Below are 144,179 nucleotides of genomic sequence, written 5' to 3' on the forward strand. Positions count from 1 at the left end.
TAGATGGACCATTGGTCTGACCCAACATGTCTGTTCTTACATTTAAGTCTTAAATTTGTTCATTAAGAAGGGGAACAAACTACCAGAACAGACCCTATATTATACACTTGGGCTAAATTCCAACCGATTAAGAAATCTTAATACCAAGTCCTTTGAACCATCCCGTTTATATCACCCTTCAGGAAATCTAGTTTTTGGAATCAGCTACTTTCAAATCACTAGAAGGCTGGATGTCTTCTATTTAATTTCTATGGCACTCCCTCTTTTCCAAAGATTTTCGCTTCATAATGCAAATGTAATATGGTCAAAGAGTTTTGTTAAGTTTTTTAAATTATTCATCAGAAATGCTAAGGGTCTCATGCTTCTTCGAAGTGGCTACACTCACTTCTTGGTGGGAACACAAATCTTATGGCTTGCACCTAATTCCTTTATGGTGGTAGGAAGAGAGACATCTGATGTTAACCATATAAAAAGAGCAGAAAACGACCATCTTTTCTATACTGTAAATTGCTTTTACTAAATAAATCAAATAGCTCATGTATTTTTCATAACTTTTATACACAAAATACATAGAAGAATAAAGCTTTTAAATAGCAGTTTTACAGATTATGTCACCATAATCATTGTTTTGAATGTTCCTGGATATTCAATGTCAAGCTCACAAGTCTATATATTCTGAAGAACTGTTGAAATTATGCTAATATCCCCTTATGACACATTTTCACCTGTTTTACTCTGCAGTAGCTTTTCCCTTCAATTTAAAATATGTAATATAAATAGAACAAAATATATATAGTTTCTTACATCCTGTTGTCCTGCTTTCGGGACACGATCATGTATTTCTGCAGAAGTCTACACCAGAGGTTGCCAACCTTTTCACTAGTGCAGACCCCCAATCACCCTCCCAAAACGTTTGTGGATCCCCAATAACCTCCTCCCCCACAAAACTGTTTGCGAACCCCCAACAAAGCCAATTCTAGTAGTCAGTGCAGTATTTTCTCACTTTTTGTTTACTTATGTCTGTTGGATTAGACGTTCCACTTGTGGATGCTTCACTCTGCTCATCAGTCTCCTTTCTATTCAGCGAGCCAGATTTCAGCCACAGACCCATCTTGAATGTATGGCTAATGTTTGTATGCTTCTATCATGACCGTTTGGGCACACAAAGGTGTCACAACATAGATTTTCGAATGTCAATTAACATCATTGGAAGATATTTAATTTAAAAATAATAATTGATTGTAACTTTGCAATCTATTTAAAAATTATTTTCTATGATCATTTTTATTTTTATTTTATTTTGTTTCACAGACCCCCTACAATACTCTTGCGGACCCCCAGGGGTCCACGGACCCCAGGTTGGGAACTACTGATCTATACTATAAGTGCTACTGCAATGCAGCTGCACCAGTCAGCTGGTGAAAATGCTCTATGTTGAGGGGAGAGAACTCTCTCATCAACGTAATAAAATCACTTCTTTGAGGGAGGTGGTAGCATGTTAATGGGAGGGTTACATACTGCTGTACACAGCAGTGCGTAGGTTGGTGTAACTTAAGATGGCAGTCATGGAGGTAGCTTATACATATCCTTGAGCAGCGAAAATTATACCAACATAAATGGTACTGTGTACAAGCCCTTAGTAACTAACAATAAAGATGAATAACAAAGATCTACTTACATGCTATCCTTGGTGAGTACTTGACATATTTAATTAGAGAAAGGATAATTTATTTAAATTTGTGCAGCTCCAAAACTGATGTGATGCAAACAAACACTCAGAACAACATATTTTCAGGATCTGTCATAAAACAGTTGTAGTATTTAACTACAGGCAGTCCCCGGGTTACGTACAAGATAGGGACCATAGGTTTGTTCTTAAGTTGAATTTGTATGTAAGTCGGAACTGGCTCCAGATTCAGCTGCTGCCACTAAACTGACTGGGGCTGACTACAGGAAGCCGGAGGCAGAGTTGCTCTGCCCCCAGCTTCCTGCAATCAGCCTGATCAGTTTCAACAGCTGCTGAATCTGGAGCCTGGGACAGAACAGCTGGGGCACTGCCCGGTAGGTTCCCACAGGACCAACCCGGCAGCACCCCAGCTGCTCTACCTGAGGCGTCCCGCAACAAAAGCCTGGTCTGCTGGGGGGGGGGGGGCACTAGCTGCACCCCCTCCCCCCCAGCAGACCAGGGAGACCCGAGCAAAGCCGCACAGGCGGAGGGACCCCGCCGCCCGTGTGGCTTTGCTCCTTTGCCCCCGAGCAAAGCCGCACAGGCGGCAGGATGCCGCCTGTGCGGCTTTGCTCCTGTCTCCCTGGTCTGCTGGGGGGGGGTCCAGCAAAGCCGCTGGACCCCCCTTGCAGACCACGGGGACAGGAGCAAAGCCGCCCAGGCGGCGGGGCTCCCGCTGCCTGGGCGGCTTTGCTCGTTTGCCTGGGAGCAAAGCCGCCCAGGCAGTGGGATCCCCGCCGCCTGGGTGGCTTTGCTCCTGTCCCCCTGGTCTGCTGGGGGGGTCCAGCGGCTTTGCTGGACCGGGAGAAGCTTTTCTCGCCCCAGAGGACACGGGCGGCAACTTGCCGCCCGTGAGCTCCGGGGCGAGAAAAGCCCCGTTCGTAAGTGCGGATCCGACGTAAGTATTACATTTTTCTATTGAATACTGTACAGTAGGTACCAATTCAATTCGAGTCCCTCTTTTCAGGGGGCGGGGTCATTAATATTAAACTTCTTGAATGCTTTAATATTTTTCTGGACTTTAATAGAAAATATCCTATCATCATTACCATTTATTATTTAGCACTTAGTTCAATTACCTGAACACACACACATTTAATTAAATCAAACAAGTGACATAAGTTCAAACTGTGTCATATGACTGATGAAGTCTAAATCAGTAATTGCAGTGGATGGTCAAACAGTTCCTACTACTTTGCTTGACCACCAATATCAGATTTTTAACTGAGTTTAATCTGAGTTCACAAACCCAGGCATTTAGTTATTAGCAAATATGAGGTTGTGAAGAAGGCAGCAGCAACGTGGTTACATTTTGAAATAAGCTTCTTTAACATTTACCAATTTCCAATAAAATATTACTTTAATCTCTTAAGAAATCCTTTTATATCCCTTATTTTTCATCACAGCAGAAACCCAGTCATAGGATCTCATTCAATGATTAATCATGCTTATTTCAAGTACCACAAAACAGAGTTGCAGAAACCTGGGCCAGGATTGCTACACATTACAAAATGTTAGGATGTTATGCTTTTTCACAAGCCAAATATGTGAAAGGACCCAACACTAGCCAATATTTTTATATATATTGGTTACTTCAAGCTATAAAATATTATCTCCACCTCTTCTAGAAATCTGTGAAATGAAGTGGCAAACATTCTCTTCAAAAGTGAATTTTAGAATCAGTATTAGAGTTAAGTTTCTAAATGATTATCAGCTGCATAAATATAAAAACACATGATCAAGCAAAATATTTTTAATTAGTAAGCTGATCATAAATAAATCCATGTAAAAGAATTAACAGGATTACAAAGTTGTTTTTTTCCTATGTGATTCAAGATTTCTTAACATATGTATTATTTATCAAGTCAACCTCATTTTAACTGGGCAAGTGATCTATTATTGAACACACAACACTGCTGCACATTGAGCAATTCATTGTGTAGTTACATTTTTACATTTTCTTTACAAATGTAATACTTATGTACATTATATATTTCATTTCTATAATTTGTGTACTGTACTGAAATTCTATAGTCTTCACAGGGAAAATGTTGAAGTCTTTTAGTGAATATGAATAATTCCTTTTAAAAAGTAATATAAACAAACCCCAGATAGCACTGCCATTGGCACCTCTGCAAGAGTTTGAATCCAGAAAGGTTATCATAATAATGTAAGAAAAAGGTTTTATCTAATTTTACATATCATTAAGAAATATCATCCCACATAGCTACACAAATTCAACAGCTTGCAACAAACAGAGCACCATACTGCTGCACTACTGGAAACATGTATAAACCAGTTTAAAATGCATTAGTGAAAGACCATCATTTCTCCTATCGTATTCTGGCTGAAGCAAATCCATAAAATTTCTCCGGACGTGTGTATTTTTCCTTTAGCTCTAAAGTGTCTGATACGGTGCTGTGCACTGTACTGTGAAGAGCAAATGCATGTTTTTGTAATTTGCTATAATGCTTTTCTCACAGCTAACATTTGTATCCAAAGTTGGAAATCTTCTTTCTTCTACTTTCACTTACAAATCTGCTGTTGAATATGAACTAAGAATTCATAATAAGAGAATGCTGCTTCTGTTCGGTCTTCAATTAAGTGATGGAAAAAATCTGTTTTGGCAGGACTCTCATCTCTGAAACAGAAGAAAATGTATTCGTCAAAGCACTAAGCACAAAGAAAAACAATTGTGAAGACAAGTATAAGCAGGAAGTCCATACACTGAATATTACTCTTGGAGATTTAGGGTTCAGGAACAAATGCCAGTAAGTAAAAGTAATTAGGAATTTTCTATTGAATGATTTTCTGATGCAAAATGCCCTTTTTGGAAAAAAAAATATTTTGAGGAAATTTCAGTTTTGACAAAGTGACAGTTCCTGCTTGTCCTGCTGGAAGACTGCGCACCCAAACTCTCCACCTTCCCTCCAAATCAGGAGAGTTAGACGCAGAGAATCAGAGCATTCTCTCTTCCCATCACCTTGCACCAGAGAGACTGAACAGCCCCATTCCATTCTTCTTCTAGAGAAAGAGGAGTGGTGGGGAAAGAGGATGCTGTGTAGCCAGGTTTTTTCCCTCTCTGGCTGCCAGAGCTTAGGGGTAACTGAGGGCATGTCTATACAGCAACTAGACACCCTTGGCTGGTCTGTGCCAACTGTTTCCGGCTCATGAACTGGGGGGCAGTTTCATTGCTGTGTAGACTTTTGAGGTTGGCCTGGAGGCCAGGTTCTAGGACCCTGCAAGGGGGGAGGGTTAGAAAGCTCCCAAGCTCAGAAGTCTACACAGCAACAAACAGCCCCACAGTATGAGCCTTAGAAGTCAGAGTTAGCTGGCCCTCTGTGTAGATCGGGGTGGGGAATCTTTTTTGGGTCAGGGGCCACTGACCCACAGAAAAAAAAAAATCAGTCGGGGCCACAAAAAAACCTGCCCTCACTGATGTGGCCCCCTGACTGAGAAGGAGAAAGATACTCCCCACATTCCCCTCACATACCAGAGCCTGGGGGGGCCCAGGCTAGTAGATGTTATGTGCTCCAGCCACACAGGGGGACTGTTGAGCCAGCATGTGCTCCCCAATGCTGGGGGGGGGCAGCCCTGAGCCAGTCCCAGGCCTGAGGTTCCCCACCCTTGGTGTAGATATACCCTGAGAAGTCCAGCTCTCTCTCCCATCATCCAGGATGAAAGCTCTTGTCAATTTCACTTCTTGCTGGTACTGAAAGTTTCTGGTTTGCTGACCAAAATACTTTTTCTTTTGAAATCCTTTCCTGAGAAAAAGTGTCTTGTTTTGACTTCATAGTTCTGGACAAAAATGTCAAGGTTTTTTTCCACAGTAAAGGATTTTCATTTTCTGGACAAGTCTTTTAATAAGGATATCAGTTTTCCACAGTAAAAAAACAACCACCATTCTTCCTGTTATAAAAACAGGAGCTCTACAATCTTGGTTAAAAATATGATGTGGTAAACTTGGAAGAGGAACACACACAAAAAAACTTTATAAAAACAAAGAATAGGAAACAGGAAAAAAGAATTGTTACGGAAGCAGGTGACATGATTCTGTTGACAGCAATGAACTCTGAGCTAGCCAACATTTAAACTTTTTATATATTTTCAAGATTAGTCACTGCTGATGTATAATCCTCTGTTTTTTTCCCTTCTACAGGTGGAAGAGAGAAAGGAGAACAAAAGTGGTAATAAGGTACCAATCCAGAAAACTTTTTCAAATGTGCTTAACTTTAAGCATATTAACAACTACAGATGTAAAACCCCGATTAATCCACTTAATCAGTTAAATCTTGGGTTTAGCCGTTTAAGTGGGATCCCGCTCCACCTGTCCCTGCACAGAGGATTGGGCTCCCAGGTACCAGTTAACCGGTAACCGATAAGCAACACCTGGTAAGAGTGATGCTTACCAGGTTACTGGTCACCTGTTCACATCCCTATCAACATCATCCTTAAAACTACTGCAACCTAAAAGCTAAGCAAAATTTTGTGCAGGATCACAGTCTGACTACAAATTCACTGGGACACAAGTTGTCTCCTGTTATTTGTATAGCACCTTCTGTAATTATGCCCCAGTCCTTAATGAGACCTTACGATGCTCCTGTAATCCAAACAGCAGCACTAGGCTAAGAATTCAATATGTAATTTCAGTCCTATTTTTGAATTTCTTGTTTTTTATTTATTTGAGCGATAAAGAATTTCTAGATGAATCAACTAAAATTACTGACAATCATTTTACAGGTTTGGGTGTATTCATTTTTAAAGGTATAAAATATTTACCACAGATACACATATTTCAGCCTCACTGAACCAACAACATCTGAAAAGTAAGAAGTCATAAGGGAAATGTTGATACGGTCTTTACTACAAGACTGTTGAGCCAGTGGTGACAATCTGATTTACCTGAACCTTTTGCCCATATATAAAATAACACCAATATTTCCTTCATGGAAAACAGCTATCAGCCAGCTAACATTCAATTTCTCTTAATCTGTCAAACATGGTGTATTAAAAATTTTGACTGGATACAAGCGTAAGCATTTTATGAGGTCCTGTTTTTTTAAGTAAGCACAGCTTGAAAACGAACAAGGAGTTAAGTACAGTAGTTCAATAGTATATATAATACTCTGACAAATTAGAGTATAGGTCACATTTTATATTAAGGGTCCCTTTATGAATATAAACAACATTAAATAGATTCCCGCAGCTCTCACTGGCCAGGAACGGCAAGCCACAGCCAACAGAAGTGGCAAGTGGCCGAATGCTAAGGTAAACAAAAGCATCTGGTGGCCACTCTTGTTGAGATGGCAATAGACATGTAAAGATGTTACAGATTGTTATAAACCATAGTTACAAGCTATTTACTGACCTAACTAAATCTGTAACAAATGAATAACAAAATTATTAACATATCTATTAGTAATCACTAACTCTATAAACCATTTATAAATGGAGAATTAATACAAAGTGAGATTGGAAGCTGATTCAGTTATTTAATTTATCATGAAGCACATTATTTAGTATACTCATAATAGTAAAATGTATTACTGTCTAAACGTTGACTGGGTACTCTAAATTAAAATGAACTTAAACATTTTCTAAGACAATTGTTGCAACTGAGCCTAATCCTATGAGGTGCTCAGCATCTCCAGTGCTGTGCTGCGCACCTTTGTTTCCTTCTTATTTCAATTATAAGTTAAACACACTCAGTAGCTCTCAGAGTCATGATAATTTTGTTCCCCAGAGAGGTCTAAAAGATGAGATACAGAAAGTTTAACTGTAAAAATACTTACTTTATTACTTGAAGAACTGGGCTTAAAGGTCTACTGTCTCTAAGCCAGGATATAAAAGATCGGGCTCTCTCGGAAGAAAGTGTATCTAACTCTGGCAGTTGAGTCTGGTTGAAGAATGTAATTAGAAAAATAAAGTTTTATAATGAAAAGAACTGGAGCCTAATTAATTAAAATGAATCAATGAAATAAATCAATGGTAGGCTGGAACAATTTCTCTAAATATAGTCCCACGGGAAACTCCCCAACCTAGCATAATTGACAAATTACACAGCCATTTTTATCCATTACATTTCTGGGTAATGAGTGGGGAGTGTACTCCCCCCCCAAGAAAATAATTTACTATGAATTGTATTCCTTCAACTTATCAAAGAGAAAATGCATAAACGCAAGAATGTCATAACTGTTCTCCTTAAAATTAATCACTATATTTAAAATACAAGACATTTTAGGAAACAAGCCTACACAAAATCTCAGTATGTATTCACATTTTACGTCCTTCTCCCCTCCAAATTTATTATTTTAACTTGTTTCCCACTCAAGTTCCTAAGCATTGTCCTCTGCATTCCTTTTACAGTTCTAAAGAGACCCACATACATACAAGCACCATAAACAAGCTCTGAACAGAAACACACAGCATCTAACACAGTTTCTTAAACTGTGTTCTATGGTTCATGGTGTGCCGCGACGCAGTCGGAGGTGTGCCACAGAGAACAGAGTTTAAAATGGCCACCCTTAAAAGGACAGGCGACTTCTTTTCCCGTGCTCAATAACTTCTCCCCCCCAATCTTACCCTCCCCCCCCCCGCAACTTTTCCCCAGCCTTTTTTTTTTTTCCCTTTGCTCAACAAAAAGTTCTTGGTGTTTCCCATTTAAAAAAAAAAAATGGTTGGTGTTCCTCCATCTTAAAAAAGTTTAAGACACACTGATCTAACATATTTGGTTCTACCCAAATCAAAATTCTGCTCAGAATTTTGAACAGTATCTTAATAAGGTTCCTCTATCATTGAAACAAACATCTGTTCTGACTTTTTGGAAGTGAAATCTTAGTGCTGTCTGATTTGAATACATTTGGAGGACATTTTTAAAAGCACCTCAGAGAGCCTAAAGTCCCAGTGACTTTTAACAGTTGATTTTCCTGTTAAAATGTATCAAAGCTAGAATAACTCAGTAAATCAAGTTTAAACTCAATCCTCAATTCATCGCATTAACTACTGTACTGTAGATATTGCAAACTACACAAAGTTCAGAAAATACCAACTCTCCACACACAATCATCTCCGGAGGGTAAATTATGAATGGAAGAGTTCTAATATTAATTCTGGATTCCTTCATTTTTGACAGCCAAGTCAGAATCTGGATTATTTTATAATAATCTTGGTTATTTTAACCTGCTTATGCAAATCCTTTGGTAATTTTGTTTTTAGTGCTCTAGTTAAACAATTTTATAGTGCTTATGTTCAAAAGACTTAAAACGGTCTGATTCTCAATGCTTGCAAAGCTAATACATGGGTATTTGCATTATGAATGTAATAAAATAAATCTAATTCAGTTTCATAATTTGAGACAGCCAATACAAGGGAGAACATATGTATTACATGTCTTAGTTTATTAAAACACTTACCAGCTTCTGTGGTACTGATGCATAGTTAGGGTATCCAAGCACATCTTTTATGAAGCTATTATCACAGTTTTTCCCAATCCAAATGTAAAATATCTGTAAAGGACCAAAATCTATTTCAGTGAAGAAAATGCTTTGCATATCTTTCAGAGTATTAGTTTTCATGTTTCATTTATTTTGCAGGTTTAGAAATTAGATGAAATAATGTTTTAGTGATTTTGACTTGTTTTGAGGTTAAAATATTTAGAATGCTATTTTTTTGGTTTAATGCTAGGTTTCATGTAAAATCTGATAACTTTTTACAGATTTGATAATTCTCCCAATAAGTTAAAGTTACCAGAATAGATTTCTCTTTCAAATGAGCTAAAATGCAGTAATAGGAGCAATTTCAATCAATGTTCTCCTAATGACAATGTTTCACATGGTTGCCTTATTAATCAACTGGCACCATCTACAGTTATATTAGTAAACAGCATGTACAAAACTATGCTAAGTATATGCAGCTATACGAAGCACAACACTATCTACAGCCTTACAAACAACTCTAACATTATAATCAAAGAGGCTGACAAAGGGGCTGCTGTAGTCATTATGAATAGGTCAGATTATGAACAGGAAGTTGCTAGATGACTCACCAAAACCACATTCTACCGGCCTCTTTACTCTGATCCCATTGAGGAATATCAAAAGAAACTTGCACCAAGTGCTCAAGAAACTCCCTGCTATAGCTCAGGACCAAATCTACACAACGTCCTCCCTCACCCCCCCAAACAGGAGTATTCTGCTACCCAAGATCCATAAACCTGGAAATCCCATCATCTCGGGCATTGGCACCCTTACAGCACGATCCTCTAGCTATGTTGATGCTCTCCTCAGACCCTATGCTACCAGCACTCCTACCTATCTTTGAGACACCACGGACTCAAAAGCAAATACATGTCTATACAAGAGACACCAAAGGACCTAACCACATAAGCCACAACACTGGGGATCATACAAGTACACACACATCTTCTAATATGATATATGCCATCAAGTGCCAGCAGAGTCTGTCTGCCTCATGTATATTGGCCAAACTGGACAGTCTCTATGACAAAGAATAAATGGAAACAAATCAGATGTCAGAAATGGTAACACACAAACCTGTAGGGTAACATTTTAACCTGCTTGGTCACTCAATCATGGATTTAAAAAGTAGCCATTCTTCTACAAAGGAATTTCACCAGCGCGCGCGTGTGCATGCGTGTGTGTGTGACCGAGAGACCGAGACCAACTGGTATTCAGCTACAAATTTGACACTATTTACCTAGGGTTGAACAAAGACATTACCTGGATGTCACATTATAAAGCCAGTCTCTCCTGCTTCTAACTGCATTTTTACATCAAAAGCTATGAATGGAATACTTCTAGCCCCATGGTCACCAACCAGTAGATCGCGATCTACCGGTAGATCTCAGGGGCTCCAAGAGTAGCTCTTGAGCCCTCTCTGAACTGCGCACCTGCGCAGTACATTTACATTAGATTTCCTCATGTAATGTAGGCGGGGCTTCAAGGAAGGGGCAGGGCAGTAGATCTTCACCTGTTCTGAGACTTAAAAAGTGATCTTGGGTGTAAAAAGGTTGGAGACCACTGTTCTAGCCCATCTAATTAGTCTCATTAGCACTAGTCCTACAATTGACAGGTACTTCTCCCCCTCCCCCTTTCCCCTCTGTTATAAAAGTCTTGGTTCTATTATTTCCACTCAAGTTGATCTGATGAAGTGGGCTTTACCCATGAAAGCTCAAGATACTATATACTTTTGTTAGTCTCTAAGGTGCAACTCATTCCTTGAGGACAATAGATGTGCCAGGAAAATGCTACTTCACTAGCCATGCTCAACCCCTTATATATATAGGGTTCAAATATCTTTTTCCAGATAACACAACTAAAATATACTATGTGGGAGAAAGTATTCTTATGGTACGTTAGTAGAAATCTGTTTCCTTCAATCGTGTGTGTAGCCCAGCTTTCAATGATGCAAGTATGAGAAAAATGCTTTGCTAGATTTGAACTGAATGCAATAGGGTTCCAAACAACCTAATTAAAGGAACAATTAAAGAAAGCCTTAAGTTTCGGGAAGCAGCATTTAAACCAGGGTTACTTAATTTTGGAAGCCCTGGGGGCCACAATGATACTCACAGCACATGCCAAGGGCTGCAACTTAAGTGTGGTTGCATATACATGTAAATATATGCAAATAGCTTTCACACTGACAGGCATGAATACAAAGATTAAGCCTAAAGCTGGGCCCAAATATGGCCAGCGTGAGCCAGTCAGCACCTTTCAGGCTCTGCCCACAAGGCTAAGCAGCCAGCACAAGGCTAATGCCCCAGCGCTCCTGGCACCTCCTCCCTGGGGTGCAGAAACTCCGACACCCTATACCCATCTGTTCCAGGCAGCTCATCCACTTGTGTCTTTCAGTGCTCACCCCACCTGGGAAACACCTCATTGTTGTGGAGCATGTTCCCAGTGGAGGCCATATTCAAAGGATCCCACCTGCGGGCTATCCCAAACTGCACCACAAGCCTCAAACAAATGGGCCGTGGGTCACGTGCAGCCCGTAGGCCATATATTGAGTAGCCCTGATTTAAACTAACACTGACTGGCATGCATGCAGTTTAATGTGAAAAAATAAGCTTTGAAACATTAATATCCATGTATGTTTTAAGAAATTTATCACAAAACTAGACATTTCAATACTTTATTAATAACAAGGATGTAAAAATCTGCAAAAAAAATGTAACCACTAAAAGTCCTTAAGCTTTATACTTAAGTACTCAAGTACTGCTGGTCCTGCTCCCAGAGGAGGAGGTTTTGCTGCAAGGCTCTGCAGCTAGCTCCTTGGAACTTGCCCACCGGACCCGGACCGTTAAGGTTGTGGTTTATCCATTAACCATTTACATCCCTAGTTAATACAGTGCATTCAAGGTTCTGAATTCTTCCACTTAGGACAGGAATTTAGAATTCTGGAAAAACTAAGGAGTCTATTCTCTACAAAATTTTGATACTATTAGTTAGCCACAATTAAAAACCTGAAGTCAAACACATCTGTCTTATTCATAGCCGATAAAAGCTACTGAAACAGGTAGCTTACTGATCCACAATCCATAAGGAAAGCTCCCTCTCTTGTCAGCTTCTCTGCAGACAACTTCTGAAGAGGAGGCTGTGGAACAACCCTGTCGTTAACATGTATTGCACCCTGTAATAAAGAAGATCAGAAAACAGGATATATAATTCAGCAGTGTTAAGTGTAACTCGTCTCTTTTCTGTTTTGTCAAAAACAGAAGAGAGACAAGTAGGCTTTGTACATAAGTAAATGAGAATTATAAGATACAGCCTTAAAAAAAGAAGAGCTAGTAGGGACTTTGGTATACACAATTATAATAAGCATCAAGAGAGATGATCCTTGAAACCCAAAGAAAATTTAAAATACTGGAAACACTGATCTATTGTATTCACAGTTGTAAAAGATCATAAACAGTATGGTGGCGTTTTAAAAATTACACAGCGCTATTAATATTATAACCATGCAAGGAAAGATAATAGCGGAAACTAAATTTGATGCTTCAGGGCCAAATTTTGTTTTAGATATGCCTTTATCAATGGGCACAAGGACAATACATAATGTTTATATCATAAGATGAACCTCTGCAAAGATTAGGAAAGGTTTTTTCCTCCAATTTACAAGCTGAACTGGATTTCTCAATGAGATATGCTGATATGCTTCCATTAACATTAATAGCTGCACATACAAATATGCTGACTATAGGTGTTTCAATGTCAGTAGCAAAAGAAAAAAATTGGCTTACTTAAAGAAACTGCCTTGCTCTATCGGATGTGTGAAATGTCAGACATCTAGGTAATACACCAGAGTAAACTTAGCTTCCTTATTATCATTAATTTAACTTTGAGATAGCACTAGTCAAAACAGCTTGCAAGAAATTTGTCAGCTGAACTATTCAGATTCAATGACCATTTAAAAGTAATCACTCTATATATTAAAAAAACAAACACTTTTCCTATGGGATGACAGAGTGATGTCAGCAACTCGTTCCTCCCCCCACCCCCAGCAACCAGAGGGAGAAAGCAGTGCCAGCCTCAGCCTGGCCCATCCCCACCCAACGGCTGCAGGGGGAGCCGAGGCTGGCCTCACCTTGGGGGGGGGGGGGGGGGGGGGGGAAGGGAGGCAGAGCCAGCAGGAGAGAGACGGAGCAGGCCAGGGCGCTCTCACCTTCCCTGGCAGCTGAGGGGGGGGGGGGGGAGGGGCAGGAAGGGAGCTGCCTACTCCCCCCCCCCACCCCCCAGAGGGGGGTTGGCGAGCATAGCAAGCAGGGGACACCACTCTCTAGTATTCTTTAAAATACTTAAAGGATACTCCCAAAAATTAACTTTCAAACTAGAATTAGGGCTGTAAATTCATAAATGACAAACTTTTACTGACTCCTAGCTTTTGCTGAAACAGACTAATATGGCTACCTCTCTGAAACTTTTACTGAGGTACTAGTTGTTAAAATAAAGACTTTATGGGTTTGCAAACATGGTTAACTTTGATCCTGACTAATGTCAATTCTACTAATTAAAAGCCCCTTTATTTTTTCCTGACTGTTAAAATATAAATGAACTATGGAGTTCGGAAGCAATCTTGTTATAAAATAGTTGTAAAAGAATCCCTCCCATTTCATACTCACATCACCAAGCCAGACATTCCAATATCCCATCTATTCCTTGCACAATGGAAAAGTATGTATTTACCATTACATTGTGCGCCAAATAACTTCATCCACTATGTATATGCAAATTAACTCCCCAGCATACCTACTTCATCCACACTTCCCACATGGTTTAAACAACTTCACATCTAGTAAGAGAACTAATGCAGTGGTCCCCAATCATTTGAGGCTGCCGGGCGCCAGGGGGCGTGGCCGTTCGCCCGACGGGCACCCGAGAGCGGGGACACTTGCACGCCCAGGGGCGGGGCCCCCTCCATAGCTGCATGCCCGGGGCCAGCTCCTCCCCGCCCCCAAGCGCTGCACGCCCAGAGCGCGGGCGACCAATGCGCGGCGCTCCCAGGGCTGGCGCTCACCGTGCGCCATACGCCAGGGGCTGGCTCCGGCACCATGCATGCGCCACGTGCCCGGGGCCAGGCCAGCCCCGAGCACTTGGCGGGGGCACACAAATGCCCCTGCAGGTGCCATGGCGCCCGAGAGCACCGTGTTGGGGACCACTGACCTAATGGATATTATAAGCTCTTCTTTATATAAATTGGCAAAAATTGAGAGTACCGCAATCACTAAAAAGTACCTTTGGAGGTTATTCTTATCTATTTTATTTTACCATGGCAAAAATATCAGAAGTAAATATTTAAAATTACACCCAAAATTTTTAAAGGAGCTGCTTGTTCAACAGCAATAAGTTCAAACAGATATTTTGTTTTATTCAGAATTAAATTATTTATTTTACAAGAAATGGTTTTGTACTGTACCTCATCAGTCAATCTGTCTATCCTGTACAAGTTGGGATGTATCATTTTCATCAGATGACCAAGAGGCTGACTCTTTATCTGACACATGGCATATACACGATCATCCAAGCGTGTGCTTGTGCCTGTTCTAAATGCTTTCTGTAAGAAAGTATGTTGATTTTAGGCATCTTTTACATGTTTTTATGGCTTTTAAACAAATTAGAAGGTAAAATGTTAGTCTGGCACTGGCAAAAAACCCAAGCCTTTTATGAAGCTCACAGATATATAATTGGCAAACAATTTTTCAAAAGAAAAACACCTGGCATTAAAATACTCTAAAATATCCAACAAATCTAGTTTAACCAAAGCCAAATTTAATGCATCTTAAATCTAATCCATCTTTCCTCTGCTTAGGAGCAGGAGGACCTCCTAAAGGAAGACTGTTTTCCCCATTTAGCATATTATTACATTTTGGAGCCTCCATCATTTTCCTTACCTCTATCCTTGACTGCTATTTATAGTTTGTGGAACTTATTGCACAATGTGTCCATGAGGTTAAGATCTTAGCAGGAGTCAAAAAAGAAACACACACTTGGATAACAATATGATATCCAAATGTACAGTAGTAAAGATTAAAAAATAATCAAGAATTTAGAAAGGAATATGAATCTCATGTTTCTGGACACAAGTTAGGGGATTTGGAAGACTTTCAATAGGTTAATCCACAAACTGCCTTCTACATATTTCTTGTATCTTTCTTTGAAGTAGTAGATGTTGGCCACTGTTAGAGACAGGACATGGGACTACATGGACTGGTCTGATTCAGCAGAGCAATTGCTATGTTCATCAACCAAAAGTCTCTGCAACAAATGTAGTCAGGAACCCTACTGGATCTGTATCTTTCCCACTCCACCATGAATTTAAAGTACTTTAATTCTTGGGGTTTCTTGTTTCTAAAATATCTCCACTGTCCTTTCTGTACCCTACTCTGGGCTTCTAAAATATTTTTGTTAGTCTCCCCAACTGCTGTTACTTTTAAACCAGTGTCATCTGTTGTCTTTTGTATGACTTGACAATGCTAAAAGGTCCATTTTTGCTGCTATTTGCTAAGTCTTCCAGAGTAGCTTTAATCACTGCCCTGCATTGGCTATCTGTGAGACTCCAAGAAGAGAAAAAGCTTCAAATCAGAGCTTGGAAGAAATTCTCCTTTAATATTTAATTTTAAGGAGTGACCTTTGGTTCAAAAAATGTTGTACAGAAAATGCAAGCTTTAGATATGAACATCTCTCATCTTAAGCCAAGATTGTTGTTGAGATCAGAGCCTAAGGAAATTAAACAAAGTTAAAGGAAAATTTTCCTTTTTTTTTTTTTTAAATGAAAAACTTGCAAAGTAAACACTTCAAAGTGTCTGTAAACCTAGTGCCACATTAAGGATTTATTTGCAGTGAAACCTTGATTATCAACTACATATTCTTAACTTTCAGCTTCAGTTTCTCATTTAATCAAACTCCAGACTGACATCTTATGTTACTCATTTCTCTTTAGAGTTCTTAGGTATTGGTAACACATGTTTGAGAAAATTTAGTTCATTTGCTTCACCTACATGATAGAAATTGAGAAAAGAAATAAATGGCTTTAGCCATAATTTCAAGCAACACTGACTCAATTCATTAACTTTCCTAAAATTTTGGTTACAATACAGCTTTTCTAACTTTTGAAATGAAAGTACAAACAAAATTGATACGAAGTACTGATTTTCAGAAAAGGGTGAACTGAAAGTTTTAGTAAGGCACCGATAACATATCATTAGTTAATTTTTTCATGCAAATGAACTCTTCAACAAATAGGTACATGGATACTTTCCCCCCAAAATAAAATGGCTCTCACACAATTTAACGAAAGAGTATACAGAGGGGGAAAGGACAGACTCTGAATCTTAATATTTACAGCCTGCCTTAAAGCCAAAGATTTAAAGAAAAACACTGCTTTGTATTAGGGATGTTACATTTAGTTTAATCAACTAGTCGATGGATTTTTCATCAACTAGTTGATTAGCCAATAAGTGGGAGAGCCACAGCAGGGTTAGACTACTGTGCACCAGCCTTTTAAATGCATTAAGAGCCAGTTGTTAGGACATTTAAAAAGTAGAGTTACAGTGTCTGGGACTGGGAGGGGTGGGGGTTGAAGAACCCGGGTTTTAAGCTGGCTCCCCCAGTACTGGCTCTTGCTCCACCCCCATTACTGCCTCTGACAGGGACTAGTCGACTATCTGCTAAGCTTTGGCTTGTTGGATAGTCGACTAGTTGCTTACATCCCTACTTTGTATCTGATGTCCAACATGAGCAATACTATATTAAAAAGTACCTGTTTGAGAAGAGCCAAAACATATAAAGGAAACAGCTTGAGGGAATTTGGTGCTATCAGTGTGGATTGCTGCAGGTTTGAGGCAGATGAGATATATGCTGACAATGAGTCTACCACAGCATTCACTAAGGCATCTCTTGCATCTGAAAGACTTGATGAAACTGACCGATCTACAGCTGCAAAATTAAAAGTAAACAAAAGCTTTAATTGCTGAATCTTATTAAAAGCTGTTGTGAGGAGCACAGAAAAAAATCACGTATAAGTCAAAGAATCAGAAGTTATTTTATTTTAAGTTATTTTAAAAACTAAAGGTATTTTATTATTTTAAAAAATATGGTGATCATTTTTTAAATGGAGCAAATAAATTGCAGCTTCTGGAAGGGGAAAAAAACCACTTTAAGACAAAAAAGCTGTCCAGTGCAGCTACTGCCTTTGTTTGCTAGGTCCTTGTTCCTTGAGATCTAGGATACTAGGGAAATAGAGAATAATTAAGAACATACTATTTAGGGCTAAGAAAAAACACAGAATCAGAAGCATTCAATAGAAACAAAGACCATAACTATGACAATGACAAGGAATTGAGAAATAGTTTATGGTCATTGCTTTGGGGTGAAAGAAAAAATGAAGTCTATCAAAAACAAATAGACATGGTATGACAATTGTTTTCTAATAAACAGTACATACAATAAGTCTCATGGTTTGGAAAACTGCTATCACAGGTCTAATTCCACTTTAAAAACTGACTAATTCCAACTTCAGTAGAGGCTTCTCCCTTGAACTTCTGCAGTTGGAACCAAATGTCTTTGTATGAGAAATGTTCATCTTTTGAGCTTACTTTTAAAGGCTACCTGCACTTCAAACGCTTCTCAATAATACCATTTACTGCATATTACAGGTCTCAATCCTTAGTGTCCTGTGGCACCTTACAGACTAACAGATGTATTGGAGCATAAGATTTCATGGGCAAAGACCCAGTACATCAAATGCATCTGACGTAGTGGGTCTTTGCCCACGAAAGCTTATGCTCCAATATATCTATTAGTCTATAAGGTACTGCAGGACTCCTTGACGCTTTTGCAGATCTAGACTAACACAGCTATCCCTTTGATACTTCAATCCTTAGTGACATTCTGTACTTAAAAACCTGTAATAATTCTAAAAATAGATTTACACAATCAGAAAGTAATTGGGGTAGAGTGAACCTATAGGAATTTTAGGATCTTTTGGCTCAGAGCCCTTAGCCTCCTAAGGGCCTGTCTTTACCTAAAATGCTATAGCAGCACAGTTGTGCCACAACAGTGCTTCAGTGTAGACCACTACCTACAACTGAAAGGATTTTCCCAGCATAGGTCATCCACCTTCCCAAGAGGCAGTAGCTATGTAGATGCAAGAATTTTCCATTGACTTAGCACTTGACTACACTTGGCTTAACTATGCTAGTTTGGTCTCACATCCCTGATCAATTGACCTAATTTTCTAGACCACGATTAAGGCTCCAAGTTTCACTCGTCCACTTAGTTTTGTAGGTCAAATCAAAACACAAACTGTTGGGGGGGAGGGGGTGTCTGCTTTTGTAGTAAGGGAAATGTTGTTCTGTTTTGTTGTAGCAGCTACAGTTAAACTTTTCCTTCATGTCAGGGTTGTAAATAAGTTTTGATTGTAGAAAGCTATCTACAACCCCCGAGTACCCTGCCCCAGCACCACCAGGACTCTGTCCCGTACCCCCACCAGCACAGTTGGGGCCACATTAGTGAGGCTTGGGCGGTTTTGGAGCGGTTGTGTTTTTGCATCTCACTTGTGTGGCCCTGACTGACTTTTCTGTGGGCCAGTGACCCCTGACTCAAAACAGGTTCCCTGCCCCTCTCAAAGTCAACGCTGAAACATTTTGTGTTTGACATAATATTTTATTTAAAATGAAGCCTGGCCAACAAACCCCCAATTGGGACCAAGCCCCCACCTGGCCGCAGCATAACAACACTCCTGCACCCCACTCAGACTCCAAACCTGAGTCTATCATACACGGGAACCCCCAGTCCTGAGCCTCTCATCCCCAAACTCCTGTACCCCCACATCCCCAGTCTTCTGCCACAACACTCCTGCACCATCCACACACTGCAAATCTGTATCCTGAGCCCATCATATTCCCAGCCTCCCCGCTCTGAGCCCCTCATGCACTCCAGCCCAAACTCCTGCACCCTCTCAACCACAAGCCTGCGGCTTGCTCAGCACCCTAATCCTCCACCTGACCCCAACACTCTCCAGCCTGGAGCTCCCTCCTTGAGCCAGCATCCTCTTCTCTACTTCCTCCTGCACCCAAATTCCCTCCTAGAGCTTGCGCCTCTCACCCCTTCCCAGTGCTTTTTTTGAGAGCCACCATAGCAGTGGAGACAGCGTGAAGAGCTGGGGCAAAGTTGTTGTTGGGTGGGGAGAGGGTGACAGGGCCACGAAGACCCAGGGAAAAGTTATTAAAAAAAGAAGCTAGCACCTATTCTCCCTCAGCGCAGCTTTTTTTTGGGGGGGGGGAGGGGGGAAAGAGAGGAGAAGAGGGGGCAACAACTTTGCCCCAGCTCTTCACGTTGTCTCCATTGCTATTGTGGCTCTTCGTCTGGAACGGGTTGGCCACCCTTGCCCTACACAGAGCTGACTTTTGTGTATCATGAGGAAAAAGAGGGGATCCCGAAAAAAAGGGAGAGCAGAAGCACCAGGGACTGGAAGGATGAATGAAAGTCGGCAGAGCTGGGATATAGAAAGGGGTGGGGAGTGGTGCAGAGCGCTGTCAGCATCCTTACAGTGTTCAGTGACTTTAACAGAATACCCACATTTTTGCTAATGAACAGAAGTGAAAAACTTTTCCCATTTACTTCAGTTGGAGTTGTGGGTATTCAGTACAGTAGACTTCCGCTAATCCGGAACCTATGGGACTTAGGTGGTGCCGGATTATCAGATATGCCGGACTACCAGGAGGTACTATAAGATGGTTTTATATATATATACTGTATACATTATATACTGTATATAAAGTGCTCTTAACCCTTTTTATTATACATACTGTATACAGTATACTGTAATGTTTTAGGTTTTTTAAGCCTTTTTTACCCCTTTTTGCTCAGTTCAGCTGTTGCCACTGTTACCTTGTGACTCATTTTTTGCCAAAGCTCACTGACTAGGCTCTTGCCATTTTGATTCCGGACTATCAGGAGTGCCGGACTATTTGATGCCGGACTATTGGAATTTTAATGTACTTCTGAAAATCAGAGCATATCTTTTAATGTTAAGTATATTATAGCTATCATATGATAGTTCCATTATTTTAGTTACATAACGTGTTCTAGATTTAGCATCTGTTTCTTCATTTTGCAAGGGTGATGTTAGATTAATACTTCCTGGCTTACGTTCAACTTCATGTCATTTCTCCGTTTGTGTGTGATGTGATAGCTGTTAAACAACAGTATTTAGTTACTTCCAAAATGTCAGGGAATGTTCTAGACATCAGTGGGTAGACCCACATTGGTGAAAATTGGGGTTCTGTGGACCTCCTCCTCACATATTAGGGTTTGTATTCTCATTCCAGGAGTGGGGCTCTTGTACTCCCTATTGCACCATGCCAGGGTATTCCACTCTCCTGCCATGGCTGAGGCTCTGTATAATCCTCAATTTCCCGCTCTCTCACCCATTCACAACAAACAAGCCTCCTCCCTTCTCCTGCCAGAGGTTCTATGAGCCCCCACCATTCCCTCTATCCCTACATCAAGGTCTCCTGTTGCCACCATCTCTTGCCCCCCATCCACGCCAAAGGCCCTCTCTGTGCCCTCCCTCACCTGGTAACAAGATCCTCCCCAATTCCACTTCCCCATACCAGGGGATGTGTCTATACCCCTGCCATCCTGGCTTGTTCCTCCCCTCACTTATTATTTGGGATTAAGTCATTTAGGATGTCAACATGTTCAACTTTTGGAAATATGGACACAGACGGTATAAGACTAGTTTTATGCAGGAAGGAAGGTGTTAAGGCTACTAGCAACCAGCCCACACTAGGGGCTTTTGCAGCGCACTTTGATCTACAGACAATTGCAGACATTTATGAAGCTAAAGCTATGCTAAACAGATGTAAGGGCTCCATGTGTTCTCTTCTACTCCCAAAATCAACATGGCTCTGGCTACTGATGCCTAGAGCATTCCCTAAAATATTAGAGCTGATCAGATGTGCCATTCAAAAATTATTACATTATATATGAACATACACAAGTTGAGTATAAGGGGCCTTTGGCCAATTATGTATTTGATCACCTATTCCCATACTCACCCATGTTTGCTAAGAGGCAGACAGCTGCTTGTACATCTGCTCCTGCATACACATCAGCCAGTGAAGTGACTACAGGCAAGCAAAGCGTGTGCACTCGAATTCTCCGTTCACCTACACCAAAATAATGAATAAATAATGCAATATCCACTGATAGGAAGGAAATTGTTTATTGCATTTCTTCTCTCATCCTAGACTCCTTTGCTTCACCAGTGACATCAGTCCTGATACCCACGATTGTGGCCTTCTCCCATCTCCGTTTATGAAACCTCTGAAATACTGTCCACTATACTCATGAAATCTAATCCTACCACACTTTTTACATTTAAATCCTCCCTAAAACTTACTTCCATAATGCAATGTCCAAGTTGAGTTAATAATTTATAAACCACAGTTATTCATAAGATACTAGATCTTCCAGAAGTGCCTAAGTATATTTCCAGTTCTGGAATCCAAGATGTCCGCAACACAAGCTTTTGGAACTTTCCAGAAAGGTATGCTCTTTAGGTCTTCACAAGCAGTTTACATTCACACCAGTCCTTTGAATCTCAGCAGTGGTAATATAGAAAGGCTCCTGAAAAGGAGATTTAGGACACACTCCAGAAGAAATAGTAACTTATTTTCTTTATACTGGTCTTTTCAACCCTAAAGTTGTGGTAGGGACTATATTTGGCCCAGATTATGCCATATATACTAAAAATTAGTACCTATTTTCACAAGAAGCTCAAGTGATTTTAATGGGACTATTCACTGAGTAAAGATGTCTGTATCTAGCCCTGGATGAATTGTACAATGGCAAGCACATTATTGGTGGTTAATATACAGTAATTCCTCATTTAACACAGTAGATACATTTCAGAAAATGATCATGCTAAATGAAAACATGTTACACGGGGTCAATTTTCCCATTGAAAATAATGGAAAAAGTGGGGTTGCGTTTGCGCTCATGGCTCCTGCCTGCACTTGTTAGCAGCTGGGACTGGGACATAAGGTTGGAGGAGAAAGGGGACTGGGTTATAGAAGGGAGGGGAGGTGTTTGGCTCTAGAGAAGGGAAGGGAAGGACAGGGGAGGGGGCTTGCAGTCAGCGGCTGGGTTTCCCCAGCTGGCCGGTCACCAGCAGCTGCGCAGGGCTTCCTCTGCCTCCTTACGAAGTGGCGGAGGTTTGCTGCTCACCGCGCAGTTCCTCAGTGACCTTCTCTGGCTGGACGCAAGCATCTAGCTGGGGGGGGGGGGGAAGGTAGTTGGGGGGGGATCACCGGGGAACGGCACTGTGAGCGGCAAACCTCTGCCGCTTTGCAGGGAGACAGGGGAAGCCTCGCACAGCTGCCGGCCACCGGCCAGCCCTAGGGGAAATTGTGTTATTGCAGGGACGGGGTCGTGTTGTTTGAAAAATGTTCCTTAAAAAAAAAAAAATTGTGCTATCGCGAAAACATGTTATGCGGGCACGTGTTAAGTGAGGAATTACTGTAATTATAAAGTAACTGTCACTTCCTGAGATAACCTTTTATTTTACTTGAATTAGATTTAATTTGAAAAAAAAAATCTAATTTGCGACAGAGTTTATGGCCCCCACCTTAAAAAGACTCACATGTGTGCTTAACTCTACACACAGAAGTAGGGAGTTGAAGACCATGAAGTTCAGCACATGTGTGAGACTTTGCAGGATTTGTTCCTATATATGTACAGATCCATTAAGACATTTGAAACTTAGCATAAAAATGTCAAAAGTATTAATTAGGCTATTTTAGTAGTAAGACAATGCATTGTCTGAGCAAGAAAGAAATGTATACTGAATTTGATGGGTCAATTAAGAACATGACCAATTGGCCTCTATATAAGCCATTAACTGCTAAGAGCATTTATTTCAGTTCAAGATGAACTGCCATAAAACAGAAAATAAACTGCAAAAACATAGAAAAGAGAATTCAAGAAATAGTGGGAAGGAAGAGGTCACAGAATTAAGTATAAAAATAAATACTGCTGGTTTAAAAGATCCCCTGGATTTATTTTGAGGAGAAATAACACAATAAATTACTGGGTTTTTTTTCCAGTTACCTTTGCTGGAAGTATACAAAAGAGCAGTCTGAAAACACACCAGAGACGTGTCTGTTAGACTTTCCTCAATGGACATCTGTACTGCAAATCCAGCATCAGGATTGACGTTGGCAAGTGACAGCAAATCAGTAGATCGCACAAAAAAATTTCCATGGAAAGTATGTATAGAAAGACCTATAAGCAGATGAGATCATTTAAAAAAATGAATAGTGGCAACATTACAAAAATACCTAATTAGAATTTTTTAAAAACCAAAAGCCTCCAAATTTATTTCTAAAAGGATAATGAAAGTTAATTTTTCTAAATGCTAATGCAAATTCATCAATGACTGCATAACTGAAGAGTATAATGGTAAGAAACTTAAGGATAATCTCAAATTCATGTCTATATCCATTTCTGAATACTCTTTATAAACAAACTTCTGCACTAACTGCAACCATTTAAACTCAAAGGGATGAACTTCAAGAAAAAAATTAGACTAATCCTGTGAACTCTTAAATTATTAAGATCAAGAAGTTTCATGAAAGTATTTTCACCCTTGAAGTTAATCATGTAAATATATGCTGGAGCGAGCGCTAAGTCGTATACAGGCAGTCCCCGACTTACGCAGATCCGACTTATGTCGGATCCGCACTTACGAACGGGGCTTTCTCGCCCCGGAGGTCGAGGTAACGGATTGCTACTGCGAGCTCCGGGGTGAGAAAGCCCCGTTCGTAAGCTGCTCCGGTGCCCCTGGTCTGCTGGAGACCGTCTCCAGCAGACCAGGGGCACCGGGCGGGTTCCCGCGCTTCTGAGGCTTTGCCAGAGCAAAGCCTCAGAAGCGCGGGGAACCGCTGCTGCTGCCGCTTGAGTCCCTGGTCTGCTGGGGGGGGGGGGGGGGGGGGGCGCGGATAGTGTGCCCCCCCCAGCAGACCAGGCTTTTGTTTTGGACCCTGGAGCAGAGCAGCTGGGGTGCTGCGGATTGGTCCTGCAGCACCCGCTCTGGGCACTACTGGACCAACCCGGCAGCACCCCAGCTGCTCTGCCCCAGGTCCTGATTCAGCCGCTGCTGGTCAGTTTCAGCAGCGGCTGAATCAGGACCCCTGGGGCAGAGCAGATGGGGTGCTGCTGGGTTGGTCCAGTAGCGCCGAGGAGCGGTGCTACTGGAGCACCCCAGCTGCTCTGCCCCAGGCGTCCCTAAGTCAGCCGCTGCTGAAACTGACCAGCGCTGACTACAGGAAGCCCGAGGCAGAGTTGCTCTGCCCCAGGTTTCCTGGAATCAGCGCTCATCAGTTTCAGCAGCAGCTGACTTGGGGAAGCTTGGGGTTCTTAAGTTGAATCTGTATGTAAGTCAGAACTGGCGGTCAGTTTCAGCAGTGTCTGAATCTGGACGCCAGTTCCGACTTACATACAGATTCAACTTAAGAACAAACCTACAGTCCCTATCTTGTACGTAACCCGGGGACTGCCTGTACTTATTTTTGTATTAACACTTGTTCTAACTTACTACTAAATGCCTCCTCCAATATATAACTTGTAGCAATATTCCCACCTTGCCTTTGTATTTTCTTTTATGCTCTTTCTTCTCCTGTCCCACCTCCCCCCAGCTGCACCACAGCTTCCCAAAAAATTTAGGGTAGATGAATGAGCATCTCCTTAGAATTGCCTTGTGATGGAGCTCCACTCCTAGAAGAGATAGCTCAGAGCTGAAAGAATCACTTTAAATGCTCAGCCTAACGGGGGACAATGTACAAAAAGGTACAAAAGAGGACAGTTAAAACCAAAACTGATGCAAACAGACATTTAAAAAAAATCACAAGTGGTTCCTAGACTACATGAACAACAAGGAAATGCAATATGGTCAGAGAAAATTACACTCAGTTATAAATGCAATTAACACTTCAAGCCAAGACAAATATTACCACTAAAATAACAGATTATTTCTGGCAATAAAGGCTGATTAATTCTTTCAAGTCTGAACAGCTAAAGAATGCCATAAGACCCAATTCTTGAAAAGAACACCTTGTCTCTAATTATTTAATTTTTAAAAGGGACGATTTAGCTGTGTTAGAGACAAGCCCTCAATCCATGAGTTAAATGTGAATTTTCTAAGTACCAGAACCATTACTGTTCAAAATGTTTGGACTGCAGAATTCTACTGTTTATAACACCTAGAAAGAGATTACATTTTAGAGTCTACCTTGAAATTAATGTACCTTCAGTTTTTAAGTTATGAACAAAGGTGACATTAGGCATCATCAGTAGCCAAATTTTGCAAGCATAATTTTTCCTTTCAGAGCATGGATCAAATATATTCAGTTGACAATTTAGGCAAAATGCACAGCCATGTGGAAGGTTCATGTAGGGACATCAGTACTATTTAAGATTTGTGATAAGCAGCAAGGATTGTGAAAGATCAGCTGCACCAGAAGAAGGGGACAGGGCTGCTTATCCCCTAATACAATTCAAGTTGGTCTTATTTATATAACTCAGAGCAGAAGATGGTGATGGGAAAGGAGAAACCATCTGATCTATAATTCATCATTTTATCTTAAGGAAACTTCTGTAGTGTTGATGTTGGACAGGAAAACAATTAGGAACTTTTTAGTGATAACAAATATGGATCACAAGAAAGCTGTACTTTTTTCTCACTACTTGAATATGAAGCCGAGGCCTAAAATTTTGGTTCTTCCAATCGCTATAACCTAATGTGTGAAAAAGTTATTATTTGAATATGGGTGTGCATAAAGTTCTAATAGCGGCTGTAAATTTCTTCCTAGCAAACTGCAAAATAGACACAGAATCATATCAGAGGTAAGGATGTTAAATTTTGATTAATTAACTAATTGAGTAGTCAATGGAATTTCCATCAACTAGTTGATTAGCCGATAAGGGGGGGGAGGGCGCTCGCTATTCCACTGTGCCTCTGCCTTTGAAATGTACAAGAGCCGCCCGGGACTCTTGCACATTGCAAAGGCAGAGGCGCAGCATGACTGCTTAGGTCCCCACTCTTGTGCCTCTCCCTTTGAAATGTACAAGAGCTGTTCATAGAGCGGAGCTTGGGGGAACTGGCTTTTAACCCAGCTCAGAATGTTCTTGTTTTTTCAGGGTATGAAAGATCAGAAATGAGAGCCACTATTTTAGCTGATATGGAATAAGAAAATGCATAGGTTTAAAAAACACACCACACCCGACTAAATATTTTATCCTAAGGTTCTTTAAAAACAGCCAAAGTCCAAATGCTTAATGATGTACATACTGTATTTTTAGAAAGTGAAAAGCTGACAGCTCACATAGTAGTGTTCTCAAATGCACCTTTCAAAAAGTGAAGCACATTTTGCTTTACTTTACCTCAATTATACACTGCAGGCATTCCCGAGTTTAACACACAATCTAAAATTTATAAAAATTCAAAGCCATACCTTTTGTACATCTTATTCTCATGACTGCCTCAAATCCAATCTTCCTTGTGAAGTATCTTTTAAGGTCTTTTTGCAATTTTTCTGCTTGTGTCGGATTGTGGCTATGATGGAAAGATGGATAATAATAGATGCATCCAGCAGAATATTTGGACATACATGCTTTCGAAGAAAAAGGAAAATGTTTAATATTTATATACGAATAAGCGTAATACAATTTAAAAACAACTGATTTACTTATAAAGAAATAATCATTTTGCCATTTTAATACAGATGAAACATGTAAAAAATTAAACTAGAATGCAAGCCTTAAGTAGCTACTCCATAGGATTTTTTTTTTGAAAAGCAAGTAAAGGTGCTGTAATGGACAAGAGGTTTACCACCACTAGCCACCTGGATAGATCAGGTCACCTGAATAGAGTAAGGTCTGTTCCAACTTGCTGGAATCCCATTCTATTTTCCTGATGTGATCCATCTCTATTACTGTCGGTTCCTAACTTCTTACTCAGGCCAAGAACCAGGTGGGAGACAGTCATTATTTATTACATATACAGGCAGTCCCCAGGTTACGTACAAGATAGGGACTGTAGGTTTGTTCTTAAGTTGAATCTGTATACAAGTCGGAACTGGCGTCCAGATTTAGCCGCTGCTGAAACTGACCAGTGGCTGACTACAGGAAGCCTGAGGCAGAGTTGCTCTGCCCCGGGCTTCCTGGAATCAGCCGCTGATCAGTTTCAACAGGCCGAATCTGGACGCAAGTTCCAACTTACATACAGATTCAACTTAAGAACTCCAGGCGTCCCCAAGTCAGCTGCTGCTGAAACTGATCAGCGGCTGATTCCAGGAAGCCCGGGGCAGAGCAACTCTGCCTCGGGCTTTCTGTAGTCAGCGCTGGTCAGTTTCAGCAGCAGCTGACTTGGGGACGCCTGTGGCAGAGCAGCTGGGGTGCTGCTGGGTTGGTCCAATAGCGCCCAGAGCGGCGCTGCGGGACCAACTGGCAGCGCCCCAGCTGCTCTACCACAGGTGTCCGGAGAAAAGCCTGGTCTGCTGGGGGGTGGGGGCGTACTAACTGCGCCCCCCTCCCCCCCCCAGCAGACCAGGGAGACACGGGCGGCGGACCGAGATGCACCACGGCTTTGCTCCGCGTCTCCCTGGTCGGCTAGAGACCAGCAGAACAGGGACACGGGGAGCAAAGCCTCTGAGGACACCGGCAGCGGGACAGCCGCGACGTGTCTGGGCTGTCCCGCTGCCCGCGTGCTCCGCGGCTTTGCTCCACTGTCCCGCTGCTGGCATCCTCAGAGGCTTTGCTCCCTGTCTCCCTGGTCTGCTGGAGTCCAGCAGACCAGGGAGACGTGGAGCAAACCCCGTTCGTAACTGCGGATCCAACGTAAGTCGGATCCGCGTAACTCAGGGACTGCCTGTATATATAAACTAGTAAATAAGCATTTTAACATGGCTTACCACATTAAGTATACAGTATTCATGTGGACATAACTAGTTTCTGGTGTACAGTGACATGTTTTGGTTTAACATTTAGGAAATTAGATGAGAATACTTTTCTTCCATGTTTGCTGGGGAGCCATCTCATGACCAGAACAACGTCTCCATTGGTAGGCCTCATCTGGGACTTCTCTAAAGTATGGTTCTCTAACAAAGCAAACCCTAGGCCTGACTCAAGTCTGGTGCACGTATGCATGCAGGCCAGGCCAAAAAGGGTGGGGGAGAGTCAGAAGAGTCAAAAGTTCTTGCTCAATCATGCATAATTTGTAAAGGACAGCAAGACCAGGCCAAGAAGACCAGAAACAACATGGTACTAGTACATCCTATTTTTGATGAGAGAAATATTCCAGCGACAGACGAAAAACTATTAAGCGCTTTTGCAATATTTTGGCACAGAAAAATGTATCCTAAATATTGGCATAATAGGAATCTTAAACAAAATGTAATATATTGGTAGATATTACTAGAATGAGAATAAATATAGGGATAGAAAACCTAATTAGTGCGAGGGATTGAGTAAGGAGTCCCCACTACCTTACTCACTGCAACAAGTTGAACTCGTTGATGCATTGTGGATGCCTCTGCATGTGGGGAAAGAAAGAGGTCCCGCCCTCCTGTCTGACAATCATAAGGGTAATAGCACTGGAAGAGTGAGGTGTGTGAGTGTGAGTGATTCATAGAAATACGTACATGTATATTCTTATTCTTAAAATTGAGTAGCTTGTGTATTGACCTAGGTGTTATTATCTTAATCAATGATTTAGATATCGGTATAGAAAGTACGCTTATTAAGTTTGCAGATAATACCAAGCTGGGAGGGGTTGCTACTGCTTTGGAGGACAGGGTCATAATTCAAAATGATCTGGACAAACTGGAGAAATGGTATGAGGTAAACAGGATGAAATTTAATACGGATAAATGCAGAGTGCTCCACTTAGGAAGGAACAATCAGTTTCACACATACAGAATGGGAAGCAACTGTCTAGGAAGGAGTACGGCAGAAAGGGATCTAGGGGTTACAGTCGACCACAAGCTAAATATGAGTCAACACTGTGATGCTGTTGCAAAAAAAGCAAACATGATTCTGGGATGCATTAACAGGTGTGTGAGCAAGACATGAGAAGTCATTCTTCCGCTCTACTCTGCACTGATTAGGCCTCAATTGGAGTATTGTGGCGAGTTCTGGGCACCACATTTCAAGAAAGATGTGGAGAAATTGGAGAAGGTCCAGAGAAGGGCAACAAGAATGATTTAAGGTCTAGAGAACATGACCTATGAAGGAAGACTGAAAGAACTGGACTTGTTTACTTTTCAAAAGAGAAGATTGAGAGGGGACATGATGGTGGTTTTCAGGTATCTAGAAGGATGTCACAAGGAGGAGGGAGAAAAATTGTTCTTCCTGGCCTCTGAGGATAGAACAAGAAGCAATGGGCTTAAACTGCAGCAAGGGAGGTTTAGGTTGGACATTAGGAAAAAGTTCCTAACTGTCAGGGTGGTTAAACACTGGAATAAATTGCCTAGAGAAGTTTTGGAATCTCCATCTCTGGAGATATTTAAGAGTAGGTTAAATAAATGTCTATCAGGGATGGTCTAGACAGTACTGGGTCCTGCCATGAAGGCAGGGGACCAGACTTGATGACCTCTTGAGGTCCCTTCCAGTCCTAGTATTCTATGATTCTGTATTGTCTGTGCTAACTATCCTGTGTATTGGAATAGATCTGGGTAACATTGCATTGCTTTCCTTTACTATTCTGTGCACAATAAAGTTAAAAAGAGTTTATCTGAAGTGTTTTACTGGCTCCTCTCATATCTAAATACCAAACCACATGACAATGTTCTACAATGACAATTAATAAACTTATCTTCACACTCTGTCACACTCATTCCTCTAATTATTTCCTTTCCTGAATCTAACAAGACTATATTGTATCTTCTGCAATAGCAGAGCACCAGAAGATTAACATGAAAGAACAGAGAGGGCTGGCTAGAATCAGTTTGTTTCCATGACAGGTCTTACATAGCAGAAGAGCAATTTCTAGGCAAGTGTTAAAATACCAACGTACACAATTTAAGGACTGCAGAAGGAGTTTTAATTTTAATGTGTTTAGAACATGAACTATGGAAGCAGGCAGGTAAAGACAAATTACTATCTTACCTAGAGAAGCAAGGTCAGAATACTGAGAACTTAAGAGAAATAAATCTACAGCTGTTTGCTGTCCTGAGCAGTCCAGTGCCAACTTCTTGTAAAAATCTGTTGCTGGTCCTAGATGCTGTACAACCTTTAGAAAGAAATTATACAACAAAGAGTACAAAGTTGGGAGCATACTACCTCAGGTACAGTAAAAATGTTACTAAACAGAAACATTATAAAAGATAAAAGTACAATCTAGTATTTTCTAATCATCATTTGAAGTTGCTTACTAACTTTAACAGAAACATTTTTTCTACTCCAAGTCTCCCTTTCAAGAAAACATGTTTAAATACAAATAAGCTTTCTAACAATGTGCTGTTTAAACTACAGCACATTCTTTGTATTTCTAAAATAACAAAATGACAAAATATTACAATAAGAACTGATGATTCAGAATCTTTGCTGATTTAGCACACATGTTTATTATGGTTCCTAAGCCCTTATGGATTGATACAGTTAAATAAAAAGCACTAGTGGTATTATTCTTCCAGCACTGTCTATCAGTTTGGCTCTGGATTAAGGAAGATGGAGCGATCAGTTCATTGTCTGGCCATACTGAAGAGAGGATAGGAGACACTGACTTGGGTTTAATCAGGCCACAACTTTATTAGTAAATGTCTAGGACCACCCAGCAGATGATAGTCTCCTATACAAGTAACCCCATGTTTATCCCATAATTACATGGATACCAGCTCCCCCTCCTATCTGTCCTGGTATCTCCAGCAAATCCGTTACCGGGTCCTAGCCATCTAGCCCCCAGTCATGGAGGGGTAAGGTGAGCTATAAGAATGTACATATAGAGTCCCTAACTGCTCCTCCTTCACTCCTTTAATGAACATCTCTCTTTAAGTCCCTTTCCAAGCTATTTATTGTGTCACCAGTGACTAACATTCTGTTTAGAATGGTAAGAACAATTAAAAATGGGATAGAATGTAAGACAGAAAATGTCTTATTGCCTCTGTATAAATCTCTGGTACGCCCAAATCTTGAATACTATGTACAGATGTGGATGCCTCATCTCGCAAGAGATATAGTGGCATTGGCAAACGTTCAGAAAAGGGGAACAAAAATGATTAAGGGGTTTGGAACAGATCCCATATGAAGAGAGATTTAAAAGACTCGGATTTTCAGTTTAGAAAAGAGGAGGCTATGGGGGGGATATGATAGAGGTCTATAAAATTATGACAGGTATGGAGAAAGTGAAATTAATAGGCAGCAGTTTTAAAAGAAACAAAAGCAAGTTTTTTTCTTCATACAGAGCATAGTCAACCTGTGGAACTCCTTCCCAGAGGATATTGTGAAGACAGGACTTTAAAGGGGGTCAAAAAAACCCAAGATACATTCATTGGAGGTTAGGTCCATCAATGGCTATTAGCCAGGAGGGGTAGGAATGGTGTCCCTACCCTCTGTTTGTCAGAGGCTGGAAATAGATGACAGGAGAGAGACTGCTTGATGATTACCTGTTCCGTTCATTCCCTCTGGGGCATCTGGCACTGACCACTGTTGGAAGACAGGATACTGGGCTAGATGGACCTCTGTTATGACCCAGTACAACCGTTCTTACGTATCTTTCCTAGGGAGAACCTGCACTGGACACCCACCCTACATTTAAATAATGAATTGTGACATACGGCCTACTGTACATTATACCATGCAAGAACGAAGTCCTTCCTAAAACCTGTTGTGGGAAGGCAAAAAAACCCACCAAACAAACAAAAAAACCCCAAATGCATCCAAGCCAATATGGTTATAAGGGAAAGATTTCTTCCCAGATCCCCTAAAAAGGGAGAATTAGTATAATACCCACAACAGGTGTTCACCAAACCTGATATTTTACCACAGAAGAAGAAGGTAAGGGAGGGCAAGTCCTGTGTCAGTCTTGGTCTATGTAAAATGGAGGCTCCAAGCCCTGAGCTATATGTTTTTCAAACTCTACATTCCTATGTGATGAGTCTGAAACCCACTGTTCCCTTTCTGTAGCCATTTTCATTTTTTCCAACTTCTCCTGCCTCCAGCCATTAACTTCATTTGGCAAGGCCAGCCAAAAAAAAACCTGGTTTAAAAGGTGCAGGGTGGTCACTTGCCTCAAAGACAGATGAATAGTGCATCCAATGTTTATAATTAAAATCTTAGATTAATATAGACTTGCTGAAGAGATTTAAAAGCTAGTAAGGTAACTTGCAACTTGGTAAAAAAAAAACACACACAAACACCAAACCACCAAAGGTAGCCTGAAAAACTAGATTACAAGAACAATTCAAGTTTTCTAGTGTTAATAATAATAATGAATGGTCCATACAAAAAGTTAATAGTACCTTTGTGCTGGATCTTTGATTGGGATCTTCTCTGGAATGCAATAGCCCTGCACCCAAGGATGGTAACTGTGACTGAAACACAGAGATGCGGCCACCTGTTGGAGACATCAGTTTAAAGGCAGCCTGAAGTGCAGGACCCAGTGCGCTGTGTGTTTCTCTTGTATTGGTGAACATATTTGGTAGCGCATTCAATAAATCTTTGATCAGCTGCAAAATAAATGGAAAGGTATTATTGACAAACTAGGGATGCAATTTCTCAGAAACTCATGGGTGATATAATGAGCACCCAGTACTGAATATTTCAGTTTATCTTCAAAACATGTTGTATGAAAAATGAATTATTTGAATGGAATAATAAAATAGCAAACCAGGATTTCATCTGTACATTACAATAGTATCATGAATTTCAGCAAAATTAAAATGCTGAATTTAAGCATTATATGGAGAATATACTTAAAATAATGGAATTTAAATTGCAGACTTCATAAAATATTTTAAAAATGTTTTTTAAACATTTTATTTGATCCATGAAAAGTAATGATACTTTTTTTGATCAATCATACCTCTTTGCTTTCATGCAGATTTACAAGTAAACTATCAGGTGTAGGTAAGAAAATATCTATAGAAGGAAAAATACATATTTTATTAATGAATAAATGCACACTACAAACCGCACAATATATTACTTCTGTGGCATCATAAAAAAAGGATCAAATAAACCCTGTTTTTTCTGACTGTACAACATGTATTTTATACAAATAAAGACTGCTTTATATCAGTGCCAGTATCATTAACATTAGTTTTTTTTCAGATGCAAATATTTTGCAATTTATTTTTGTAGTAAACTTAACTGATCATTTTACATTATGCTGCTATGCATATTCATTATATTTAAGCAGATTTTGATCTGTCCCTAATGTGAAATAAACTCTTTTTTTCTTGCTACTTACCATCAATATCTGAGACAATAAGCATTTGAGGCTGTGATAAACCTTCCTGCAAGTTGTAGAACTGAACAGTGCTGTCAAATGTTACGAACCCTATTCTTGTTCTAGAATCTCCAGGCAGCCTTAAGACAAGAAAGACATATTAAATGCCAAGCTAAAAATCCAGATCTTAGATGCACATCTGCAGCTTTCAATAATGTCAAAGGAAACCATGTTTGTGTATTTGGGACAAAAGTGGGCCCCAGTTGCTTAGGCCTGGTCTACAGTAGAAAGTTTACTGGCACAGATGTACGAGAAGACCACACCTCTAAGTGACATCATATACCAGGAACTGTACATGCGGTTATGATGGTCAAGATAGCTTATTCCATTTGGGGACGTACGTTAAGCTATACTGGCCTCAGAATTCTTTTCTGGAAGAATCTGCATCTACATTTAGGGGAGTTTGCCAGTATAGCTAGACACAGGGTCAGATTGTCATAGTTCATTTTTCTAAATGTAGTTAAAATACTATTAACATGAATAACCTAAGACAGACTGCATTTACTTGTTTTAGGTAGCTATGAGAGGCAGTTACTTGCCTATCACTAGAGGTTCTTCAAGATGTGTGGTTCTTTTCCTTATTCTGCTGAGGGGTTCTGCATGTGCATCATGCATCCCGAGCTGGAGAATTTGAAAGCAATAGTGTCCTGTGGCCCACACATACATCCTTGCCTTATGTGTTTGTTCAAGTTAAAGTAACTTAAAATTTCTGAAAGGTACTGTCCTATTGCAACCCAGGTCCCTGACAGATCGTTAAATAGCCACCCGCTTATTTTCACCTCTGGAACGTCAAGAGGATAAAAGGCAAGGTGGATCAGCTGTGTATCCAGTTCCTTCTCCACCACAAATCAGACAGAACCACAACAGAGGAAAAGGCAGGCAGGAAGTGGAATACAGAGTCCTCAGCCACCAGTTTCATCAGCCATTCTGCTGGAGCTGGTGGAAACATGTAGGCCAGTGGAGGATGTGGTGAAGGGTGCTTTGACTCCACCATGTCATTATGGGAGATCTGGGTTTCCTAGAGGTGGATTGTAGCAGAAGGTTCTCACAGGACAAAGAGTTCCTCTGGCTCTGGCAACTTTTCCAACCACCCTGGTATTAAGGATACATTTTCCTAATGGGAACTGATGCTGGAGTAGAGTCCCATATCTTAAGCCAGACACGCACATCTCAGTATCCTGTATTGATGTATTTTGTCATCATAATTATGACGACAAAGGAGCAAACTGCTTCCCCATGGCTGGAGCTTATGGAAGCAGCATCTCTTTCTTTGCTTTGGAGGAAGACTTACTGCCATGCTTACGTGCATGCTTCCTTACCTATGGCACAGGTACAGATTCCGTAGTGGTGGTACTGCTGGAAGTACACACCTAGCTGTGTCAGGTGAATGTACAGAGGTTTTCCCGTCCTTGGTCAGAATGAGATCTCATGGTAACTTCCACCAAGTTCTTCTTGAGGGGGAAAGACCAGTCTTCTTGGGTGTGGCTTGGAAAAGACTGGCAGGTACTGCACCTAGATGCAATGTGAACTTCTCCCAGGCTGTAGAGGCAATGTTGATGTTCATCGCTGGCTGAGAAGGAAGGGGGCACATTTTAAAGCTTGGGGTCTTCAGCAGTATCCATGCATGGACGCAGTGGGAGGTGAATTTAAAAGTAAACAAATCCCCCAAAGTGCTATTTCTATTCTAAATAGCTACTAAAATGACAAAAAACTAAGTAAAAACAGTAAAAATGGCAAAAGATTACCAAAAAACCCTAACTACATACAACTATACTCTTTTTAAAAGTGCATCATGCAAGACGACACTAACAATTCCAATCTAGATGATGCGATGGTGAGAAGGAACTGGAAATGCAGTCTGTCTACTTCACTCTTAGTAATGCTGGACGAAATCATGAGGCAAAGCGAAGACACAACCAACAGACACTACTACTTTCAAATTCTCTGGCTCCAGATACATGGTACACGTAAGCAAATCAGCAGTGGAATACAACAAGGACCATCACTCGCAGAAGAACTTTTGTTCCTTTCACAAAAGGAAATAAAGAAAACAGTTCTCTCCATCCATGACATAATGTTACTATAAGATAATAGCCTGTGCATTACAGAATTCACTTGGCATTGCAGTATAAAGTTACTAAATAGAGAGTAACAAGGACAGCTGGGTACTACTAAGGATTATGTACTTAGCTGCCCACTCTACAATTTTTTTTTTAAAGGAGAAATGTTATCTCCTCAATGTTTCCTAAGCATGTGAGACAATCACCATAAAAAGCAGAACTACGCAAACTTTCAGAAGTCATTACAGTTCTCTTAAATAGGTCATACTTCAATGGTTTTAGAAGACTCAACTTGAACTTGTTTGAAAAATTTATCTATGATAGCAAGAATTCAGTTGTATTCTAATGCATCTAAATTCATAGTTTTCTTTTTTTTCCTCCCTTCATTCTTACATCCTATCTTTTTTCATACTTCGCCCTCCGTGTAGCTATACTACATCCGTTTCATCACAATTTTTGAATGTAACATTCCAAAGAATGTTCTCCCCACCACACCCCTGAAAACAGAAAAATCAATCTGTGTTTACATTCTTTGTTAAAGAAAAAATGCCAGTAAGTGAGGCAGTGGCGATTTGTCTATTTAAACGCTAATATGAAAATACAGGGTGTGCCTAATGCAGTGCATATTCTTCAGCGGTAGGACACTTGCTATATGTATTCTGTGTGTTAAACAGCAATAACAATATCAACTGAATAGAAGTTACAAAGTAACATTTGAGATAGAATACTTTATCAAACTACAGCAAGTGCTCAAAATTACCTATTTTGAATCACAGAAAAACCCAACCAAAAAGTAATTTTATATCCTGAGGTAAAATATAAGCTTTAGCAGCTCTCTCTTTTAGGATGAATTCATACAATATCTAAATACTAGGAGTTGCCTAAGAATTGCTCATTTCTATAACAACATTTCTAAGGACAAGGATCAAAATATAAAAATAAGCAAAGTAGTATTGGTGGTCATTTAAATGTGAAGTAAGAAATCCTTACTTCAAATTTCTTACACACACTATTTGAGAGAAAAATCATTATTTCAGGGCCAACCTTTCACAGTGTGTAAGATTATTTTTAAAATAGACATGAGCAGAGAGGACTGTGGGTGTTCCCTCTGGAGGAGCCACGGAAAGGACTTACAGCTACTGAGACAATAATAATACACCAACAATAGATGAACAAATGGTATTACATAGCAAAAAATTAAAAATTTTGAAATTTGTGCCATAAAATGAAAAATACAAAGCAGTTTACATGAGTCTCTGCCAGTTATATTCTCTAGCATGGCATCCTGGAAGGTGTACTATTGTCACAGAATTTTACATGTTGTGCCATTTAGCAGATGGAAGATGGACAATATACAACTTTACGGAACTAAAAATCATTAGAAATGTAGAATTCACATAAGGAATATCTGTCCTTAGCCATAGCTATATTGAGAATTCAGTATACAATTCCTGGTTTATCTAAACAAAACACTTTGCAGATCATTTCTAATCACACTTCTAGAAAGATTCTTCACCATTACACAAATGGTCCTAAGTTATATAGCCATATTCTTTTTCTGAATACTAACAACAGACACTGTAAAATCCAATAGTCAGAAGAACATTTGCCCCATATTGGTAGGTCTTCTAAACACTGTTTTAAAGTTCAAGTAGAAGATACAGGATAAGCTAATATTGAAGCTTGCTCCACAAATATAAAATAAAGTCAATCCACAATGACGGTAATGTATATTCTTACTTGTCTAGATTTTCCAGCAATGACTGACAGACAATTGTCAAGTATCCAGCTTCCACTGCATTATGAGACACATCTAAAACAAACAAGTATACTGCAGGCTGAGGAGGACGAAGCTGTAAAATATAGAAAATAATGCCAAGTTCTTATAGGGAAAATATGTTCATGGATAACATTCCTTTTTTGGGGGAAGGGGAGAAACAAAAAGAAAGGAAATTACTTGCAAAATGTTAAAATATATGCTATAATTAAATTAACCAAAACCAATTAACCAAAACACTGTCATTATGGGCTTTTAACAAAGCAAATAAAAGACATTTTCACTTATGTTAAGATTTTGATTAACGTATAAAGCAAAATCAACACCTTAGGCTATCTTTTATCAGCTTAGTAAAGAAGAGATTTTGATGTCAGCTGTAAATTTTGTTCTTAAAAATGGCTCCAGTAAAATGACACATTTTACTATTCTGGATTACAAAAAACCATCAGCATTGCATTGCATTGCTACCATAATTATAATTAAGTGTATATTTAAGGGATTTCTGTATTCCATTACTGAATCTTCAGAATTTCACGTCTAAAATAAGATTCAAGCCATCAAAGACTGGTTCAATTTAAATTCACCACTAATGAGGTTGAAATCAGCAGCTTTTGTGAAAAGAATTTCAATCCTATTTATTTGCAGATATGAATTCTGTAACTGAGTTAAATACATTAACTAGAAGTTTCTCCTCACCCTTCTGAAATAGAGAGGATTGAGGACCACTCACAACAAATTTGCAGGTCAACGAGACACAATTTAATCTATGATTGGGGCTGTTATCACATAGGTCCTCAATTCTTAAAGTACCCCCCAAAGATGATAAAAAAGGGAGATAGGACTCACTACTAGGAGGGACTATCATTTCAATCCCTACATACCTCAACCTGAACCCATGCAGGCTGATTCACATAACTAGTACTTGTCCACTCATTATTAAACAGCCTTATTGTGATTTTTGATCAGGACCAAAAAATACTGATACTGAGAATGACCTGTGATGCAGCTAAGGAGAAACAGGTAGAAGGAGAAGCACCTTTTTCTTTCTTTGTAAACACTCCTCCTGAGATGAGATTCCCTTATGGAAGTAAGTCAAAGCAGGGGTGGGCAATCATTTTTGCAGGGGGGCCACTTAATGAATTTCGGTGCATGGCCACGAGTCGGGTCCACTCCTGGAAAGGATAGGGCTCGTGGTGGAAGAGGTGGGACTGGGGACTAGTCTCTACACTCAGAGCTGTCTGGGGTCAGAGGCTTTGAATTAAAAACACAGCAAAGGGCTCGCATCTCCGACCCCTGCCAAGGTAGCACCATGACCGTGAGCCATGAGCCATTTAAAAAACGATACTGCTGCCTGAGCCACTGCCTGGAAATTTGGGAGCAGCAGGATATAAATAGAAAGCGGCCAGATGCAGTCCGTGGCCAGATCAAAGCGTTAGACAGGCCGGATCTGGCCCCTGGGCCGCATCTTGCCCAGCCTTGAGCTAACAGTTACGTGAGTAGATGTTTGCTGGTTTAACTCCTGAACATCCACATCCTACAAGGTGGGAGAATCGGCATGAAATATTTTTGAGCGCTTTCTAGAAGAGAGGAAATGAAGGGAATGCACAGGCTACACAGAAATATCAAAGACTGATGTGTCATGACCTAAGAAATTCCTACTCTGGGTACCTGCTGTTGAATTGATTGCATTTAGTATTTTTTAACGTCACAAAGAGGCGCCAAGGTTGACAGGGTCTCATTTGTATGGAAGCACTTCAGAGCTGCTAAACCAGTCCGATAGTAGGTTCAAACATCAAAGATGTGCAGGGATCATGCTGAGAACAAGTTCTCTGCCTATACAAACAAGGAGTGTTTCTTCCCCCTTGTTAATTTAGGTGCACAACCACTGATGAATCTGGTTTTAGGGCAGTGGTTTTAAAACTTTATTTTCTTGTGACCCAGTTGTAAAAACTGCTTATGACAGCAACCCAATTATTATATCTTTTTGAGACGTCCCTCCCCCCCACCGTGGAGCTCTCCAGTGAGCTCCCTAGCTACTGGGAACTCCAACACTCTCCTGCCGAGCTCCAGCTGACAACCCAGTGCTCCACATCCTGCGACCCAGTATTGGGTCGCAACCCTAGGTTTGGGAATCACTGTTTTACAGCAGATGGGCAACTGTTTGACTCCATATCACAGGGGGTCAGCAAAGCTAAGTTACTCAGGATTTGGCTTCCTGCCCTGAGCTCTAGTGAGTCTAATGCTGGCCCCAATCTCTGGTTTATTTGGGCAGACCTCCCCTCACCCCTAAAAAAACCCAAACCTTTGCTCACAGGCCGCAGATCCCTGGTTGAGAATTCTTCTACTGTGCTACATTTCTCTCATAATCACTGTAACACACAACCCTCAAGCCCCAGAGGGATAAGATTAGAGTCTGAGATGGACAATGAAACTGCAGGCTCATATCTAAAGACTTTTCAGTTCTTAAAAAAAAAAAAAATCTCTTCTCCTCTGTAAAGATATTGCTTTATTTGATACTTGTCAAAAGCCCCCAGACAGATTAGAACCTGTCCCTAGGGATGTTAAGAGGCGGGTATTTAACTAATCAAGTAGTTGATAGAATATTTACTATTTGATTAGTCGATAGGCAGCCCAGCTCAGTCTTGGATCACACCAGGTGCAGGGCCAAACCCCGCTGCAGCTCCACAATTTAAAACGCAACAGGAACTGGGGGCAGGCTACAGCTTCTGCATGCGAGGGTCCCAGCAGGAAATGGGACCTCTGCGCACAGGGACTGCGGCCACAGAACAGCCCCTGTATATGGTAGCCCAGCCACAGATGGGGGTTGCTTTGCAGCAGCAACCCTTGTGCTTAGAAGGGTCCCAACTCCCGCTGACTTTGCAGCAGCAGCCTCAACTCCCCCTCCCCTGCTGCCTCAGATAGAGGTAGCAGTGGGGAGAGGGGAGAAGACACAAGCGGCACTGCACAGATGGTGCTGGATGGAACTGGCTTTTAAGCTGGCTCTGCCAAGCGCTGGCTCCTGTTCCTCCCCTCCTCGCTGACTTTGTATCAGAGGCAGCAAGAGGGGCAGGAAATCCGAGTAGTCGACTCGACTACTCCCTTACATCTCTACCTGCTCTAAGTAAAGAGCATTCTTCTCAGGCTTGACTAAGCGGTCTATATCCCTGAACAGGTTCCAAGTTTCAAGCTATTTCCCTCAAAGCTCATTTCTGCAGCTTCACCATGATAAACCAGATGACCACATTTGTAATTGTACAGAATCCCCTCCATGAGAAGGCAGCTGCACTCAGACAGGACGTTTGTAAAAAACCCTCAGTTTTGAGGCCAGCCCAAAGGGTAGTAGTGGCACTAGAAATGCCAGTTTAAGGTGAACCTCCAGAACATTTGATGTTATGGGAATATGAAGACATTCTTTTAAATCTACCAAAGAGATTAAATTTCTCCTAGTCAATCACAGCTAATGCAGACTGGAAAAACCCAATCTTGAATTTGAATCTTGAACATTAACCCACTTCAGAGCCAAAATGAATCTTAACTCGACCTCAATACCTTTTGTAGCTACCAATTGCCTAGTAGGGATGTTAAAATGTGATTACTTCCCTAATCGAATAGTTGATAGACTTTCTGTCGACCATTCAATTAGTCGACAACTGAAAGCAGTTACGGCACTCAGTTTGGCTCACGCGCCAAGCCTTAACATAAGCTCCCAAGCTGTGGCTCTGAATTGTAAAACCCAGGGAAGCCAGTGTACAAAGTCGCCAGCTTGGCCCCTGTTCCACGCGTGTCTTTTCATTCATCACACCACAAACACACACACTGTGAAGACACCCGCAGAACAGGGGCCGAGCTAGCGACTTCGCACACCGGCTTCCCTGGGCATTACAATGCAGAGCCACAGTGGGGGTGGGAAGAGACTAGTTGATAGTGCTAATCGATAAGCTCTTGCTTAGTCGACTAGATGCTAACATCCCTATTATCTAGATTAAATTTCCATCTTCTACTTTCTGAACATTTGCTCTGATATCCAAGAGATGGTTCACTACCTGTAGGTAAGCTTACTCTTGAGGGGGGGAAAAAAAAACAGGATGGTAGAAAATGGCAACCCCGAAGAGGGTCAGAGCTTAAAATCAACCTGTGACAAAAATCACATCTATACTCTGAAATGATCCCTTCCTCTTATAATATAAAGGAAGAGATCCTTCTTTCCTGAGTCACTGTAAATACAGAAAGGGGACAGATTAACACTGACAGCTCAGGAAGGCCACAAAAAGTAGTTTAGAGTTTGATTTCAGATATGAGTAACTCCTTCCCTTTTAAATCCCAGACCTTGGTATGTATTTAATACATCATTTCCTGGAGCAGCTTCTACCTGATGAGTCCTTACACTTCTTAGCCTGTGAAGCTGGCATTACAAGGCCACTTCAATAGATTACTGCCTAATACTTCATATCCCACTCTTAGAAAAACTCTCTTTGCACAAAGCACTATCATACTCACTGAACTGAGTGGGTATTTCCATGTGTTGCACTACTAGAACTTGTCTCGGGCTGCAATGGAACCCTCACTTTCTGGCAACTGCTGGTCAGCAAAAAATGGTTGATGGTGCCCAAAGTGCTATTGTAGGATGCACAAATGCTAGGTTTTCCTCTTATTGGAAAAAGGCTCCATTTCCATGCTCAATTATGATCAACATGATTATCAGAGGCTGGCTGCAGGTTGCTTTCTAGTTGTTAATTTCGCAAGAGGCAAGAATAAGTCTGGGGAACGAAGAGGAGCTCTTTGAAAGATGCCAAAATTCTTCTGATTAGCCCTGAGTCCTGCCCATCTTTCCAGAGGAAATGAGAAAGCCAGAGACTAATGAATGAGTCGAGTGGTCTTTGGCAAATTAGAAGGTATCTTCTTTGGCATTTACATCTTTATAGTTAAGTTTTGGCATAGAATGATTCAAATGGGAACAGATACAATTAGTCTTTCAATCCTAAGGATCCCTCCAAATTGTAATTGAAGGACACAGGTAGGGGGCTGTGGGGAAGTCTGAAATGTCAGATAGGTATACACTTTTTAGTTGTAAATAGGGTTGTCACGCTAGCCCCTTGCACTAGTATTAAATTCACATATTTTAAAATATATATTTTTACCATGTAGTCTGAAGAAGCAATGAACTCCACTGTGGAATTTTGGACTTCTGGCCGCTTATGAGGCTCCCCGTAGGATCGTGTCAAAGGGTTATACATAAATTCCTCAGGAACTAAATGAAAATTAGGAATCCAAAGTAAATTATTCACTGACAGATACACAGACTTAGTGACAATTAACAACATTCAACATAAAGTTAAAGCAGCAATTAGACCATAAACATTTAAAAAGTATGTAGGTAAGAAAACAGTAAAAATGTTGTGAAACCTAAATATCAAAGTTAAGGAACTGAAGACAAGAACATCTATTTTATGGACAAAGTACATCTACTCTGTGCTTCCAGTGCCCTACAATGAGATGTTTCAACATGCACTGTATTTCTGAAACTGGTTTTTGTCTTTGATTGCTGTTAAGTATGACCTTGACTGATTGTGTATTATGCTAGTAGTCAGTGGAGAAAATTGCTTTTAAATTACAGTAAAACTCCATTGGTCCAGCATCCAATGCTCCAGCACTCCTGATGGTCTGGCACCATCAGGAACCCGGAAGTGCTCCGGCTGCTGGACAATTGGAGCTGCTCTGCTCCCGGCTTCCCTGATTCAGCTGCTGCTGAAACTGACCAGCAGCTGAATCGGGAAGCCAGGGGCAGAGCAGCTGGGGTGCTGCTGGGTTGGTCCTGTAGCACCCCTGCTGCTCTGCCCCAGGTGTCCCCGATTCAGCCGCTGCTGAAACTGACCAGCAACGGCTGAATCGGGGATGCCTGGGGCAGAGCCGGACTATTGGGAGAGGGGACTATGAGAAGTCTGGGGTGGCATCCCCCCCACCCCACCCCAGACTCCTCATAGCCCCACCTTCCAATAGTCTGGCATATCTGATAATCCGGCACCCCCTGGGTCCTAAAGGTGCCGGATTATTGGAAGTTTACTATATATTGCTCAGATTGTCCAAACTGATGTGTTGCCCTCAGGCTCCTGACCTATTGCACGGTAACCTTCACTTGGCAAAATATAGGTGCCCCTGACAAATGATTTAGCTATTAAAAATCCCATATACTCTAAGTGAAAGGCATCTCAGCTGTTGATACAAATATAAGACATTAAATAAGTTACATAGCTGCATTAAACCAGCTACTTACCTCTGTAATGAAACTTACCATCATTAACTCGATAACATAAGTTGCATTTCCACCTCCTTTGGTCAATGAAGGAAACAAAAGGGTTGATATATGTCCTGCAGGATCTGCACCTCACAATAGTGCTTGATGTTATGACTGGTAATTGCTAAAAAGTGAAATAATGAAAAGCTGTAGCAAAGAGGATTCGAGCAAAAGTTTTAGAGGACAGGATTGTGCAATATCTTAATCTCTGAAAGCTTTATAAAACCAACATATTTTGACAATCAGATTTTTTTATCTCACATCGGTGAGAAGGGAAGGTTACTCACCCTGTGCAGTAACTGGAGTTCTTCGAGATGGTTGTCCCCGTGGGTGCTCCACCTTAGCTGCACCAGCGCCGCTGCGCCCATGGTCGATAGACTTCTGATAGCAGTGCCCCTCCAGTTGGCTGTGCACATGGAGCGCTTGCGTGCGACGCTTGAAACAATCATCCCATGCACACAGCCAACAGCCTACTCAGTTCCTTCTCTGACCCAGAAGCAGATGAAAAGGAGGGGAGGAGGATGGGTGGTAAAGTACCCACGGGGAACCATCTCAAAGAACTCCAGTTACTGCACAGGGTGAGTAACCTTCCCTCCTTCTTCAAGGAGTATCCCCATTGGTGCTCCACCTTAGATGACTACAAAGCAATGTTTGTGCTTGGTGGTGGGCTCTTTGGCAAAGTTGACTTGGTAACTGTGAAAACAGGTCTGTCAAAGCGTGTATCCATGTCTGCAAATGCCTGTATTGCATAATGCTGTGTGAATGTGTGATCTGATCCCCATGTGGCAGCTTTGCAGATGTCCTCTGTTGGGACTCCTCTCAGGAAGGTTGTTGTCATTGCCATTGATCTCATGGAGTGAGCCCTTATGGTTGTCAGGGGTTCTATGTTGAATATGCTATATGCCAGGCATATACAGTCGAAGATCCATTTAGATAGTCTTTGTTTGGATATGGGTAACCCTTTGTCTCATTTGAGGAGAGATCAAGAGTTGCAGAGATTTTCAAAAGGACTCCGTGCACTGGCGCTATTGCCCTACAGACGTCTAGGGTGCGTAGTGCCCTTTCTCTGTCATCCTTATGAGGCTTAGGAAAGAAGGTGGATAAGTATATTGGTTCGTTGCAGTGAAAGGAGGTAAGTACTTTTGGGAGGAATTTAGGGTGGATACAGAGGACCATCTTGTCTTTATGGAACATTGTGTAAGGGGGTTGTGTCATGAGTGCCCCTATCTCACCCACTCTTCTTGCAGAGGTAATTGCAACCAGAAAGGCGACCTTCAATGATAGGTATAATATTAAGCAGATGGCTAATGGCTCAAAAGGTCTCCCCATAAGAGCCCTTAGGACAAGAATGAGGTCCCATGCTGGAGGTAGGTCTCGTTGTGGTGGGAACGTATTTTGTAGACTCCCATGGATAGGTGAGTGAAGGCAGAGAAGCCCTCTATTGAAGGGTGTAATGCCACTATGGTGGGAAGGTGTACCTTACTTAGTTTAGTGATAAACCTGTTTTGTGGAGTTCTAGCAGATAGGTAAGTATTTTTGACATTCCCGTCTCTATTGGAATGCCATTGTGCTTGAAGCACCATAGCTGGAAGTGGTGCCATTTCTGATTGTATGTTTTTCTAGTTGCAGGCCTGTGGCACTTCATGAGGATCTGTTGCACTTCCTCGGGAAAGTCCACCTCTGAAGGCATCAGCCAACCACCATCCATATGTGGAGATGTAGTTTATGTACATCTGGCCATTCTGCTGTGTCAGGACAGACCAAACTGGCAGGAGACTATATGGTAGGCAAATTCTCATCCACAGTAGTTAAGAGTACCAAGTCTGTCTGGGCCACATGGTAACTATCAGTATGACTTTTGCTTTGTCCTGCTTGATTTTCAGGATCGTGTGCTGGATCAGTGGGAATGGTGGGAATGCATAAAGGAAAGGTGCTTCCCACTTTATACTGATTGCATCCCCCAAGGATCGGGGTTCTATGCCCGCTCTTGAACAATAGTACTGGCTATTATAATAGCCAGTTTTGTAATACAGGCAGTCCCCGGGTTACGTCAGTCCGACTTAAGACGGACCCCTAATTACGAACGGGGGCGAAGGAGGAGGGGGCGCAGCTATTGCGGGGTGCCTCCCTCACTGTCGCTGCCTCTGGCGGCACGGGGAACGCTTCCCCCCAGCAGACCAGAGAGACACGGAGCGGCTTTTCTCGCCGCGGAGGATGCGGACAGTGGGACCGCTGAGACGCGCCGCGGTCCCGCCGCCTGCGTCCTCTGCAGCGAGAAAAGCCGCTCCGCATCTCCCTAGTCTGCTGGGAGGTGGGGAGGGCGCAGCTAGTGCGCCCCCCCCCCCCCCCCACAGCAGACCAGGCTTTTCTCGCCAACGCCTGGGGTAGAGCAGCTGGGGGGCTGCCGGGTTGGTGCCACAGCGCTGAGGTGCGGCGCTACTGGACCAACCCAGCAGCACTCCAGCTGCTCTGCCCCAGGCATCCGCAAGTCAGCCGCTGCTGAAACTGAGCAGCGGCTGACTACAGGAAGCCCGAGGCAGAGCTGCTCTGCCCCTGTCAGGAAGATCTGTAATACAAATTGGCAGTTGATCGAATATGTGGTGTGTGTACTTTGCAAGGAGTGCCATGTAGTTTGTAATACTGAGTTGAAGGCTGGCGGACGAGTAGGATGGTCTGCCCATGATGTCCAGGCACTTCCATTTCTTGTCATGTGGGCACATTGTCTGCAGCTTGCCCTTTTGGTTAGCTGCTTTGACCACTAAGGAATTTGATGTGTGGTGTGAGAATAGGAATTCTGCTTCTTTTGGGGCCACATAGTATTTTTTAATCACATCTTTTATCAGTGGGTGGAACTGTAACTGGCATCTGCCACAGGGTTTTAGTTGGGTCCATCAGTGCTTCATTGATGGGGATTGCTAGCTTAGCCTGTGGTGAGGTATGAAATATGTTTGTGAGCTTGTGCTGGGTCTTGGGCATAGCTAGCATTGATATGTCCAATGTGACTGCCACCCTCTTAAAAAGCTCCTGGAAGGACCTGAAATCATCTCCTGCATTGGATGGTGGAGGCATGATTGTGTCCTTGGGTGACAAGGATATGAGGTGCTCCTTTGGTGGTGAGCTCATTGTTCTTTCTGACTCTGTGACATCCATTCCCCCCTCTTTCTCTGAGAATACGGAGTGGTCAGGGGATTGTCTGGGGACGACCTGAGTCTGGGAAGCTTGAGGCATCTGGGGTGGGGGGTAGGAGTCTATAAGCCACCCCTGGGTCCCAGTATAGCCAGCTGAGTGGCATGGGTAGTAGGAGCCATTGGGATTGTTGCCACTGCTGCCCTTGTAGCGGTTTGGGCAACAAGGCTGTGGGAGCATCATCATCCTCATCGCTCAGTAGCGGGGGCATCAAGACAGATGAGGAAGAGACTGAGCATTGGAGAATTTTAGGGTGCCATCACCACCCAATAGAGGTGTCCAATGCCACCGTCAGCTCTGCTGCTTAAGTCAACTAATGCAGCTGTAGTGGCGAGAGCAGCATGTGCCCCCTGTGATGCATGAGGTATTAGTGCTAGCACTGTTATCGATGCCGGTGCCATGTGCCTCTTTTGCATCATTCTCTAGCAGCATCATTTTAAGCTGAAGCTCTCTGGCTTTTCTAGTCCTGCTGGTCAATTTCAGGCAGTGTTTGCACTGCTGTGTATTGTGTTGTTGAGCAAGGCAGCTGACACAGTGACAATGTCCGTCAGAAATGGAAATGGAGACCCTGCAGGATTCATACTTTCTGAATCCTGAGGAACCAAGTATGTCCTATTAAAAGTCCCTTGAGGCAGACTCTTCTCATAAAGACCACGGTTCTGTGCCAGAGTTAAAGAGCCACAGCTTCTGTGAAGCGGAGGGGAAAGTTCCTCTTTCTCACTCTCTCTTTTTTTCCTCAAAAAAACCAAAAAACGTGGAAACCTAGCTAAGCTAAGGAAAAACCTTTGGATACTAACAGCTAACACTAAACTATAGGCTGAGGTAAAACTAGAGCAACTGTTCTGCTGCTACTAAAGCTGGCGGCATTGCTCCCAGGAAGACCGTTCCAAGCATCACGTGCCAGCGCTACCTGTGCACAGCCAGAGGAGCACTGCTATCAGAAATCTGCCAACCATGGGTGCAGCGGCTCTGGCAGACCTAAATGCGGAGCACTCGCGGGGACATTCCTCGAAGAAGAATTCTGAGTAATGTCACTGAACTCTATTATGTTGTATTTGTTTACAAAATGTTGGAGAGAACAATCTGTTCTGATCATGGCCAGTGTTCCCTCTAAGATTTTACAACCATGAGCTAAGTGAGTTTTGGCTAGTGTACCAATATCGATATCATGTGTGCTGGTTTTGTGGCATCCCCCTCTCCCTCTCTCTCGAGCAGAACCTCCCCCCACCTCCCGCCATGTAATATGTCCCATTTGCAGCCATCAGAGCACACCCTGCCCCCACCATGGCCATGTGGCAGGTCTCATTCCCAGCCCCAGCTGCCGGAATAGGCCCTTTCTCCCCCACCATGTGTCATCCCTGGCCACTGGAGCAGGCCTCCCCATGCCATGCAGCCGCAGCAGGTCCCACCTCCACCCTGCCCCAGCGGTTTCCTCACCACGCTGTCTCAGCTGGCCCTGCCTGCTGGAGCAGCTGCCTGCCATGCAAGTGCTGCTGCGTGGTTATCCAGAGGAAGTAGGCAGGGGAAGAATTTTTTGTGTGAGGCTGTGTAGGCATGCATCTTGGCAGGAACTATGATCATGGATATTAATATATTTAGTTGGATAAAAGGAAACGTATCACCATAGGCTAAAAGGGTCAGATAAGCAACCGTTTTATTGTAATTCTAGATAACTTGAACAGTATTCTTGCTTTTGCAAGAATACTTGTACATTGTGGATAATGGAAGACACTAGCAGGTAGCTACTGTGCCTGAATTCTACTTGAAAATAGTTCCATATCTCCTGATGTTACTTAAACTTAAATAAGTCTTCAAAAAGATTAAAAAGTACCACAAAGTAAAAAGCAAAGCATTCTAAGAAGAGATTCAAAATAAAAAAAAAAATATATATATATATATATTTAAATTTTACCGTTAGGTCTCTGAATGGATGCAACAGCAAACCCAAGGGAAGTTTAGCTTTGTTTAGCAAAGCCTGAGTCTGTGGAATATTTGTCAGTGTACATCGAAATGAACTAGAAGAAAATAGAAAAATGAGCTAGCACAGCAAACTTTCATACAAAAGCTATACTGACATGCAATTATATTCTCCGAGATTCAAAGTAGTGACATTTTAAATATTAATAAATCTATTTTCAAAATAAACAAAAAACATTGCCTAAAATAGCACAAGTCTCCACAGAGAACAATATTCAAGTGTAAATATGGCACCAAACAAAAACGTGAAAGTACAGACAGTCCCCAGGTTACGTACAAGATAGGGACTGTAGGTTTGTTCTTAAGTTGAATCTGTATGTAAGTAGGAACTGGCGTCCAGATTCAACCGCTGCTGAAACTGACCAGCGGCTGACTACAGGAAGCCGGAGGCAGAGTTGCTCTGCCCCGGGCTTCCTGGAATCAGCCTCTGATCAGTTTCAACAGGCTGAATCTGGACGCCAGTTCCGACTTACATACAGATTCAACTTAAGAACCCCCAGGCGTCCCCAAGTCAGCTGCTGCTGAAACTGATCAGCGGCTGATTCCAGGAAGCCCGGGGCAGAGCAACTCTGCGTGCGGCACTTCAAAGCACTGTGTGCTCCTGGCAGGGCAGAGGAAATGTCATGCACTACCCCCCACCCCGAGGCCCTAACTAACCAGCCTGTGGGCAAGGAGCAGCAGGGCCTCTGCAGGCCAGATCAATCTGCTTTGTGAGCCTAATCTGGCCTACGGAGGCTCTTTTGTCCACCCCGGTGTAAAGCCTATTTTTTTCATTAGGCTTTTACCCAGCTTTAAGGTTATGGGGTTATATTTTAATAACAGACCTTCTAGTGCTGACACTAATCGCTAATTACCTACAATGAGAGGAAATTTTAAGGGATCATTGGCTGATGGCAAAGGTAAAAAACTCCCAATGGCTTTATTTAGAGAAGAGTCAGGCCAATGCCGGATGCTTTTGAAATTCCATGCTTTAAAAAAAAAAAAAATCACAAACTGTGTATTTCTGATTTTTATACGTTTATTGCTTTTTCAAAAATGAAGCGAATAAGGTTAAGGGGCAGAGTTGGGACTAGAATGCTGCTTAGAGTCATTATGGTAAGGTTCATGAAGACTGTTCCCATAGCTAGTTTATAAGATGTTGCTTTCTTGATTTTAGAATGCAATGGCCTTGGGATAACAACAGTAGACTGTTCCAGCAAAAAAGAATTTCCCCAAGCATAAAGCAGCAATAATGGTAGACTCTATAAAAGTCTTATTTAGATGCCTCAAGAATGGTAGCCATAATGCTAAGCACTGGTAGTAGGAGATGTAAATTAGAAGCAGCTTTAGCGTTCACACAGAAATGCAGAGGACTTCAACTCTTCTCTCCAGAAGAAACAAATTGGTTGACTAGTTAAAGCAGAATACTGTGATTAATTTCATCCCTAATGCATTTTTTTATTATTCTTAACTAAATTATGAAAGATCACAGAAAAAATGCTACGTATAATATACCCACAATTGAAAACAATATACTTACTCTGGATTGCAATTCAATTTCCTAAGGTCTGAATTCAAATTAGGCACAGGAGCTAGAACTGGAGAAACAGGAAGAATATTCCTTTCTTGAATAAGGTTTACTGGTCTCAAGCTTTCTGGTTGCTGAGAATGCTGTAGACTTAATCCTCCTAAGGAGGATGATAACTGGTTCACACCAGGATACTGCTGAAAAAAATATCATACATGTTTAATGAACAAAATCTTAATTCTTCTCACTATTCTTTCAGATAACCATTAAGGAAGATATACCAGTAGCTAATAATCCTTTGCTGATGAGAAGAGACTTGTAATTTTAAAAGCTTGCACAAGACAATAATTGCTTCACAAAAACTTCGTGGCTACGTCTACACTGGCATGAATTTCTGAAAATGCTTTTAACGGAAAACTTTTCCATTAAAAGTATTTTCGGAAAAGCACGACTAGATTGGCAGGATGCTTTTCCGCAAAAGCACTTTTTGCGGAAAAGCATCCGTGGCCAATCTAGACGTGGTTTTCAGCAAAAAAGCCCTGATCGCCTTTTTCACGATCGGGGCTTTTTTGCGGAAAACAGTACTATGCTGTCTACACTGGCCCTTTTGCGCAAAAGTCTTTCGGAAAAAGACTTTTCCCCAAACAGGAGCAGCATAGTTTTTACGGAAAAGCACTGATGATTTTACATGAGATCATCAGTGCTTTTCCGGAAATTCAAGTGGCCAGTGTAGACAGCTGGCAAGTTTTTCCGGAAAAGCAGATGATTTTGCGGAAAAACTTGCCAGTCTAGACACAGCCCGTATGTATTTCTTTGAACAAGATATGAATATTCTAAGTCTAAAGCATGAAGTTAACATAAAAGATACTTCAATAGGAAGTGCATAACCCTCATTTTCAAGACACTCTGATTCAACACTGTCTAAAGAAATCTAGAGGCTAAACCAGATCGGATATTACAAGAAAACTGATATTTTCCCTTTCTTCTAAAGTTCTCACTTTTTACTTTTTCCAAACCAAACAAACAAACAAAAAAACAAGCAATACACATTCTATTTTCTCCTTCCAATCCGGGATAAGCCTCAGACAGTCATGCATTCCCTCGTTTCTGTAGCATTTAGAAGGATTATTTTAAATGAGTATTTTCAAAAGTTATGAATTTAAAAAACCCAAATTCACGTAAGCTATATAGTTTCCAGGTGAAATGCCCAATGGACTTTTATTAATAAATGTATAGAGGAGATAAGACTATGAACCAAGCACAGAAAGGGAACATTAAACATGGCTATACTTCCCTTTCCCTTTAGAAGTATATTTTAAGAAGTTTTGCTTCTACCAAAAAAATTCTACATTCTCCAGAGTGAAGCAGCACACTTTGGATAGGAGTGTCACCTAGCACTGTCATACACAAACCAATGGGAAATCTGGATTGTCTATTGGGAATTATGGTCTTCCTCTTTATTCAATGTTTAACTCTAATATATCTTCAGTTTCTTTCCCCTTCAAAAACAACAATTTAAAAAAAGGTTTAAAATATTACTTTTTTTTTTTACCATCAGTGAACAAGTAATTGAATGGGCTACCACCACAATTTGTTGGTTCTCGTCACAATAATTCAAATACCGAACTCACTAATACTGAATTTAGAGCTACTAAATCAATGTTCAGGCTTGTTTGATAAATTACAGTTCTTACACTTAAAACAATACTCACATTTTTCAAATAAATTATTGGGAACTATGTCATCCAAGGTACATCACTAAAAGCTTTACAAAAGGATTTAAAAGAAATATTAAATAATTTCTGAATTAAAAAAAATCTTACTTGTGGATATTGTTGAAACCCAGATTGATGCCCTGGATTACTGGGCTGCATAGCAGAAGTAGGCAGTGTTGCATTCTGGTAGCCAGGTTGAAGCGTTGGATAACCGTAACCAAAGGGCTTAGTATTCCTTGATATTTGAGGAGGAGGAGCTGGACTACTTGTCGCAGAATCTGTCTCTGAGACAGGGAATAACTTTTTAAAATGTGAGGTTTACAGGATCTTTTGAAACAGGGCATTTCTGTCGAAAGGTCCCAGTCTTGACCAGTTTTTTTTTAAAGCAGCTTTTTTGAAAAAGCGCCACAGCCGCCATTATGCAAATGAAGCAAGGGAAATTCAAATCCTGGCTTTGTTTACAATTTCGATACGTCTAATTTACATTCCTTTATCAAGAAAGGGATGTAGTTTAGATATACCCTCTGTCAGTATCTGGGGCAAGGTGCTGGAATGCCACTCCACTGTAGGACATACTTGTCTTCTAATTCTCCTCTTCATTTAATTAAATGCACCTCATCTATTTGGTAACTGAAAATTCATATAATTGTTCATTAACCTCTTTTAACAAAAAGGTAAAAAGTAAATAAATTGGAAAAATATAAAAATAAAATACCCTTATATTACCATTTTTTTCCTCCATGACTGCTCTTGCTCCCAAATCTCTCTTGCCCTGGAAACCGCACTAAGACCATTGACCCTTAGTCTCTGTCTCTCCTAGTCATCCAAAACGAGAGTCTCAATTTTATTAAGAGGGTAAATCTGTATTCCTATAGCTGGTTTGGCCACCCCGAGGGGTTCTTCCGCCTCCGGGTGTCAGCCACTCTGCCCCACTACAATTCCAGAGTGCTCATGATATTTCTGTTGAAGACACCATAAGCCCCACACATGAATTCTAAGACAGAATTTGCCCAATCACTTAAAAGCCTGAGTTATTTGTAGCATGCCGCTCCCAATTTAATACAAAGTGGTAAGGAGAGTCTCAATAGCTCTCAGAGGGGAAAAACAGCAGTTTTGAAACTGGCACAACATTTCAGCAACTTTAACAAGCATTTCTGCCACACCGCCCCAATATCTTCAAGTACCATCTACCACCAGGGTGAAGAGACTAGAAAGTATTCCTGGAATAGAGCCATGGCAGTGCCAGTCACCCCCAACACCCATCCTAAAGTTGGCCTGTGCAAGGCTGGAAAGTTGACAAAGCCAGAGAAGCAGGGGATGGTGCCAAAAACATTTAAATTGATACTCCCTACCCCTCCAAAAAAGGGAATTCTCTAAAGCCAGGCGTTCAAATTCCAGACTTGTGCCCACAGGAAAGAATTAAAGCGGACATGAGTAAGATGCTACTCAATTCCATACTGCTGTATAAATGTGTTGTAATAAACAAGCCATCTGAATTAGGAATTACACATTTTATAATATACTGGACTTCTTTGCTGATGACTGAAAGGCAAGAGAAAGATACAGGCAGTCCCCGGGTTACGTACAAGATAGGGACTGTAGGTTTGTTCTTAAGTTGAATCTGTATGTAAGTCGGAACTGGCGTCCAGATTCAGACACTGCTGAAACTGACCGCCAGTTCTGACTTATATACAGAATCAACTTAAGAACCCCAGGCGTCCCCAAGTCAGGTGCTGCTGAAACTGATCAGCAGCTGATTCCAGGAAGCCCCGGGCAGAGCAACTCTGCCTGGGGCTTCCTGTAGTCAGCGCTGGTCAGTTTCAGCAGAAGCTGACTTGGGGACGCCTGGGGGAACCGCCGCTGCTGCCGCTTCAATCTGGGTGCCTGTGGTCTGCTGGGGACCGTCCCCAGCAGACCACAGGCTCCCGGACTGAAGCCGCAGCCGCGGGGGGGTCCCGCGCCTCTGAGGCTTTGCTCTGGCAAAGCCTCAGAAGCGCGGGAACCCGCCCGGTGCCTCTGGTCTGCTGGAGACTGTGTCCAGCAGACCAGGGGCACCGGAGCAGCTTACGAACGGGGCTTTCTCGCCCCGACTTCCGGGGCGAGAAAGCCCCGTTCGTAAGTGCGGATCCGACGTAAGTCGGATCCGCGTAAGTCGGGGACTGCCTGTATGTAGGAATCCATGATGGGATTATGGGAAATTTAAAGTAGGAAGAAATGGGTGATATTTAAAAAAAATTAGCCTAAGAAACTGGAACAGTATATTATACAAGTAACTTTGTTTTGTTATACACGCAGTCCCCGGGTTACGTACAAGATAGGGACTGTAGGTTTGTTCTTAAATTGAATTTTTATGCAAGTCGGAACTGGTACATATTGTAGGGGAAACTCTAGCCAAACATTTGTCCAGAGCTCAGTTTTATTCTCCCACACCTCACTTATCTCAGTCCTTTATTCTCAAGCTGAGGTGTCTGCTGAGAAAAGCCGCTCCGCGTCTCCCTGGTCTGCTGGGGTGGGGGGGCACTAGCTTCACGTCTCCCTGGTCTGCTGGGGGGAAGCAGCTAGTGCGGGGTTGCCTCACCCCGTTTGTAAGTAGGGATCCGATGTAAGTCGGATCCATGTAACCCGGGGACTGCCTGTACCTTAATTTAGAATTAACATGCAGTAACGGCTCACCTGGATAGCCACCTCCTTCAAGGGCATCATAATTGTTGGTAACAGGAGAGGCACTGCTAGTAGTAGAGGAGCTGTCAATAGCTAAAAATAAAACAGATTTAGTTTAACCAATGGTAAACTTCTGCAAGGATAGGACTTCAAAGTACATTGTTTCTTAAACTTCTGGTAAACTGTTAAAGAGAAATAGGAACAATATTTCACTAAGAATCCAACAAAGTTATTATACGTTAAACCTCTCTAATCCAGAACTCTCTCATTCAGAAACATCCATCGTCCAGAATGATTTTAGTTAGCTGGATGTCCACTTTTCATAGATGTGGCAAAGTTACCTGCAGTTCCATAAAGTTTGTTTACAGCCACCAGTCCTAGTTTTCAATATTCTGTGCTGTTATTTAGCTCTAATTTACCCCTAAATGTACTCTAACATCACAGGAAGCATTGGCAATGCTGCTAGACAATATTGACCTTCTGTGGTCCACAAAATTCTCTGATTCAGAACCGGTCAGGTTCCGAGGGTTGAACCTATACAGGCAGTCTCCGACTTACACGGATCCGACTTATGTCGGATCCGCACTTACAAACAGGGCTCTCTCGCCCCGGAGCTCGCAGGCAGCAATCCGCCACCTAGACCTCCAGGGCGAGAAAAGCTGCTCCCGGTGCCGCTGGTCTGCTGGAGACCGTCCCCAGCAGACCGGAGACACCGGGAGCAAAGCCACAGTGGCGGCGGGTTCCCGCGCTTCTGAGGCTTTGCCAGAGCAAAGCCTCAGAGGCGCGTCACCGCGCTGCCGCTGTGGCTTTGCTCCCCGTGTCCCTGGTCTGCTGGTGGGGGGGGGGGGGGCGCAGCTAGTGTGCCCCCTTGCTCACCAGCAGACCAGGCTTTTGTTGTGGACCCTGGGGCAGAGCAGCTGGGGCGCTGCCGGTTGGTCCTGCAGCGCTGCTCTGGGCACTACTGGACCAACCCGACAGCACCCTAGCTGCTCTGCCCCAGGCGTCCTGATTCAGCCGCTGCTGGTCAGTTTCAGCAGCAGCTGAATCAGGACGCCTGGGGCAGAGCAGCTGGGGTGCTGCCGGGTTGGTCCAGTAGCGTCGAGGAGCGGTGCTACTGGAGCAACCCAGCAGCACCCCAGCTGCTCTGCCCCAGGCGTCCCCAAGTCAGCCGCTGCTGAAACTGACCAGCGCTGACTACAGGAAGCCCGAGGCAGAGTTGCTCTGCCCCAGGCTTCCTGGAATAAGCCGCTGATCAGTTTCAGCAGCAGCTGACTTGGGGACGCTTGCGGTTCTTAAGTTGAATCTGTATGTAAGTCAGAACTGGCGGTCAGTTTCAGCAGCGGCTGAATCTGGATGCCAGTTCCGACTTACATACAGATTCAACTTAAGAACAAACCAACAGTCCCTATCTTGTACGTAACCCGGGGACTGCCTGTACTATCGGAAAAAAAAAAACCTCATAAAATGTAGCCAATTTAGTACCCAGAAAATACAGCAAATGGATAAGGACAAAAATAAAATGAAACTGATTTCTTATTTCAAAGAGATTTTTAGGCAACTATTTCTAAAATTCTTTTTACTCTAGAAGAATTCAGGAAATTTAAAGCATTTTAATTTATACTGTCTCAGCAACAGCATTCTTATACCATGCAGATAGAGCATTTTGAAGTAACTTTTTCAATTGAAATTTTCCAGTGGCCTTCCTTTTGTTTGATGTCGTAATGAAGAGTGGCTTGTTTCATTGTTAAATGTAAAATCTGTAACACATTCTTCTGAATATTGCTTATTAAAGTTCTCTACTCTAGTCATAACAGAGGATCATCTGATGTATCCAAAAGGTATACTTGAGTACACTAGACAACTGATGTATAATTTTTCCTACTGCTGTATATTTATCCTCTCTGATTATCTGGAGTGTAATATGTTAAACAAAAAGAATAAAATGTTTTAAATGAATCTGTGTTAGTGAAGTTTCATATACATTTGCCACAAGAAAGGAACAGGAGAGTGTAGAATGATTTTGTATGCCTGTTCCTTTAAAACAAAAATACAGATAATTTTAGCCTTTGAATTACAAATCACAAAATGCAACACAAAGAAAACAGTACATGTAGGACTTTAGCCAAAACAAAGCCACATACAGTTTTTGTGGAGGGGAGAGACAGGATGAAAGGCCTTAAGAAATTCCCCCAATGCTGTCTCTAGATCAGTGGTGGAGAAGGATAAAGATCAACATTGCCCTCACACACGAGGCCCACCATAGTAGATTTTGTGTGCTCCAGCCCCACAGTCTAGCAATGGAGAGAAAGAGAGCAGGGCTAAATCTCAGGGGCTGCATCCAGCCCCTGGGCCTGAGGTTTCCCACCCCTGCTCTAGGTTATCAGCTATTACAACTCATCCTTCCTAGTGAAACCAAAGAGGATTTAAAGAAAACATTAATAGAAAGAGCATGCTGGCTTGGCAAACTGGAATAGGGAAAATGTTCCATGCATAGCAGCAGAGTGAAATGATTCTGGGAGACAATGTTATTAGTAACATGCAAACACCACTTTTGTAATGATAACTATAACTGAAATGGTGAAGTACTTGCTATGAAGTTTTTAATTAGGGTGTAAAACAAGGCTTCAACTCAATATTTAAAATCAGTTATTCTTATGATCAAAGATTTCTCTCTCTCAAAAATAGATTTTCTTAAAAACTATAGTGCTAATTAAAAATAAACTTGTGAACTAAGTAAACACATTCCTTTGTTATATTTGCATACGAGCTTGAACAACATTTCTTTCCTTAGCAAGTTTTGTCTTTTTTCTGTTAGGGGGAACATTCTTGGACCTGAAGCAAACAAGACTCTTGTTTATTCAGCTGCAGCATAACTTCTGTGAATTAACCACTGCTAATTAAAATCCAAAAGGGGAGCTCATTTCCACACACATACACACAACAAAATATGGTAGGCACTGATATAGGAATTATTTTTAAAAATTAATTTGTTCTTTGCATTAGAAAGATGATTTAACTTAATATTTTTTTAAGAGGCCACTACTACCCAATTATAATAATTTTAAGGTAGATCAAGTTTTGTGAATGTTCTGATGTCACAGAATAGTTGTAGAAGATATTTATAATTTATTTAACAGTAATTTGGATTCCATAACATTTATTATATCAATCCATACTATTAGATGCCACTCATTAAGATACTACCATGTAATGATCAAAGTATATGGCAAAACAAAGCACAGATGCTTCAAAGCTTTACTTTAATGAATACAAAGGAAAAACTGATTACTATGCAAATTTGGATAAAGCACCATCTGAAGGTGCAACTCACTAGCGCTGGCATAAAATCAATGGCCATGAAGCGGAAATTTAAATATATCTTTTTAATGAATACAATGAAGACAAAATACCTATGTCCAAAGAATAGTGTGAAGATCTTTGTGAGCTGAATGAAAACTTGGGAACAAATGATAAATGTTTAGTCTGACACTGGAAAAAAGTTAAGTCTGATTTTTTTTTCTACAAAAGTTCTCCAGGCCAACTTTGGGAGAAAGATTACTTTGAAAGAAGATTATACTTAGAGAAAAGCATCTCAGATTATCTGTTTAATAGCTCTACTCATAAACCTTACGCGAGTAAAATGAGACCAACTCCTCATATCCTATGAGAAATGTGTGACCTCATGCCTGTAAACACCTTTTATGTACTATCCTTGCCCCCTGAAAAATTCATCAGGGATCCAGATTATACTGAGAATTCTGAGGGTGGTCTACACATTTTCCCCTCATTGCAAGGATATTTTGTTGATGGCCCTACTCTATACTACAGGTATTATGTTGCATTTTACTCATACCAACCCATGACTGGGCTTTGATTTAGTTAGGTTCGTATACAGAATAGGAATTCTCACATGCTTAAATTTAGGCACTTGTCTTTCTGAATCAGGATTATAGCACTATTAATGTCTTTGTATACCTTATATATTCGTAACAGAGTTCCCTCCAGATTACTGATTCTTCCAGTAACATGTACTAATGACTAACACCAGTGTGCCAGATAACCATGAGTACCACACACACAAAATGTCCTTGATAACATGAACTCTGATGTTGCCATCAGGTTCTGCAGTCTGTTCTGCAATCATTGCAGCAGAAATTTGACACATTTCTGTAACCACATTCCTACCACTCTAGTGGTATACTTGTAGCACAAAGAGGTGTCAATTTTGTACTTCTGAATTGATCGAGGTGAGATCTAAGAAACAAACTTACTATTAAAGCCTCCTACATGCAATATATAGTCCAGTAAAATAGTGACATTCTATAGCCAAGGTTTTAATGGCATTATTGTGCTTGAACTTCCCTCCCTAGTGAAATCAATGGAGGCTGTGAGCCTAGAGTTAATAGCGCTCTGTGTGAGAGTAAGCTAATGTATCCTTTCTTAACCTTGACAAAAAATGTACAATGGCTATTTTCTAATGATGAATGTAAAAATATTGGTTAAAAAAATGATCATGCCCATGTGCCAACACCACAACTATATATATTTTACAAACCACCTTCATCACCACTTCTAAAGTAGGTAAACTAGAGAATCTGATTATACAGAAAGCAAAAGAGTGCTTTATAAAACAAAGTTTAGCAGAAAATATTCCTCAGACTTATAAGATAGGAATACAATTTAAAATTAATTAGGATAAAGATTTCATTTAAGATCATTCGCCAAAGAAACCTGAATTCTGCTTGTATTCAATTTTAATTTTCAAGAACTCTGAAAACTATGTGGATTAACTTAATTTCATTCAGAAATCGATGTTGACCTCTGCCAACTGCTAAAAATTAGAGAGGTTGTTATATTTTTTTCTTTGAAATAGGAGATAAAAACATTACTCTGAGTATGCCTTTTTGTTAGGGATATTCTTCAGGAACACTTCTTGTTTAAAAGCTTTCCAAACAAAAAAACCTTCAGTGAAAAACATCCTCCAATTGAGCTCAATGTGCAGGACACGAGCTGATGTAAAACAAGGAACAAATCAAAAAAGAAATTATTCTCAAGGTCTCCTTCTAAAGGAGTGCAGAAAACAGACTAACACAGAATTCAATGGATGAGTAAAATGTTTAATGAAAAGGAGTCTGCAGAGCATGTTTTTCAAAAGAGGAAGCTGCAACAGTAGTACATGAAGGCTACAAATACTGATAAAAGCATAGAGAGATATCCTCCCAATAGGGTTCCTATACATTGTGCAAGAGAAATAACCATTCTCTCCACTTCCAAAGCAGTGAATATCTTTATGAAATAAGCCTTAATTGAGTCTGGGGCCTCTTCAGTTTTTAACAATAGGACTTCCTAATACCCAAAACCAAGCACATTACTTCATATACGAGGTTGCATATCTCTACCAATAGGATGAACCAACAACTACATATTTTTCTCTCTCAAGAGGGCTCAAAAGTAAATATTTAGCATTCTCTTTATGACCAATGCTATAGATTGGGTTGGGCAAATACTGACGCATGGGCCAGATCCAGCTCCCCAGGATTAACCCATCTTGGGCTGCTGCTACTATATTTACCTGCACCTCCAAAGGTATGTGCAATTGCAGCTCCCGTTGGTCATGGATCACTATTCCTGGTCAATGGGAGCTGCAAGAAGTGGTGTCCCGGTCGAAAAGGCACTGCAACTGTCCCTACCTGAGGAGGCACAGGTAAGTATAGTAGTAGCAGCCCACTGGGGCTAACTTGGCATACTGCTGCCATTTTATTGCCCACCTCTGCTGTAGATGCTCATTTTTTAAATTTTTTTTAGGGTTCATGCAGAGCAAGAAAAATAAATACGAGGAAGTATCAGAAAACACAGAACTAGTTTTGAAACCAAATCATTAAGATAAAAATCAGACATGGATCCATGCAATGAAAAGCCTGAAACTCCCAACAATCCTCCTACCTATAAAAACTGCCATAAGAACAGTTTTCAAAGTAAGTGACTTCTCTAAGATAGCAACCAGAATTTGGTAAGAGATAATCCATGAAGACAAGCAGGCTTAAGATCCCACAAGAAAAGTGGAGGACAGCTTTGGTCCCACTTTGTGTATCACCCTAAAGTGCCTGTGAACTTACACATAATTAAGTTTCCCTATGAAATTGCACAAAACAACAATCTATTCTATATCTTAACAAAAAAAAAATCATAATCAAGTTTGAGTGGAGGAGGGGCAGAATTTTCTTGAAGTGTTCTGAATTCCGCAATAGACTATGGAGATGAAATACTTGAGGGTCAACAGAAATATCGCACTCTCTCAGAGATCCTTATTTTTCTGTATAAATACTGTCCAATAAGGCATAGTGATTCTCTGCCATACTGGTCACTGGCATATCAAAGGAGAGAGAGGATGATCTTGACATCAAGACACTAGGAGTTTTACTTTTTTCCTTTCTCTGCCTCCTAAAACTGAACGGGCGTGTCTTTCCTGATACTACACGGTACTGTTCCCTAACAGCTACTGCCTTAAACAGAATACCTACTACAATACATTTTACTTTATTGCAATATTTACGTTTCCTATACTTAGGAGAAATATATAAAAAACCAACCCTGATGTATTTAACTGTCATTAAAAAATCTACTTGTGTAGCGGTAGCAGTCAAACCAATCACCAAAAAGCATTACAGCCAGGCCCATTCCGTTAGAATATTACAAGTTTGTTCCAAGTTAGAATACTGAAATTAAGGCTCAGAAAGTACAACCATTACACTATAAAATTAGATGCATATTACTCAGAGGAAAAAACCTGAACAATTGCCAATTGCTACATTCCTTCTTAACTACCACATTCATACAATAGTTAGAAATTTCCCCTTAGCTTTCTAGGTGTCTGAAGACTCACAACTACTTTTGGGTTTACATTTTTTATTTTTAATTATTTCAAGGAATTTGAAAAATGAAGACAAAACTTGGGTAGGAAAAAAGCAATATACTGGTTTAAAGCTAAAGCAGACCTGCTTCCTCATCCTCCTCATCCTCTTCCTCATCATCTGAACTTGATGACAAGGGAGCTGGTGCAGAGCTAGCTTGATTATTAACATATCCACCATACTGCATGCCTGTAAAGTGGAAAGCACAAACACAAGAGAGTCAAACAGACAGGAAAGATGAGAAACAAAAGTCACAAATCATTGCATTAAAAGTGAGAGAAATCAGGCATTCCAGAGATCATCCTAACATGCAAGTGATGAAAGCTCGTTATCTAGTCTAAGAGAGCTAGACCATCTCTGTAAGTAGTTCAACAAAAGCAGCATTTTAGTCAACTAGTTTGGTTCAGCATTAGTAGTGCCTAAGGAAAATTAGTAGGAAGGAATATATAATAAGGTAAACCTTTGCCCCCTGGAAAGTGTTCAGAAAGATATCTGCTCTTCCCTATTTAATTTAAAACCCAATGACAAAACTTCTAGAAAAATTATAAGTTTGCTTGGCAACCTTGCCCTTTTAAAGAAGAAACCAAATTCTTTAGTATTTTGCAGTTTGGAAAGAAGAGGAATGAAATATATGATTGCTTCACCACATCAGTACACATGTTCAACCTTTTCAAATTTTCCATTACAGGCAGTCCCCGGGTTACGTACAAGATAGGGACTGTAGGTGTGTTCTTAAATTGAATTTGTATGCAAGTCGGAACTGGTACATATTGTAGGGGAAACTCTAGCCAAACATTTGTCCAGAGCTCAGTTTTATTCTCCCACACCTCACTTCTCTCAGTCCTTTATTCTCAAGCTGAGGTGTCTGCTGAGAAAAGCCGCTCCGCGTCTCCCTGGTTTGCTGGGGTGGGGGGGGCGCTAGCTTCGCGTCTCCCTGGTCTGCTGGGGGGAAGCAGCTAGTGCGGGGTTGCCTCACCCCGTTTGTAAGTAGGGATCCGATGCAAGTCGGATCCATGTAACCCGGGGACTGCCTGTACATTCTTATTATGCATTTTAAACAAGATGTGTCAGTTTAATAAATGGTCTGGTAGCACTTTAGAGACTTAACAAAACATGTATATGGTACTGACTCAGCTACCCCCTGAAGCAGTTTAATAAATATTAGTGCTACTGTGCTGGTCAAGATTATAAAAGAAATTAAGGCCTAAAACTAGGCCCGTAAGTCCAAATTTAGTCCTCATTTTCAAATGCACTGAGCATCCAGGTACATCAACACAAAACAGTCTACAAACTAACCAACAGGTTATTACTATAGACATGTTACATAAATACACATAATGTATAGATGTGTAGCACAGCACACAGAAATGTTAACTGTTGATCAGTTGACTCTGTGCAGAACTAGTGATTTAATTTAAACTACGCAAGAACTCAAAATCTTCAGCATCTGTTCATTTTATAGATGCACAGTTTTCCTCTTGGCAGCACAACTCAGACACTTCCAAAGTTTTCAAGAGTTCTGGGCTTTTCTAATAAAAGCAGTGAATATAAACTAGCATACCACCCATTAGAAAACATATTTCTATTACATACAATAAAATTGTTGCAGATAAATCATATATACTTTGGCATTCATGTATGCATACAATTACATGTATATGTAACAATATTCAATTATTAGCGCAAACTGGTTTAACTGTTGTACAGTGAGCCATTTTAACATGCATTCTCTTAAAATACACAAAAGCTTAAAAAAGGCTAGCCATCACAGTATTCTACTTTAGAAAGATTCTCAAATGGATGAAGCAGGAGAATTTAAATTAGAGGAAGTCCCCAATTTATGAATGGGTTGTGTTCCAAAAGTTTATTTGTAAATCAGTTTTTTGGAACTTGGAACACATTTTACCATAGAAACAAAGTTGTAAATGGTAGATAGGTTCCCAGGCTAGCCCACAAAAGCCTATTTAACCCATAATGTAGCTGAAATCTACATATATATTTTACATAAGAACATAAGAACGGCCGTACTGGGTCAGACCAAAGGTCCATCTAGCCCAGTATCCTGTCTACCGACAGTGGCCAGCACCAGGTGCCCCAGAGAGGGTGGACCGAAGACAATGATCAAGCGATTTGTCTCCTGCCATCCCTCTCCAGCCTCTGACAAACAGAGGCCAAGGACACCATTTTATCCCCTGGCTAATAGCCTGTTATGGACCTAACCTCCATGAAATTATTTAGCTTCTCTTTAAACTCTATTATAGTCCTAACCTTCACAGCCTCCTCTGGCAAGGAGTTCCACAGGTTGACTACACGCTGTGTGAAGAAGAACTTTCTTTTATTAGTTTTAAACCTGCTACCCATTAATTTAATTTGGTATCCTCTAGTTCTTCTATTTAGGGAACTAATAAATAACTTTTCTTTATCAGCCCTCTCCACACCACTCATGATTTTATAGACCTCTATCATATCCTCCCTCAGTCTCCTCTTTTCTAAACTGAAAAGTCCCAGTCGCTTTAACCTCTCCTCATACGGGACCCGTTCCAAACCCCTAATCATTTTAGTTGCCCTTTTCTGAACCCTTTCCAAGGCCAAAATATCTTTTTTGAGGTGAGGAGACCACATCTGTACACAGTATTCAAGATGTGGGCGTACCATAGTTTTATACAGGGGCAGTAAGATATTCTGGGTCTTATTTTCTATCCCTTTCTTAATAATTCCCAGCATCCTATTTGCCTTTTTGACCGCCGCTGCACACTGCGTGGAAGTTTTCAGAGAACTGTCCACGATAACTCCAAGATCCCTTTCCTGATTTGTCATAGACAAATTAGCCCCCATCATACTGTACGTATAGTTGGGGTTATTTTTCCCGATATGCATTACTTTACATTTATCCACATTAAATTTCATTTGCCATTTTGTTGCCCAATCACTCAGTTTGGTGAGATCTTCTTGGAGTCCCTCACAGTCTGCTGCTGTCTTGACTATCCTAAACAGTTTTGTATCATCTGCAAACTTTACCACCTCACTGCTTACCCCTTTCTCCAGATCATTTATGAATAAGTTGAAAAGGATTGGTCCCAGGACTGATCCTTGGGGTACACCACTAGTTACCCCTCTCCAATGTGAAAATTTACCATTTATTCCTACCCTTTGTTTCCTGTCTTTTAACCAGTTCTCAATCCAAGAAAGGACCTTCCCTCTTATCCCATGGCTATGTAATTTACACAAGAGCCTTTGGTGAGGGACCTTGTCAAAGGCTTTCTGAAAATCCAAGTATACTATATCTACTGGATCCCCCTTGTCTGCATGTTTGTTAACCCCTTCAAAGAACTCTAATAGATTAGTAAGACAGGATTTCCCTTTACAGAAACCATGTTGACTTTTGTCCAATGAATTCGGGACAAGAATAAATGTATTCTTTACTATTGTTTCGACTAATTTGCCCGGTACTGAAGTTAGACTTACCGGTCTGTAATTGCCAGGATCGCCTCTAGAGCCCTTTTTAAATATTGGTGTCACGTTGGCTACCTTCCAGTCATTAGGTACGGAAGCCGATTTAAAGGATAGGTTACAAACTACAGATAATAGCTCAGCAATTTCCCATTTTAGTTCTTTTAGAACCCTTGGATGAATGCCATCCGGTCCCGGAGATTTGTTAACATTAAGTTTTTCTATTTGTTCCAAAACCTCCTCTAATGACACTTCAATCCGGGACAGTTCCTCAGATTCATCACCCACAAAGGATGGTGCAGATTCAGGAATCTCCCCAACGTCCTCAGCCGTGAAGACTGAAGCAAAGAAATCATTTAGTTTCTCCGCAATGGCTTTATCGTCCTTGATTGCTCCTTTTATAGCTCGATCATCTAGGGGACCCACAGGTTTTTTAGCAGGCTTCCTGCTTCTAATGTACTTAAAAAACATTTTGTTATTTCTTTTTGAGTTTTTGGCTAGCTGTTCCTCAAAATCTTTTTTTGCTTTTCTTATTACATTTTTACACTTGATTTGACAGTGTTTATGTTCCTTTCTATTTATCTCACTAGGATTGGACTTCCACTTCTTAAAAGATACCTTTTTGTCCCTCACTGCTTCTTTTACATGGTGGTTAAGCCACGGTGACTCTTTTTTAGGTCTCTTGCTATGTTTTTTAATTTGGGGTATACATTTAAGTTGGGCCTCTATTATGGTGTCTTTAAAAAGTTTCCATGCAGCTTTCAGGGATTTGGCTCTAGTCACTGTGCCTTTTAATTTCTGTTTAACTAGCCTCCTCATTTTTGTGTAATTCCCCTTTTTGAAATTAAATGCCAGGGTGCTGGACTGCTGAGGTGTATTTCCCACCACAGGAATGTTGAATGTTATTATATTATGGTCACTATTCCCAAGCGGTCCGGTAACGGTTATATTCTGGACCTGATCCTGCACTCCACTCAGGACTAAATCGAGAATTGCCTCTCCCCTTGTGGGTTCCTGCACTAGCTGCTCCAAGAAGCAGTCATTTAAGCCATTGAGAAATTTTATCTCCGCTTCTCTTCCTGAGGTGACATGTATCCAGTCAATATGGGGGTAATTAAAATCTCCCATTATTATAGAGTTCTTTATTTTGGTAGCCTCTCTAATCTCCCTCAGCATTTCAATCTCAGTATCGCTGTCCTGGTCAGGTGGTCGGTAATATATCCCTACTGCTAATTTCTTATTATTGGAGCATGGAATTACTATCCATAGCGATTCTATTGAACATGTTGATTCACTTAATATTTTTATTTCATTTGATTCTACATTGTCTTTCACATACAGTGCACTATATTTTAGAGTGCATCTGTGTGTCCATTTGTTCAATAACTCCTACTAAACTGTAAGAACCACCAAATTTGGTACGGAGCTTCCTCTTACCCTAACCTTCTTAAACAAGGTCTGGGTTTGGTTGTGCCCAGAAAATGCAAAGTGCTTGGAATGGGACTGTTTCCCATAACATGGAAAGAGAACGGCAGACAGGAAGGATTCAATAGTGATAGTGGCCATGGGGCAACTGCAGCACCTGAAGAGTGGCTACCAGGGCTGAGACTCCACCATCTTGCCTGCCAGCACACCAGTAAGGAGACCCCCTGCCCCAAACCTAGAGCCTGCCAACACTCCCAGAGAGCCTGCAGGCCATGCACGGGGAGGGGGGAGCGGGGAGGAGAGGGAAGGGAAGGCATGGGGGGGGCCCAGCAACCCCTGGAGCTTGTCGCCCCCCAGCCCCGTCAAAAAAGCCTGCAGGCTGTGAGGCGGGGGGGGGGGGGACACCCTAGACTGGTCACCCGGGGCAGCTGGAGGTCAGGGCCAGCCCCCAGAGCTTCACCCCACCACAACAGCCTACAGGCCATGAGGGGTAGCCCCCCAAACCTCATCTCCCCCCCCACAGCCTGCAAGCCATACAAGGGAGCCGGAGGGGCAGCCCCCGGAACCTTGCCCCCACCCAAACAGCCTGTAGGCCATAGAAGTGTGCTGCAGGACGGAGCAGCACCTGGAGCCTGGTCCCCGCTCCCCCAAGACTGCTTGCAGGCTGCAGGGATGGGAGGGAGGAAAGGGGGCACAGAGCTGGAGGCCAGGACCTGCCCCCAGAGCTTTGCCCTCACCACAATAGCCTGTGGGCCATGAGGGGGGACCGTGAAGGCTAGGGGCAGCCCCCAAGAACTTGTACCTCCCCATGCAGGCTGAGGCTGGAGACAGCAGCCCCCAGAGCCTCACCCCTGCCCCAACAGCTTGCAGGCCATGGGGGGTGAGTATGCACTGAAGGAAGGGGCAGTCCCGAGAGCCTGGGTTTCCACCCAGACTGCCTTCAGGGTAGGTGCTGCTGGAGGCGGGGGGGAGGAGGGAGGAGAGGGAGCCCCAGAGCGTGCAGGTTGTGGGAGAGGTGGGAGGGGAACACTACTGGCTGGCAGAATCAGCCCACAAGAGGTGGCAGGTGGGAGCTGGTCCTTCAGGGGAGCCAGCTACCTGCACAGATCAGCTCCCACCTACCACTGCTACAGAGGCAGAAACTCCGGGTGGCAGGGGGCTCCCCAGGAGTTGGGCCAGGATTGCACTGGCTGCCAGCCCTGACCTGGCAACTATCAAGTAGTTGTATAACTGCTAAAATTTGATGTGGTTACACAACTATTTAATTACACGTTAACATCCCCAACTTTGCTACCTCCTCCCACCTAATCCCTAACTGGTGGCCAGATATTGACTTAATATTAGAGAAACAGGTGTACTCAATTTTCCATGAATAATTCAGATGCCACAAAGATATATCCCAATGAGAAATTATCAAACTCCTTTGGTTACTATGAATTTAGCTACCTCCTTATTTAAATACCTTTTCTTTATATTTATCCATGGCCAGATCAAGTAATTGTCACCGCAAGGAATAACTCCTGGATCTGTGCTACATCCTTCTTAACTCTGAAGATCAATTCAACTCCTTTACACTTTTAAATAAATTTCAATGAAGCAAACAATGATTACAATGAGTTTCTGGCTCCTGGACTGCCACAGAATGTACAAGAGGCATCAACTGTTCCCACTGTATGCTTTTCATCCACACTAGTTCAGTATTGCCTTGCAGTATAGAGAAGAACTGCCAGAAGACTCTGAAGCTGGCTCCCCGAGCACACCAGCAGTGTGAGGCAGCAGCGAGAAATCTGTGCATGTCAGGAACCAGCTTAAAAGCCAGCTCCCAGTGTACAATTGCTCTCGGGGTTGTTTATTTGCTTCTCACTTGTGTGGTCCCCGACTGATTTTTCTGTGGATCAGTAGACCCTGACCCCAAAAAGGTTCCCCACCCCTGCCATAAATAAGGGACAGCGTTGGATATCACCAAGGCTCGACAAACCGCTGTTTCTACTTGCCCGTGGCAAGTAGATTTCAGCTGGTTGCTCTGTGCACCCCATTCACTGGCGCTGCACGCATGCGCAGTGCCGGTCTGGCGCATGCGCGGTGCGGGGCTAGCGAGTAGCTCTTGCCACAGTTTGTCGAGCCCTGGACATAATATTTTACTTTATTTAAAAATGAAGTCTGGCCAACAAGTCCTCAATTTGGGCCCAGCCCCCATCTATCCACAGCATCATAACACTCCTGAACCTCCCCATATCTCAGCCCTGAGCCCCTCAAACATCCCAACCTAGACTCCTGCACCTACACATCCTCATCCCGCTGTCACAAGATTGACAGAAGACTGCCTGAATGAATGCATGAAGCTAGATTTGACCAGTTATGATGTAAACTTCAAAGAAAAGTGCGAAAAGATGTAGCAGCAGAAGTTCCATTAAATAAAATGAGTACAATGTTTCATTTATGCTATTAAACATTATGTCAATTATCTATAATATTAAGTTGTATATTTTCAGTCATGCAAAAAGACATTCTTACATGGCTGTCTGTTGACCACTTGTTCTTAATTTTGATGCGGTTTGGCTCTTTCATTTGAAAAGACTGCAGACCCTTGCTCTCTAGACACCAGTCTGCTTATCTATCCTGCTCCCTAAATAGGACTGTTTAGCAGAGGGCGCCTGTTCTTAAATCAGCCAGAAAAGGTATCACCACATGTAGCTGCAGCGAGCATATACTTGAAAAGCTGAGTTGTCAAATGCCATAACATGTGAGAGGGGTTCAGAAACAGAGCAAGGCTGAGATCATCACAGTTTTTCTAATGCAATATGCATTAACATTCCCACAAAAAAGATCTCACTCTGCTGAAGCTTTCACATGTAACAACTGGTCAGTGTGGCACAGGCACAATCAACTGAAATGAAACCAATGAACTCTTCAATTCTTCTCCTGTGTAGCCCTGGAATTTTGTAATTAATAAGTCAGTTAGTTATAATAAATGTATATTATAGCAAAAGGTTTGGATTACGTTTAAATACAAGATGTAGGCCTCAGACAGGCCAGGCAGCTTTGTTAACTTAGCTCCAGCTTGTTTGATGTTAGTATGTTTTGATGTTAAAGCAAAGGGATGGAATATTGTAATGTATAGTGATGTTAATATTAGGCAAGGCCTTGTAATAGACAGAAGGAAGTTTAATGTTGAAAGACTTTGTAACTTTGTTAAAGTGACTATAAGTACCCTTTTGTCCAAAGCTGCATTTGTGTAAATGAGAAAGAGATAATGTTTTAAGAGAGATAAGCGTGAAGGTCACTGCATGCCCAAATGGTCAGAGGAGGGGCTGGAGACTCAGAAGCACCAAATAATTATCAACTAAGTGAAAGCACACTGAAGACACAGACAGACTGACGAACCCTGAAGTTAGTGGCAAGCACAACTTGATAGAGAACAGAAAACAAGTTTCGCTAGAAGACAACACCAGCACAAGGGGTCACCAGCATACACATATCAGATAACTGCGAGAACAACCTCCAGATAAAAATATGTAATAGCATCACAATCAGTTTTTCTGAGTGACTGATTAAGGCCTGACAAGGCAAAATGCATAGACTTGCATGGAAGGAAAATCCTCTAAAGGATGGGGTGTCTTGTATGGTTCTTCGGGTTCCCATCCTGCTAAGACTATGGAGCATCAGTCCGGACTGACAAGAACCCAGCTCCCTCCTTGCACTCGACCTACCTGGCCAATAGGTTGCAACAGACAGATGCGGGTGTGTGTGTGTGCACGTGCATTACTTTGTTATGTTACCAATAAATGCTGCATGTTGCCTTATCTCCCTGAAAAAGATCCCATGTGCTTCTTTTAAGCATAACAACTATAGTATAAAGTAGTCAAGCACTGGAAGAGAGGTTGCGAAATTTTCCTCGAAGGTAAGTTTTTACCAACAAGTTGACAATTATTATTTGGTCCTGACTCAGTGCATGGGGCTGGACTTAATGACTTTGAGATCCCTTTCAGCCCTAAATTTCTATGACTTTATGAAAGCTGACTGAAGAGAGCCATGTTAAACCCTCCTCAATTAAGTATTATATGAGAGATTTAAAAAAAAGGGGCGGAGGGAGAGAAATCCCAGGATATATCACACACCAAAACAGGGATGAAAGAAAGAAATTGAAAGTCTGGAGTGAGAAACAACAAAACCCACAGATAGGAAAGGGGGACAAAAACAAGAGGAGAAGGTAATTCTATGGGGATATTTTGGCCTTTTTTGATCAAGAGAAGTTCCAAGATAAAGCTTCCCCTTTAATTTTTTTCCATTATAGCCTCCCCACTCAAATAGTTGAGTTTGGGATAAGTGAGAAGAGAAAAACAATTGCATTGTTGGTGTTCTAGTTCACTAATAAGATTTTCTAGAAACACTCAAAGCTTTGATCCATATCAGAATATCCAACTCTGAGTAGTTTAAGAGCCAAATAAGGGATCAACATTACCAAAGAGAGCCATTATAGTGTAAATTCATTTTTCCCCCATTTCCTATACAGGCAGTCCCCGGGTTACGTACAAGATAGGAACTGTAGGTTTGTTCTTAAGATGAATTTGTACGTAAGTCAGAACTGGCGTCCAGATTCAGCCACTGCTGAAACTGACCAGTGGCTGACTACAGGAAGCCCGAGGCAGAGTTTCTCTGGCTGGAATCAGCCGCTGATCAGTTTCAACAGCAGCTGAATCTGGACGCCTGGGACAGAGCAGCTGGGGCGCTGCCGGGTAGGTCCCCGCAGCGCCGCACCTCGGCGCTGCGGGGACCAACCCGGCAGCACCCCAGCTGCTCTAACCCAGGTGTCCCCAAGTCAGCCACTGCTGAAACTGATCAGCGGCGGATTCCAGGAAGCCCGGGACAGGGAAACTCTGCCTCGGGCTTCCTGTAGTCAGCGCTGGTCAGTTTCAGCAGCGGCTGACTTGGGGACGCCTGGGGCAGAGCAGCTGGGGTGCTGCTGGGTTGATCCAGTAGCGCCGCTCCTCGGCGCTACTGGACCAACCCAGCAGCACCCCAGCTGCTCTGCCCCAGGCGTCCCCAAGTCAGCCGCTGCTGAAACTGACCAGCAGCGGCTGAATCAGGACGCCTGGGGCAGAGCAGCTGAGCTGCTGTCGGGTTGGTCCAGCAGCACTGAGGAGCAGCGCTGCGGGACCAACCGGCAGCGCCCCAGCTGCTCTACTACAGGCATCCGCAAAAAAAGCCTGGTCTACTGGGGGGGGGGGGGGTGCACTAGCGGCGCCCCCCCCCCAGCAGACCAGGGAGACGCGGGCGGCGGGACTGAGACGCACTGCGGTCCCGCCGCCCACATCCTTCGCGTCTTTGCTCCGCGTCTTTGCTCCGCGTCTTCCTGGTCTGCTGTGCCCCCTCCACCCCCAGCAGACCAGGGAGACACGGAGCAGCTTTTCTCGCCCCGGAGGACACGGGCGGCGGGACTGCGGTGCGTCTGGGTGGTCCTACCGCAAGCGTCTTCCGGGGCGGGAAAAGCCCCGTTCGTAAGTACGGATCTGACATAAGTCGGATCCACGTAACCCGGGTACTGCCTGTAATACTATTCATATTTAAAAAGCATCATGAAAAATATCTAGTATATATATATTTTAGATATTGTGTGTCTGTCTGCAAGTCCGTTTGTTCAAGAATGCCTCGTAAACAGTAATAGCTAGGACCATGAAATTTGGAACGTAGCTTCCTCTTATCCTAACTTAAAGCAAGGTCAGGGTTTGGTTATGCCAAGAAAATGTGAAGTGCCAGGGATGGGACTGTTTTCCGTAACATGGAAAGGGAGGGGCAGAGATGACGGACACATTACTGAATGTAGCTTTCTCTTGTGCTATACTCCAGAGAGACCACTGGGGACAGATGCACCAGCAAGAGAGCAGCAGCAGGGCTTAGGCTCTGCCATCAGACCAGATAAGTAGTGCCCTCATCCTTCCTCCCCCCGCAGCTCCAAACCCTTTCCCCTTCCTGAGTTCTTTGCTGCATTGCTGCAGAGGGGAAGGGACAGAAAAGGCCCCTGATGGCCAAGGCTGGGGGAGAGAGAAGGCCACCCTGAGCCCACCCTCACCCCCCCCCCCCCATATCCCCAGCCTTCTGCCTGGCTCCTCCCGAAACTCCAAGTCCTGCCCTGACTCTTGCACATCCCCCTCCACCAGCCCCATGCCAATGATGGTTAAGTGTTCTAGTAGCAAATAAATTAGTACCGTAACTTGAGCAGGCTGATAACTTTTCATTTACAAAACAAGTACCCAGTTTTGTTGCCAATATAAGACTCTTCTAGCGCAATATGAAAAACTTTCAAAATGTAAATTATGCAATTACTGGGTTAGGATTTCATAATCATAGCAGAGTCAAGAACAAAAAGGATTATAAGTGAAAATAAATTAGATTATGAAATATTGTCTTAAGTCTTTCCCTTTCATTACCCTCAGATTTCCAACACAACTACCTCCAGAGTACCTACGTATTGACTTGAAATACAGTACTAAGTTAATCTTGCATTAGTTCGGAAATGGACCCTGTCATTTAACATTCTTAGTTTTAACTGCTTTTAAACTTTTATTAATTTACTCATTAGGTTCTGTTATTTGATAATTTATGCAGGCCACAGATTATTTTTACCCATTATACAAGAGGAAAAAATCAAATATACAACAGTGTAAAATTCAGTTACTTTAACAGATTTTCACAGCCACAGTCCTGACAGAGCAAAGCACTTATCTTTAACCTATTCAAGTCATTTAAGCACATAAGTGCTTTGCAGAATCTGGGATGGACTTAAGCTGAAATGCTTTGCACAAATAAGACTTAGGGGCATCCATTCATGAGCCTTACACATAAATAACGTGACATTTTTTACTCATCTTATGGTCAGAATCCCCTCCCAAATGAAAATAAAAATATTAAGTGATCCCACATTCAAATAATCACAGATACTAAGTAATACTGTGCTGCATCAAACCTCATTTAGCATGTCTACACTGCAATTCCATTCTATTCAACAGTAAGTTTCAAACTGCTACTTAATATGGCTGTAAAACTAAGAACTAAACAGAAGCTGCAAATCCATTTCCACAAACATCACTTTACATAATGATTTTAAAGGATTTAATCATTTTTATGTTTGCATGTTTGAGGGTTAAGTCAGACTGACAAAACAAAATATTACTTGAGCAGAATGCCTAGGTTTTTTGCTCATTGATAAATATGAGGATAACAGATTGCAAAAGGGCTCTGAGAGCTATGTACAGAAACACTGCATGAGCCACGTATTTCAGATTTTAAAGTGTTTGAGAATTTTTTAAAACCTATACATATTTTATTGTAACTAAAGAGAAAGCAAGAGAAAAACTGCAACTGTCTAACAGAAGATGGAAATTGGAATCTCCATCTATATATACTGTTGTGATTTACAAGTTGGACAGCAACCCAGAACAGACCACTGAAAATTAGTGATGATGAAAGGTGCAAGACCCTAGATTCATTCTAGTCCCCACTACAAAAGTGCTCCCGTGAGTAAAGCACCAAGCAGCTTCTTTGATAGTTTTCCACCCTGTTCCTACCAGAATTTCTGCAGCTTGCTAAAGGTGCAGTTTACAGGGCTACAGGCTCAGAGAACTACCCTTACCCAAAGTGGTTTTTTTTAAACTTCGGGTTGAACCTCTCTAGTCTGGCACCCTCAGGATCTGATCAGTGCTAACCATAGAATTTGCCAAATCATAGGAAGTCAATATTTTCTAGCAGCACTACCAACACTTCCACTGCTTACTGGGCTCATAGAAGACATTAAGGGGTAAATTAGAGCTAAACAACAGTACAGAACACAGAGCCAGAACTGGTGTCTATAAACAAACTGTATGGCATGGCAGGAAACTTGGCCACACCCATGATAAGTGGACATTCAGCAAACTGAAATCACGTGTGGCCATGGCTGTTGCTGGTCCAGAGTGTGCCAGACTAGAGAGATTCAACCTGAATTTGCTTTAGAAACATAGATGAGCTGCAACAGCACATGACCAGATCACACAGGGTCACCAACGGATACACACTACCCAAACAGCACATAGTCTTTTGGTAAATTAAGGAACTGGAATAGAGAATGACTAAGGGAGGAGAAGAAAAAATTAAAACAGCAAAAAAGAGTTAAAAATGGTGCAATAGGAATATAGAAACAGAGAAGAATAGATAGAATAAATGCAGACACAAGATAATGGTACATGGTATTTTGAAGGGATGCAGCAAGACATGCCTTTGTACTAGTCAACCACCTAGCAGTTTCAACAGAAAGCAAAAACCTTAATACATGTGTAGGACAAGTTCTAAATAGGTCTATTAAAAAAAAAGATTCCAAAGTGTACTTTTTTAAAATAAAAAAAACCAAAAATTAGCTCACTGTGGGTATGTTTTGTCAACTGGTAAAAGTTAAGATGCTATTCTGTAATTAAGATAATTCTTCTCTTGCTTTTAATACCTTCTTGAAGCAGTGATTCCGGTGGCTGTGTACTGGAAGGCACAGAAGCAGGTTCTATTAAATGGTCTGCAGCAGGTGTTCTGACTGAAGAGGTCACAACAGAAGAAACAGATGTTTCTACACCAGGCTTGGTAAACTGAACATTCTGGTTTACAGGATGTGATGAATCCACAATACCAACTGAAAACAGAGTAAGAAAGGAAGATAACATTTTATTCATTATCAAAGACAATTGCACAGACAACAGTTAGCTTGATGCTTGTTTCATAGTTTCTAAGATAGACTATTTCAAAGAGCCAAAACTTTAAACAGCTAGATTGCTGAGAAAGTGGAAAATGTTTTGTTTTTTCAATTGAACACCAGTTCTCTTAAGTAAACACTCCATCAATATTTTGAACATTAATTGTATCAAGAACTAAAGCAGAAAAAATAACTTTGCACAGAAAGCATCAGATAGTTGGATTAATGCTAAGCAGAACTTGAATGCACCAAATTTGTGATCCATTCCTGAACCTATGCCCTCTAATTCCGCCTTCAAGAATCACTGTCATAGTCGGACAGACTGTTCTACTTCTCAGACACTAATCTTCCTTTCCAGTAAGGCAGCACAGTCAATTTGCAGCAATCAGGTGTGCTGCGTTCCACTGCTCTGCTTCCCTACCACATTTGGTCTTTTACAACTATACCCAGGATTCTGCTTTATTCAGTAGGGAATTTTCACAGGGAATCTGCAATTTTGTTTTGAACATCTGAAGAACTTCCATTTAAACTCAAATGATTGCCATGAGGCAGGCAATAGCTCATTTGGAATGCTTACCAAATCAAAACTATCATGGCTTCAGTGAAGCGAATTTTAAAAGCACAGATATTTTAAAGGGGAATAGGTCGAATATAGTTATGAACACTTTTGTAAAGGTAAAATAACTTTGTTTCTTCCAAAAATTAATATAATATGAATAAACTGTACTTCTAACAAACGTAACTTTAAGCAACCTTTGTTCTAACACTTAAAACTTGATTCTGTTACAATGGCAAAAATACAAACCAAAAGAAATTCAAATGACAATCAGTGTTGAGAATACAAATGTGGCAATTGTTATAATAAACATGCATTATATTTTGAAAAAAACTCAAACTGTTATAGTTGCAGTTACAACTCAAATCAAGAAAGCCCAAATTTATGGGTGCGTCAAGACTGGCAAGATTTTGCGCAAAAGCACTTGCTTTTGCACAAAATCTTGCCAGCTGTCTAAACTAGCTGCGAGAATTTGCACAAGAACACTGACTATCTAATGTAAGGTTGTCAGTGTTCTTGCGCAAGAACTCTGATGCTCCCGCTTGGGAAAAAGCCCTCTTGCACAAGTGTTTTTGCGCAAGAGGGCCAGTGTAGACAGGGACAGGAATTTTTTGCGTAAGAAAGCCCCAACGGCGAAAATGGCTGCCGGAGCTTTCTTGCGCAAAACCTCGTGTATACTAGGAACAGATGCTTTTGCGCAAAAGCAAATCTTTTGTGCAAAGGCACTTGCCAATATAGATGCTCTTTTGCAGAAATACTTTTAACGGAAAAACGTTTCCATTAAAAGTATTTCCGCAAAATCATGCCAGTCTAGACGCAGCTGCTATGTGCAACCTTAACTCTATCCCGTATATGTATTCTAGGACAGTCCAATTATATTGTCCTATGGAATATTATACTGTTTTTCTTAAATAGTACAATATTATTTGAGTGAGTTTCAGGGGACACTAGAAGAAAGGAGATCATGTAAAGCACAAAATTCTGTTGATTTGATTTGCTGGCTAAGTTAAAGTATTAAAATGTTATTAGGTGGTCACTATTTTTTTTTTAAATTATTGGGAGCCTACCTCTTTCTGAATGGCTTATTGCTGAAATCTAAAATAAATACATTAAATTATTTTTTTCTACAGTACATATATACACAAGTGTGAGCAAATTTTAATAATGGGCACTACTTACTATGTATGCCCGAAATCATTAACTGAAATAGTTTGTATAAAAGATAAGCAGTGATAATTTTTTCTATTGCTTAGAACTCTATTAAATACCCCTATGTGAAAAGTGGTAAAATCAACTGTTCATAACTCAGTTAAAAAAACAAAAACAATTTTCACAGGAATATTCAATTATTCTTAATGATTTATTTCCTTGACAAAGATTAATTTTATTTCAAAAGTTGTTGCAGAAAAAAAGCTATTCAGAAAGGTTTCCTAAATTTATAGGAAAAGGTTTGGGGTTTTTATATATGTTTTCAAAACAGCAGAACAATTTCTTCCACACTTTAAAAAATAATGATGCCTTTCAGGCAGAAATAAGACCTGGAAAAATCTCATTCATAGAAACTAGTTCTGGAGAGTCCTAAACAACTGTAAATCTGGTATTACCATGAGAACACTTATACAACTTTAACTATCACCTGTGTTACTGCTCTAAGTATATCATTCATTGTTGAAAGACCACCACATGAACCACAATCTCCAACAGTTTTTACTTTTGCTAACAGTTGTTTTCCCCCCTCAGTTGACAAGATGAAGTACATACTCAAGTAGTGATTAACCTACAATTCAGCAATCAGGCTCAGGATAAAGCTTGACCGAACATCTGTTTAAGTATATATATTCTATTGGCTTATCCTAGACAAGCTTGATTAGCCACTACCCACATTCTAATCAGCAGAAGACATTAAAATGCACCATGAAACTAACAATGTTTTCTTAGCTGGCAGTAAATGTGAAAAAGAGCAGAACACCTTTCTAAAGCTAGCCAGCATTAGAGGAAAACTGCAACATAGTATAAAATATACTTATGACATTACAGTGAAGAATTAATCACTAAAAGTGTAAACTTTAAATACAAGTTAAAATTAAACAGGACTCTGCCATTTTCAGATTGATAGACCTTCAGGTACAAATAGGTCAATGTACCAATTAAATGACAAAGGGAAGTCAATATTTAAATTTTATGTGTTTTGTTAACTGTAATTCAACTGGTTGTCTCGCAACTGGCATCTGGAGCAGCCTTTGTCTGCAGGTCCTAATGTTTAACCAGGATTTTACATCCCTAGTCACTACAGCTGCACCATTCATTTCTGAAAATAGGGTGTGTCTAGACTACAGGGTTTTTTTTTTAAAAAACTTCCCCTGCGTTTAGAGTGCCGCCACATTCTTTCAAAATTAAATCGAAAGAACCCAGTGGGTTTTTTGACCACGGTAAAACTAATTTTACAAGGAAGAATGCCTTTTTTTTCCAAAAGTTCTCTTTAGAAAAAAGGCATTCTTGAATGCAAACAGGGCTTTTTCAAAAGAGCATCCAGACTACATGAGTGCTTTCTTTCGAAAAAATTGCTCGCTTTTTGCATGTTTTTCTTTCCCAAAATTTTTTATTAGACACATTTGCACAAAAATAGTGACTCTCTTCCTTAGCTGACTTCCACTGACAGAAATGCAAGTCACATATCTGTAAGCAACAGCACAATTAGTTGCTGCGGATACAAATATGTTATCTAAAACAGAGAATAATGATTTCAACGGATTGACAAAGGATACAGAGGCCCTGTACTCCTGAAAAGGTCTATTAAAACAATTTAACAGACATACATAACTATATTTCAAAATATTCTTATTTCCATGAGGCATCATCAGTATACACCAGCGGTGGGCAACCTGCAGCTCACATGCGGCCCATTGGGGTTCTATGTGTGGCCCACGAGAAATTGGTTACCGTTGCCCACGTGCAGGGTTCCCAGATTCCACTGGTGTCCTCCTGCAGATTTTCTCACCCCACCAATATTACTTAAGTGACATTCATGTAAAATCAAGGTCATGTGATGTAAGGTTCATGATGACTGCACAGAACATAGACTGTAAGAGCTATGTGCCTCCCTCTGCATTAAAAGTGCTGCTACAGTTCAATGGGCACACCCTGCAAATTCTAGGTATCCAAGTGCAGTTATCAACTACAACATCAGAGTAGACTATCTTGATTACAACAATCTTGTAGCCCACTGAGATGAAGGAGGGCCACTCATGAGACTTACTTACTAGACTAGGTCACCCATCGCTGGTATAAACTGCTGCTTAAATTGTTTTAATTATGGAAAAACATTTAATTGCATTTTGAAGTTGCCTGATTTTGGCATAGTATTATACCTGTATTTATTTGGTTGCTTGCTTTTGCCACAGATCCAGTGTGATTCCTGCTCAAGTTCTCTTGAGCTGACTGAAAATCTGAAGTGGACCATGATGTAGAATTATATCCCAAGGTAACTTGCTGTTGCAATGTACGAGGTACAATAGTACTTTGACCAGGAAATGCATTAGTTTCTTTAAACTGTCCAACAGCTGGAAGGCTCTGGGATGTTAACACCTGCCTATAAGGACTACCAATAGACATGGCAGGATAGGAAAGATGAGGATATACAGCACTAGAGACAGAAGGCATGGCATAATGACCAGAAGAAAGGGGAAATCCCTGAGATGCGACTGAAGAGCTGGTTGAAGAAATGTAGTGACTACTCATTGCAGAATATGACTGTGGAACACTTGTATGTAAATGGGATGCAGATGATACTGCTTCTTGAAGAAGTCCTCCTGATGACTCCACAGGATGAGGAGCTCCACCATACAACTGCTGTGTGTTCAACATGCCGGGACCAATAGAATGTGTCATGACACTTTGCGCTGGTACTGAATAGCAAGCCGAGTGGTAATCAGCAATATATTGGTTATCCAACTGGGAAGGGATAGCTTCATGGGGCACTTGTGGGTAATGTGTGGAGGGAGCACTATAGTTTTCAGGATTTAAGCTATATCCAGAAGGGAAATGCACCTGACTCTGCACTGGACCTGAAAAAGAAGAGAAAAAGTTATATGTATTAAAACTGCATCGGTTACACTTATATCACAATTGGTTGAGACACACATAAACTGAGAGAATCAGTGTGCTTATTAGCATTAACATGCCAGCAGGAGGAGCAAGCAACAAACAGCATGAAAGAAGAAACTACTGTCAAATGGTAGAAAGGGCAGAATGGCTAAAGTAGTGGATATTTATGTGAAAATAAAGATGTTTGTGTACACATACAAAAGACACTTTTCAATGTTCCATCTCAGATATTTAAATATTTGTTGAAAATTTCCCCCCTATGTTAAGATCCTTCATATCACATTTATGTTTGGAGGATTCTTTAATTAAAGATGAAGTCCGAAAAAAGAACGGTATTTATATCAGAAAGGTGTTAGATACTTAAGACGAGCTAAATGCAATAAGATACTTACACAACTTGCTAAATGTGCTAGGTAAAAAAATTCCATTGCATTTTCCATCAGTGGAAGAAAGTTAGTAATATTTTGTTTTATGAATTCTTAATAGATGACTAAGGTGAAAAGCTGAGCTGCTGTTGCTTTTTCCAGTATGCTCTCATTGTTTTTGCAATCTGAGCTTCCACAAAAGTCCAGCTATAAGAAAATAGTACCCAGGAAGATAGCTCTTCATTTCCATTCACTGTCCCATAGTTTGATTCAAGACAGTCACTGCCAAGTACTTTTAGTCTCATATGAACGTATCAGTTCTTTTTCCCCACTCTTAATTTGTCTCTACAGTATAAACTGATTGCATCAAATAGGCTTTCATCTTTACCAAAGCTACCATGCATACCATATATTCACAGAGCAACTTGTGTTTTAAGTAAACTGTTTGCAAGCACAAAATAAGTCAGGGAACAGCTGGATAAAATAATGTGCCTTCTCAGGGATTGTCTACACAAAATACAGTAAAATATTATACAAGAAAATCGCACTGGTTTAACTTAGCATGTGAATTTAAGCCCATTTAACTAAGTCAGTGCAAAAGACTGGAGACATTCTTATTCTGGTTTACACCACAATTATTCTGGTTTACACCAAAAATAAGTCCATGCAGCCCTTATATGGATTTAAAATGTGATCTAAGTTAAAATGGTAATACTTCTGTATATAGAAAAACTTTCCAGTACACATTTTGGGGAAGTAATGATTTCCAAGGTAAAGACCTGGCCAGGTATAGCAGATTTTCGTGTTAAATTGCGGTTAACTGAATAATTGAACAGTCAATGAAATTTGCAATTGCATCAGTCCCTAGGGCTGTTCCTACACTTTAAAGACCAAAGTGCCACATGGAGGCTGGGATCAGGTGGGGACTCCCCGCTGACCCCAGGGTCCGTGAGGTGCTGCTGCTTTGCAACACTGCTGCAGGAACCCGCCGTCAGGCTCCTCCCAGCGTTTCAAAGTGGCAGCGCCGTGTGGAGTTGGACTCCCCAGCTGATGGGCTCCACACGGCGCTGCCACTTTGAAACACTAGGAGCCTGACGCCAGGCTCCTGCGGTGGCATTTCAAAGCAGCAGCAGCTGCTGCTTTGAAGTATCCCCTTGTTCCCCTCCAGCAAAGGGGGAAGAGGGGAGAGCAACTAGTCAACAAGCTTGCTGACTATCCGATAAACATTTGTTTATTGGATAATCGACTAGTCTTCACATCCCTATTGCCAGCACCAGATAGCTAAGCTGGTGGGTTGCATTCAGTAGGGAAAACACACACACACGCGCCTGGCAAGGATTTCCATTATTAATAGTAGCAGTGGCCCAATTTGATCTCACACCACATAGCTCTTTATATAAGCAGGTCGGACCACAGTCAATCTAACAGTCAGCTCCTCTCAGGCTCTTTTCATGTACCTACTAGATAGATGTTATCCTCGTATAGAAAATTCCTCTCATGCTTCAGGGGTAGCCAAGTTAGTCAGTACAGAACAAACTTAAAAAACAACACATAGTTTTTAAAGTGCTACCAGACTAACAAAACATGAAGATGGTGTCATGAGCTTTCGTGGGCACAGACCACTTCTTCATCTGAGAAGATGGTGGTATGAGCTCTCTCAGATGAAGAAGTGGGCTGTGCCCACAAAAACTCATGATACCATCTTCAAGCTTTGTTAGTCTTTAAAGTGCTATCAGACTATTTGTTGTTTTTTAAGTTTATCTTTCCCATGGTTCTCTTTTAAAATTACGACTAGAACTAATTTACAATCACAATAAAAAAATTAATTGTTTAGATCATGAGCAGCTACTACTATACTATTAGTTCTTGGGTAATCTCAATGCTCAACACTGAGGTGACATGATAACATGTCACCCAGGCATAAGCAAAAGGACAAGTTTGTCAATAACTGCATGTTGATGTAGGACTTAACCTTAATTTTGTGTTTAACAGTGTTCGGCTTAAAAGGCAAGCCAATTTGTCACACAGTCTGAGCAAAAAACTTAAGACAATTTACTTAAAAGCAGTGAGAAATATTTCCAATGTTTAATTTGAAGAGTAGTTTGAATACTATAACCAGGGCTCGACAATTAATGTAATCTACTCGCCCGTGGCAAGTAGATTACAAGCTGGCACAGCCGCACAGTGCGGTCTGTGCATGTGCAGTGTGTCGAACCGCGCATCTGACAAGCAGGGCTTGCCGTGGCTTGGCAAGCCCTGACTATAACTATAAATATATTATAGCTATAACTAAATTCAACACACTAGTTGTCCAAAGCTGCCTTCTGATTAGCTGATAGAACCTTTTTGGCATTACATGTCATTATGTTCAATAGATGAAAAAGAAAGGTAACGGATGAAGAAAGGTAATATATCCCATGGGGACAGGAAATGGAAAAAGGGTTTGGGAGAAACAGTGAGGGGCTGAAGGAGAAACAAAAAAGGTGATAGTGTCAACAGCCAACTTCTCCAAAACGCAGAGCTGCCCTTTCAGCGGCAATTTGTGGCTCTTTTTGGCACCCTCTAATCCATTATTTTAGCATTAAAGCTAAATAGAGAGCTCTTTTTTAAAACAAAATGAGCTGAGAGCATTTATTAGGTCTCAAAGTGCTGCTGGAAGGGATACTGGATTTCTGAGAAACAGAAAAAAATCTCAAGTAGCCCAGGAATCCTTAATGTTGAGAATAAATATATTTAAATACCGTCCAAAAGATGCCTACATCTCTTTTCCAATTAGTATTCACAATGGAGGGCAATGTTGAATAAAGCCCATTTTTTTTAAATGTAAAATTAACTAACCCTACTCTAACAGTAATAAGCTATTTTATGGTATATATTAATGGGCTACTTGACTACTATGACCTCATGCCCTCAGCCACCTGAAAAGAGGCATCACCACCCTATTAATGCAAACTCACCACAGCTTTTATAGTTAAATATATTTGACACCTTACATTGACTGTCTTTCTACATGAGAAATTCTAAGACATCTCTTTGATGAGGCCTGTGTTAATTACATTTGATCATCTAGAACTATTTAGAAGCTTCATTTTGTAGTGCATCAGTGTGTGTCTCACCTGAGGGTTGTGCACAGTACCGAAACTTGATTATGCCTTTTTAAACTTAGAATTGAAAAAATAAGACTGAATGAGTACAGACTGAACCACTAGTCCATAATCTCATTGTCTCGAATTTACATCTCCAACCATGGCTGGGCTGTCTTCATTTCCAGTCTTAAATACAAGTTTTAGTGTTTTCAGTAGCCACTGGAAACTTCTAACTCCACGAACATTTTTGTTCTTTCACAACACGTGGCAGAATACAAACACGAAAACTAAGGAAGAAAATGACTTCTTCATTTGCAACTAAGACAATGACCGGAAACAAATTTATTACATAAAAGCAAATGTAAAAAAGATTTTATAGAGGCAGCAGCGCAGTGGAGGAGGGGGGTGAAAGGAGGGAGAAACAGGTGGCACCATGGAGCTAGTGCTGGGGAGAACCATCATTTAAGAAGGCTCCTGCCTGATACCCCCACCACCCTGCTGCAAGGCAGCAAGGAGGAGGCAAGTAGGTCTGTGGAGAAGGCAAGCATGGTGAGCCCCTTAAAAGCTGGCTCCCCACACATTCTCACCTGCCACTCCCCCCCGCTGCTGTCTCAGAGGCAGAAGCATGAGGGGTGGGGCCCAGACAGGAGCCAAGGCTCATGGAGAACCAGCTCCTCCCAGACACCAACTCCCACTCTTGGTTAATCATGTAGTCATCTACAGGATGACCTCCCTAATCTCCACAGCATCAATACTCCAGCGGAGACATGCCCTTAAATAACAGGGTTTGGACAATTGGGAAGAAACTGTGTGAAGTCTTCAAGATGTTTCTCATTAGTAGAGAGAGTCAGTCAGTACAGATATGAATTTTACAGGTTAAAGTTAACTGGTGAGGGTTGGAGCAGCCATGGGCAGGAGGTTGCTTGAGCCCTGCGGGGGGAGAGAGGGTATCCTGGACAGGGGCTGCTCTAGCAAGGATGCTGGAGCAGCCCCTGCCTGACCAGCAAAAGGCCTATTCAGGCTGGAGAGATCTTTGTCCAGGGAAAACTCCGGTGTCCTACAGGAAGGGGTTGCTCTGGAATCCCAGTGAGTGCAGCCTCTGTCTGCGGGAGGGGTGAGTGTGGATACGCGCTCCACCCCAGCGGCAGGCCAGGCTCGAGCATCCCGCCCCCCCCAATCAGTTAGCTGGTTAAAGAATATAAATGTACATCCCTAGTGGTCATCTTAGCAGAGCTAAGGGGGGGAGGGAAAGGGTGTCTAGCTGTGAAGCTCAACAGAACTCTTCAACCAAATCTTAGGATTTCTACACAAGTTCTACTGCTGCATCACTCCTAAGCAACTTCATTTTGTAGAATTAAAGGAGGTATGTACTAGGAGTGGGGTATCATGGATCCCAATGGTTTCCTTGCCCAGCATCTCTCCTTTGCCTGAGGATGGATTCTCAGCAAGGGACAGAGAAATCTCAAAACTTCGTCCAAATCGTTATTTGAAATTCCCAGAGAACATTAGATTTCAGGTGACAGGAGGAGTTTTGACATTCAAAATACTTTATCACAGAGAACACAGGAGTGTAACAACAGTATTATAGGATGTGACTATCAGCAAGATTAAGGAAAGCGTCAGTGTACTGGATAATCAGCTTGACAATCAAAGAAACTAGATGAAAAACAGAGTACCTTGTGCAATTTTTAATTTTGAAGATAAAGTACGTTTTTCACCAGAGTTCGAGAAATCCATTCACGCAACACAACCACGATGGGGTCATAATTCTCAAGCAGGGAAACACCATCAACTTTTGCAAAATCTAAGCTTCAATTTAGAGTATTATATTTCTAACCCTTTTGATTGCAAAGAACGATAATCTTCTGAATATGAAATGTTACAGTCAATCCTGCCAAATATACCGTTAGCTCCAGAAGCTGTTCAGAGTAGGGATGTGAATGAATAGTTGACAGATAAGACTAGGCTCCCTGGTTCCCTCCCAGCACCGGCGGTGCGGTGCCTGTGTGTGTGTGGACAGGGGAGGCTGTCCTGAAGCAGCTTCTGTCTGTGATGGAGGGAGAAGGGGGAGGTCCATTGCGGTAGCCTTCCCGTCTTCCTCCGCAGACAGGGGCTGCTTCCACCCCACACTGCTGCCTCTGTATCAGAGGCAGCAGCATGGGGCAGCAGGCAGCCAGTCCACAAGGGGAGCTGGTTTTTAAACTGGCTCCCCTCGCAGATCAACTCCTGCCTGACACCCTTCACTGCTGCCTCTGATCCAGAAACAGCAGCACAGGTAGAAAGACAGTACCTCATGCTGTTTTGAGTTCCCAGTATTTCTGCAAAATCAGTCTATTTTTTATTTAGGATACTAAATATAGGCACAGGCACCTTTTAGATGCCTCAATTTGAAAATAATACTTTAAATTTTAATTACAACAGCTGAATCTACTATTGGTGACTGGTACACATCCAAAATACAAAATAATATTTAACTAGGGACATCATACATCTTTAATGTGAAATCTAGATAACTGCAAAATTTGAATTAGAAATTTGGGTACTACCGCTCCCCTCAAAACACCTAGCAACTTTCTCATTTTATTTCTTTTGTTGATGCACAAAGAGACTTATGCAAACAGGGAAAACTTGATGGATGCAACAGGCTTTGTCTACAATTGTACCACCTTAACTACACCAGTATGTACAAGTGGTAAAACCCTTCAGTTAAATCAGTGTAGCTTATTCCTATATGGGCAAGAAAGACACTATCAGCATCTAAAGTTCCTTTAAATCAATTCAGCTTTATCCTAAATTGTACAGGTTGACTCTCTCTCTAGTCCACCACCCTCAGGACCTGACCAGTGCAGAACCAGAGAACTGTCCCAACCACAGAAGGTGTGTTCCAAAATTAAATTATAGGAAAAAATATAGTAATAGCTCACTTACTATCTTGAATAGGCCTAGCTGGCAGTACTTAATACTCTTGAGAAGTTATTCCGCTGTTTTCATTACCATAAAATGTATCAAAGGTTGGGGTTTTTTTCAACTCAGTTACAGGACTACTTACTTTCTAGCACTTCATAACCCCTTCTCAACCACCAGATGCAATAAAAAAACAAAAATATGCCTAGATATTGCACATGCATATCTATGAAGTCAAAAGTCACTCCTGCAGGGCTTTCCACATCCCAAATAGATCATCCCACCCGCAAACCATGTGTCCATGAAAGCCCCCAACCAATCCTCCACCCCAAGCCTCCCTCCGTCCCACTCCTCACGCCTTCCTCTATCCCCCCGCCTCCTCTATTCCAGGCCCCCCACGCCTTCCTCTATCCCCCCGCCTCCTCTATCCCCCCCCCCCACGCCTTCCTCTATCCCCCCGCCTCCTCTATCCCAGCCCCCCCACGCCTTCCTCTATCCCCCCGCCTCCTCTATCCCAGCCCCCCCACGCCTTCCTCTATCCCCCCGCCTCCTCTATTCCAGGCCCCCCCACGCCTTCCTCTATCCCTCCCCGCCTCCTCTATTCCAGGCCCCCCCACGCCTTCCTCTATCCCCCCGCCTCCTCTATTCCAGGCCCCCCCACGCCTTCCTCTATCCCCCCGCCTCCTCTATTCCTCTATCCCAGCCCCCCCACGCCTTCCTCTATCCCCCCGCCTCCTCTATCCCAGCCCCCCCACGCCTTCCTCTATCCCCCCCGCCTCCTCTATTCCAGGCCCCCCCACGCCTTCCTCTATCCCTCCCCGCCTCCTCTATTCCAGTCCCCCCCACGCCTTCCTCTATCCCCCCGCCTCCTCTATTCCAGGCCCCCCCACGCCTTCCTCTATCCCCCCCGCCTCCTCTATTCCAGGCCCCCCCCACGCCTTCCTCTATCCCCCCCGCCTCCTCTATTCCAGCCCCCCCACGCCTTCCTCTATCCCCCCCGCCTCCTCTATCCCAGCCCCCCCACGCCTTCCTCTATCCCCCCGCCTCCTCTATTCCAGCCCCCCCACGCCTTCCTCTATTCCAGCCCCCCCACGCCTTCCTCTATCCCCCCCGCCTCCTCTATTCCAGGCCCCCCCACGCCTTCCTCTATCCCCCCGCCTCCTCTATTCCAGGCCCCCCCACGCCTTCCTCTATCCCCCCGCCTCCTCTATCCCAGCCCCCCCACGCCTTCCTCTATCCCCCCCGCCTCCTCTATCCCAGCCCCCACGCCTTCCTCTATCCCCCCGCCTCCTCTATTCCAGCCCCCCCCACGCCTTCCTCTATCCCCCCCGCCTCCTCTATTCCAGCCCCCCCCCACGCCTTCCTCTATCCCCCCGCCTCCTCTATTCCAGGCCCCCCCCACGCCTTCCTCTATCCCTCCCCGCCTCCTCTATCCCAGCCCCCCCACGCCTTCCTCTATCCCTCCCCGCCTCCTCTATCCCAGCCCCCCCACGCCTTCCTCTATCCCTCCCCGCCTCCTCTATCCCAGCCCCCCCCATGCCTTCCTCTATCCCCCCGCCTCCTCTATTCCAGCCCCCCCACGCCTTCCTCTATCCCCCCCGCCTCCTCTATTCCAGGCCCCCCCACGCCTTCCTCTATCCCCCCCGCCTCCTCTATCCCAGCCCCCCCCACGCCTTCCTCTATCCCTCCCCGCCTCCTCTACCCCAGCCCCCCCCACGCCTTCCTCTATCCCCCCCGCCTCCTCTATCCCAGCCCCCCCCACGCCTTCCTCTATCCCTCCCCGCCTCCTCTACCCCAGCCCCCCCCACGCCTTCCTCTATCCCTCCCCGCCTCCTCTATCCCAGCCCCCCCCACGCCTTCCTCTATCCCTCCCCGCCTCCTCTATCCCAGCCCCCCCCCACGCCTTCCTCTATCCCTCCCCGCCTCCTCTATCCCAGCCCCCCCACGCCTTCCTCTATCCCTCCCCGCCTCCTCTATCCCAGCCCCCCCACGCCTTCCTCTATCCCCCCCGCCTCCTCTATCCCAGCCCCCCCACGCCTTCCTCTATCCCCCCGCCTCCTCTATCCCAGCCCCCCCCAAGCCTTCCTCTATCCCAGCCCCCCCACGCCTTCCTCTATCCCCCCCGCCTCCTCTATCCCAGCCCCCCCACGCCTTCCTCTATCCCCCCCGCCTCCTCTATCCCAGCCCCCCCCACGCCTTCCTCTATCCCCCCCGCCTCCTCTATCCCAGCCCCCCCCACGCCTTCCTCTATCCCCCCCGCCTCCTCTATCCCAGCCCCCCCCACGCCTTCCTCTATCCCCCCCGCCTCCTCTATCCCAGCCCCCCCACGCCTTCCTCTATCCCCCCCGCCTCCTCTATCCCAGGCCCCCTCCCGCCCCACTCCCCCCGGCCCTCCTTTACTCCGGCCACGCCCCAGCTCTTCACACCCCTTTTTATCCCAGCCCTCATCCCGCTCCCCGCCCCCCAACACCACCGCTGCTGCTCCCCTCCCCCTCTCCGGCCGGCGTTAGACCCGCGCGGGCCTTGGCCCCTCACCGTTCCGACAGGGCGGCGCCCTGGGCCGGGCGGCAGGAGCTCTGGCCCCGCCCGGGGCTGCGGCAGGGCGCGGGGGGATCCCGGCGGGGGCCGACATAGCTCCTCGCTGCGCCGCTGCCTGTGACCCGGCGGACGCGCCGCACGTCACCAACGGAACCGTCCCCGGAACGCGCGCAGCCGCCGCCTTCCGCCCTGGCACTGGCGCAGGAAGGAGCGAAGGCGGCTCGGCCCGGCGCCACCGCCCACAGCGCCCCCTAGCGCCGCCTCCCAGCCCCGCGCCGCCGCCACGGCCCCCCAATGCCACCGCCCACAGCGCCCCCTAGCGCCGCCTCCCAGCCCCGCGCCGCCGCCACGGCCCCCAATGCCACCGCCCGCAGCGCCCCCTAGCGCCGCCTCCCAGCCCCGCGCCGCCGCCACGGCCCCCAATGCCACCGCCCGCAGTGCCCCCTAGCGCCGCCTCCCAGCCCCACACTGAATCCTTGTCCGCAGCGCTCCCTCCCAAGGGCCAGCCCCACAGATCCCCTGCACCTCCCAGCCATGGCCCATGTGAATATGCAAGTCCCAGCTCCTGCCCTGCCTCGCCAGAGCCAGCCCACTGCAGATCTTTCTGTTGCATCTGCCCCGTGGACCCTTCCCTTTGTCTCTTCTCTTGTGCCCTTCCCCCTAGATTTGAGCCTTTCCGATTACAGGTCTGAAGGAGGAGTCCTTAAGCCTAGGACCCTTCCCTGTCCTTTCCACCTCCAGCTGGAATGTTCCTGCAGAGTATAAATGTAACAGCAAAGTTTTGTGAGGAATCTGGTTTTACAGGTGAGAGAGGCAAAGTCCTTCCAGAGACTTAGTGGCACGGCAGATCCTGGCAGAACAGTGCCATACACCTACAAAATGCAACTTTTAATATCCTGCACCAAGTTCAGCTTCCAGCTGGATATAAAAAGCAGCCCTAGGCAGAACACAGCACAGAGATCTAGTCTGGTGGTTACAAAGCCATGGCTGAAGAGTCACATTTAAAGGGAACAGCCACAATCTTCATGTCAGAGATGGAAAAAAATTGTTTTGGTTCCTGTGACTGTGTGTTCTTCCAACAGCAGCAATGAACCCAACTATACTTTTACAGTGAGATGCTTAATGATAAATATCAGGTATTCACACTCAGGAAGAGGAGCAGATATCATGCGCACCGTGTTCCTGAGTCTGGCAGATTGAACTTCATCTTGGGATTGCCAGATGGTTTCAGCAAAAATACCGGACATACTTGACATTACATCACACTCTACATTACATCTTATTAAGAAAATACCAGATATTTATATTTTCCCATTTATATTTTCTCAATTTGTTTCCTGAACAGAAAGCTCAAATAGTGGACTGTCTGGTTTAAAACTGGACACCTGGCAACCCTACTTCAGCCAGCTCGCTCTCATCCCACCCCATGTCCTCACTGGACTGCATGAGACAAATACAGAACTGAGTGTCATTAAGGTAGTGAAAACATGGCAACCTATGTCTGCTGAGTAGCCCTCTCAGGCGTACCATATACACGCTGAACAGGGAAGGGGACAAGATGCAACCCTGTGGAACTAGTAGAAGCAAGTGACCCAAACAACTGTCTGGGACCACTCAAGAAACACTCAACAGCAGCCATTTCCATTCCACTTCTACTTCCATCACCTGAGAGTAAGCAACACAATGACAATTGATATCAAAGGAGGTGATAGATCTAATAATATCAGAATCTGCTGGGGGGATAGATTGTAACAGGCTAGCTTATTCCCTCCCATCGCACTGGAGAGATAGGGGCTAGGCTAACCTGATTATAGCATGAGCTCCACATGAGGGGAATTAGGCATATCCCTATAAAGAGTGGAAGGTAGGTTTAGTAAAGAAAGGAATGTTAGGCATAAGTAGTGATAAAGCTCATCTGGAACAGCAACTCAGTAGGAGGCTTAGAGTCTGCAAGGAAAGCTTCAGGCAGGGAAGTCTGTGAGACAGACTCTTTAAGGGGAAGACATGCAGAGACCAGGAGAGGAACTTAAGTGGCTGGGTCAGAAGTGGCATGGGAAAAATTGCAGCAATGGTAAAGAAACAGATCTAGGGTATGTCTACATTGTAACATCTATAAACCCAAATAACATGCAAAGATGAAGCTGGAGGAAAACAAGAAATAAGATGGTGATACTGTTTTAAGCTTATTGCTATAAATCTTTATTACAGCAAGTTATTTATAGGATATTAAGCAAATGTGAAATCAGAAAACTGGAACAGTGTAGAAAATGTCACCAAAGTAAAGAATCCAATGACTAAAATGAAAACATGTTTTATATTTCTCTTTAAAAGTAAACTGAATAAAGTCTTCCAAAATACTATGTAGGGACAATCATTTGCTGGTTTTAGGGACTGGAGAAGGGGAGGGGGAGAAAATACTTAATAGACCATCCCCATCCCTGTATGAGAGTCACGGCTGTAGTGATGCTAACATGAATATTCAACAACTTTTCAAAGGCTCTATAATAATCCAAGACCAGTTTGAAGTTGGTGCAGTTTTGATTTTTTCTTATTTTCATATTTGAGGGTGGTTCAAAGTTGCACCACTTGTTCTCAACTGTTGGTAATGTCAGAATTGCTTAAATGTCTGTAGGCTTCCTAGGTGACATGTGAACTTATGAGTTCTTCCTTTGTAACGTTGGGGTCTTTCCCCAAGAGACAGTGCTGTGAGAGACTTTTTAGCCAGACATGTTACAGTGTTGCTGTGACAATGTCTGTTTTCTGCATAATAAAGGAAAAATCCTCATATAAACACTAGCCCAGTGTTTCTTAATCTTTTTAAGACCGAGGAACATCAATTTTTTTTTTTTGAGGAACCCCAAGGATTTTTTGTTAAGCAAAAAAAAGAAAGCCAGGAAGAGTCCGGGGGGGGGGGGGGGGAGGGAGGGAGAGAGAGTCATTGAGGAAAAAAAGAGATGGGGGAAAGCCACCTTTAATGGTGGCTATTTTGAATTCTGTTCTCCGTTTAAGAAACACTGCACTAACCTGTTATAATGTTATTGTATTGAAGCAAGCAGTGTTCTTATGAAGAGTATCCAAAAATGAGAAACCTCATGAAAAAATTAAATAAAGGGGTCATTTTACAACTTGTATTATCCACATGTCTACCCAATATATCGCCCTGAAAAATTCACACAGCAAAATGCTTTTTCTTTCCCTCTTTCTCTGTCTACATTTGCTATTCTAATTTTTATTAACAAAATGAAAGTTTAAAGCTCCCGCTAAACTATACATTTTGACACAACTGTGTGGAGCTGTTATAAATTGTGCTTAATAGGAGCACAGTAGGTCAATGGCATTCCGGTGGCTGTTAAAGGGATGTGAAATTTCAAGTTATGATTTGATTTTCTTTTAATGAACAACTCACAAGATAATTAAGAGGAATATTTCCTGAGAACTAAGGCGGCTTCCATTAAAGACAGAATCATGGGAGACAAAATAGTTTCTGGCTGCTGGTTCTGAGACTAACCTATGTACATTAGATTGCTACATACTGCTTGGCTATGTCTAGACTGGCATGATTTTCCGCAAATGCTTTTAACAGAAAACTTTTCCGTTAAAAGCATTTGCGGAAAAGAGCGTCTAGATTGGCACGGATGCTTTTCCACAAAAGCACTTTTTGCGGAAAAGTGTCCGTGTCAATCTAGATGCACTTTTGCACAAAAAAGCCCCGATCGCTATTTTTGCAATCGGGGCTTTTTTGTGCAAAACAAATCTGAGCTGTCTACACTGGCCCTTTTGTGCAAAAGCTTTGCGCAAAAGGGACTTTTGCCTGAACGGGAGCAGCATAGTATTTCCACAAGAAGTACTGAGTTCAGACAGTAGGAAGTCAGTGTTCTTGCAGAAATTCAAGCAGCCAGTGTAGACAGCTGGCAAGCTTTTCCGCAAAGGCAGCTGCATTTGCGGAAAACCTTGCCAGTCTAGACACAGCCCTATGGTATAGTTATTCTTGTAAGGCAAGGGGAATAGAGTAAAAGTCACCTTTAGAGTGATATAACTGAATTACACCAGAGGGATTGGTAAATTTATTTTAGTTAAGTCACAATCCTTACTGAAATAGTTACTGCACTGAACTTTTAAGTGTAGAACATGCCTAAGATTTCCTGTCATAGGCATGGGAAGTAGGAGTGTGCAGGGGTGTTGCATAACCTCCAGATTTTCCTTCTGGCCACTGAACCCCATGCCTGTGCTAGCTGGGGTCCAACCATGGGTCAGCTGATGCCAAGGGGCTCTGTTGCCAGCCATAGGTCCCACTTGGTCACCGGCTTCTTGGGCAGGGTCCCACTCAGTCACTGGCCGTAAGGATTCACCCTTGCTGTTGGCTCAAGGATCCTATCTGGCAGTTGGCCCTGTGCTTGCAGGCTCTGCTGCTGGCCCGGAGGTCCTGGCTATTGGCCTGTAGTCTCATCTGATTTTGACTTTTCGGCTGTGTTTAGACTGGCAAGTTTTTCCTCAAAATCATCTGCTTTTGCGGAAAAACTTGCCAGCTGTCTACACTGGCCGCTTGAATTTCCGCAAAAGCACTGACGATCTCATGTGCGATTGTCAGTGCTTTTGCAGAAATACTATGCTGCTCCCATTCGGGCAAAAGTCTTTTTCTGAAAAACTTTTGCACAAAAGGACCAGTGTAGACTGCAGAGATTTGTTTTCCTCAAAAAAAGCCCCGATTGCGAAAATGGCGATCGGGGCTTTTTTGCAGAAAAGCGCGTCTAGATTGGCCACGGACGCTTTTCCGCAAAAAGTGCTTTTGCGGAAAAGCATCCTGCCAATCTAGATACGCTTTTCCGAAAATGCTTTTAACGGAAAACTTTTCCGTTAAAAGCATTTCCAGAAAATCATACCAGTGTAGACGTAGCCTTCATGTTTAGCTCTGTGTTAGAGTGCTTGATGTTTCAACTTTAATGCTAATACTAGGTTGTTGGGGTGTATGTTTTTAGTAGAATATATAGATTATATATAGATATATTTGTTTTCTTTTTATAGGCTTGTTCACCAATCCTGCAGTTATTACATCAGTATGTTGCTATGGACATTATTGTAATGTCAAAATTCTATTTAATATGACTTCACTATAAGACCAACGAAAAAGGATGACAAGCTTGTTTGGATACTCCTGTTTAATATTTAGCAACTATTATAAGACATTATAGAAAATGTGTGAAAGGTTAAAAGTTTTTGAGTTTTCAGTCTGATATATTTGCAAGGTTCCTCTATTGTAAAAACTACACTGCTAAAGTCAAAGAAAATGTAATTTTGACGTTCAATTATTTTGTCTTACAAAGCTTAATGAACTTTCACGTATAGCATTTAGCCTGTGATTAAATCCATTAATTGCTATCAAATCCAGATGTGTTAGCACTTAACACACCAGCCCCCTAATGCAATTCCATCATAAACCCAAATCCATTAATTTTCAGATTCATTATGAATGAGGATGCATTAGCAAGAGCTGGATATTAAATCTGTAAGCAGTTAATGCTACCATGCAACCAATAACATATGAATTGGCTTACTGAGTCAGCCCATTGGTCCATTTAGTGTGGTATCCTGCTTAATGATTCTGTGGAAGGAAATAAGTGGCTATCATGCAGCACACCATTTGTTCAGTGCTGCGGAAAAAAAATATTTCCAGACCTTCGCAGTCAGCAATCTTATTCCCTGACATTTAAGGTTCGGTGTCCTTTGTATCTTTCAACTTCCACAAATGCAAATATTGTTCATACAAATATTCAATCCTTTAACATTTTTTGTCACAGAATTGTTTTGAAACAATTTATTTTAATGCAACAAACTATATTACTATGATTAAGGACTGAGTCCTGCAAACATAAACAATGTTGCTTACTATCATGAATCATTTTATTGGTAACTCTAAGTACTGCACTCAGAGGTGTTTATAGCATTTCCACTTCTGGTGATTTGGTTGGAAATAATGCATTTTTGACCTGTGCTAGCAGTCTCACGATGATGTGAAAAGCTCCAGCTCTCCCACAAGTTTGGGATAGCAAAATATATAAGAATAAATCTCTTCACCCGTTATGCCCTGTAGCTTCCTGGAAAATGTGTTAAATTTACAAGCCCAGAGGCCACAAGGTAGGAGGACTTAAAATATTCAAATATAGCACAAAATGATATCAAGTCTTTCCTCTCAAATCTTGTGATTTTTGGGGGCAAGCTCATGATTTGGGAAAGGAGTGGTAACACAAGCGTTCTGAACATTTGAGGTTGGTAGTACTAAAGGTATAGAAGCAAGCAAGGTCCATATCTGAAAAATAGCCTCTGCCCGGTGAAAGTGAGTCTGGGCAGGGGAGAATGAGCTAGGGAGGGAGAGGGGATACGAGTGGGACTATGGGGAAGGGTGCAGGACAGGGCAGGGCAGGGGTTTTGTGTGATTAGAAAGTTGGCCACTCTTCCTTAGTTAAATAGTTACTGAAATTACCAATGTTCTCAGAATATATGGAAAATATTGGGAATAATATTTTACCCATTTCCACTTTTTCTTTAATTTTGGATAAGATATTAAAAGAATCTACACTGTCTAGAGTGCCCAGAGAGATAGGTGCTCCAGACATAAGTGTAGACTTTTTTCTTTGTTTCTCTTTGTGTCTCTTTGCTTTTTACATTAGTAATTCAGTTCTTGTCTGCTCTGAAAACTCTATGATAGAGATGGGCAATAGGCAGCCCACAGGTCAAACACTCTTCTCCAGGGTTAGCCCCCGGTGTATGCTTTATTTACCAGCACATCCACAGGCATGGCCTCTCACGGATCCATTTCCTTGCTATCCTTCAAGACCCAAACTACAGAAGTGATCCTTCTGCTGTGTTCAGAACAGGTTGAGCCTGAGTTTAAGAAATATTTGTTTTAAGCAATTACAAGTTTGTTTTTCCAGTAATATTTAATGAGCTATGTAAAACTAGTAAACATATGGAAGACCTACCACAGGTTGACATTTTACACATTTTTCCATTAAAATGGAGCTCTAACTGTCTAATCCAATGGAGTGCCTGCCTTCTTTCATGTGACTCCACATATGTATTTTGCTCCTAAAGCTAACCCTGCTGTTGGTTATGAACGAACAATGTGTAAATCTGAGAAACTGTAGTTAGAAAGAATCTCTCTTTTAGCTATATCAAAGGCACTGACTCCCTTCCCTTTCTGCATTTTGGCAGGACATAACAACCATACTTCAGTATGTCTGTTATGTTGTAGACACAGGGCCTGAGGAGCTCACTCACATGATAGCCCAGTTAGTTTCAAAGGGATTTCTCATGTGAGTGAGATCATGTGAATTGTAGATCAAACCATTCAAAAACTAAAGTATAAGATAATTAAGCTGGCAAAGCACAAATTAAAGCTCAAAAGGACCATGCTGTGGATTAACAGTTTCTTGGGAACTATAAACATCCAGGCTTCTGTGGTCACAGGTTAGAAACGCTGTAATTCTATGTCTAGTGTTGTCTGAACAACTTTAGAAGCTGAAACTGGCCAAATATTTATGTGAAGAGACTTCTGCCCTCAAACGGATTGAGAAATTCCTTTCACTAGAGAGTTGGGCAATACTTGGATAGCTTGTCATGTCAATAAACATTATAGCATGGAATTGATCAGTACCATATTCTCCACTGACTTCACTGCAACACAATGGAAAATAATATATATACAAGTACCTCTTGTTAGGAGAAGTTTCACCCACAAGCATGTTATTGCATATGTCATTGTTTTAGGAGTTGTGGAACTTCCTTTGAAGTTTCTGGCACTGGCTGCTCTTGGACAGGTATACTGAATTAAACAGATTACTAGTCTTGCCTGGCATGGCAATCATTCTATATTGTGGTGTACCATCTAAGTTGATAGATATTAACCTCTTTAAAGGTGACCGGGACATAACTGCAGTTCTGCTCCTTTCAATGAATGTAGATTTTGCACAGGATACTCATCTCTGGTGATCTCATTGCACCACTGAAGCTTTTCCCACTTTTGTGATCATTGACAGTGTAGCAGCACTTCTTGGTAAATGCACTTTGTTATTAGTTGGTTCTAGTAGGTCCCTACCTAGGGAGCTGCTAGCAGAGAATCAGTGCGGATGGAGACAGTTCCTGGGTTTACTTTGCTGATTTTGTCCTGCCACTTACTATGAAGCAGCTGATGAAGACGATGGGAATTGTAAAAAGTCCATCTGCCATTCTTCAGCCTTCCTCAGAGACCCTATTTTACTGCTAAACACGAAGGCTGTGTCTAGACGGGCAAGTTTTTCCGCAAAATCATCTGGTTTTGCAGAAAAACTTGCCAACTGTCTACACTGGCTGCTTGAATTTCCGGAAAAGCACTGACGATCTCATGTAAGATCGTCAGTGCTTTTCTGGAAATACTATGCTGCTCCCGTTCGGGCAAAAGTCTTTTTCTGAAAGACTTTTGCGGAAAAGGGCCAGTGTAGACAACACAGTAGTGTTTTCCTCAAAAAAGCCCCGATCGCAAAAATGGCGGTCGGGGCTTTTTTGCGAAAAACTGCATCTAGATTGGCCACGGACGCTTTTCAAAGCATCGTGCCAGTCTAGACGTGCTTTTCCAAAAATGCTTTTAACGGAAAACTTTTCCGTTAAAAGCATTTTTGGAAATTCATGCCAGTGTAGACGTAGCCGAAAAGTCATATAATGGTGGTTCTGGAGATCTGCAGCTTTAGGATAAGCTTTATAACAAGCCTTACGACAAAGGCTGCAGAAGCTCTCAGAGTATGCCCCTGGATGCTGCCATATAAGCATCCAGATCTTTCAAACATCCTTGTGCTGGATCTATAACTAAGCTTACCTTCAACTTGACTTCAGCAGGAGCTCATCATTTGCTGTTGGGCTGCCCTGAATAAGGTGTTGTGTCGTGCCCCCAGCGCTGAAACATTTATAACTCCCATTTAATTAAGGAGGAGTTGTGGGGTCTTCAGCACCTCAGAAAATCAAGCCCTCCCTATGAATGTGTGGCAAAATGATTGTTCTTGAACTACCTTGATTTGCTTCTGATAAGGCTAACATCCTGCTAACTAAAGACTGGGGTGGAAATATTATGTAGTCTATAGCCAATGTGCTGTGTTTAAGTTGCTGGAGGGTTCAGTGTTGCTAATTAAAGTTAAATTTCGTTGTGCTTGTGACGGCAATGACAGTGCTAAGAATTTAGATTTGTTCCTCCTAGAATTTTTTGAATCTTCAACTAATTTTTCGGTGCTGCTTATCTACTAATTAAAACTCCCCTTTCCCTCTGCTTTGTACAGGCCACATACTGATATTCCCATGCTGTCTGCAAATTGTTGGGAATATCTGGAAATTGTTTGTTTGCGGGACTGACAGCCTAACAAGGCCCCTGGGCAAGGTGAGAGAGAGGCCCTGCTCTGCGCTCAGGAAAGTAGATGGGCCTCAGGCAAAAGGGGTGAGGCTGGAACCAGGCCACTCTCTGTGCCATCCGGAAAGTGCTATGCATCCTCCAGGCATCCCTCTGTGCTGCCCAGAGTGTGCCACACAGTGTTCCAGCAGCAATTGAAAGGGCCTACACCTCTGGCAGCCACTGCTGCTGGAGTTCCTGGCACCATCACTGCTACTACAGCAGCAGTGGAGGTGCCAGGAACTCCAGGCTCTTTTGTATCACTGGGTCCCGGGGCAGGTGCCACCTTTGCCCTCTCTTCCTGCCATCAGCAGGCCTGGAAATGTGCCTGGTTCCTGGCAGGCCAATCAAAGAGTAGGTCCTTATCCTGAATTGCTTATCAAGTAGTGATGGGAAGCCAGAGACCTTCCACACCCATGTAAATCAGTGGAGTTACACTGGTATAAAATCTAAAGTGAAAGCAAAATTGCATCCAACCTGCACATGGGATCTGGACAAACTCCACAAGAGTCTTGCCAACAGAGGATTTCTTTGGTTCACCTGGCTCTGCCTCAGTGATCAAGCTCCATCAACTGTGTGGACTAGTCCCAGATCCCCTGAAGGAGTTTGCTGGTGGCTTAGTTTCTGCCTAATCCTGGGGTTGAATTGAAAGTTGCCATATCCCAGAGGTGACTGTTGCCCTTAGCCTTTAATGTTAGGACTTGTGAGATAAAGAACAAATCAGACAAAATCAAGTTTATGCAAATGTAACTGTAAAAGGAAAAATTGCATGCCTGGATAGGATATTTGTTTTTAGCTATCCACCACACAGTAAGATAGTATGTCCACTAGGAGATGCTGCTGTACATGGAATACGCTGATTATTCACAGATGAAGGACAGAAAGAGGAAATCCTTTAAAACTCACAAGTTTGTCTCTTTCCAACAGAAGTTGGTCCAACAAAAGATATTGCCTCACCCACCTTCTCTCACTGTCAAACCATGACACATTTTCAATAGCTACTTAAGTGAGAGAAAGAAATATGTCTCACTGTCATTGTGAGTGGAACAGTAACCCGCAATTACCAGTAGCACTGAGAAGGAATATTTTAACACTTCAAGACTGCAAATTTGAGTTCTTATATAAATTGCTTATGTAGTAATATGCTTTTTTGATCTAGGATTACAATGTTGATGGAGACTGTTGTAAAAAGACTTAGTGATATGCATATGGGAAGGGTTAGGCCTGGTTCGCCTGTAACTTTGCCATATTTGGAGAAACTTGAGGGCTAAAATAAAACTATGGATGGGGCTGTTATGAAACTGTGAAATTAGAAATGCTCTGGAGAATGTAAATAATGACATTTTCTATATCTGGACAGAACTCTGATAGCGTTAACTCTGATAGCCTTTTGAAACTCAGGTGTTGGAAAAGCTGTTCCTGGAGCCTGGGGTTGGGGCTAATTTAATTTAACTTTATTATGTGTTTATATTTGCTTGTCACTGCCGAGACGCTCCAGAGACGGAGTAGCTATAATGTTCTCCTCAGCAACTTTGTCACAGTAACAGTGCTCAGAATGTTCCCTTTCCAATCAGATATTGTCTTCTGCTGTCGCTTTATTATCCCTGCCATGAAAACAACTTGCGAATATTAGTAGAACATTCCTTTGGCAACACACAATGGTCATGTCGCCAACATAAATTACTGTTCATAGACGAGGATTCTTAATGCTGAACAACTCTTTTATTACCATTGCTCAAATCTCTGAATAGATGTGGGGGAGAGAGAGGAGGTTGATAGCAATCTGTTGGACATGTAAGTCAGGAGCAACAGAGCAGCAGTATCTTATGGAGCGAGGCTGATGTTTTCAGGCTTTGATTCCTAAAAGTAAGCATTATTTCCATATTTAGTAAATGAGACCTGAGGATATTCACTCTCTCTGAAAATTAGGCACAAAGATAAGAGACCTAAATATAGAGTTAAGTACCTACCATAGTTCCTAGTAAGTAGCTTAACTTTGGGGGTGCTGAGCTTCCACACATTCATTGACTAAATATGGATATAGCTGCTCAATTTTAAGCACCAAATGTTGACCTAAATATACAAAAACTATGGCAACGAGCCAAAAAAAAAAGTTAGGAAAGACATGGTGCTGGTATAAAATATTTTAATTGTTATCTTTCTGTTGTATGGGGAGGAGGCGAAGCATGGGGGTGTGGCTTCTCTGAATTCTGGCATAGAATAGTTATTTTCCCCAAGAAATTGAATGCCACATTAGGGTGCTTTCTTCAGCAACTTTACTGCTAGAAACTCAGTAGAAATCTGACTTACAGGACTTTCTGGTATTGTGGTGGTGGGTTTAGGTTAGTGCTATAATGCCATAAATATGCTTTGCAAAGACACACAAAGCATAGGCCCTGCCTTAAGGAGTTTACAATTTACTTCAGACACAAGTCACTGGGTACTAGTTCAACATAAACTGAGTACAGATGTTGCTGAGGAGACGTCACTGAAAGGAAATGCATTTAAGGAGGGATTTGAAAGAGGAAATGAAGGAAGCTTGGCTTGTGAGAAATGTTTAGACTTTATCCATAAATGACTGAACAGCATTCAGAAGCTTCACTGAAATAGACGGATGGAAGGGATCTTGCAAGGTCAAGTCCAGTCTCTTGTGCTGAGGTAGTACCAAATCTACACTTCCTGACAGTTGTTTCTCTTACCTGTTAAACCTCCAACAATGAGAATTCCTTGAAAGCCTGTTCCAAAGCTTATATTTAACCTTAATCTCCCTTATTGCAGATTAAGCCTATTACTACTTGCTATACCTTCAGTGGACATGAAGAACAATTGATCCCTGTCCTTATAATAACAGTTTCAAATATGTTATGGGCTATCAACCCCCACCTCACTCTTCACAAGAGTAACAGGCAGAGTTTTTAAAGTTTACCTCATCAGTCAGGTTTTCTATATCTTTTAGCATTTTTATTACACGCCTCTGAGCTTTCTTCAGTTGGTCCATATCTTTGTCAACGTGTGGCATCCAGAATTGGGCATGATACTCCACCTGAGGCCTCACCAATGCCAACTAAAGTGAGACTATAACCACCTAAAGTTTACATATGATATTCCTATTAATACAACCAAGGAAGACAATAGCCTTTTTCACAATTGCATTACATTCATGACTCCTATTCAGCGTGTGATCCACAATACCCCCTAGATCCTTTTCAGCAGTATTACCACTTAGCCAATTATTCCCTGTTTTTGTAGTTGCGTATTTCATTTCCCCCCTTCCTAAGTGTAGTGTTTTGTGCTGGTCTTAAATGAATTTCATCTTGTTGATTTCAAACTAGCTCTCTAATTTGCCAAGGTCAGACTGAATTCTAATCCTTTCATCCACCCGTCCTAGTCTTTCATCTGTACATTTTATAAGCATATTTGGCTTTCTGTTATCCAAGTCATTACTGAAAATATTAAATAGGACCAGACTAAGTATTGACCTCTGTGGGCATAGGCAACGACTTTAGTTTTCCTCAGAGGAGACTCAACTCTGCTCCACCTGAGGCTCCACTTTCACTCTGCCCCTTCCCCCAAGGCCCTACCCCCACTCACCTTTATTCTGCCTTCTTGCCCAAAGCCCTGCTTTAACTTCACCTCTTCCCACTCCACTCCCTCCTCTGAGGCCCTGCCCTCACTCTGCTTCTTTGCACCCCTCCTCTACTCCCTCCCTAAGGCTGTCACTCACTGCTTTCTGCCCTCCCCAACCAACCAAACAGCTGTTCAGTGACATCCTTGACCAGCTGTTGTTGGTAGATGCTTCAGCCCTGGAGCACCTACAGAATCCTGCCTATGGCTGTGGGAACCACCTCCCTGTTTGATAGTGAAATCACCTCCATGTTTGATAGTGAACCATTGATAACGACTCTTTGAGTACGGTTTTTCAACCAGTTGTGCATCTAATTTATAGTAATTTAATCTAGACCACATTTCCCTAATTTGCTTGTGACTGTCACATCAGACTGTCAAAAACCTTACTAACTAAAGATGTATTCCATATACTGCTTCCCCACTCACCATATGCTAGGCTAGTAATTAGTATCATTGACGGAGTTAGGATGGCTTGATATGATTTGTTCTTGCAACTATGAATTTGTCTATCCCTCGTTACCCTGATATCATCTAGATGCTTACAAATTGATTGCTCACTAATATGTTCCAGTATTTTTCGAAGTATCAAAGTTAGGCTACCTGGTTTATAATTCTAGGGGTCTATTCTAAAATATAACTACTACATTTGTCCTTTTCCTATCTTCTGGGATCTCACCTGTCCTCCATGAATTCATAAGGATAATTGTTAGTGGTTCTCAGATTGTTCCAACTTGTTCCTTAAGCAGCCTAGGATAAATTTCATCAGGGCCTGCCAACTTGAATACATCTAACTTATCTAAACGTTCTTTGCGTTCCTTCCCTAATTTGGCTTGCATTTTGTGTTGTATATCTGGTCACTCACCATTCATTTTTTCAGTGAACACTGTAGCAAATTATATATTTAACACCTTTTTGATGCCATCAGTGTTTTCTCCTTCCCTAGAGGATACACAAGTTCTGATTTTTTTGTTCCAGCATACTTATGCAATTCTTTTGCACTCCTTTTTTGCAATTGATCTATGTTTCCACTTTTTGTAGTATTCATTTCTGATTTTCAGGTTATTAAAGAACTCTTGATGGGGCTTTAGTGACCTCTTATTATTTTTCCTCTCCTTTGCATCAGGATAGTTTGCAGTTGTGCCTTTAGAATTGTCTCTTTTTCTATTTTCCTAGTGCTTTGTATAAGAGAAAATAATGGAAAATTGAAACAAAGCATGATGAAATAAGGAACTAGAACAATTAATTGGAGGATATATTCAGTCCTTTTCTTCCTTGCACTTCCTTTTTTTCATTCTCTACACAGTAATAATTGTGCCAGGCCACAAAACTCAGAGCCAAGTGCTGTGAATTTCCAGCAGTACACCCACTTTTCCTTCTTGCTTTCAGTACTCTGATTTTTAATGGTAGACTATGGGTTTAATGACTAATGTGTTTGAAATTTCAGGGAAACCTAGAGAATTTGGAGCCATAGTACAAATAAAACAAATGCCAGATGTATGTCTAGAATCCTTTTAACTGCTTTGAAAATCTCAACTGTGAGGTCTGTCTGTTTCTGATCACAGATCAGTTTTACTCTAATTGGCTTCCATGGATTATTACATCACATCCTTCCCATGCCAATATTGGAAATTAGTCTCTCCCTTTCTCCTTTGTCATTTGCTGGTCTTTCTGTCTGTTCCATGATGTTGATCTCTCTGCTCTACCTGCTACAGAGTGGTTCTTTAGATTTTTCTTGGGTACCCTTGTTTCCTCACCAGTTGGTTTCTGCTCATATGGGAATCTCTGGCTTGGTATCAGGAACACATGGCCTAAATAGGTCCATTACTTCCTTCTGCTTCTTGTGGAAATGAGCTACTGGCTGTTGACCTATCATATCTATTGGTTGATAAGGGAGTCTTTCCAACTAATGCCCAGAATCTTTTGTTGGAACTTTTTTTTAAGACATCTTGCTTTTGTCTTAACATGTCAGTAGCTCTCCAGAGACTCCAGCTATCATAGCTGTATGTTAGCTGTCTGTTATGTAACTGAGATTACATTAGAATTGAAAAGTCTGTTTTGTTCTGATGCTATATATCTTTGGTTTCCATACAATCAGTTTAGTAAATGCTGTGAATGTCACTTTGTTCTTGAGATCTCAGTTGGCCAATATGTTGCTGTCTACTTTCTTGGGGTGGAGATAACTTTTTCCCCTTCTAATCTGATGTTACTACTTCATGTCTGAGTTTCAAGAATAGTTGTCTTAGCATAACTAATTCTGAGCCCTGTGTGTCCTACTGTTTGTGCCTGATTGTCTTTGTCTAACTTTTTGGGACTCTCATTCAGTAGTGCTGCATCAGTAAAGTCTAGGTCTTCTAAGCATTTGCAATTCACCCTTGCTGTACCAATGTTTGTGTTGCCTATGTAGTTCATTATCCAGTCTAAGTGCCAAACAGTGAAGGTAAAGTGTAGTTCTGTCCTATACCAGTATCTATGTTGAACCACTGTGTCTGGTTGTCCAGTGGGTTGTCAAGTGGTTGTCTCACTTGTGATTTATACCATTGCAAGTGAGAGAAGAATCAGGCCCTCTTTGTTTCCTAAAGGCTAGTCCAGTGAAAACAGATGAGGAGACCAAGAAGTATGCTGTTAAATCCAACCAGGCAATGGGTGGACTTTGGGGGATCCACATCCCCTTTTAAATCACTTCATAAAGTTGGTTCCTTCATTTCCTCAAAGAAAACTGATCTATCTGTGGACACAGTAGTTCTGTTGTTGGAAAAATCAGATACTGAGTGACATACAGATTCTTGTGGGCTTTTTTATTATTATTATAAGATGTCTTTGGAGTAGCTGTCATTTCTCATTGCTCTCATATTGGATTCTAGCCGTTAAAACAATGTTGCTGCTGGCTTTGTGCCTATTGCAGAAATAGTTTATTTGTATAGCTTTTTCATTCTTCATGTGCAGAGACCTAATGCATTTTATTCATTCTTCTTGTGATAGAAATGTGGCCACGTCTCATTCTCCTTTCATAGTCTGTGTGTCGCTAACAGCTACCAACTGCTGTAATGGAATGAAGATGAGGGTTTGTAGTAACTCTCTTCTGTTACCACAAGTAACTCTCTGGTCTTGTGCCAGCTCCTTTAGTGCTACCCCACTGTGATATCGCCACTTGTGTTTCAGATCCTTAAGTCTCTCCTTTGCTATCCTATTCCATGCACTCGCTTCTTGGCAAGGCCTCCTAACAACACGATAGCACAAAGTAGAACTCATAAAGTTCTTTGTACCAGAACTTTATAAAGGGTTAAAACAGGTGGTTTAATCTTGGCATGCAGATATCTAAGAAATTGGAACATTGGCAGTTGCTCCTGGTTTGGCCATTCAGTTTCCAGATACCAGTTTATATTATTTAATGTTCTTGCAAGTATATACTTAAGGTGCACTGTTCCTTCTGCAAAGGGACAGATTAAAAAAATTGTTGACTACTGAATAAATCAGTTTAAAATAATGGGTAAGGTGTTTTATGCTGTGTAGGCACCTAAATAAGTAGGATGACTTTCAAGTTCAAGTCCACAGATGTTGAGATACTGTCTGCTAGACTCTTTTTTTATAATCAGGCCACTAATTTAGGTGCCTAAATGGACTTCAGGATTAAATCCACAAAGGGACTTATGCAGTGCTCAGTTTTGCAATCCCAAACTTTTAGGTGCCTTGCTACCAGGTGGAATCCTCGACCTGTAGTTAGGTACCCGGGTTTCTCTGTGCAATGCATGGGAAGAGTTAGGTGCCTAAGAATGGGAGTCACAAAATTCAGAAAGCTGAATGCTAGGGTGCAGCCTAAAATAGTAAGAAAGAATCTTTCACTTCTAGTTGGACGCTTTAGGTTCTTTATTCTGAAGAGTTTGGTTAGGCAAAGCCAGTTGGAAACCTGCAATATTTCTGTACCTCTCTGAATCTCTCATGCATTATTTTAGGTCACCCACACTCTTTGTATACTCTCAGAATGCTTCATCATGTACTGGCACCTATATAAAGGCCAGTGGAATTTGCCATTAAAGAGAGATTATACCTTACTGGTAGTGGAAAGAAAAATATCCCTTTAGAGGCTATTTAGAAGGCTATATTACAGCCAAAGATGCCAAAAATTGGCCACTCTCTTTAGCAAACAAAAGGAATATTGAACAGTGAATTCTCGTAAGGAATCAGCCAACTATTATTTAGCACAGATATTTTTGACGGTGTAGCATATTGAGAATGTTTATAGTGTTCCTGTTTCCTCAGACTTTACCATGACCTAGAATGTTGCTATCTAGTATTAGTATCCTGGCCTAAAGTATAATTGCTGCCCTAACCCTGCAGCATCAGAGGAAAAAGCTAGACTATAAGTTCTCAGTGTAAAAGTTATGTACAAGTGTCAAGGAGAGTGGGGTGTTATGGTCCCCACCCAGCCTTTCCCATATTTCTACATAGGTGGAACAATGCAGAGGGACCATGGTATGAAAAAGACTGAGAACCACTGATGTAGCCTTAGCACTGATAACACAGTTGGGGTTTACAAGCAGATATTTAAATAAATTTATGGAGATTACCTATCTCCTAGAACTGGCAGGGGCCTTGAAAGGTCATTGAGTCCAGTCTCCTGCCTTCACAGCAGGACCAAGTACCATCCCTGACAAATTTTTGCCCCAAATCCCCTCTTCAAGGATTAAACTCACAGCCCTGGGTTTAGCTGGCTAATGCTCAAATCACTGAGCTATCCCTCCCCCCACAAAATGCCTACAATAAGTCCAAACTCCATACCACCAAAACTCTGCTGTAGTATTATGGATGACTTGTATATTTTTGGGTGATCATTGTGATTCTAGGGCTATTTCAGAAATGAAAATTCACTGATAAAACAGTTAACTTCTACACCTCTGTAAGTTGCATGTCAGATGTATATTGGTCAGAAAGCAAGTATAACTGAAAACAAGGTTATCTTGTGCAAAAGATGTCATTTAGTCCATATGAAATCCATGTGATTATATGCTGAGGGGATGGGAGAATTGAATGTAGGAGGAAAAGCATTTAGCATATAGGTGTAAAATAAAATAGCCCACCAAGAGTCCTCTCTCAGTGGTGTTTGACACTTCTGCTCTCTAAGTACATGAGGGTATGTCTACACTAGCCACCCTAGTTCGAACTAGGGTGGCTAATGTAGTCATTCGAACTTGCAAATGAAGCCTGGGATTAAAATATCCCGGGCTTTATTTGCATGTTCCCGGGCACCGCCATTTTTAAATGCCCGATAGTTCGAACTCCCTGCCTCATTGCAGGAGGAGTAACAGTAGTCTGAATTAGGGGCTTTAGTTCGAACTACCTAGCCCGTGCCGCGTGTAGCCGCGGGCAGGGAGTTCGAACTATTGGGCAGTTAAAAATGGCGGTGCCCGGGAACATGCAAATAAAGCCCGGGATATTTTAATCCCAGGCTTCATTTGCAAGTTTGAATGACTACATTAGCCACCCTAGTTCAAACTAGGGTGGCTAGTATAGACATACCCTAAGATACACTGCTTTTGCACATCCATATATGTAATACCAATCTGTTTTGCCACCCTTGTTCTCATTTGACTTACATTATCTCTTCAATCACAGCTGAATTTAGTCCAGAGATCTCTGGGGGATACACCAACCCTGGTTTGGGTTTGGAAGCTTTCTTGGTACAGATAGATTAGGATGAAAACCAACTGATTACAAAGAACACTTATCAAGGAATATTACTACTCAGTCAATGATCACATGGGTGCCAAAGCCTTCAGCAGCTTAAGGTTAGCAGTGGGGAACATCCACCCATTTTAAAGACCTTACCTAGTTATTGATCCCAGTGGTACTTGAACTTTAAGGAGCCTCTGCTCCTTTGGGATCTGCTGTTACAATGAAAAGGATGAATAGTTCATGTTGAAGTTAAATCCCTGTGCTACTTCTGGCTCTTTGCATTGCCATTTTGATCATGTTTAGAAAGGACAAGCTATGCTACACATGGTTACTATTGTAGATGGACACCTCATTGAACAATGACACTGCTAACCTGCCACAAGTGTACACCAAAATAAAATAGTGGCAGAGCAGAAGGAAAATATGGTTTGTATGAAGTGAGATGATGGCTTTCACTGAGTCCAGAAAACATTCAGCCCAAGATGTTTTTCTGCCTTTGCTAAATTAGATTGAGCAAAAGTCAAATTTATGGGATTCAAGAATTAGTAAGAGAATGACAGGTGTTCAGTCTTGCGTGCACTTTTAGTCATTATGAGCATAAACAGAATATATTACCATATCTCTTTTCTCTCTGGGCTGGATAGCACAGATTGGGTTAAAAAAGTAGTTCTGAGTATACAGTTGGCTAATGCTGAATAAGACAGCTCTACCTAGGTTTGAATAGAGTGAAAGCTTATTCAGCAACATTAACTGGAAGGAGCAGCAGTATTCTGACTGAGCCATTTCAATACTAATTCTTCCTTCTAGATAGAAATCAAGATCAGGTTAGTGCTTATTTTGTTTTCTATTATTAGGTAGTTGCTTTCCTGTGAGTCTTCACTACCCTGTAAGTTCCCTGTAAAGGTTGTTTTTTTTCCCCTGGCATCTTCTCCTGTTTTAATTTAAAGAATGATAAAACTTCAAAGGTGGGCCAAGTGCAAACATAGTAAAAGAGTGTTGCATATTTGTTATACCCAATAAAGTTGCTCCCTCTTACACCAGATCTGAATTTGTCCCACTAAAAATAGGGAATAGATGAGTTCACAGTAGTTTTGTCCTGTTCATTTTATTTGTACCCTTTACTTAGTACTTGGGCAGAACTAACTTAATGCCTTTTACAATGAATTCATATTGTAAATTGTTAGACTTCTCCTGCACTGAGGATAAATTACAAAAACATGCAAATCTATACTGTTAACATTCTGTCCCCAAACACTTTGGGTAGGGTTCAGCTAATATTGGGACAATATGTCTGACTCATAAGTTTTAGAAATCCCCAAACAGTGCTGTAATCTTGCCAAGATTTAATTTTAAAGTTATTAATGATATAAATTTGAGCCACAGAACATTTTGATTAAAAAGCACTGAAATAGACATCTAATTATTTTCAATATATGCATTTAAGTAGGATGAGAGGAAAGAAATAATGCTAAAATGTTCAGAGAACATATGGAAACCACAGAATGGATACTTTTTTGGAAAGTTCCAATTTTCTGTTACAGTTTTACTGGAATATATCAAAGGCACGGTAATTAAGTTCTACATATACAAAAGCAGGGAAGCAATAGTACCTCTTTCTATAATTTTGGTCTGTTTGCTCCTGGGCTATAGCACGCAACTCTGAATATGTCATTGCCAAAAATAGTTACTGACAAACTGAAAGGAGTTCAAAGAAGAGCAACAAATTTGATCAGGAGTTAGAATAATTGATTATGTAGTTGTAACAATTATTGCATGGCTAACCAATGTGTATTGGGGACAATACAATCATCAAAAACCACTTGACAGCTGGAAACACCTAACGACAATAGGAATTATTTAGTATGGTACAAGTGAGAATAAGGGCAAATAATGACGTGGAACTAAGAAAAGGTGGTGAGGAGGGAAGAAAAAAAACAAAACAAAAAACAGACAAGACAACCCAGCCTTACAATGAGAACTATAAGATTATGGAAGAGTCTTCAAGGGAAAGTGATGGAAACCCCATCTCTGAAGAGATTTTGTACCATGTGCATTAGTTTTGCACATGGTACAAATGTGCAGATGAATGGCTAGATAAATGAATGAAGCTGAATTAGGCAACAATCCTATAATGGCAGAGAAATGGACTAGTCTGCCCGCCTGGCTCCTACTACATTTTAAATTGCAGAGGAGCAATCTAGGACTGAGCCGGCTTCCTGCCTGGTCGGCAGCAGCCCGTCTGCCGGGGGTTCCCTGCAGGAAGTAGGAACCCCCCCGCAGACCAGAGCTGCTGTAGCGAAGCAGCCCATGTCAGCAAAGGGACCCAACTCCCCACTGCCCCCCCGACCATGGACAGGGTTGCTGCTGGAGCAGCCTCCCATGCCCTGCCCCACACTGCTACCAATAGAGGCAGCAGTGTGGAGGAGGGGACAAGCAGCACCATGGAGACGGTCCTGGTGGGAACTGGCTTTCAAGCTGGCTACCCCCAGCACTGGGTCCTGTTTCCCCACCTTGCTACCTCTGATATAGAAGCAGCAAAGGGGGAGAATGTGAGTGGGAGGGAACTGCCTAGGCTTATTGGGTAGTGGACTAATCAGCTACTTTTTTACATCCTTACACTGTAGAACCCCCTTTAATGATCCAGAGACGGCCACCAGTGGTTGAAGGCCTGACTGCCATTTCATGTTGTATGTGAGCTGGAGGACAGACAGGATCCTCCAGAACCAGAGCAAATTCAGACTCTCCATACACTGGCATGGTCTCCTGCAAAACCCCACAGACTCCCCCCATCCCAACTCTGGAAGAATCCATGGATGCTGGAGATGGAATACTTGGTTCCACAGGATAACAGACATTACTCTTCCCTCATGCTGAACCAGTTAGAGGAAACTTCATGACTTGGTGGGGTGTCCCTCTCCCAAGGTTTTCTTCTTGGGATTTTCCAGCAGAGGGGTTGATATACATCTAAAATTAATCTTAGGCTTTGTTTTTTGGCCAGAAAATATGCTAATGAGGGACTCATTAGCATGAGTCGCAATGTCATTAGCATATTTTCTGCTGATTCTTTTTGCGCAAGGGGTTTTTGACCAAAAAGAAGCAATGTATTTTGTGCAAAACCTCCGTTTTGTGCAAGCTCCTAATGCCTCTCCGGCTATACTGTTTCTTTTTGCATAAAAACCCCTTGTGCAAAAAGAACTGGCAGAAAATATGCTCATGACATTGCAACTCATGCTAATGAGTCCCTCATTAGCATATTTTCTGCCGAAAAAACTTGTGTAGACAGCCCTACTGAATGATGAACAAATGGTTGGGAAGGGAAAGGACCAGGTTTACAGTGAAAAAGGGCAGGGGAGTTAGTTATAAAATTATAATCTTATATAAACTATTTGTGCATAATTTGTGAGTAATTCATTTTGCATTCCTTTTAGTTGCATAGAGTTTTCTGATAGTGGTTTCCTCCTTTTAAAAAGTTCTTACATTCATAATTTCTGGGACAAAGACAAGTAGGAAGGCAGCTGTAGGGTTGTGAAGGTTAGCATTGGAAGCTCAATAAATGCAGTGTCTTGAATAGGGATGGGAATGCCAGTAGTTAAATTGCACAGCATACAAGATGCCAAAGGGTTCTCAGTTAAAGTGAATGCAAGTTCCATAGCTCAATCCCTGTTTTTGTTGTTTCTTGCTGAAAATGTATGGAGGTTGAGAACAAAGCATCTAAAATAAGCTTTTTAATATTTGAGCTCTTTTAAAAACAATAAACTAAGCCCACTTTGACAGAGTTTTGGAATAACATTTGTTCCTGGGCTGATGAGTTTAATGGCAAGTTATGGATGAGTTACAAACCTGTGAAAATGGGGCTTATAATGAAAATGGCAATTCAACCATGTAAAGATAGCATTGCAAATGTGATACTGTAATACAGAATCATTCGCTGCCTGAATGAATTGCCTACCTTGCAATGCTGAAAAAATCACTTGTTTCATACTATTCTCATCTGAGCTGAAAAGAAATCAGCAGACTTCTCTCTAGATGAAAAGGATCAGAAATGTCAGCATACTGAGCAATGTTATGGCTTATTTCAAGATAGGAAATGATGGAAGAACATTTAGAATACATTTTAAATGGTTGGCAAACTGCAGCATAGGCCGCTTTGGGGAAGGATAAAGATGCAGCAATTTAGTGATTTAACTGTTTTACCATATCCATAAATATGGTACAGATGTTTCCTATATGAAAGGGATAGTAGGCAACGAGTTTGAAAATAAATGTATTCCCTTTAAATCTACACAGAGCAGTTTATTTGCATAAATGCAACATAACATAACAAAACGAAATGTTTTAGGACATTTCATACAATACAGATTTATTGGTGGATCATTATGCGTATGTGAAATGTAAAGACATATGATCATGTTTAGTGCCTGAGATAGACCTAATTTTTTCTCATAGAGCGACACACTTTCTTGTCTGCTTTCAGAGGAGAAAATCAGATTATTTTGATGAGGGATAGTACAAATTGTTATTCAATATGCCATTATTTTGCATTTATGCAAAATATTAATGCATCCATAAAGTAGAGATGTAAACTCACCAAAGCTCAGTAACTGAGTTCATGTTTCCTTATGGATGCATTATGATATTTCATTACATGATCACATAACATAGGGCAATATAGCATAACAAACTATACTAGTCAACCAAATGTGACATGCTGATAAATGTTTTACTCATGAGAATACTTTTGGAATAAAGAAAGTGATAGAATCTAGTGTCTTTAATGGAATGAAGATTCACATATTAGCGTTATTCATAGAAAATCATTATTGGTGTTATGGAAGTAACAAACTTTGCATGCTTATAAATAAATATCTTTGATCATTTAGGGCCAGACCTTGCCGCCTTTATTCCTTTAACAGCCTGACTTCCAGTGGTATGTCTACATAGCAGCGTTATTTAGGAATAACTTAAGTTATTCCAAAATAACAAGGAGCATGTCTGCACTACAAGCCTTTATTTCGAAATAATGTCGAGCTGGAGGACTTCTTACTCTGACTCATGGTAACCCTTATTTCCCAAGGAGTAAGGGAAGTGTTCTTCCTTCGACTTCCTGCTGTGTAAACAGCGGCAAAAGCCAAATTAAGCTATTTTGACTTAAACTATGCAATTGACGTAGCTAAAGTTGCGTAGCTTAATTCAACTTATCTCTGCTGTGTAGACGTACCCTAGGTGAGTAAGAAACTATGCAATCTGAGTACAGATGAGAAAGAAGGTTTGTTGCCAAAGAGTGATTTTTTGAACGACCCACTGTAAAGGGAGATGATCGTTCACTGGTTAAATACTGTGCCTGAGGGCTTTTGCCTTAGCAACTAAGTTTGGATTCAGGTTCACATCCAGGGTTTTTTGATCTCAGACCTTCTATAGATGTCTGGTTGAAAAGGAGCCTTGAATGGCTTCCTGTCTAACTTCAACTCTATCATCTCCAATTTAAGGGAAAAGAAGAAAGAAAAAACTAATGGCTTCTGAGGGAAAAGTGTATCAAAGCAAAATCACAGTGCATCTCATAAGCTGAGAATGTTCTACATGTCTTGACAAGTTCATACTCTGCATTTCCCTTTCTTGCCTTGCTCCTCACATAGCACAAATATCTGATTTAATATAGCTTACATTTCCAGTGGTTAGAAGATAGGGTTGGAAGGAGTTTTTTGTGTTCTTTTGTTGGCTATCATGTAAAGTGCTATGTGACCTTGGGGAAGTCATAGAATCCTAGGGCTAGAAGATATCTCAGGAGGTCATCAAGTCCTACCCCCCATGAAAAGCAGGACCACACCCAACTAAATCATCTTAGGGGATAGGGCATTTGCCTGGAGAGGGCAGGGTGGGGGATTCAAGTCCTGCCCACTCTTTGTCAAGCCTAGATTTATAAACCTCTAGGCTTATGGAGATTTATAAACTTCTAGAATGGAGATTGCACCACCTCCCTAGGGAACCCATTCCAGTGCTTCATCACCCTCCTAGAGAAATAGTTTTTCCTAATATCCAACCTAGACCTCCCCCACTGCAACTTGAGACCATAGCTCCTTGTTCTGTTCATCTGTCACCACTGCAAACAGCATCTCTCCAGCCTCTTTGAAACTCCCTTTCAGATAGTTGAAGGTGGCTATCAAATCCCTCCTTACTCTTCTCTTCTGGAGACTAAATTAAGCCCAAAGCCCTCAGGCTCTCCTCACAAGTCACGTGCTTCAGGCCCTAATAATTTTTTTGCCCTCCACTGGACTTTCTCCAATGTGTCCACATCCTTTCTGTAATGAGGGCCACAGAATTGGATGCAGTACTCCAGGTATGGTCTCACCAGTGCTGAATAAAGGGGAATCTACATCTGCTGGCAATGCTTCTACTCATGCACTCCAATATGCTATTAGCCCTCTGGGCGATAAGGGCACACTATTTATTTCTGTTTAGCTTTTTAATCACTGTAATCCCCAGGTCCTTTTCTGCAGAACTGCTGCTTAGCCAGTTGGTCCCCAGCCTGTAACAGTGCTTGGGATTCTTCCATCCTGCACTTGTCCTTGTTGAATCTCATCAGATTTCTTTTGGCTCAATCCTCCAATTTGTCCAGCTCTCTCCAGACCCTATCCCTATCCTCCAGCATATCCACCTCTCCCTCTAGCTTAGTGTCATCCACAAACTTGCTGAGGCTATAATCCATCCCCTCATCTAAGTCATTAATAAAGATGTTAAACAAAACCAGCCCAGAACCAACCCTTGGGGCACTCCGCTTGATACCAACTGCCAATCAGATACTGATCATTACCCATTGAGCCTGAAGATATAGCCAGCTTTCTATCCATCTTGCAGTCCATTTATCCAATCCATGCTTCTCTAATTTGCTGACAAGAAGTCACTTCACTGTACAATAGTTTCCTTACTTGAAAAATAGAAGTAATGGAATTTACTTACCTTTGTAATGTGCTTTGAAGACTACACCAGGCTACTCAATTTTGGAAGCCCCAGAGACCACAATGATATTCACAGCACATGCCAAGGGCTGAAACTTAAGAGTGGTTTCATATACTTGCAAATATATATGCAAATAGGTTTTCACACTGACAGGCATGAATACAAAGATTAAGGCAAGACTACACAACATGCAGGCCCCATTTAAATCAGATTTGCTGATATTAATAAAATGCAGTATTTACCCTATTTCCACCCATATGACAGCACTTTTAATGAGCAATGACAGTCCAGGAATTTAACTAATAAAACGCATTTCAACAGAAAACCATTATATTGACTACTTTTTTGTTTTGGCTCCCACCCACAGGCCACATGTTGAGCCCTTCGTAAACCCAAGCCACAAGGTGGGCCGCAAACAAACGGGCCACGGGCCGCATGTTGAGTAGGCCTGGTCTACACTAAGAAGAAACATATTTCAAGTGCTACTGATAATATACTGAGTCCAAGGATCCCTTAGGTAGGGTTCGTTTTAAAACCTAAAGCTTAATCTAAAATAACCCAACTGAATCGGAAGATACCTGAGCTACTTATTTCAGTTAAATACTATATTTTATGCCTTTTTGGTGGGTCATCAGTTTTGTGTGGTAAATATCCAAAACTTCAAGAGCTTCTTTTCTCTTTTTCTGTTAGCTGGCTTTGTTCATGCCTTTCTTCATTCAGTAAATCTGTCCCCCTCAGCCAGGAAGGGCAAGACACAGAGTTGTTCCAGTACTATATAAGTAACAAGCATTGTGAAACAGTTTCCAGGCCACTCTGCTCCTCACTGGGTGCCTTTCGTATGAGGATTGCTGCTGTTGAATCAAAAAGATGGGCCGCAGGCTTAAATTTAGTAACAAAATCATAGAAATATAGAATTAGGAAGGACCTCAAGCCATCTTGTCTAATCCCCTGTGTTGAGGCAGACCAAGTAGATCATCTGTGACAGGTGTTTGTGTTCCTAAAAATCTCCAGTGGTGGAGATTTCACAGTCTTCCTAGTTAACTTGTGCCAGTGCTTAACTACCCTTGAGGTCAGAGGCAGTGCTAGCCCACTGGGGGCACTAAGCAGAAATATTCCCCTCCCCCTAACACATAATAAAAAAAATAATAGAAGCTTCGTTGAGCTGAGGGGGGGGGGGGTCCCAAGCAAGTGCTTAGTCCACTTAAGCCACTTATTCCAAAGTGTCTCATTAGCATCCCTTTTCCGGAAAGGGATGCCAATGTAGACACAGCCTGTGTGTGTGTGTGTGTGTGTGTGTGTGTGTGTGTGTGTGTGTGTGTGTGTGTGTGTGTGTGTGTGTGTGTGTGTGTGTGTGTGTGTGTGTGTGTGTGCGCGCACCACTAGGACCCAGAGTGCAGAAAATTGTGTCTGCTGCTAGTGCATATGTAGGTAGCAGAGCAATACCATGAGAGGAGTAGAACGGGAAGAAGGCAGAATTGAGACATTTCAAAGTTTTGGCCCAAGGGACGGGGTATGGGGGTGTTATTTGAGCTCTCAGCCTCAGGTGCCAAAATGTTGTGGGCCAGCCCTGCTTGCACCCTTTGGTATCATCCACAAACTTTATAAATGTGCTTTATGCCATTATCTAAATCATTATGAGGATATTGAATAGAACTGGACCCAGGACAAATCCCTGCAGGACCTCACTTGATACGCCCTTCCAGCTTAATTGTGAACCAATGGTGATTACTCTTTTGAGCAGTGCTTTGCAGGCAGTTGTGCACCTGCCTTAGAGCGGATTTGTGTAGGTCATATTTCTCTAATTTGTTTGTGAGAAGGTCATGTGAGACAGTATCAAAAGCCTTACAAAAGTTGAGATCACATCTTCTGCTTCCCCCCAGTCTCCTCACATCCACAAATCTTGCCACCCTGTCAAATAAAGTGATTAGGTTGGTTTGACAAGATTTGTTCATGATAAATCCATGTTGACTGTTTCTTATTAGCTTATTTTTCCCCGTTAGTGCTTACAGATTTATTATTTGCTCTATTATCTTTCTGAAGTTACTGCTCTATTATTTGCTCTATTATCTTACTGAAGTTAAGCTGACCGGTCTATAAATCCTTGAGTCGTCATCATTCCTCTTTTTATAGATAGGTATCATATTTTCCTTTTTCCGCTCCTTTTCTATCTCTCTCATATTCCACAAGTTCTCAAAGATGGTTCAGAAATCTCTTTAGACAGGTGCTTAAGAATTCAAAGATGCATTTTAACAGGCACTGCCAACTTGAAGACATCAAAATTACCTAAGTAATTTATATCTTAACTCCCCCTTCTGCCTGTGTTGGCTTCATATGCATCATTTACACCAATGTTCACTATCTCAATTATTTCATCACTGTAAACTCTTTAGTGAAAACTGTAACCAAAAAGGTATTTAATACTTTGGCCATTGCACCATTTTCTGTTGTCGTCTTTACCTCCTCATTAAGTATTGGACCTACCCTATCCTTGGTCGTTCTCTTGCTTCTCATGTGTTTGTAAAATGTTTACTTGATACCTTGATATTCCTAACTTGGATCTCATTTTGTGCTTTGGCCTTTCTAATTTTGTCCCTACGTCCTTGTTTTTTTATATTAATTCTTTTTATCTCATTTCTACTTTTTCATACAACTGGTTTTTTTTTAGTATTGGGTCATTGAAGATCTCCTAGTTAAGGCACGTTGGCCTTTTACCATTCTTCCTATCTTTTTACACTTTGGGATAGTTTGCTCTTGTGTCCTTAATAATGTCTCTCTAAAAGGCCTGCAGATCTCAAACTCTTTTTCCCCTTAACTTGCTTCCCATGGAATCTTACCTACCATTTTTAAGTTTGCTAAAGTCTGCCTGCAACCCTATGCTGCACCCCTTAAAGACAGGCAGGGGCAGGTATACACAGTTCCTTCTAGCTTTGTTCACCTACCTAGTATGTTTGAGAGAATTTATGGCTTTGTCTACACTGGCCCCTTCTTCGGAATAGCCATGCTAATTTAGAACTTTGGAATAGGGAAATGCGCGGGGGATTTAAATATCCCCCGCGGGATTTAAATAAACATGGCCGCCGCTTTTTTTCCGGCTTGGGGAAAAGCCGGAAAAGAGCGACCAGACTGGCGTGATCCTCCGGAATAAAGCTCTATTCCTGAGGATCTCTTATTCCTACTTTCAAGGAATAAGAGATCCTCCAGAATAGGGCTTTATTCCGGAGGATCGCGCCAGTCTGGATGCTCTTTTCCGGCTTTTCCCCAAGCCGGAAAAAAAGCGGCGGCCATGTTTATTTAAATCCCGCGGGGGATATTTAAATCCCCCGCGCATTTCCCTATTCCAAAGTTCTAAATTAGCATGGCTATTCCGAAGAAGGGGCCAGTGTAGATGTAGCCTATCTGTTTGTCTCTTTGTTCAAGAACTCCTCCTAAATGGTAGGAGTTAGGATATGGTTTATAGCTTCCTCTTATCACAGCTTAAAGCAAGGTAAGGGTTTGATTGTGCCAGGAAAATGGAACGTGCCTGGAATAGGATTGCTTCTCATAAAACCATACAGAAAAGAGCCAGAATCACTATGCAGGTGAGAGGGGCTGGCTGGGGGCATGACCCCCATCTGGAACTGCCCTATTCCTGAGGCTCCCACACCCCCAGTCATCCTTTAAGGAGTGCAGGGGAGATCTCCCCCCCCCCAATTTGTAAAGAAACATTATTGACTGTTCCCCTTGCTCCCTGATGAAGGGGGAGTGCACAATTTTCTGCATTCTTCACTCTGGCTGGAAAGTGCAGAGGGCAGATGAACCTGAACCTGGACCTCCCCTGACTGTGCCTGCTGGAGCTGCAGTGGCCATGTAGAGGCACTTATCACCTGGCTCCAAGCTACTGTGATGAGAAAAGTCTGGGATAGTTCTCTTTACCCAGGGCAGCCTGCATACTGAACCCTTAGGCTCAGCGTATTAGAACAGACATTTGTTGATATCCCAGTCCAAGCCTTTCATCATTGCTGAAGCTTGTCTCAGTTGCAGAATCAGACATCATCCATAACTGGAACTGCTGCGTTGCAGACAACATAACTCTTCCATCTACTTAACTTTTTTCTCCACTATGTTGTTAAGTTCTGTTACCAGGTCTGCTCAGATGCTCTGATTGATAATATAGTTAGCAATCAGCTAAGTGGAGTGACATACAGGTAAAACAGTGATTATTGAGTTCTTTAGGTTTTTTTTAAAATAACCAATTTTTTAAATGCTTCAGAATCATCCTGCTCTGCATAAACTATCTTACACGATTGTCATGAGGCTGATGCACCTAATCATCTTTCAGTGTGAGGTGGAGGCATGTCAAAGTCCTATGACCAATTTTAAATGGTGCCCCAAATCTCTGGACTATGCAGTTCAGTGCCTGTCTCCTTTACCATTGCCTGGATAGACGGCAATGTGGCCTATCAGCCAGGCAGCTGAACAGCCCCTGTGCTCAGGATAGTGCATCCCAATGGTTAGAGTCAATACAATCGGCAGCCTGGGTCACCACCCCATGGTTGGTGGTGGCCAAAGTTGGGGGACCTACATCCTCTCTCTCCACGGGGTCCTGACCAAGGACCCTCTTGGTGGTGGGTTCACCTGCTACCAGTTCATCAGAGCCTTTATCCAGGTCTAACGTTGTTTCGCAAGTGACCAAGTGATTTATTCATTTTATTTTAGCCCTCCCTTCCTTTCCGCCATTTGCAGTGCTCCCTTATTGATCTTGGATCAGTCACCCTGTAAGCTCTTCAGGCAGGACTGATGTCTCTAGTACTTAGGACCCTGCTGTGCTGGGTGAGGCTTTGGGTGCTACCACAATGCATATAATTTACAGCTATATGTATCATAGTTGACAACTCAAATCCACGGCACCCTCGAGCTTTCTGATATCTCTTCCTATTCAGCAGTTAACACTGAAGGGCGGAGATTGACGGAGATCCTAGCCTGGAATGTTAGGATCCCATTAGTGCTGTGACTATAATCATAAAAACGGTGGGAAACGCAATGACCAGTTGGTATGTGAGCAATAATTTTTCCTGGACAATTTATTCTATCTTCTGGCTATGGCAAAGATAGAAAGTAAGAGCATGACTGCTTTTCACTTCATCATCTTTTTCCTTGGGGATAGGGTAGGGCCTCTAATTTCTAGGGCAATCTAATGAAACTAAATATACCATTATTAATATAGGACACCAGTAAGAAGAATGAACAATGCCTTATTGTGAGACTGGAGAGAGATTGTTGATGGTTCAGCGTTAACCCCTGAATTCCTTCTTTGTAGCTCCGTATCTGACCCCTAGGAATACTTTCTCCCTGTCCATCACAGCCCTCCTTCCCCTAAGAGTTCTTTGTGATAACAAGTGTGTTTGGTATACTCATTTGCATGCCAATGTGCACTGCACTTCCAGCTCACAGATAGTCCCACACCATGCTTATGCTCAAACCCTAGACACAAACTAAAAAGGATCGGAGTTCTTAAATTCATTCTTTCATTCTTCAGCAATTTGCAAAGACGGATGGAGGCCATTTCCCCATGTTTAGCCACCATTGCGGAGCTCTTTTGACAGTGAAAGCATGAAATACTTTTAAGATTTTAATCTGAAAACCTTATAAGCTATTTGCTTACAGTTAAGAACCCTGTGCAGAGAAAAATTGGTATCCACATTTGCAGATGCAAAAATGAGCTGCAGATATCTGCATCTACATCCATGGTTATAAAACAAGTATCTGCAGATTTTGAGAGCTCTGTTTACAGTGCTCTGCCCTCCTTTCAGACAGAGTATTTGCCTGTTATTACAATCTTGTAATAAATTATAGCTTTGGGTGGGACTGGGAGTCAGGTGAAGACAGACTTATTGTACACCACCCTAACTCCTTATGTAAGATTCAGCAGAGCTAAAGCCTGGGATCATGAGGGTTCTAATGATTCCTGATTACCCATGGAAGCTTAGTCTAGGTATTTCTGCTGAAGGACCCTGTGAAGCTAGGCACTGCAAAAAGTACCACCCAGCAGGGCTTGAGTGACAGCCCACTGTTAGGCTCATGCTTCATGTAGAAGCAAGTCATCTAGGGAGCGGTTTGAGCAGTGATGCAGACTGTGCTGGCTTCTCTTCTAGACCTCATCTTGGTATGAATCCTAGACACCTGCGTCTGGTGCTGGTTTGTCTCGGATTCTATTTGATGCTGTCAATTCGATACTGTCAATCAGGGCCTGGGGTCGGGGGAGCATGCAAAATTTATTTCTCCCTGCCCCCGCCCTGCAAGGGGCACGTGGTGCTTAGAGTAAACCGCCAGCTCTTCAGCCTGGGTGGGGGAGGAGGTCCTGATTGGCCTGGGGGCAGGGGAGTGGAAGAGTGTCTGCGGGCTGGATCAACCTGATTGTTGGGCTGGACCCAGCCTAGCGGAGGCTTTCTTGCCCGCCCATGATACAGGCTTTGAAATAATCACCTAAAATACACGTTTAAAATGAAAGTGGGATTTCAGTGCGATGATCCATGTCAGATGCTAGTTTACAATCTTGCTGTGTGAGAAGCCTAAGATTTAAGACTTTCTTAACTTGTGTAAATGATGTGGTTGTTAAGGCATAACAGTGCACTTACCTGTCTTTAGTTTTTTACACAGACCTTTATTTGTTTGTTTTGAAAATAAGTAAATTATAAACAGATTAACTTCTGTGAGCATCAGGATGTATCGATACAATAGGTTCATATTAATCTAGTATCTCAGTAAATACTTATCTCCAAGGATTAAAAAACAACAACCTTATTTATTGAAAAAATATTGGAAAGCATCCACCATTACAGGCAGTCCCCGGGTTACGTACAAGATAGGGACTGTAGGTTTGTTCTTAAGTTGAATCTGTATGTAAGTCGGAACTGGCGTCCAGATTCAGCCGCTGCTGAAACTGATCAGTTTCAACAGCGGCTGAATCTGGACGCCAGTTCTGACTTACATACAGATTCAACTTAAGAACCCCAGGCATCCCCAAGTCAGCTGCTGCTGAAACTGATCAGTGGCTGATTCCAGGAAGCCCGGGGCAGGGGCTTCCTGTAGTCAGCCACTGGTCAGTTTCAGCAGCGGCTGACTTGGGGACACCTGGGGCAGAGCAGCTGGGGTGCTGCTGGGTTGGTCCAGTAGCGCCGCCGCTCCTCGGCGCTACTGGACCAACCCAGCAGCACCCAAGCTGCTCTGCCCCAGGCGTCCTGATTCAGCCGCTGCTGAATCTGACCAGCAGTGGCTGAATCAGGACGCCTGGGGCAGAACAGCTGGGGTGCTGCCCGGTTGGTCCAGTAGCGCCCAGAGCGGCGCTATGGGACCAACTGGCAGCGCCCCAGCTGCTGTACCACAGGTGTCTGGAGCAAAGCCACGGAGCACGGGGGCAGCGGGACAGCCCAGATGCACCGTGGCTGTCCGCTGCCCGCGTGCTCCGCGGCTTTGCTCTGCTTTGCCCCCCCCTCCTCCTGGTCTGCAGACCAGGGGGATGGGGGGGGCAAAGCAGAGCCAAGCCGCGGAGCGCGCGATCAGCTGACAGCCCAGACGCGTCTGGGCTGTCAGCTGGCCGGGCGCTCCGGGGCTTGGCTCTGCTTTGCCCCCCCCCCATCACCCAAGTCGGATCCGCGTAACTCGGGGACTGCCTGTAATGTGCATTTAAAAACTCATGTCATAATGCAAAAGCCTTCAAATTTGTCTAAAGTGAAATACTCTATCTTTTCAAGCTAAAGGAGACCTAAAAGTCCATACAGAAACCTTCAAAATACTTTTTACCTCCTCAGTGGCTGCAACTGAGTTACCTCAGTGGTTTGGTAAGCCTGACTGCAGACCTTTGTTTTGCTGACTTCTGAAGAAGTAATAGTAGAAACTTACCGATGGTCAATAGGACAAAGTTAGACTTATGTAAATTTCCTTGCATAAACCTGTGTATGCATGTGTTTATACTCACCTTTGTCTCCAGCTGAGATAAGCATCCCATTATGATGATGTAGTAAAATCACTACAGTATATATATATTTTCACTCCACTCATGGATATATATAAAATAATGTTATGGAAGCTAGAAAACTAAAACAGATCTTTCCCAGTCACAAAAAATAAAAAGAGCTATTTCCATCAAAACTTTCACCCACACATCATTATTATAATGGCTGACCTTAAGTGCCAATGTACTGAATTTGTCCTGCAATCTGCTTGACTACCCCATGCAATTTTGCATTTCTGCTCCAGATGTGATTTAATCCTGGCATCAAAGTTTCTTTAGTCTGAAAAAAAAACCCTTATTCAAGCTAGAAAGAAAACGAGTAGGATTTTTTTTCCTTCTGAGTGTCAAAAAAGTTTACCAACCCCTCCCCCCACTTCCCACTAGAGACACTTTGGGAAAAAGTTGCAGCCCACAGCCCTTGGCATGATGACCTCTCTCAAACCCATGGGACTGCTACAACATTAGCTAAACTCCCACCCTCTTCCCTTAGGACAGGCCCTGACCACATTTCTCCTCCTTGCAAAACAGCTCCCAAAACATCATGATCAACATCCTGGAGCATCAGCAGCAGCCTCCACTGTCTCTCCCTCCCACATTTTCTATATGCAGTTGTGTCCTTAGGGGATCAGCCCATCTGCTTCCATTTAAGGTCTGCAGCTCACACCCCTCTGAGATCTTTTCCTGCTCTCTGCTGCTGGCTTGGGCTCTTCCATCCCTGTCTGCCTGGCTGCTGGGAAGAAGCCTCCCCTCGGAAGAGACACAGACCAAGGACTAGCAGGCAGCAGCAGCAGACCCTACTGCAATGTAACTTTCTCCCTTATTGCTCTGCCTACGCCCCCATCTCCTTCTCACCACACCCTCTGACAAATACTTGGGGGCGGAGCCTGTGCAGGGCTCCCTTGACTGATGCTTCTCCGTGGAGTTTCACATGCACTTGCCTGTGCCCCCTTCATGTCCCCCGGCTGCCATGCCTGCAGCAGGGCCCTGCGCAGTGAAGCACGGGCAGTGGCAGGGTAAGGCAGCTGCGCACCCTGTGCACCTGGAATCCCATTATGTGGATGCCTCCCTATGCCCACAGGCACAGTTTTGTGCCAGCTGCGCCCTGCGCTACCTCTGGGCTGCTCCCTTGGGGGCAGGGAGGGAAGTTCCTCACAAACCTGCCTCTCCTGGCCCACGGGCTGCCCTGCATCCCATCCTGCTCCTCAGCCAGGCGCTGCTGGCTGGCTGGTGCTTTCCCAACCCCAGCGGCGCTGCCTGCCCTGCGGCAGCTGGCTGAGTGCCTCGCCCAGATTTGGAGCTGCCCAGCCAGTGCCTGCCTGACATCTGGCTCTGTCCCCCGCTGGAGCTGCTGGAGCAGCTTCCATTTGCCACACAGCCCACAACTTCAGCCCTGGGGAAGTGCTGATGCTAGGGCCAGGGCTTCATGGTGGCTGCCCTGCTGCTCCTGAAGCTGGCCAGCCACCCTCTACCTGGCTAGCCCTGGAGCAGCTGAGTAGCCACTGCACAGCTCTGCTGAGTAGGTGGGCGGGAGGCAAATTTTTGGTGCGCCCCCACGCAGGAACGCACATTAGTGGGAACACTGGTTGGACTACTCGGGCTGGTAGAGTCCACGTGTAGGCCCTGCATGAGCTATGTGGACCCAAACAGTTCTCCAGCCAGCGTCCCACAACATTCCAGTCCTCATTACAGTCGCTGCTTTGCTCACAGTTTTAAACTCCTGTCCCTGGGGGTGACAGAGACTGGAACAACTTCCTCAGTCCTCACCCTTTTAGAAGTGCCCTTTCCTGGTCGCCCACCTTGGTGGGTGCACGTAGTAGCTCACTTTCGTGGGTGTGTTCAAACATTCATGGTATCATACACGTACAGAGGTATTAGAAGCACTTCTCCCTGGAGCAGGCAAGAAGAGTCGGTGCAAGTAGAGCTACAGAATAACTTAGAGAAACATGGTCATCTACAAACAGATTGCACAAGGGAGGCAGGCAATAGGAACAGCATTGGTATGTGAAAGCAAAGGAACTTCACCAGGGTTACTACAAGGCAAAGGAGGGCAACGAGAAATCTGCTGCTGCCCAGCAGACCTGCTGTTTTTACAACTGACTGCAGGTCATTCTTGGCAGTGACCCCACCACACCCCACAGAGCACAGTGGACACCTCAGAGGAACCTGGCACAGACACCCCTGCAATGAGCAGCAAGGAGGAGGAGGGTGATGGCCCAACAGAGGACTCCAACCATGCAGCAATCTAAACCTGTTGGATACTCCACAGGAGTCTAATCTGTCCTGCCTGGTGAGTGTGGGCAAATGTGCTGATGAAGGAGAAGGGAGTTCAGGTAAGTGTGCATACAATTTTCCTTGCAAAATATATTTGCTTTTTCTTCTTCCTTCTCATTCCCCTTTCTTCTGTTTAAAGATCATATGTAGTACACTTGTAGATGGACAAGACAAAGGAATTGACTTTTAATTGTTTTATAGGTATAATATGAGAAAATAAAAAGTTAGGAAGTAAATTTGAAACAAATTCCTAAAAAAATACCATGAGCTTAGTTATGTGATACACTTTGATTTGGTGTCCTGTGCTTAGGTAGAGCTAGAACCAACAAAGGCAGAGTTGGCATTTGCTTTTCATTCTCTTGTTGGGCTAGGCAGGCAGAGAGAAGGTATGTATAGCAGCTGGTGTATGTGAATAGGACCTTAATGAAACTTTTATGGAGATGCTCTAAGATCCTCTCCTGAAGGTTTATAGGGATGGCAGCAGTGTTTCCTCTAAGCTGTGTAGCAACAGAGCTTCACAGGCGATCAGCCCCACCCAATCAGTCAACTCCTTGCCAGGAGCCCTGAGCCTCTGCCTGGGTGGGGCTGATTACTCACCTGTGAAGCTGTGCTGCCACTCTGCTTAGAGGCAACACTGGATGGCAGCCTTCTTTCTTTGCCTGTTCTAGGACACTTTCCTGCACTACGCTGTGATGAGTTTGTCTGGTTCCATCCCAGGATAGCACCAATGAGTCAGGGCAGGTTTGGGATACTAGTAGCAATGAAATACGCTGTGCCTTTGTGACACTCAGGGATTAGATATCAGCTAAAATCACTGCCTGTGAAAAGCAGTGCTAATAGTCACTGCCTGCCCTGTATTTATGTCCAGAGAATAGGGGCCCAACAATTTATAGATTAATGCAACACACACTCACGCTCACAGTCATACTCACACTCCATGCCATACTCACCATGGTTGGAGCTGGGGAGTGGTACTATGCCAAGGTGCTCCAAAGCTGAGGTGTTTCTTGTTAAAAGTTTTCACTAGAACAAAGGAAGGGAGTTTTGAAATTTCTTTCCCATATGACTGTACATCTAATGGTGTATCTGTGGGTTTGTTTTTTTTATCTGCTTATGCTGTTTTAACCTCGAGAGATGCCTCCTCCATGCCCATAGAGTGCTTTACCCTAATGAGGGGGAATAGGAAGAGGACTCAGCAGGACTTGTTCTGTAAGATTCTAAAAACTGATGGTGTCTTAGGCCATGAACAAAGGGCTTGGAGGCCTAATATGAATGAGAGCATGGAGAAAGACACAGGATAGGCAAAAGGCCACGAGTCTTTGTAGGTCAAGGAGCAGCAAATTCACAAGGACATAATTAATCTTCACAAGCAGCTAATCCAAATGCTGCAGATCCTGGTTGACCTACAGGTCCAAAAATCCCAAATTCATCAGCCTTGAGAAAGCTCTCTGGTTGCTGGTTCCTGTACCTCAACTTACCACAAGGCATCTGTAGCCCATCACTCCATGCATGGAGTCAGCAAAGAAAACCACAGCTTCACATGCATGAGAAAACCACAGATTGCTGTATGTGTAGCTGCAATGGAGTGCACTGAACAACTTTTCTATTTACACAAAAGGACATAAATCGCTACTTCCTCTTCAACAGGAATTTAAAAAATGTTTTAAGTTGTTTGCGTGACATTACATGTGTGTTTGCACTTTGATTTTGTGCACTTAGATTTTTCAGGATCAAAGGATCTCTATTAGTTCCCAGAAAATATTACAGAATGCATCATGGCAGTCAAGAAATCGGTGTTTATAAATGCACACTGAGCAGCACAGAATCCATAGCATCAGGAAAGCACCCAGTCATAAATCCAAAATGTGCAGCAAGCACCCACACAATTCATAGTGAACGTAAGTGCCTAAGTCCAGCACTATTTTAATTTTCAGGTGGCATTACAGTAGTGGTTCTCAATCAGGGGTACATGTACCCCTGGGACTACATTGAGATCTTCCAGGGGGTATATCAAATTATCTAGATATTTGCCTACTTTTACAACAGGCTATATTAAAATCATCAGTGATGTCAGTACAAACTAAAATTCCATACACGTCATGTTTACGTTGCTCTGTCAGTGGTTCTTAACATGGTGGTGATGTGGGGGGAGAGGAGTATAAAATGAGAAAGTAAGCAATTTTTCATTAGCAATGTGCTGTGACTCTTTTGTATCTTTGTCTACTTTTATAAGCTAGTAGTTTTAAAGTGAGGTGAAACCTGGGTTATGCAAGACAAATCAGACTCCTGAAAGAGGTATAGTAGTCTGGAAAGGTTGAGAACTACTACACTAGATATCAGTAAGCAAAAACCAAAACTGACATGATTTCAATTACATTGAAGATAACTGTGAAAATTACTATCCTTTAGTCGTCATCTCCCCCCCCCCCCAATTCCACAGTTATCTCTTCTAATAATCTTTTTGTCTAAATGTTTCATTTTAGCCATCAGTCCCTTCATCCTGCCTCTCCACTCTGGATGGCAGCTTCTCCCTGTTTGTGTACCATATTATGCAACATGCAGCTGTACCCACTGGGTGGCTTTCTTGCTGAGATTTAATGTAGTGAATGAACAACATCAATGACCCTGCAGTCTACCAAAAGGACATTTTATTGTCATTCTGTACCACCTGGTAGTGGAATCTTTCCTCAGCCTAGTCCAGAGGGCCAGTAGATGGCTTCATGAATGAGGAGTAAGATGTCTCTCCCAGAATCACTATTAGCATTTCCACATCACCAATATTAATTAGTTGTTTAGGAACAAGTGTCCCTGCATGCAGGTTTCTGAACTGTCCTGTATTCTTAAAGATGTGAGCTTCATGCACCTGTCCAGACCACTCCACACTGATATAGGTGAAGCCTCCACAGAGAACATCTGCTGCTTGCATAACCATGGAAAGTGTCCATTTCTGTAGAGGTACTCAGTAGCAAAGTGGACCTGTGCCAAATCAGGGATAGGGAGGCCTCATTGCAGTATGGGAAACATATTGCTGAAAATCGATCCACTAATTCTTGCATGTTGCCAAGAACCACAGTTCTGTGTAGCAGGAGATTAATGGCCTTACATACGTGCATGCAAATGTCCCTCCTCTATGGATTTTCAACTGTGGTACCAATCTGGCATGTTCTCACTCACTTCTGTGCTGTCCAGGTAGATCCACTTCTGGTGTCCTTGCACTGGAGGATTTGGACAAACTTGTCAACAAGATCCTGGAATGGGAACTTGTCCATCAAAAAGTTCTGCAGCCCTTGTCACTGTCCCAAACCTGTATTATGATGGAAGTCGTCAATCAGTGCTCATTTCTTAGACCTAAAAATGAAACTCCACCAACTGCAGCCCTTCCATGTACACCTCTAGCAACCTTTAATTTTATTTCAGTATGTCCACCAACAAAGTGTCCTCAAAGATAGCCTCATGTTTCTCACAGGGTAAGCCTGGTAGTTGGGTACATCCTGCAAGTCTGTACAGCTGAGTTGTGCAGCTTGTATTTGCAATGTTCATGGGAATAGTGCTGAGCTTGGCAGGCTCAAAATTTGTCAGAAAAGATAGAAGCTAAAAAGGATTGTGCAAGTGTAACACACACACTTTTTAGGAGTGGTGTATTGTCCCAACTAATGGCACTGAGACCACTTACAGAGAGGATGAATTTGCTCTACAGCCTTAGGGAAGAAGCTAGCTGGCTTTTAGCTAATGCAGTAGAAACTCATACACTAAGCTCCAACTGTCCCAGGTTTGATTCCTCCTGGCATTACATCGGGTTAAAAAAGTACAAAAGTTATGAAATAGAGAAGGTATTATGGGGTGGAGAAAATTGCATGCTGGGATCTTGTTCCCTTGTTCCCAGAAATACCTGTGCAAATTGTTAGTATGGCTACTTCTAGACTGCAGAGTTAAATCAGAAAAAGAAACACAATTTGCAATACGCAAATTGCGTATCTTTTTCCAATTTACTTTCGAAAGAGGCTTTTCCGAAATTTGGTGCATCTACATGGCGCCAAATTTCAGAAAAAAGTGCTCTTCTAACACATCTGTTATGCTTCATAGAATGAGGTTTATGGGGATGGTGAAAGAGTGAGTCTGCTTTTTTCGAAAAATTTTCGGAAAAGCAGATGCATTCCTTGAACGTGGTATTGCTTTTCCGGGATACCTCTGGTATTCCGGAAAAGCAATGCAGTCTAGACATATGCCACAAAATAATATGAAAGTGTCCCAAAAGATATTGTGCCAGCAATGGTTCATGGCCTACTGTGATACTTACCTGTGCATACTGAACTTTACATTACTGTAAGCATTGCTAATGAATATGAGCACCACCAATACAAATAGCCACATGTATGATATAAGCCTTCAGTGGTGATAAACCACAGTAAATAGTCATCCCAAGTTTGTAGTATAGACATGGCCTTACTGATCTGTCACCTAGCCTTGAGCCAGGATTTTCACGAGTCAAGATGTTCCAGCTCTATGTAGCAATAGGTGAAAGTGAACAGTGAACAGTTTTCCCCTCCCATTTTTATTACTGGGTTGGGGGCCCTATTGAAATGGTGTCTGTTTGCTCCACTACTTGTTAAATTAAAAAAGTAGATGAAAGTGCTTGCTATCAAATATATTTCCTGTTTTCTGTTGCCATGTGTGTATAAATATATATTTATTAAAAAGGAATCCTTCTCTAAAGCTTCATCTAGCAGTCTCCTCCTCTAAATTAAATTGGGTCAGCTCATGCCATTCCTCAGCTGTTGTCTTGTTTACATATCCTGGTTTAAAGGACATTCCCACCATGGGACATATGGAGCATGTATGTTACATATTGCATTCTAGAATAAGTCTGGTTAAATCCCATTTTTATGGCTTTAGTTTTTAAGTCCCTGTGAGACTTTCCAAAGGAGACTGACGAGAGGGACAGGTGTATCACGGATTCAGCCTGGTGACAAGTTTTCAAATTCAGTTGCATTCTTGCAGTGGCAAAGTTAGGAGCAGCTGGTTTCTCAAGAGCCTCTCTGCTTCTGTTGGAATTCCTGTGGCGGAGAGAAGAATGTACTATTTTGCTCTCCTTGTGAACGACACATCATACAAAGCCGCCATATTTTAACTGAGACATGCCAGGTGCTCCGTCTCATCAGGTGAAGCCTCTTAATTACTGATTGAATAGCCATCATTTGCCCCAATCTGAGTGTTAGTATTTAGACCCTGATTTTGCAAGAGTCTGAGATTGTGATTCTTAACTCCCAGCAAGATCAGCATTGGCTGCTGGCACTCAGCATCTTTCAGATCAGGCCTCATTTTATGTAGAAGAGGGGAAAAAACTATGCTGTCATATTAATAGATGGTGAATGTGACCTGTGAAATGAAAGTTACGCTTTTTTGGATGAGGAAACATTGTAAAAGCGAAACACGGTCATATAAAAATGTCCCATTTTAGAATTTGGGTGGCAATAGAACTATCTCCTCATGCTCCCCAGACTGCTTAACTAGTGCTGCTTTGGTGAACCATCTTTGCTAGCCTGTACTGGGGCAAGTTTGGAAGGCTCTTCCTACTGCATCTCATACTATTTGGGCACGTAAGCCAGAGAATTCCATGTACAAATGGAAATTACTGGTGCACAACATTTTTTCAGACTACTTGAAAAACCTGGCATGTAATACATTTGCAAAAATGAAGAATGACGGTGATTATTCTTGCAAACTGTGTATGCAATGAGATGTACGGTTTTGGACTAAGTTGCATGTCACTCTGTATGGGTGCAATAGGAAAGAGAGTATTTTTACCCCCATTGTGTGTCCCCAGACACAATCTGCTTCCTACCTTATGTTCACACAAAAGGAATGCCAGAAGTGAGCATTTTAGGGGTGAGGGACATGGGAAGAGTGACCCAGAGACTGCTGTGCAGGGACAAATACTGGCAAACCGTTAAACAGATTTAAGAAGCGTTCTCCTCTCTGTGTCCTCCCCTCTCCCCCATGTTTCATGTGGATGCTATTTTTTTAAATCTCTTGTATATATTTTTGATGATTGATGTATATCCCCATCAACGGTTTCCAGGACAGGAGGGCTACGTTGAATTCCTGGCCTGACTACTTAGGCCACAAATAAATCCAGTGCTGTGGGAAACTGGCTGAAGAAAGGCAGGAACTAATCACTGTTCAATTGGCAAAGGGAATGGTGTGAATCCCAGGGCTGAAATCCTGGCCCACTGAAGACAATACAAATGCTGCTATTGACTTTAATGGAGCCAAGATTTCAGCCTGGGTCTCTCTTAGGGCCTGATCCTGCAAGATGCCGAGCTGTAACTGGGAATTGCTGAAGGTTCACAACTACCACTGAAGTCAATGGGAATTAGGGGCACTGAGCAGCGTACAGAAAGCATGCAGTTCTACCCAGGATCAGGCCCTTTTGAAGCTTAGACACATATCTGCAAGCAGCAAGAGAGCGGTTTTTGTTACAAACCCAAGAGGAAAGAAATATTTGTATGGTATTAACTTTTTTTTATGCTTTGGAGCTGTTCTGGCAGACAACAGGAGACTAAAGGAAACATTCAAAATCCAAATGGTTTATGTGCATCATTTCTTTTTCAGCTAATGTGGCACTGTCAGAGCTGTTAACAATCTTATAACACAAAATTGGGGATGGGTTTTTCCCACTTGAGAGATGCATTTCCACACATGAGAAAGCCATTGTTGCTTTGTATTCCCTGCCTCTCACAAATCATGATAAATGTAGAATTTTGTAACTCACTGATAGCAAAGTCAGATACTAAAGTTACCCTACTTTAAAAAATAGCTAAGATGTTGTTTGCTAATTTGCCATGAGGGTTGGCACCAGGGACCTTCCAACTTTCCTTCTAGTCTTATGTACCATGGAAAGAGTAACTCTAAATATCAACTGTCTGATCACCAAAACTATCAAATGTGTTTATAAAAAACCCATCCTTTTAAGGCTACCTTCATCCCACTCTCCCCTCCCCCGAAATCATGCTCTCAAAGCAGCAGCTGTGACTGATGCATTCATCCAGTGGCTGGGACGACAGTAAGCCTCTGAAACTGCATTGTTGCTTGGTAACCACCTGCTAGGCAGCGCAAAAGTGCAACCACTAAGTGCCCTGGAGGCTGAGGACTTCACATCTCATAGACAAATGGGTGCCTCACAGTTGGCCTGAGGATCAGCGGTGCTGATCATGGATGTCTCTCTCATGGCAGTCACAGTGTTACGTGCTGGGCCATCTGCTGAGCTCCTTCTATATAATTTTTTTTCTGGTCTGAGAGAGGCTAGTGATCTAATTTCTAGCAACAATAATGTTCTGCCAACAATACACAGCTTTATAATATTGAGGGAAATAAGTCAAGTGCAATCTGGTTTTACATACAAATGAATAAGGGAAAACATTGCATTGTCCAGACTGTAACATAGAAGGATATAATGGCACCAATACGTCTTTTATTTACCAAAACATTCGTATTTGGATATAACTGTGGTTTACATTTTCAAACCCAGAGACTGAGAGATTCTTTCATGTATTATATTCCAAGAGTACATTTGGCATTCAATATATTAAAATAAGAGTTAAAAATGTGGGCTGCATCTACACTGGCATGATTTTGTGCAAATACTTTTAATGGAAAAGTTTTTCAGTTAAAAGTATTTGCGCAAGAGAGCGTATACTGGCATGTGCCTTTGCGCAAAAGATTTGCTTTTGCGCAAAAGCATCTGTGCCAGTGTAGACATTCTCTTGCGCAAGAAAGCTTCGATGGGCATTTTAGCCATCGGGCTTTCTTGCGCAAGAAATTGATGTTACCTGTCTACACTGGCCTCTTACACAAGTGTTCTTGCGCAAGAGAACTTATGCCTAAGCGGGAGCGTCAGAGTATTTGTGAAAGAAGCACTGATTTCATACAGTAGAACATCAGTGTTCTTACACAAATACTCGCATCCAGGGTAGACAGGCGGCAAAATCTTGCCAGTGTAGATACAGCCGTGGTGTTTTGCTCTAGATCAGAATCCTGATTAAGTCAAGTTATGGTTTGAAAAAAATAAAAACGAGAGTTTAAGTTTAGATTAAATAGTGCTGGAGTCTACTTAGCTGTTCTCGAGAGAGTTCAAATAGTGGATATCTTGAATGACTGAAACCTTGTAAGATCAGTTGTTCTTACTAGGTTTCTGGCCTCTTGGCCTGAAATCTGATGAGAACCAAATTTCACCAGTACCTGAATCAGAACTGGGAAACAGGTTCCTTCCACTTTAGGATTAGATCTGGAGACAAACTACCTTTGGAGTTCAGGTCTAAAGATTTGAATAGTCGGTAATGCCTCCCCATGTTTTATGAAAATTGGCTTATGAATATTCATAACTCAAAGATGCTATGTCTGTGTTGATCTGCTGAGGGGCAGTTACCCCAACTCGATGCCTTGGGAGGGGGAGACCAGAGCTTCTGTCCCAACAGAACAAGGTGGCGGGGAGCCCCATAGGGCAGGAAGGTGGGAATCACTGGCTTGATCAGTCCACCAGGTGACAATTCCCATGGGACTTCTGTAGTCCAACCTGTCACAGTGTCCTTTTCCTCTCACATGGCTAATTTCAAACAATAAACATTTTATCATTTAACAGACTACACAAAGGGTAGGGAAAATAGGTGACAAGAATCACAACCTGACAATATCAAAATTATAAAATTGTTTGACGTTGCTCCACATTAAGTTCACAGGATTGTGTTTGTAACTGGCTCAAAATACAGACATAAAATCCAAACATAAATAGGATACAATATACAGTACTTCTGAATATTTGCCACACTGTTTAATATGCTAAACAGCCTGCTGGGAGATTGACACCTTTTTTTATTTGAAAACTAGATTTGTGCACATACCTTCTGGGCCTGTAATATTGTCCTGATGGTTTTACTATGTCAGGATAGAGTTATGATAGCTCAGATATGCATTCATTTATATAAAGTGTTCTTCTAATGCTACTTCTCTTTGATATGCAGCATTCTGGGTGCCAGATGGCTGGCCCCCCCCCCCCCCCCCGCATACCAGAGGTGGTGGCATCTCAGCAATGCTTCACTTGTGATCCTTCAGGATGAAAGGTGATACAGAAATACTAGTTCTCTCGGAAAGCTGTGCATTTTATTTGTTGTTGTCATAGCTATAAGATACAGGAGAGATTGTGCTTCAGGTAGCCTGACCAATTAGCCCATTCTGCTGGGCAGAGAAATGGAGAGGGAGGGAAAGGCCTGTTTCCTCCCTGCCCCACCCTCTTGGGGTAGCTTTCATCTGTGGGGGCGCACTGATGGAACATTCCTTTGCTCCCCAAAGCATAAGGAATGTACTTGTGAGAGGCCCTTGTGCTGGCCCCCCAAGAGAGCCGCCCAGTCTCTCTCCCCCACAAAGCCCTACACATCTGCGTAAGGGTCAGCTACAATGTGGTGCTGTATAATTTACTGACAAGCCTAAACCAATCATAACTGCCCTACATCTTCAGTTATGCAAGGAAACTTGGCTATACTGTATTATTTAAGACAATAGCCTCGGAGAGAGCAAATCAAAGTGCGTATACTAGGTCTGCCAGCATTCAAAAAACATGTCAGCTCCACACACCCCCTGTGAAATTGGTTTATAAATCACACACGCCTAAAAATAATAAATATGGACTTTTTAAAAAAAATTGCTTTCTGGGTTTTGAGCTGTTAGGGTTCATTTTTTAAACTTTTCTCTGAGGTCTAGAAACGTACTTTTTTTTTTTTAAAGGAAGCTGAGATTCTCATATAATCGTTTGACAGAAGAGGATGTGTTTCACTTTCAGAAACACATCAAAACTTGTGAAACTCATTCTAAGCACTATAGCAGGGTGGTCAACCTAAACCTGAGAAGGAGCCAGAATTTACCAATGCACTTTGCCAAAGAGCAACAGTTCTATGACACCCGCCCTGATCATCTCCCCACCACCACTCTCAGCATATCCCGCCCACTGGCAGCCCCACCGGTCAGTGCCTCCTTCTCCTTTTCCTCCTGTCCACTGTGATCTGCACTCTCTCAGTGAGAGACACTGGCAGGAGGAAGCGTGGGTGTAAGAGGCTCAGTGGAGAGGGTAGGAAGTGGCAGGATCCTAGGGGGAAAGGGTGGAGGGGGACTGCCCTAGGGCCGAGCTGGGGTGTTGAACAGTGAACACCCTCCGGCCCAGTACAAAGTTGGCACCTGTAGCTCCAGCCCTGGATTTGGTACCTATATTAATTTCTGAAGAGCCACATGTGGCTCTGGAGCCACAGGTTGGCCACCCCTCCTCTATCGATTTAGCAATGCTGTGAAAATTTTAGTACTCCACCCTAAGGAGGAGCCCCATAACATAGAATTCTGTGTTGGATTTTGAACCTACAAAATGCTGGCTATGTAGCCATGCCAAGCCAGTGACGGAAACAAAGCGAGCAGCATGTGACACCTTAACACTTTGAAAAGTCAGTAAGACAGAGGAAATATTACACCAACACTCTACCTGCACAAAGCAGGAATGGAGAGGGCAAATCATGATGTGCATGGTTTATTCTTGGTTTGTGTGTTCTTTTCCTAAGGTGGTATGGCCATGGTAGCCAAATCCCTCCTACTTTGTGCAATCCCCTAGAACCAGCATTAAAAACCTAGTAATGAGTGAGCAATAGCATGCTAACTTTTCTCTCCACGTATGTGAGCTATTATGGTGCCACTATGTGAGTGAATGATGAGGCGTTTCCACCTACCTCCATGTCTGACTTGTCTCATTCTGCCAATGTTATCAGTTTGGGCTTGTTTAATTAGAGATCTGCTGGTCAGTGGCCAGTTATATTTAATGCTAGGTCCACACACACAGTTGCGCTACATTAACTAATGATGTCACATTGTTCCAAGTTATTTCAACCAGTACAATTCTGTATGTGGGGATGCCTTGCAATGCATCTGGAACCTTTGCCCCTGTTAAACTGATGTAAGGCCAGCTAAACTGATATAAACCAGGTTTGCATTGATCTGAGCTCTCACCTACAAACTTGCAGCAATTTCTTTAAATTGGTGCAAGTTTGTATGTAGACAAGTCCTCTGTAATGAGTTGGGGGCATTGTTTCCAGGGGTAAGCCTTCTCAGCAAGGTAACATATCCCTACCACGTGTATATGATTCCTGTTCCATAGCTATCCTCTGCAATGACTAATATTTTCATCAGTTCTTTTCCAGGGTCTGCAGTGCAGAGTATAAATATTTGTTTCACACTCCTGTCTGAAGTTGCTCCTGACTTGTTCTTTTCTTGAGACATGGTATCTGCTGCATGAGATAACTGCGCACCATCTAAGATTCATATGGTGCTGTGAAGTGACATGAGTTTACTGAGTGGTAGTGGTGGCATCAGCAGCCTCTTTACATTGGTAGACTCTTCCCATATGTTGAGTGCTGCCACTCTTTGTTCCTAAGCCAGATCTTTGCCCCCAGCAGCATAGTTTGCTTATTTTAACTATCTGATCTTTTTGCATATTGGGCACATTGCAAACAGTCATGTACGTGCTCTGTCTCTAGTTACGCTCAATATCATACAATCTGCATATATCCCAAAGCTGGTGATAACTGCTCTTTTGCCCTACCTCTTTCCTTAGCATAATAAGAAGATTGCTCTCTCACACCAGAACTGAAAGATACAGATAAACATGATTTCCTTACTGCATCAAAGCCTCTGTTATGTGGACCATCTGTGATACCTCACCTTCTGATTCCTGCTGATATTGCAAGGGTGCTTTTCATATCCGCCTAGTTTTTACCTTGGTGCATTGTTTTACAGGTGCATTATTTTTACTATGCACACTTTTGAAAGCCACTGGGATGGTCATGGGTCATTGATTTCACCCTGTCCTGCTATGATGTGCCGAGATGATGTATTCTCCTTCAACTGCTCCTTGCTTTCATTGTCCACTGCTGCTATTGTGACATATTTGCTTAATAGAGAGGATGTCTGATAGCCCATTGTTGCCGCAAATTCAAATCACAGGCACTTCAGATAAGCTGAAGTTTAGGTTGAACCTCTCTAATCCAGCACCTTCAAGACCTGACTGGTGCTGTGCTAGAGAATTTGCCAGATCACAGAAGGTCAGCATTGTCTGGCAGCATTACCAACACTTCCACTGCTTTCTGGGCTCTTTAGGAATCTTTAAAGACACTTAGGAGTGAATTAGAGCTAAATAACAGCACAGAACACTGAAAGCCAGGACTGATGGTAGCAAACCATAGGCGAGGAACATTTTTTTGGGTCAGGGGCTGCTGATCCACAGAAAAATCAGTTGGAGGCTGCACACAAATGAGATGAAAAAACAAACATACAAAACCCAAACAAACCCTCACTGACGTGGCCCCCGGCTGAGAAGAAGAAAGACTCCCCACATTCTCCTTGCATACCAGAGCCTAGCAGGGCCCGGATAGTAGATTTTGTGTGCTCCAGTCCTTCAGGGTATGATGAGGGGTCTGCAGTGCCAGCACAGGCTCTCCAATGCTGGGGGGTGAGAGCCCCGAGCCTCGGGGGCTGGATCTAGGCCAGCTGGGGGCCAGGCCTTTGGTTCCCCGCCCCTGCTGTAAACAAACATTATGGGACAGTGGGAAACTTGGCCACACTTATGAGAAGTGGACATCCGGCTAACTAAAATCATGCTGGACCAAGGATGTTGCTGGACCAGAGAGTGCAAACTAGAGAGGTTCCACCTGCAGTTAATAAATACAGTAGAAAAGGTGGAGTCGTCTTCTTAAACCTTTGTACTCTTAATGGAACATAGGTCATTTACAAGTCTCCTCCACTTCACTCTGTCTTGAGACAAAACTTCTAGCTGACTCTAGGAGAACCTCAGTTGTTGTCCTTCAATCTTAGTAGATATTCTCCACATTGTCCGAGGTCTTCCTCTTTTGCGTTTTCCTTGACAGACTATGCTGGATGATGGTTTTCTGAGAGTGTGGCCTAGCTGTCCCACTTTCTTCTCTTGATTTGAACATCAAGTGGTTCTTGTCCTGCTGTATTCCAAAGCTCCTTATTTGTGATAAAGTCTTGCCATATGATGTGAAGGATGTACCTCAGGCACAAATGGAGTGCAATAACTAAAATTAAATGCACATTGGCTAAAAGTATAAAGACCATGATGACTAACATACTACCCAAGCAACCGTGAGCTGTGATATGATATAAACATCTTAGAGACCAGGAGAGCAAAATTCAAAGTACTGCAGCTTGGAGTTTCCTCAAAACCTTGAGATACAGGCCAAGGGTACGTCTAGACTACATGCCTCTGGCGACAGAGGCATGTAGATTAGGCTACCCACATAGGAAAATGAAGCGGCGATTTATTGATAGTTCAAGGACACCTGAGATGCTGTTCCTTACTTCATTTTCCGTTTTCATTGTGAACTTAAGATGAGGTTTACCTGGGAGGTCAACAAATGCCTTTGATGTCAACCACGGTGCGTCCAGACTACCGCGCTGAGCCGACAAACAGCTGATCGGCTCAGCGCGGCAGCCATTTAAATTTAAATGAAGCGGCGATTATTTAAATCACCGCTTCATTTTCCTATGCTGGGTAGCCTAATCTACATGCCTCTGTCGCCAGAGGCATGTAGTCTAGGCATACCCTAAGATGTACTGCATTCAGTTTGTTTTTTTTTAACTATAACTGAAATATTTTTTGCATCTTTTATTTTATTGAACTGCATTGGAAACAACCTTCTGCCCTTCTCCATCTTTATTGTTTTGCTTCATTGTGTTAATGATTTGCTGTTACAGGAGAAAATCTTTAGCTTACAACTGGATCTGAAGTTATTTATTAAACAGCTCATTGTAAAATGATGGAAATATAACTCAGCCAGCAAATGTAGCTAACAGCTCATTTGGGTATAGCAATTGTTTGTTATTTCTGATGTATGGAGTGCCATTCCTATTTAAACTGGCCCATTACATTTACAGAAAAAATGTCCTCTCCCGCCCACTGCTGAGCTGTGTGTCAGTTGGTTAACTACCTCTATCCTAGAAATGGCAAAGGAATATCAGTGGTACTGTATTTACACCAAGATTGACACTATCGGGGTTTTACTGTTCAAAAGGAGCCAACAATGAACTGTTTATCCCAGTGGGACTACTTAACATCACACCTGGTAGTAAGTGCTGGTGGTATCAGGGCCATAGTTTGTAAAGTGCTTGGGGATCCTTTGGGATGAGAGGTGTTACAGAAATGTAAGTTTATACTAAGACAATGCAAAATAACTAACTAACTAACTAAATAATCAGGTTGTTAGTTAAACACTGAGTGGTTTCAGACAAATAAATATCCCTTCAGAAGGGTGAAATATAGGAGAGCAAGCTTCTGTCTCCGGATGGAAACAAGTTGCCGAGGAAAAAAGAAGCGTTTTTAAGTTCACAATGAAAATGGAAAATGAAGTAAGGAACAGCATCTCAGGTGTCCTTGAACTATCAATAAAAGGAGCGAGGGAAGGATTGTTAGAAGAGTGATGAATGGTTGCTATATGTATTTGTAAAGACAGAAAAGTAAAACAAAATAGCCATGAGAAGTGAGAAATGCTAAGGAAACAAAATGGCTACAGTAAAAAAGGTGTTTAAGAGGTTTATTTTCCCTGGATGCATACCCACAAGTCTCATGAATGTTAAAGGTATTTAAATGCATGGCTCAAGGGGACAAAATAATGACCTTTATGTGTTTAAATGTGTTTTGCCAAACTCAGTTAAAAACACAAATTTTAATTGTAAGAGGCTGATTAAGTTTTAAGTATTTGTATTCACTTCCAACAAATTATACTCTACTTTAAAAGTTAATCATAGGGAAATAAAATTAAAACAATAACAACTGATGATATAAGTACTACTTGATTGGTTTTTATATTAGCACATTTCTTTAGGCAATACTATTCATGCTGATTGCCCAATCATTTATCATAGGCGATTACATAATACATAGACAACCATGTATTCAAAATCAAAATGGCCAGATTCTCAGCTGATGTCAATCATTGTAGCTCCATAGCTCGATATAACCTATATGACTTTTGTAGTAAAAACCAACTAATTTTGGCCGGTAACTGCAAGATCACCTAAGATGACAGTAAACAATTGCATAGAAACCAGGTAATGCAGAAGAGTGCTGCCAATAATTTCTCAAGGGGCTCTCACAAAAATATTCCTGCTTAACATGTGATACATTTCACAGAAAAGAGGTGCATGTACTTGGAGAGAAGAGGGACTGGAGAATCAATTTATTTACTATTTGAACACAATGCTTTCTCACAGCCAGAACCAAAGGAACACGGCAAACTGTCTGGTAAACAAATTTGTTCTAAGCTACACTTTGCTGAAAATGTTTATGCTCTTGGAAAATGTACTGGGACAGCTCCTCAGTCAGAGAAAATCAATATGGTTCTTTTGAAGACTATGGAGCTAGGTTGATTTATTCTAGTTAAGGATTTGGCCCACTGAGTCCATTAATAGTAGAGAAGAGTGATACGTTGTGTAATTTATGGAGGGCCTTGAGAAGGGGCCTCCTACCCCTTTTCAGAGATTCCTTTTTTCTTGGAAATTAATTGATACTAGCTGACAGTGCATCCCAAGGCCCCCTGCAAAAAAAATAAACAAAAAAAACAACCTCTTGAGAAGTATTTCTAAGAGCCTCAGGACTAAGAGGTTAGATAAGCAGTATCCAGAGCCAAGGGATAATGGGAATAGCCATTCATCAGGGCCTGGTGAATTAAAAGGGCCCTGTATTCCCAGCTGCCGCTGTTGCTACAGAGGCAATGGCAGTGGCCAGAACTCTAGGCCCTTTAAATTGCCAATGGAGCCCTGGGCAGCTCGAGCCAGTGTGTTGTTGAAGTACTGAGTGTGGGAGAATACTAGGCCCTACCCCCTTTCATTCTGCCCAAGGCCCACCTATTCTGGCAGCCTGGAGCTGCCCCCCCTCCTCCCCTCGCCCACCTTGCTCAGGTTCCAGCAAAGTCTTTCAGGTGCCCTGCACAGAGCAACAATGAACTCGATCAAAGACAGGAAACTTATCTGCCCTTCTGTTTTAATGCAGAACTTTAACAAGGGTGGAGACGGGAGCCAGAAAGAATAATGTAAAAGGAAATGCTTGTAACTAATTTACAGAGATTTCTGCCTTTTGGTTTTAGGAGAGGTCACTCCATTTTGAACTCCAAATTCAGTGCAGGTGACAGTGTATCCGATTATGCAGGAAGTCTTACATCACAGCTGTAGTTAATAATGTGTTAAAATGAATGTACCTTATTTTGTGCCAAGATATTTCAGTGGGTGTAACTTTCATAAATAAATGGGACTTGCCCTTTTCTTATAAACAGACTGAGAAAAAGGGTTTCAAATCAATTTGAATCATGATGGTATAGATGGTGGCACAAATAGGGCTATGGCAATAACTCAACCTATTGAAATCGTAGTCTTTCTTTTGCTTATTTGTATTTTTTTTGTCTGTATTTTTCAAAGAAAACTTTGATATAGAGGTAGCTTGTAACCTCTTATTTAGGTGGGTATGCTGCAGTTTGCTCACAATGGGGTACACCATTCCTCCATTGTTCAAGGAAGTCTTACATCACAGCTGTAGTTAATAATGTGTTAAAATGAATGTACCTTATTTTGTGCCAAGATATTTCAGTAGGTGCATCTTTCATAAATAAATGGGACTTGCCCTTTTCTTATAAACAGACTGAGAAAAAGGGTTATAAGTTTCTTACGGTATGTAATCATATACAGCCGGGTTCTAACTTACTTTCCATAAGAAAAATCCAGTTTTATTTTAAGCACTTGAGCTGGTACTCCTGTGGGTAAACCACCTAAAAAATTAGTTCCAGAACGGACACATGAATGGAGACTCAAATAACTAAACCATATAATATAGCTGATGGAAAATTTGGCAGCAAAATCTTTAAGCAGTGCCCAGAAAAGAGCGGGATTCCCATCTTATAGCCAAATTTTATTACCCCTTGGATGATTGATACTACTGGTGTGTCTTAATTGTGGTAACTTTTAAGTGTTTGTTACACGCTAGAGATGAATATGTCCTGGCCTCAGCCATAATACCTTGTGCTTCTCACAAATTAAAGTCAATCTAAAGTAGCACTTGGAACACTTTTGTGATGCTGCTGATCCCATAGGGAGACTTCTTCCTCCTGAATCAAAACAGAGAACTGATAACATGTTGTTAGAGGGCACTTTTAAGTGCCATCTATTTCATGGGACGTAAAGCTAACATTCTAATTACCATAAATATTCATAAGCCTTTTTTTGGTAAAAAAAGCAAAGCAGCTAAGAGTGGGGGTTAGCTTATCAAAGGACTTCGTTGGCTTCTGGCCCATCAAGGTAAGGTGCTGGCATGCCAGGATGGTTTGTGTACTTGCCGTGCCTGCAGACATGAAGCCCTGCAGTTCCCAGTGGCTTCAATTCACTCTTCCACGCCAGTGTGAGTTGTGGGAAGTGGGGGCCAGCACGTCCCTTGGACCACATCACTTCCCAGGAATATCAAACTGCTACTAAAAAGTAAAAGACTTTGTGCCTGCAGGTGTTTCAGGTACACAAAAACTCCCGTCGTGCCAGCAACTTACCCCAATGGGCCGGTAGCCAAAATTTGCCAACCCTGCTGTATTTTAAAAATTGGCGTAGCAAGAGACAGGCAAGCTTTACTAGGATTATTGTAATGTAATCTAACAAAAAACCTATTATAATAGCACACATACCTTCAAAATTAGTCATTTTTTAAGCATCCATTTTCTGAGTTTAAATTTTCATATCATTCTGATGTGCTTATTTAGAATTTCTTAAAATCCTTCAAAGTCCGAATCAGTCTCTGATTCACCAAACAGATAATTAAACTCAGCTTCAGTCATAGCTCCACCTGCATTGTTACTGTAGATGTTGGCAGTTTCGCCTTCAGACTGATCCCTTCTCATCATCAGCCTCCATTGTGTCATTGTCAGATATGGCATCGTCTTCTCACCCATCAAGTGCATTGCTGATACTGCATTTCTGAAATGGTTTTTTCGATCATTTCTGAGGGAATGAACTCCCACACATCCTTGACCCATTGGGCGACCAGACTGATGAAGCTCAAAATCAGATTCCCACAAGGGATGTGAAGGACTAGTCGACTATCCGATAAGCAAATGCTTATGCTTATCGGATAGTCAACAGGAGAATTGACTAGTCATATCCCCCGCCCTTGCTGCCTCTATCAGAAAGAGCCCTAGTGCCAGGCCCCAGGCTCCATGCAGTGCTGCCGCTTTGAAATGCCACGTGCAGCCCGGGGCCAGCTCGGCGTCAGGCTTCTCACGGCGTTTCAAAGTGGCAGTGACGCGTGGATCCCGGGATCAGCTGGGACTCCCCCGCTGACCCCGGACTCCATATGGTGCTGCCCCTTTGAAACACCATGAGAAGCCTGACACCAGGCTCCCCACGGCATTTCAAAGCAGCAGCACTGCACGGAGCCTGGGATCAGTGGGGAGCCCCCAGCTGACCCCGGGCTCCACACAGCACTTTCACCTTTGAAAGGCAGAGGCACCCTATCAACTAATTGAATAGTCGATGCAAAGTGCATTGACTATTCAATTAGTTAATTAGTCAATATTTAACATCCTTAATTCCCACATTTTGTCACTTTCTTCATGCCTAAGCATATACAGTCAGACCACATTTTGCATAGCCTGACTTTAAAGGGTTTGTTCAGGCAGACATCAAGCGGCTGTTGAACAGAAGTTCTACAGGTATTACAGCCAAAGTAGTTTTTATTTTTTTGGCTACGTGTTTCACCTCATCCATCTTGTGTGCTCTGAATATATCCCAAACAAGCAGAGCAGGTTTCTTGAGAATTGCTCCTGGTCTCTTATTCCACACTTTTCCCAGCCATTCAATAGTCCCCCTTTCATCCATCTGTCTCGTGTGTGTACAATGGCACCAGCAGGAAATTTCCATGTTTTCAGGCAATGTTTTTCTTTTAAAAATAATAACAGAAGGGAGCTTTGAGCCATTGGCCAAACATGAGAAAACCACTGTAAAATGGATTTTTTTTCATGGCCAATGGTTTTAATTAAAACTGTTTTTTTTTTCACTGACACTGGTTACCGTTCTGTTGCTTGGGAGATTGAAAGTCATTGGTGTTTTGTCCATATTTCCTATTTGTGACAGCCCAATGCATATTCCTTTCAATGTTTTATAATAAACTTTTGGAGAGATGTGATTTTTTTTCTTCACGATCTTTCGGCAGC

At 42.3% G+C, this 144,179-nt stretch overlaps 1 protein-coding gene across 6 annotated transcripts; it reads right to left on the minus strand.

Annotated features, from left to right (window-relative positions):
- Positions 1-3,464: 3,464 nt before the first annotated feature.
- Positions 3,465-89,181, minus strand: SEC24B (SEC24 homolog B, COPII component). Of its 6 annotated transcripts, none has more exons than XM_075929711.2 (24): positions 88,973-89,181; positions 79,347-80,042; positions 75,183-75,362; positions 61,919-62,023; positions 54,936-55,016; positions 52,371-52,540; positions 50,560-50,744; positions 48,976-49,078; positions 43,875-44,001; positions 42,724-42,833; positions 37,549-37,661; positions 33,710-33,828; positions 33,323-33,378; positions 32,760-32,966; positions 30,409-30,532; positions 26,757-26,915; positions 23,356-23,529; positions 21,303-21,413; positions 17,000-17,175; positions 14,657-14,794; positions 12,269-12,373; positions 9,139-9,231; positions 7,519-7,622; positions 3,465-4,367 (listed from the first exon to the last, which is right to left on the minus strand). In XM_075929711.2, the coding sequence occupies exons 1-24, from the start codon at positions 89,067-89,069 to the stop codon at positions 4,253-4,255; spliced, it is 3,648 nt and encodes a 1,215-aa protein (XP_075785826.1). In that variant the 5' UTR covers positions 89,070-89,181; the 3' UTR covers positions 3,465-4,252. The 6 variants fall into 6 exon arrangements, with proteins under 6 accessions (XP_075785826.1, XP_075785825.1, XP_075785824.1 ...); XM_075929710.2 differs by having other exon boundaries at positions 50,560-50,741; positions 52,371-52,546; XM_075929709.2 differs by having other exon boundaries at positions 52,371-52,546.
- Positions 89,182-144,179: the final 54,998 nt, after the last annotated feature.

The sequence above is a fragment of the Pelodiscus sinensis genome, chromosome 4, assembly GCF_052426305.1.
Source record: "Pelodiscus sinensis isolate ZL-2025 chromosome 4, ASM5242630v1, whole genome shotgun sequence".
In the NCBI taxonomy this organism is placed as follows: Eukaryota; Metazoa; Chordata; order Testudines; family Trionychidae; genus Pelodiscus; species Pelodiscus sinensis.

Coding starts and splice junctions, on each gene's coding strand:
- SEC24B (XM_075929709.2), bottom strand. CDS start 89,069: ATGTCGGCCCCCGCCGGGATCCCCCCGCGCCCTGCCGCAGCCCCGGGC. Junction 33,829..37,548: donor TTGCTGGAAAATCTAGACAA/GTAAGAATATAC, acceptor TCTTGTCTTAAG/GCTGCCTGGAGATTCTAGAA. Junction 14,795..16,999: donor TTTTGGCTCTTCTCAAACAG/GTACTTTTTAAT, acceptor ACTTTCTTACAG/AAAGCATTTAGAACAGGCAC.